At 40.7% G+C, this 144,179-nt stretch overlaps 1 protein-coding gene across 1 annotated transcript; it reads left to right on the top strand.

The window, feature by feature from the left end:
• Positions 1–33,352: 33,352 nt before the first annotated feature.
• Positions 33,353–134,614, top strand: fz (frizzled). The gene is made up of 2 exons (XM_067146366.2): positions 33,353–34,727; positions 132,570–134,614. The coding sequence occupies exons 1-2, from the start codon at positions 33,542–33,544 to the stop codon at positions 133,085–133,087; spliced, it is 1,704 nt and encodes a 567-aa protein (XP_067002467.1). The 5' UTR covers positions 33,353–33,541; the 3' UTR covers positions 133,088–134,614.
• Positions 134,615–144,179: the final 9,565 nt, after the last annotated feature.

Genomic DNA, 144,179 nt, shown 5'->3' with positions numbered 1-144,179 from the left:
CTCCTTTGAGGATTCCTCTTTGCGCTTTGCTCTTGAAAAATTGGTAGCCTTCAGATTCAAAAATCTCTTCATCTGGGTACCTTGTTTCCTGTAGGGCCACTATGGATATCTGATTTTTGTGAAGAGCTTTGGTGAGGGTTTTCAGCTTGCCAGTTTGTGTAAGTGAATTTATGTTGAAAGTTGCTAGAAAGGTTTTAGATTTTGGCCTGAGTTTTTGACTCTTCGGGTACACCAAGACGCTCCGACTCGTCTCTTGCATGATGTCGAGTCTCCCCCAGAATCCGAACGAGACTTGTGCGCCGTGGCATTCACGACGAGGGATTTATCCGAAGATTTACCCCCTGGGGTATGTTTCTTGAAATATTGTGCCATCATGCTTTTTGACTGGACTTTGCTTTGGACGGGTACCCATCCTTTTACAACTAGGGTTGTTAGCCCTAGAGGTTGCCTCAAGATGTTTTCTGGCTTCTGGTCATTTACCAGTCTTCGCCGTAACCCTGGCAAGGGACCAGTTTTTTTTTACGGTGGTATTTTATTTCCTTACTACCCTCTGACTCTGCTGGAGGCAGAGCCACCGAGCTTCCCCAATTCCAATGGGACGTGCCCGATGGAGGTAACCGGTAAATTATTATTATTATTATTATTATTATTATTATTATTATTATTATTATTATTATTATTATTATTATTATTATTATTATTATTATTATTATTATTATTATTATTATTATTATTATTATTATTATTATTATTATTATTATTTCTTTTAATGAGCTAACTATATAAAATATAAAAGGTTGTGGTTGAGGAAACCTGAAACCAGGCCAGAAACCACCACTGCTGTCCCCATTATTTTCCATCATGCTCATGGATATAGCCTAATTATCAAGGAAATTAAAGCAGTGAATGCTGGTGATTTGAAAGCATTTCTTTTTGCTGATGTTGTTGCCATCTGGAGAGAGACAGAGATGAGGTTGAACTGTCGGAGCACCAAGTTTAAAGAATATAAGTAGTTTTTGACTGAGGAAAAAAGTGTAAATGGGTCAATCATCCACTCGGTGTAAACTCACACTTGAGGAAAAGAGAACTGAATATGTGAATTATCTTGCAAATGTTTCCTCCAGTAGGAATGTTAAATAGGAAGTACAAAAGAGAATGCCCAAAGGAGCTAACTTTCACTATCTAGTGCAGAATCTAGTCTGGGAGAATGTAGTATCTTTAACAGTAAAACAGATTCAAATCATACTTCTTTTTTTGTTATTTTTGCAATTTATGTCATGTCATTCCGATACAGATAGGTCTTACTGCGACGATGAGATAAAAAAAAAAGGCTAGGAGTTGGTAGGAAGCAGCTGTGGCCTTATAAACAGCCCCAGAATATGCTTGTTGTGAAAATGGGAAACCATGGAAAACCATCTAAGCAGACCCAACCAACAGCTGGAAACTGCAGATGATTATGATGATGATGATGATGATGATGAAAAACCATCTTCATGGTTGCTGAATGTGGGGGTTTAACCCACTAACTCCCTAAGCAGAAGATGAGAAGGAGCAGAATCAGGAATGATTACATCAAAAGAGATATTCAGCTGAACTCAACAATGAAGGAAAGACTGAGAGCTGCACAGCTGAAATGGTTTTGCCATGTAAAGCAAATGCAGGAGACACAAATTCACAAGAAATACTTAGAGAGGATGATGCCTGGAAAAAGACTGGAAGGAGGTGGTTGGACCAAATTAAAGATCTAAAGATCTAACAATAAAAGGAGATACTTAGAAGATGTAATGAGAAAAGAAGTTTACCAAGACAGATACAGATGAAGGCAAATATAATACCCGAACCACTGAAAGGATCCACAGACGATGTTGTTATCAGCAGACAAGAGGAGAAGCCATGAGATCAGTGGCAGAGTGCAGTTAGCAGGAGGGTTCTTTCAGTGGGTTGATTGATAGTGTGTGAACTCCAGAGAGGACTGCTGCAGGTCATCAATTTTTTGTCCATGGGCAACCTGCGCATCTGTGTGTGGTGGTGGTGGTGGTGGTGGTGGTGGTGGTGGTGGTGGTGGTGGTGGCGGCGATGTAGGGAAAGGGTCAAACCCAGTGTCAACATCTCCCTGTAGGTGGGGGCAGTAGAATAACACCCTCGGTATCCCATGCTTGTCATAAACAGTGACTAAAAGGGGCCCCAGGGGCTCTCAACTTGGGAGCGTGGGTCAGCGACCACAGGGCCCTCAGCTGAGTCCTGGCATTGCTTCCACTTACTTGTGTCAGGCTCCTCACTTTCATCTATCCTATCCGACCTCCCTTGGTCAACTCTTGTTCTTTTCTGACCCGACGGTATTAGAGCATCCGCGGCCGAGGGAGTCTTTTATTTTCACGCCCTTTGTGGCCCTTGTCTTTCTTTGGTCAATACCTTCATTTTTCAAAGTGTTCCATTTTTTCCGTCTGATTAGTGTTTATTTCAGTACAGGTATGTTTGGTTATTCCTCACCTGGTATTTGATCTTATCTTGGGATGTGACTGGCTGACTTTGAAATCGGCTCAGTAAAATTACAATGATCCAATGGTAAATCTTAAGTGGGGTAATAAGTATGTCAAACTCGAACTAAGAAATGAAATTCAGAGGAAAACGAATGTTTGTGCTATGTGGAGTGTTATTGAGGTTTCTAGATATGAGGAGAAACCCAGTGAAGGGTTTAATTTATGCCAGTTATGGTTGAAAGAGGATCAGAAGGATACCTTATTTGAAGCTGCGAGTAACAGTAAATTAGAGGAAGTCCAGAGAGACGAATTGTTGGCAGTGTTGTGTGAACACGCTGAGATTTTTTCTAAGAGACCCGGTAAAACACATGTTGATGAACATTATTTTTCAGTGCTGGATGACAGTCCTTTCAGCGGGCCACGGTATGCTATCCCACACAAATATGCCAAGGCAGCTGACGATCAAATACAAGCTATGCTAGCTGATGGGATTATTGAAGTGTCTAATAGCCAGTATGTAAATTCTTTAATCGTTGTGCCTAAGACTGATGGGAGCGTCAGACTTTGTATTGATGGGAGAGATGAATAGATGTATTTGTGCTGACCAGTTAAAATCGCAGACAATTGAAGAGTTAATTCAGGGGTTTCAGGGTAAAAAATGGTCTTCATCTGTTGATTTAAGAAGTAGTTTTTGGCAGATTCCTTTGAGAGTGGAGGGCAGGCCTCTGACAGCATTTAGTCATAAGTACAGCTTGTATCAGTTTCAGCGCGTTCCCTACGGGACAAAGACAAGTTCTGCAGCCTTAATTAGAGCATTAAATATTGCATTAGGTGATGATACAGGTGATTTCGCCACGGTTTATATTGATGATCTGGTGATTGCGTCTAGGACCTTTGAAGAGCACTTGTGTCACTTAGAGAAGGTGTTTACTAAGTTAGAGCGTGCTGGTTTTACTTTGAAGTTAGATAAGTGTGTTTTTGGTAGACAAGAAGTTATATTTTTGGGACACCGTGTATCTGCGATAGGGGTTACGCCTGAGAGTACAAGGATTGAGAAGATATTGAATACCAGTACACCTAGAAATATCAAGGAATTAAGGTCGTATATTGGAGTATGCAATTTCTTTAGACGTTTTGTACTAAGATTTGCAAACTTACTTGAGCCGTTTAGAGACTTGTTAAAAGCCGGCAGTAAGTGGAGATGGACAGAAGGTCACCACAGAGCTTTTAGTGATTTAAAAGAAGGTTTTAGGCAAGCGGTTGTTCTTAAGTACCCCGTGGTAAATAAGAAGTATGTGTTACTCACTGACGCATCTCACTATGGTCTGGCTGGAGTATTATGTCAAGAGGATGACAACGGAGACTTAGGAATTGTGTCATTAGCGTCTAGAGGTTTAAGTGGACCAGAGAAACGATATTCCGTTACCGAGCTTGAATTCTTAGCTATTGTGTATTCCTTAAGTAAATTTAGGATGTATGTTTTAGGTGTAAAATTTGAGATTAGGACTGATCATCATGCTCTTTCATTTATACCTACATGTAAGCTATCATCCAATAGGGTTAGTAGGTGGATACTGGCCTTACAGGAGTACAATTTTTCTTTTGTGCATATAAAAGGAAAAGACAATGTCCTTGCTGATCTGTTGTCCAGAGATCAGAAATTGTGTGATGAAGGTAGTTTCCTGAAAACACAGGAAGGTATTTTAATTTGTGCATGCCTTAGTAAGGACAATAAGCCTGCTCTAAACAGATTACGCAACCTGTTGGTGCAACAGTCTGTGGACGAAGAATGTAGGGAACCTTTGTCTGTACTTCAGAGAGGTGAGCAGGTTACTGTGACTCGCGGTAGACACGTTTTTGAATTGTTAAACGGATTTCTAGCTAGAAAATGTAGCGAACATAAATGGGCTTTTGTGTACCCAAATCGCTACGTGTGGAATTAATTTGGTTCATCCACAGGGAATTAGGGCATGATGGTGCTAATAAGGTTCTGTTTGAAATCCAACAAAATTTTATCTGGGACAAGATGGGAAGAGAAATCAGAAAGGTTCTTGCCACTTGTGATCTATGTCAGAGAAGTAAGGTACTGAACCGTTATTTAGAGGGACCTCGTCAGGCAGTAATTGCAGAAAAATCTGGTGACTTGGTGTGTATCGACCTTTTCGGTCCTATTGTAAAAGGGCAATACGGTTTTCAATATATTTTTGTTTTGATTGGTGCTTTTTCTAAATTGGTCAGATTATATCCTATGAGGAAAGCAACAGGAAAATCCTGTAGTTATATAATCCAAGAGAAGTATGTCCCTGAATTAGGTACTCCTCAGAGAATACTGTCAGACAGTGGACCACAATTTACGTCGAAGAAGTGGAAAGCCGTAATTAGTGAATTAGGTATTACTCAAGTCCATTCATCCATCAGAAATCCTCAGGGGAACATGTGTGAACGGGTGATGAAGGAACTGGCGCGCATGTTCAGATCACTAGTGCACATGAGGCATTCCGCTTGGGTAGCGCATATATCCCTTATTGAGACATGGATCAATGCCGTACAGCATGAAAGCACTAGATTGGCACCTTTGCAAGTTCATTTCGGTACTAAGCCACAAAATGAATTGGTGAGAGTATTGGGTATTACTGAGGTGCCACAGCGTAATGCTGAATTTTATGTTAGATTGGCCAGAGAAAACCTAGTAAAAGCTGGCAACCTTCGAAAGAAGCAGCAAAAACGTAAGATACTGGATGAATTTGAGGTAAGTGACCTTGTTCTTTTGAGAGTTCCCATGTTATCTAACAGTGAAGATAAAGTCACAAAAAAGTTTTTCCTTTTATATCAAGGACCTTATCGTATACATAAGAAACTAGGATCTTGTGCTTATAAATTATCTGACGGTGATTGCATTTCACTGGGTTCGTACAACATAAGGAGTTTACGTAAATATATTACGAGTCCGGTGGACTTCCCGTAGAGCTGGAATATAGGTCAGTGAGCCAGGCCACGCTTATCTCTTATATAATATACACCTGTCGCAGCGTGGAGTGACCGCTCTCTGGAAGGTGGACTTTCCCAAGTTTTGTTTTGCTTGCTACACGATGTGTGTGTATACGATTGACACGAGTTCATTACCAAGGTTACGTCTGTTCTCTTTATGTAATGCCATGTATGGGTAATCTAGTATTTGATTTAATATAACGAGGATCATTAATATTGCAGAATAAGATTTGTAAATTCCCTGTAGACTATATGATGTCTTCATAAAGACTTGCAATAATTTTACCCTAGGCTAAAACCACGTGAATGTGTTAGCGTGTGTAAAGTGATAGTCATACAGCAAGAACGTATGAACACTTGAAAGAGTAATACGATGCATTTTATTTGTGTAAATTTTGTACAGATCTAAATTGAATTGTCAAGTGTTGCATACACTGGATTCATGAAATCAGCAAGAGATGACGAACATTTGAGAAAGTGAGACATCAGAAATTCGCTAAGTTGTAATGTTGTGTTTTTTAAGGAAATTTTGAAGTGTTATATATTATTTGTTATTAAGTTGTAGGTGGGATCATCAAGTTGTAATTTTGTAAAATATTGTTATGTTGTATACAGTAATGAATTAATGTACAGTTGTTTTGAAAACAAGGGAAACGTAAGTGGCAAAGTGTAGGTGAGCCCTCAACGGAAGTACTACTTGTTTCAGGCTCAGAGGGGCGAATGTGATATTTGGGACATCACTGCATGTTTTCAATTATTGAACTATATAATTAATTGATAAGATGTATATATTTAATCACTGATTGGTCATTTTTAAATTAATATGTATATATATATATATATATATATTGTACCAGGAAAAGTTGTGGGCAAAGGGCATGAGTAGGACCTCAGGGAGTGGAACTGGGTTTTGGAGCCGATACAGAGAAGGATAGTCTCGCAGAGCGAATAATAGATGGTAAATAATTTTTTTAAAAACAATTTATTAATTTCTCACCCTGCGGTATGATTGTTGACTCAAAATTTATATTGAAATTAAATGTTGAAAATAATCTTCTTGAAAAAAAATGGCATAAATATCATTGGTTTCAAAGTCTTTCATATGTGTGAATTTCCACCTAAAGTCTTTTTAAACCTAAGCACACTTTTATAATGGTAAATGGATATGAGAAATTATTAAAAGTTTTCAGTTCTCAGTTCGTCAATCTCGTTATACAACACACTAGAAATCCTACAGTCTTTCTACGAGAAATGAAATTGAAATTAAATTTATCACTTTTGAGAAATTATGGAAATTGTTCACACGCGACGCTGAAGTTTCACTGTTCAAAATAAATGAAAAAGTTTAGTCAGTTTGTTACTCACTTATGACAAGAACTGTTGTTACCAAATGTCGAAAGATGGACATCTGGAATGTTCCACGTAGAATCAGGATCGGCGATGTTGACGTTCCCGATGAGGTGATGACAGCTGGAACTGTTGAGTTTCGCACACGAAAATTCATTTAGTGCGACTGGTTATCACTTACACTGTTGAACACTATTTATGGCGTATGAAGAATCACAGTCCTTTCTGTACTAAATACTATTTACAGTCGTTATTGAAACGTTCTTAATCACACAGTTCACACTTGAAGAAAGAAAAAGAAAGAAAGCAAGTCAATAAGCACAGTCTTGTGAACACAGTCATTAAGTTAGATTTTCTGCTAATCCTGTTATATTAACTCAGAAAAGTTCTTACTTTTTCATTCAAAATATTGATGTGATGTGAATAAAGAAATATAATGCAATACTCGAGAGAAAAAAAATAAGTTCTGGTGATTCTTAAGTATTAGGCTCTGTAGAAGTTTAATGTTACTTGACGTTGCCTAAGTCCACACGTAATGAAATAGTTAATATTTGTACTCCAATAAGTTCACTCGTGTTACAGCCTTAAATGTCTTTTTAGGATTATATTGTAATCGCGACGCGACATACTAACTGCAGTGCGACGTCCTTTATCGGCGATGGAATTTCGCGTTCTGGAGATACGACGAAAGTACTTCTACCGTGACTGCGCGAACATACTGTACTGTACTGTACTGCACACTGGTTTGCGGGCTATCTGGCCTTGACATATATAGATACCAGCGCAGGGAGGGGTGGCAGCTCTCCCTCGGCCATGTGACCGTAATTACGTAATTTCGTTGAGACTTTAAATTGTTATAACTCAACAACCGTTTGATGAATTAATTTGAAATTTACAGGGATTAACTTTTATGATGTTTGCTATAATTCAGCGTTTGTCCCGTTGAAATTGGTTAAGGTGTTAAAAAGCTATTAAAAGAAAAATTCTTTCGAGAAATATCTCTAGGGGAGGTGAGCTTCGAGCGACAGGTGACGTCACTTGACTCCGCCTAGCGTACTCGTAGGGTCTGGCACATACTGGAACATTCTTTACATGGATGTTCGTACGTCGGTCGGATCTTTAATGCTGGAAATAACATTTCTTTCAATTAATATGGACCAGGACCTAGGCCTTCCTGGTACATCTTCCCCTTGGTTGGACGAAAAGAAAATACGCAGGATTTTCTTTTCCAGGCTTTACTCTTCCTGTGGTACATATTGTTTTAAATTGGCTGAGTTATAAATACCCTCGAAAGTGCCGTCTAATCTTACAATTTCATAAGCCCCGTTTCTCAATACAGTGCGGATACGGTAAGGACCTACGAATAGTGGACAGAACTTAGCGTAAATCCTTCTCTCAGGGTTGGAAGTAGCTGGTCTCCGTATTAAAATAAGGTCTCCAGGATTCAATGGTCTTCTGAACTTCCTATTACGCTGGCGTCGTTCTCTGATGGCGGCTGCATGTCTTAACCTGGTCAGCGCGTCGTTGATCTTGACTTGCTGCGGCACAATAGCATTTGGTAGGGCTGGTAATATTCTGTCCCAAGGTCGCTCTGGTTTTGACCCGTGATGTAGGCTGAGAGGAATGTCATTAGTAGATTCATGCACAATAGAGTTCATAATTTTTTGCATTACTGGCAAGACCTCGATCCACTTCCAGTGATGTTCACTGCAATAAATCCGACAGAATTTAGCGAGTTCTCTCATTATTCTTTCAGCAGGGTTAGCTTCCGGATGCCTAATAGAATTCATGATATGTCGAATGTTGAGTTCTTCCAAAGCCTGTTGGAATTCTACGGAAGTGAATTGCGTTCCGTGATCCGTTAGTAGGTATTCAGGCTTTCCCATCTCAGGGATGATGTTCCTTTTCAGCCTCCTTAAGATGTTACCGGCGTTAGCTTTCTGGATAGGCAATAGCATAGTATATTTGGAAAAGACATCCACAACTACAATGACATATCTGTTCCCCCTGGTCGCCTTTGGCAAAGGGCCGTACAGATCGATTGCCATTATTTCTCCGGGCTTTTCCGGGATCAGCGGTTTGGGAAATTCCTTGAGGAGATAATTATTCGGTTTGATCCGCTGGCATAAATCACAGGACCGTAAAATTCTCCTAACGTCTCGCCTAAGATATTCCCATGTAAACCTCTCTTTAATAAGGTTGAGAACTTTATCCGTACCAGCATGGCCTGAAATTGAGTGACAATGCCATATGATAGCCTTCCTGATTTTAACAGGTGCATAAATCCTGCATTGCGTCTTGGCTAAGTCAATGTATTTCATAAGAATTCCATCCCTTAAACAGAAGTTTGAAGAAAGTCGTTGGAGACGTGGGAATTCATCATCATCGGCGGGAATCGAACCTGATAAAAATCGAATTAATTCCCTACAATTGGCGTCTCTTCGTTGCATCTGGGTAAGGTAACGAAGTTTGCGAAGACATTCTTCGTCATCATCAGTCATGATGTTAACTTCGTGAACTTCGATAACTTCAGCAGGGTTGCGGCTGAGGGCATCTGCTAGAGCATTCTTCCGACCAGGCCTATGTATTACAGTGAGGTCAAACTGTTGAATAAAAAGAGCCCGTCGGGAAACTCTCTCATTTGTCATGTCGGATGACAGTATGAATGTCAGAGCTTTATGGTCTGTGTAAATCGTAATGGGATAGCCGTAGATGATTTTTTTCCAATACTGGAGAGAAAAAACAACAGCCAAAGCTTCGAGTTCAGTTATAGTATAAGACTTTTCGTGAGGTCGTAGTTTTCTACTTAGAAACGAGATGAAAAGTCTGTAATCGGGATTTTCAGGTCTCGCTTGATATAGCACTGCGCCTATTCCTACAGAGCTGGCATCACACTCTATGAAGAATGGAAGAGAAAAATCCGGATAAACTAGTTTAACAGAGTTTTTCAACATGTCCTTGGTGGCAAGGAAAGCTCGCTCACATTCTTCAGTCCACTTCCATTTATTATTCTTAAGTAGTAGTTGTTGAAGAGGAGCTACCGTCTCAGTGTAGTCTGGACAGTGTTGAGAGAAGAACTGACAAAGTCCTAGGAACTGTCTCACGTTTCTAATGCGCTGAGGTCTAGGAAAGTCAATGATACTCTTAATCTTGGCAGGGTTGGGTTGAATTCCATCACCACTAATTACATGTCCCAAGAATAATACTGATGTTTGGAAAAGTTGACTTTTCTGGGCATTTATCTTGAAATTCTTCTTCTCCAATTCCTGCAGGACCAGATTGACATCTCTCACGTGCTCTTCGAAAGTTCTCGAGGCAATCAAAATGTCGTCAACATAAATCGTAGTTATGTCCTTTACATCATCTGATAAGTGTTTTTCCAAGGCTCTGATCAAAACAGCTCCCGAGTTCTTAATTCCAAAGGGCATTTTGTTAAAAACATAGGTCCTATTTTCAAATAAGAAGCCTGTGAATAGTCTACATTCAGCATCCAATTTTATGTGATAGTATGAAGAAGTTCCGTCAAGGCAACTAAAGAAATTCATGCCGTGGAATCTTCTGATAATATCCTTAAGTAGTGGAGGACGGTCATATTCTAAGGTCAGTCGGTCATTTAGGACCCTTGCGTCGAGGCAAATTCTAATACTACCGTTAGGCTTACGTACTATGGCCAATGGATTCAAGTACTTAGTTACGCAAGGCGAAATTATCCCATCATCTGTCATTTTATGAATTAAGTTACGAACTTCTTCTCGATATTTCTCGGGTACGGGATATGGTTTCTTCTGATAAGGAGACAAGTCATTTACATCAAGATGATATTCATAGTCAGCTATCTCTCCAGGCTTATCATCGAATACACATGCAAATTTCTGTAGAACGTCATTTTTAGCCTCCTCCAATTTTAATTTAATTTCCGGGTCTTCAACCACACTGGCTATTGACATTATATAATCCGGACCTATAATGGAGTTCTCATTGAATATGGACTCTGCATCGTCCTCACTTTGGTCACCCTTTCTACTTTCTGCTACGGCTGGCGCAACCTCGCTCACAGCGGGCTTAATAATGTCACCACCGGCTGCTTCAAAACGGGCTCCCTTCTCTTGAACTTCCAGGTCACCTCGTTCTACCAGCTGTAGTTCTACGGAATTATTCTGTAATCTTACGAGGTTGGCATCATAGTCAATGGTTCCTTTGTATTTGATCATAAAATCTGATCCAAGTATTAAGTTGAAGTTAAGACGTGATACTACCAAAAATATGTGTTCGAACATCTGACTGTTAATTTCAAACTCTAAAAATGCCTGGGATTTACATTTAACAATCTTATCAGGAATTATCCCTCTTACTTTAATTTGAGCTGCAGGTAATAACAAAACATTGTTCTGATCTTTAAGCGAGTCTACAAGCTTATCAGAAATTAAAGAAGCTTGCGCTCCAGAATCGATGAGCGTAATCACCTGTAGGTTGCCTGTGCGTACTGTTATGACAGGTAATGAACGTGTAATAATTGGCCTTAGTGTTTGTGCGTCTTCGAATAGTAATTCGGAATCGTCAATATGCCAGTAATTGATAACGGCAGTACAATAATTTGACGTTTCGACCTCACCGTGTTCGGTAGTCAATCTCCCTATTGCGAGATCGGCGTTTTTTTTTTATAGCGCCTGTTGGGTCAGGATCAGGTGATCTTTGTTCTCTTGGTCCGAATTGACGTTGATATTCCAGGGATGTAGCTCCAGGCTCATCAGGATTACGGTTTCTCTCCCTGATGTATTCCCGTGTGTCCTTCCATCTACTTTCGAGTTCTCGTCGTCTGGCCTCACGGTTTCCTTCAGGAGTGCTTTCGCGCTGTCTCCATGTATTCCTAGGTTGGTAAGGGTGTCTATCCTGATTCCTCTGACGTCTAAAATTCCGGAATCTGGTTGGGTTAGTAGGGCTTAATCTGCCTTCTTCACGTGTCCTGGGTTCCTCTCTCTCCGGCGGTTTTATTTCCGCAGAATTCGTATTTACTTCTCGACTCCTGTTAGTTTTCGGACTAGATTGGGTATTAGCCGTATCTAACCTACGCAAAGTAGCGTCAAAATGCTCCAATGTTGTAATGTTGGCAGCGACTAGTATTTCTTGAACATGAGGCGGATATTGAAGTGTCAGGATCTGAATAAGTTCAATATCTGGCAAAGGTGGATCTAAAAACTGGAGCTTCTTTAATTGCATTAGGCAGTAGTCTGAATATCGGGAAGTATTGACTGAAGTATTGTATTTGCTAGAGTAGAGTTGCATTTTTACAAGGTGCTGTCTTTCTGAATCCCAAAAGCGTTTAAGAAGTGCCTGTTTAAAGTCGTCATAGTTTTTAAAGTTGCTCTTAAAAGCTATGAACCATGATAAGGCTCGTCCTTCTAGAAGTTTGGATACTACTCGAAGTTTCCTATCGTCCTCTACCCTATTTTCCTCCAGGTAATCGTCGACATTTAACAAAAATTCTCGAGCAGTGTATTCATCACGTCCTGAAAATTTGACTGGTTTGTCATCTGGTACTTTAATAAGGGTTGTTGTATTGTGTATTTCCCTCGACGAACCAGGAATTGTGACGTCAGTTGTATGTTCTTTAAGTTTAATTTGATTCATTTCTTCGGACAAATTTTTAATTTTAGAATTAATTGAGGTGTCTAAACTTTTTATTTCATTTCTCAAGTCAGTTTTAATGACTTGTACGTCTTTACAGAAAGCAGCTATCTGGGTATGCGTGCTATCTAGCTGTCCTGTAATACGCTTGTCGAGTTCTCCTTGCGTGCTCTTAATTAATCCTATCTCGCTTCGTAATTTACCCACGTCGCTCTTTAATGCATCTCGCAAGGTTTCCTGCACCTGAGCTAACTTTGCTTGAGTTTGTGAGATGTTACCATGGGATTCTTGAAATTCAGTTCGTAAATCTTTAAGTTCAGTGGAAAATGCTTGAACGGAGGGAAGAACATTTCTAAGATCTTTGTCTAAAGACTTGACGACCTCTGTCTTTATTTCTTCCTTAATAGACTCTAAGTTTTCAACAAACTGATCCCGCATGTTTTTCAATGTAGCTTCGACTTGTGCACTAGAATCAGTAAGTTTCTTTTCGAGGCGAGTTCCAGCTTCACGGAATCGTTGCTCGATAAGGGCACTAGATTCAGTGAGTCTTTTGTTAATGACTTCATCCGCTTCAGCAAACTTAGTATCCAAGGTCTTGTCAACCTTACTATTTGACTCAGTTAACTGCGCCTGTAGTTGAGAATTAGAGTCAACTATTTGCTGTTGAAGTTGAGCCTGTAATTGGGAATTAGACTCTACCATTTGAGCCTGCAATTGGTTATTAGACTCTACCATTTGCGTATTAATTCGATCAATCTTGGCATTCTGATCGTTAATGCTAAGCCTGAGAGCTTCGATTGCTGCAAGTATGTTATCCATGTTTCCGGAATCTTCGAATAAGTCAAATAAAACAAGTTCTTTGCAATCAAATCCTGTGCTCGAGATATAATGACTTGAATCGAACCCTGAATGTTGCGATTATTACAAGTGCATCATTTATTACTATAGCACGGCTTCAAAATTGAGTCCTTGAAATTGCGATGTCATCTATTATTATAGTATGGCTCCAAAATCGAGCCCCACGTTGGGCGCCATCTATTATTATACTATCCTCTCTGTACCAGGAAAAGTTGTGGGCAAAGGGCATGAGTAGGACCTCAGGGAGTGGAACTGGGTTTTGGAGCCGATACAGAGAAGGATAGTCTCGCAGAGCGAATAATAGATGGTAAATAATTTTTTTAAAAACAATTTATTAATTTCTCACCCTGCGGTATGATTGTTGACTCAAAATTTATATTGAAATTAAATGTTGAAAATAATCTTCTTGAAAAAAAATGGCATAAATATCATTGGTTTCAAAGTCTTTCATATGTGTGAATTTCCACCTAAAGTCTTTTTAAACCTAAGCACACTTTTATAATGGTAAATGGATATGAGAAATTATTAAAAGTTTTCAGTTCTCAGTTCGTCAATCTCGTTATACAACACACTAGAAATCCTACAGTCTTTCTACGAGAAATGAAATTGAAATTAAATTTATCACTTTTGAGAAATTATGGAAATTGTTCACACGCGACGCTGAAGTTTCACTGTTCAAAATAAATGAAAAAGTTTAGTCAGTTTGTTACTCACTTATGACAAGAACTGTTGTTACCAAATGTCGAAAGATGGACATCTGGAATGTTCCACGTAGAATCAGGATCGGCGATGTTGACGTTCCCGATGAGGTGATGACAGCTGGAACTGTTGAGTTTCGCACACGAAAATTCATTTAGTGCGACTGGTTATCACTTACACTGTTGAACACTATTTATGGCGTATGAAGAATCACAGTCCTTTCTGTACTAAATACTATTTACAGTCGTTATTGAAACGTTCTTAATCACACAGTTCACACTTGAAGAAAGAAAAAGAAAGAAAGCAAGTCAATAAGCACAGTCTTGTGAACACAGTCATTAAGTTAGATTTTCTGCTAATCCTGTTATATTAACTCAGAAAAGTTCTTACTTTTTCATTCAAAATATTGATGTGATGTGAATAAAGAAATATAATGCAATACTCGAGAGAAAAAAAATAAGTTCTGGTGATTCTTAAGTATTAGGCTCTGTAGAAGTTTAATGTTACTTGACGTTGCCTAAGTCCACACGTAATGAAATAGTTAATATTTGTACTCCAATAAGTTCACTCGTGTTACAGCCTTAAATGTCTTTTTAGGATTATATTGTAATCGCGACGCGACATACTAACTGCAGTGCGACGTCCTTTATCGGCGATGGAATTTCGCGTTCTGGAGATACGACGAAAGTACTTCTACCGTGACTGCGCGAACATACTGTACTGTACTGTACTGCACACTGGTTTGCGGGCTATCTGGCCTTGACATATATAGATACCAGCGCAGGGACGGGTGGCAGCTCTCCCTCGGCCATGTGACCGTAATTACGTAATTTCGTTGAGACTTTAAATTGTTATAACTCAACAACCGTTTGATGAATTAATTTGAAATTTACAGGGATTAACTTTTATGATGTTTGCTATAATTCAGCGTTTGTCCCGTTGAAATTGGTTAAGGTGTTAAAAAGCTATTAAAAGAAAAATTCTTTCGAGAAATATCTCTAGGGGAGGTGAGCTTCGAGCGACAGGTGACGTCACTTGACTCCGCCTAGCGTACTCGTAGGGTCTGGCACATACTGGAACATTCTTTACATGGATGTTCGTACGTCGGTCGGATCTTTAATGCTGGAAATAACATTTCTTTCAATTAATATGGACCAGGACCTAGGCCTTCCTGGTACAATATATATATATATATATATATATATATATATATATATATATATATATATATATATATATGGGTTTTTTTATCTATTTCAATCATCATTTCATTTCTTTGTATCGCGGTTATAACGTATTCTGAACGAACAAATTATTGGGTAAAGTATTTCAACATCATTCGTATTTATAACTTGCAGTAAATTTTCCAATAGCCGTTGTGAGGTGACCAGAGTCAGCAGGCTAATTTCAGCCCAGTTCCAGGAAAAGTACGTCATCTAGGTTACAAGAGACCTCACTCTCTTTACCCCATGAAGAGACAGTTGATACATTATAATCGCCCACTTTTCATACTGCGCTTCCTGACGCTTTATTTCAGCGGGAAAGTTCAGTCTATGTGAATGAACGTAATGAAGCAATGTGATGGATTCACAGCAATACATAGGAGAAGGGGTGAGACCTCGAATCTTACTGGACCATGTGATATGGCTGATGGAAGGAGAATTTTGAACCGATATATACCCACCGACAAGAGCTGGAGACGACATTGACATTCTGATTCTGATTCTCACTCTTACTACGATTCTACGTCTGCACATCGGAGAAGATTTTAACTTAGTTCACTTCGCATCTGAGTATATACTACTCAAAAGTTACTCTCATTGGGACTTGTTATCTCAATGACGAGAGGTAGTCAACGGGAGACCGGTTTTGACTAGTATAGGGGAGGAGAGCTTTTGTTATGAGTTTAGCTACGCTACTATTCCGTAATACGAAAGAATACAAGTGTATTCTCTCCATGAACATAACCCATGGTGGTTTTGCATTCAAAATTAGGACTCATTACGACTTTATGTAAGGAGTACAGTAGGAAGTGTTAAAGACAGGAAATGTAGAAGTAGGACTGGAATCCAACAACAGATGAGGCAGCCGGAACGAGAGATCCACACATCATCAGCTTCAAGACAACAGAGTCTACATATGGTGAGCTTATGGCATAAGTTACTGCAAGTCTTCGCGCAACAGTTCATTTTCTTAGAGTTATTTCATTCAATTTTTCTTTTGCTTCCGTAAGTTCAGATTTCGTTAATACGCCGTTACGTCACGTTTTTCATCCTAATAAATAGCTGTTTTAATTTGTATTTCATGAAATTATTATTAATGATCCTTAAATTCCAAGTTAGAGTACTTAATGATTTGTGTTCCGTTCACCTCACCCCTGGGAGTTTTTGAGTCTCATTACGTATTATTATTATTATTATTATTATTATTATTATTATTATTATTATTATTAATGATCAACTTTGGTTTTCAAGCCATAAGCTTGAAGACTGGCGCCCATGGGATATTGTTTATGGAGAAACAATGAGATATCATTTATTTATTTTAATATTAAAGTGACCCGCCACGTTATAATTTTGTCTAACATCTGTGGGCCGAGTGGGTACGTCACAAGGGCTGTAGTGCCAAGGGGTTTGGTTTGGTACTTGATCGGTTTCGAGTTGTCTGAAAATTCAAAGAGAGTTGTAGTGAGGCAATGTAAGCTTTTGGTAAAACGAGATGCAGATGCAACATATTAATTGGGTAGATTATCTTCTAAGTTAATAATATGAGAATCACATAGGGCCTATATGTATCACATTATGAGGAACAGACTATTTTTTCTGTATTCATTGAGCTATGTTATTATGTTTGCTGGGCTGTAAGAAATCATATTATTGCAATTTGAAGCACTTAGATATTATCCTTGTCCGGCCCCGCGGTGTAGGGGGAAATGCGTCCGCCTGTCACCCGGTTCGATTCCAGGCCACGTCAGGGGTTTTTAATTGTAAATGATTAATATTCCTGGCCTGGGGACTGGGTGTTTTTGTCGTCCTTAACGTTCCTTTCCTCACATTCAACACTTTACACTTCCACCATTTACAAAATACACGCAGGTTCGTCACATATGGTGCAAGTAGGGCAAAAGGTCTTTCTAGGTCAACGCCCCGAACAAATAGCATTTTAAGGGGGTAGACCTAGCTCAACACGGGGAAAATATGCCAATATTCATTTGATTGTTATATATGCTACAAACGTTGTTGACAAATGCTGCGCATATCCCAGTTTTGGCATGCTTAAGAGCAATCAGATGCAACTTCAATAATGTCAAAATTCTAATTATAACACTTTAAAATAAAATGTTCAAAATTTCCCGCCTTTTTAACAATATATCACGGTTTCCTTCGTAACTCTCTTACTGTTTCACGGATAATTATGTTTTTGAGAGTTTCCTCCCATAGTGTTGTACTACATTCTGTACCTCATTCAGATCAATAGGATGTAAATTAGATTTTATATAACATATTTATTTACAAAAATATTAATATTGTCTGGTGCTCGGAATAAAAACCCGACAAAAATGCAAATCACAGTCTATGTTAATGATTGAGGTTCATTTTGTCGCTGGAGGTTTGATACACACTTTAAAAAAGGAAAAGTACAAAAATTCTTATAAACTTGGAATTTATAAGGAAAACAGTGATGTATTGTTAAAAAGACGGGGAATTTTGAACATTTTATTTTAAAATATTAAAATTATTAAAATCTGACATTATTGAAGTTACTTCTGGTTGCCAGGAAGCATGCCTATACTGGGATATGTGCAGCAATTGTCAACAACAATTGTAGCATATTTAACAATCGAATGAATATTAACCTATTTTTTCCCTTTGTTGAGCTGGGTCTCCCCCCTTAAAAATGAGGTATTGTCCTTAACAGATGTAAATACGCATAAAACCTTGAATGGGTTATGTTACTTTGTATATGATATTAGCATTAACCAGATGGGGAGTGTTTCTCCTGAGATAATATTAAGTCATGTCAAATTTAACATTATTTTCTTAGCAGGGGAATCTTACCATTTCCATATATACACAGTATTTTACTCTCCAGGTACTGTAGTATTGTGTATTGAACCATATCACAATGTGCTTCAGTTTATTTATTACGACGCTGTGGCATAATTCTATTTAAGCGATCAATATAGTCGCGGGGAATGAAGGAACTCTGGGTGGCCGTGCCATAGGTTGTGAGAACCCCGTAGCGCTCCGGTAGGAACGAATTCCTCTGGTGGGCTTGAGTAGTAAGCCGTAATTTCAATCATATAGACCCCAATAGAGGCGTACCCAAGCGCACAGAAAACTCTGGAAGGGGTGAGATTTAAACGAGGGGATGTACCGAACATTTGTCACAGATTGACAAACTTCTCTTTTCCAGGGCTGGAATCACCTGAAGTTTAATAATTTAATCCACCACTAAGCCAAATTCCACATATCTGACACCACACATAATTAAGATTATAATTATAGAGTAACAGGAGCCTATAAAATGATATACTTGTGCTAAAATGGGAGATATGCGTATTAGCAGGAACAGCCGTTAACATCTGGTGAGCTCTTACAAAGAAAAAGAGTATGTTTGCTGGTGGTTTCCCTTGGAGCTGGCGACCTTGAGAGACTATAAAATCTGCGCTGTGAAGGGAAGGGCTCTCTTTCTGCTTTTGAAAGCCAAGTGTGAGGTGTCGTGATTCGCGAGCCGACAAGACAATTTCTTTGTGAAGTTTTGTTAAACTTGAAGTAGAATCGCTGTGATTTAGCTCACAAGAAGTAGTGAAGGTATGCATTTATAAATAATATATAACGCGTACGCAAACTGTGTTATTAACGTGTGCGAGTCGTTTAAAGTATAATCCGCTGACAAGGACAGATTGCAACCGGGCCTATTTCCCTTAATTTAGTGCCGCGTAGATCGAACTCATATCTGAGCGAAGGCTCAGTACTAAGGTTATGATCTTGCATTCGAGCACGCTAAGCGGAGAAGTAGATGGTTCTAACTTGGCTCAACAGTTCCAGATAAAACCGACATCAAGGAGACAGCAACCATGAAGTATCCAGGAGTCGACAAGAGGACCCTCATATCTGTGATGTGTACCGTAGTCATGGGCTAAGCACGCATGTCATTGCGGTTGAGTCGTCGCTGATGGAGATGTTGCTGCCAAATCCTTTTGTTTTATAAGCATGTGAAGTGATATATATGCACTAGTTTAGGGCCGATTTAAACAAGTAACTTAATCTGTAAATGTAAGCCAGAGTGGCATTTTATAGCTCATTTTAGTAAAGTTAAATATGTTCAGGGCTGGTTGCATGCAAAGTCCAAATCTTTAGATGGGAATAAGGGAGAGAATGGGTTAGATGTAGGCGTGTGTTAGTGTTATTTGTATTTTATTCCAGTGTGTGTTGATTTTAGATAGTGTTGTATGGGCAGATTCTTCATAAAAACCTAATGGGCTGTACGCCATCAACGTCGTAATGTAAAAGAGGATTAGACTAGAGATAGTATATGTTAGGATGTTTCGTTTGCATGATGCATGAATTTCAGCTGTGAGAAGAAGCAACAGGAGATCTTTCAATGTCGAAAGTAGAATACGGTCTTTAAGTGTGGTGGCAGGTAAATTCATGAATGTACCGGTGAGGGTAGAGAATTGCCTATGGATATTTACGGGGCTGAGCTGACAAGAGATAGGCAATGAAAGCCATGATGTTATATTTGAAGCTATAATAATAATAATAATAATAATAATAATAATAATAATAATAATAATAATAATAATAATAATAATTTCATGTGGCTATTTCTAGCCGAGTGCTGCCCTTGTAAGGCAGACCCTCCGATGAGGGAGGGCGGCATCTGCCCATGTGTAGATAACTGAGTATTATTGTGGTAGAGGATAGTCTTATGTGTGGTGTGTGAGTTACAAGGATGTTGGGGACAGCACTAACACCCAGCCCCCGGGCCATTGGAATTAACCAATGAAGGCTAAAATCCCCGACCCGTCCGGGAATCGAACCCGGGACCCTCTGAACCGAAGGCCAGTACGCTGACCATTCAGCCAACGAGTCGGACATTTGGAGCTATGATATAGATGAGTTAATAAGCCAGCCTATTTTATAAGAGATTATGTAAGGCTGTAAGCTGTATTTTGCTCGTTATAATTGCGTGCTATTCTGAAGCACCGAGAATGATGGCGAGGGCCGATGTGCTTTGTTCATTGCCAGGTAGAAGCCCCTTTTGACTCAGCTGTTGGCTGGGTGCAGAGATGAGAAGTGAAAGTTCTTACAAATGATCCCGTTATCCTCGTGAATTGCTTGGCCACAGAGCCCAGTTACTTTGATGTTTACGTTGCCAACCAGCTGATTTCCCTGTCGTGTCAAATGCTATTGCTATGCTGTATCTAGGTGTGAGATATCCGATGTCCCGTGCCCGAATATGTTGGGTTCTTGACCCAACAGCTCTATCAACTTCAGTGTATATATTCTGTGAGCTTTATTTTTCAGGACTGATTAACTTATTTTTGTGATTTGTATTGTTGTGTCCAGTATATTTTTGTGGTGATGTTGTATTTTGTTTGTTAATGGGGGACATAGTTCGATGGCTATTTTTGGGAAGAATGATTCTGACCTTATCCGTGATCATGGGTTCGGACCCATATGATTAGAATCTGTGATTATTTTGAAAGGGTAATTCAGACGCAGTCCTGAACAAATGTTTTATATATTTGTGTCCGAGTGATCGGAATGTATATACGTAATTTAGGCCAATTACTAGTGTATCGGGTATTACTATCACATATCATGAACGGTTAGAAATCGAACCTCGGGCAAAGAACTGGAAAATTAACAAGGCGAGCAATACAACTAAATAAAATTTAATTGACTTATTCCATGTAATGAGATTTTATTTTGATATCTCGGGTTCGTTACCCGTTTTGTTCGTAACCGTTCTGTTTAATAACATTAATTCATGTAAATATGCGTGTAACTTTTCCTTGATTGACACAATCTAGGGACGGTTGTTTATGTGATTATTTTACTTGTTTAGTATGATTCCATTTCATGTTTTTAGTTTAATAAATATCCATTTTACCCGATTACTTGAGTTCTCATTCACTAGATTTATATGTACGTATTACCTGTCCATATACTTTGATGCCCACATCCGGACGCACCACGCGCTTCTCCCTGTGAGCTAGGCCGAAATTAGGACAGGATACGGTACAGTATGGAATACGGTATGTTTTGTCAAGACCAACTCCAGTCCTCAGACCTTAATGCTACTCTCGATCTTCAAGGATGGCGAATCGAGTAGCCGGACATGTCGGAAATGTGGATTTGTTTTGGTTTGTTGTAATGGTGTGTAGTCAGTATTTCATGAAATTTGACGATAAATGTTAGTTTCTTTGTAGAATATAAGTGTGCGAGTGTATTTATATGAGTCAGTGGACACTTAGGATCTGTAATTATACGTAGTAATGTGAGAATGTTTTTGTTTCGATCTTGTTGTGAACCAGGTATAAGTTTAACAATGGCAATGTCTATCATAGAACTATTCTTAAGTTTTCTACGGATAAAACATTAAGAGAGAAATGGATTAGGAATATGGGTCGTAATTATTTTGAAATCGATGACAAAACTGTAGTGTACATACATCATTTTGAGAATAAGTCTGAGGTTAGAGAAGACTTTTCTCTAATTTCAAACGGTGAACCTATTCGTGTCCCTCAAGAAATATTAATTTATACAGAATATAATTGTATTGCGGTATTCCGTCAGCGTCTATGTGCTTCAAGGTGTCAAATGATTTAGATGCAAGTAGCCTATATTTTACAGTAATCTGTGCTTGACTGCGGAAATGTTTGGCTGGATCTTCGAGTATAACGAAACTTATAAGTGTAACAGATGAAGCAATCGGTATACTGTTACACAGAAGAAATAGTGACTAGGAGGTATTAGCTGGGTTTGTAACGCAGAGTTTTATACTACCAACACCTTCCGATTCATGCTGTGGTTATCTGTTATCAAGCAGACTACACCAAACTGAAACTCGTCCATGTAGTTAAGAGTCAGTAGAGGTTTTGCACTCATAATCTTTAAGGGGTTAAAACCTATTATATCTTTAGTGTCTGAACGTTTCATTACTAAGGTTACTATCATTGTGTGAAGTGCTGCTAAGCCATATGTCAACATTATGTTAGTGTTAGCAGGACCGTTCATTGGGTTAACATAATCATTTCGGGTGTACCTCGGCTGAGTTGCTCAGACGGTTAAGGCACTGGCCTTCTGACCCCAAGTTGGCAGGTTCGATCCTGGCTCAAATGCGTCAGTCTCTTGACAGTAGATTTACTGGCACGTAAAAGAACTCCCGCGGGAATAAATTCCGCAAACTGTAAAAAAAAAAGTAGTTAGTGGAACGTAAAGCCAATAACTTTATTATTTCGGGTGTAGGTACTTCTCTTTCATTGGGTGCTGAATATAAGAAATTGTCCACCACTTCAAAACTAAGGCAACACATGATGTTTCATAGTTCTCACGAGAGCGAATGATTTAAAGAATTCCGCACCTTAATTTATTTTGAAACATTCAAAATGATGTTATAAATACCATTTTAACCGTTTTATGATGTATTTTCATCTATCCAGCGAAGTGAAATATAAGAGGAAACGTTATTTGATTAATTGAAATTTCTAAATAATCAGCTTGCTGTTCTCTTTTCTAGTAGAATATGTGGTATTCTAGTTGATTATATGTGGTGCGTACTTGTTGACGAAGCGTTTTCGTACGTGAAAAAGTGATTTTCCCTTTGATGTTACACTTATCATTATAAATTACCGCCTGTTATGTAGTATGTTCGTGATTTTCTCGTGTTAGCCAATACCAGCAATCCGGCTACTTCGGCTGCCATGTTTATTTTATATATTACGGTCTGAGGATTTGAGTCGGTCTTGGTTTTGTTTACATTCATATGTTTTGTTGGTTACTATGGCAACAGTCTGGTTTCCTATCGCTGTGCCTAGACTTGTCATTGTTGTAAACTCTTGCCAGATGATAATCAATCAATCAATCAATCAATCAATCAATCACTAATGATCTGCATTTAAGACAGTCGCCCAGGTGACTTTGATGCCACGTCGATTGTTGAACCTCTTTCATTGAGATTTTCCCTTCTTTATTTGCCTTTTTGAAGGCTAATTATTTCTTTGCTGACCACGCGACGAGGAAACGCGCAACAACGGACTTATATTAAATTAATGTAAATATGATTTTTCCTTTAGAATATGGACACAAATTCACAGTATGAATTACAATATTACATATGATTTTTATGCATTCCAGAGCTATTAATTTAACAAGGTTTTGGAGTCCTCTCAAGTCAATGTAATCTGTCAAGTTAACTGTGCGCTCTGGATGGAGATGTTGTTTTATATGATGAAGTCATGGTTTGGTGATAAGACTACTAATACAGTCAGCTAGTGTCAAGTCGAAGGCAAATATGTGACTTATCTCGTCACTTATGTAAAGTATTCCCTCGTAAATATTGAATGTCAGCCTAATGTCGACCCACACTTTGCCATATTTGTAAATAAACCAGACCAAGGTCGCAATTTCTAGCATATATGCCTGTGTACGACAGTTACCTCGATCCTCTTGCCTGATATCCCCCCTGTGGGTAGGGGCGGTTGAATAACACCAATGATATCCCCTGTCTGTCGTAAGAGGCAACTAAAAGGGGCCCCATGGGCTCTTAACTTGGGAACCTGGGTTGGTGACCACGGAGCCCTTAGTTGAGTCCTGGCTTTGCTTCCACTTACTTGTGCCAGACTCCTCACTTTCATCTATCCTAATCCTATCCGACCTTCCTTGGTCAACTTTTGTTTTTTCCGACCCTGACGGTACTATGTTTGCGAATCCTAGGGAGTCTTTCATTTTCACGCCCTTCATTGCCCTTGTCTCCCTTTGGTCGATACCTTCATTTTTCGAAGTGTCGGACCCCTTCCATTTTTTTTCTGGTTAGCGTTATATAGAGTATGGCTGCCTAGTTGTACTTCCTCTTAAAACAATAATCACCACCACCACCACTCTTGCCTGATAATGACGTTATTATCATGCCACACTTGCACATCTCAGGCCGTCGTACCGTGTCACCTGATCGTGTTACCTCAGTCCGGAACATTAGCCAATCCTTGAACCTGCCTGGCCCTGAAGAGTCTTAGATGATGATGATGATGATAATAATAATAATACAATTGCTTTACTTCCCACTAACTACTTTTACGGTTTTCGGAGACGCCGAGGTGCCGAAATTTTGTCCCGCAGGAGTTCTTTTACGTGCCAGTAAATCTACCGACACGAGGCTGACGTATTTGAGCACGTTTAAATACCACCGGACTGAGCCAGGATCGAACCTGCCAAGCTGGGGTCAGAAGGCCAGCGCCTCAACCGTCTGAGCCACTCAGCCCGGCAGTCTTAGGCAGAAGAGAGAGAAGATCGAAGAAGAATTTCTTATAGAAGAAAGAAGAGATTGATAGAAAGACATCCTGACTAGTCGAGGTTAAGTATATTATGTACCGTTCCCACGGGTAAATTCACAACAATTATGTTAAGGAAATAATTTTAAACTACAAGTGCTCCGTTTTTGTCTCTTTTAAATACCAGATCATAAAATAATTTAATTCTTTTGTAACCTTTGTCAGTTTACGTATTCTCCAATTATAGGGAAAGTAAAATAAAATATAATTTCTACTGATTTAGAAATGTCTTTATTTTCTCCTAAATTACCATTCACTAGTTTCCGCCTTCGTAGCGTAACGGTTAGCCCTGTTAGTTACCGTCCTCGGAGGGCCGGGTTCGACTACCGTTACTGCCAGATATTTAAGAATGGCACGAGGGCTGATGTAATGTTTATAATGATACATGCAGCTCATCTTCATTAGGCTTGTGTCTGAGATGTCGATGGCACGAGTATACTTACCATTTATGAGTTTCCTTCAATAAATTAACATCAAGCCGCCTGATGGCCAAGTCTATATGGTCTGGCACCAGCTAACCACAGTTCGGGTTCCCCCTGTGGGTGAAAACGGTAGAATCATCCACGCTATTCCCTGCCTGTTGTAAGAGGCGACTAAAAGGGGCTCCAGGGGCTCTCAACTTGAAATCGTAGATTGATGACCACGCGGCTCTTAGCTGAGTCGTGGCATTGATTCCACTTATGTCAGGTTCCTCACTTTCATCTGTCCTATCCGATCTCCCTTGGTGAACTCTTATTCTTTTCCGACCCTGACGATATTAGGTTGCGATGACTAGGGAGTCTTTCATTTTCAAGCCCTACGTGGCCCTCGTCTTTCTTTTACCGATACCTCTATATTTTTTTTTCGAAGACCGGGCGAGTTGGCTGTGCGGTTAGGGGCGCACGGCTGTGAGCTTGCATCCGGGAGATAGTGGGTTCGAATCCCACTGTCGGCAGCCCTGAAGATGGTTTTCCGTAGTTTCCCATTTTCACACCAGGCAAGTCTAAGGACTTTATTCAAATCCTTGCCGGAAAAGATGTTACTTAGGGAACTGTACCTTAATTAAGGCCACGGCCGCTTCCTTCCAACTCCTAGGTCTTTCCTATCCCATCGTCGCCATAAGACCTATCTGTGTCGGTGCGACGTAAAGCCACTAACAAAAAAAAAAATTTCGAAGTGTCAGGCCTATTCTCTTTTTCTTCCTACTAATGTTAATAGAGGATGGTTGCCCAGTTGTGCTTCCTCTTAAAACAATAATCACTACCACCAAGCTGGTTCGATTCCAGTTGGTTTCATCCTCTCCATGCCTACTTATCACGTCATTCATTTCATCTCATTAACTCTTCTGACGAGGTCGACGTCAGGAGTGCCATCCGGTCGTATAATCTCGCTACGAACATACATCTCACTTCATATCCGACCCCGTAGAGAAACGGGACCATCACCTTCTGCTATGCATATCATTTATATACAGGGTATCTCATATAAACTAAGACTGAACGTATGGTGTTTGTACTCAGCGTTACGGCAGCTGCCTCAGCCGAACTTACGTCGCGCGCGGCCGCTCTGCTTTAAGCGTGTATATAATCTTATATGAAATCTTACCTTATAAAAGATGCTGGAAGTGTCGTCCTTCCTGGGTTATTCAGGCATTGTATCTGGTAACCATATTATGGCTGATGCGAGTGAGTTCTGCCACTGTAATGTTTCTGATTTCATGTTTTCTTTCAGTTCCTCCAATGTGTGAGGATTTGTTCGATACACGTTTTTTTTTTTTTTTTTTCAGTTTACCACACAAGTAAAAATCACACACTGTTAGATCTGGAGAACAAGGGGGAAATAGACCAGCATTGATCACTCTATCTGCAAACTCCGAGATTGTAAGAAGGAAATCTTCTGCTGTACGAGCAGCGGCTGAGTCTTGTTGCCACGCGATTTTTCTTCTTCCGTTGACTGATGGAAGAGCGGCGTCAAAATGTCATTTTGGTACCTCTCTGCATTTAGGTCTACTGTCGTCTCGAAAAAAATAGTCCCAATTATTCGTCTTGCACTAACAGCACACCAAACACCAATCTTCCTGTCATAATAAGGGACTTCATAAACACCATTACGATTTTCTGCAGACCAATAGCGAGAGTTAGGACTGTTCACGCAACCATTAAGATGAAACCAGAACTTGTACATACGAAAATACCGTGTTGCAATGATAAAGCGGAGATTCAGACTGGTGACTGATGCTTGCCAGGTCGAACACATGCAGGCTGCTTGCGCACGCCTCTCATACTGCAGCTGCCGTAGCGCAGAATACAAACAGCGTGCGTTTGGTCTGGCTTTATACGAGAGTCCCTGTATATAAGAGAACATGAAGGTCCAATCACACTGCCGTGCAGGACCCCCCTCTTAATCATTACAGGATCAGATAATGTTTCATCCTCCCTAACCATTCAGCCATTCTCTGTTGGTTGACTTAGCACTAATAATACGTGAATATCTCTGTTATACGGTATAAATGTATGAGACATAAATGATTATCTACAATAATTGAAATTAAGAGGGTTCCTCCTATTCAATACAATACAAACCCGCTTAATTTCAATTATTGTAATCCCACTTCAATACGGATCATGAAATTTCTAAATATCAACATAAATGATTGGAAATGGTAGGTTTTTTAACTTATATGCATAGTTTTCAGATAGGACACATATTTTCGGTGATATTTGGAAGTTCATGGAAAATGCATCAAGCGTAAAAGATAGGAAATAAACATTTGCACAGTTTGTGTCGTATCGTGTATAGTCTTTCGATACAACTAATATTACCTTAGATATTTGACATTTACTCTTTCGGCCCCCTTAATAGTGCTACGCCACCGTATACTAATCAAGTAATATATAGTCTAATGCATACCTTGCAAACCCGCGTTCAGACATGAAAGCAGCGAAAATGATCGCTGATACAAACGGGTGAGAACAATGGCAGGAGGGTACTCGCAGTGAGGAGATAAAGGCTAAGTTACGAATGAACTCGATTGATGGAGCTGTAACTATCAACTGTAGCGTCATGTGAGGTGAATGGAGGAGGATAGGTTACCTAGGAGAATAATGGACTCAGTCATGGAGGGTAACTAAAGTAGAGGGAGTCCAAGACGACGATGGTAAGACTCAGTTTCTAATGATTTAAAGATAAGATATATAGAAATAAACGAGGGCACAGGGCTAGTTACAAATAGAGGATTGTGTCAGCGTTTAGTATATTTGCAGAGGTTTGCAGACTGAACGCATAAAGGCATAATTCTATAATGAGGATTATGTATGTGGAACAATAATAATAAATAAAGTGTGAATTATATCAGCTGATATAAAACTTAGGAAAATTACTAGCTATTTTTCCAAAAGCGAGGTCTTAAAACACACCCTATTTCATTAGTTACTAACTATACTAGTTCGAGTGGAGGAGGGAATAGGAGACGCTCTACTACAGAGGATCCAGAAAGCAAAACTGAAGTGGTTTGGCCATGTAAGAAGGATGAGTGTAAGCAGGACTCCAAGAAGAGAATATGAAAGAGAAATGAAAGGAAAAAGACCAGTGGGCAGACCCAGAATAAAATGGACCGATCTGGTGAAGAAAGATGTCGAGGAGAGAGGACAAGTTTTGGAGAATACCACAAGAGAACAGTGGTTCATGGACAGGCAAAGATGAAGGGGGCTCGTACACCACAACCGGGCAACTTTAGATAGTCAACGATGATGATGATGATGATGATGATGATGATGATGATGATGATGATGATGACTAGCTGTAGTACCCGTTGTTGACGGGACAATCATATAGCATGTGCAGAGTTATCTAACTCCCAGCATCTGTCGGAGATGAGGGGCAGCAGATGAGACAAATTACATCACAATAATGGTCAATATAATGGTAGGCCTACTGTTGTTCAGTTTTATGAGCTTTTGATATGGTAGGCTTTACATTTAGTTTTCTTCCAACTCTGTGATATTAGGGCATATAATGTAAAATGTGCCTTTTCTATTTCATGACTCCCTCTTGTCTTTTCCTTCAAGCGATGGTTCCTTTACGATTTTTTTTTCATTTTTTCATCTTCACAATTTTCGTTGTCGATACGGATCGATGACCACGCGGTTTTACACCTTAAGACAATCATGACAAAAACTATCGCCAGTTAACACGATTCAACAGTTTTCATATTAGCAATGCTCGGTGTTGATATTGACTAAGCAACAAAACTGTAAATTCATGACTTCTATTATCACAGTCAGTACGGTAAAACTGTATAAGACATAATGATCGGAAATTGTATTCTCTATAACTTTTGTTATGTTGTACTTTTCAATAGGACCAATAACATAGGTATTTAAAAATTACATTTTTATTTTATTTATTTATTTATTTATTTATTTATTTATTTATTTATTTATTTATTTATTTATTTATTTATTTATTTATTTATTTATTTATTTATTTATTTATTTATTTATTGTGCTTCACACAGGTACAAACCTAATGATGTGACACTTTCGGCTCCTTCCCCTAAATTACAATTTCATCCAGCATGAATACAATTATTTATAGCCTAGACTCTAGTTTCTCACTCTCCTACGTTACATGCCGATTTTCATTAAAATATATTCAATCATTTTCTCGTGATATACATACAAACATAGATGACGGAAAGTTAAAAACTGCGTGTCCTTGTTATTATAGACACGACCGATACAGAAATACCATTATTTTTTTACTTCTGAGCAATGTACAGACAAAACTCGTATTGTCGGGCTGAGTGGTTCAGACAATTGAGGCACTAGCCTTCTGACCCCAACTTGGCAGGTTCGATCCTGGCTCACTCCGGTAGTATTTGAAGGTGCTCAAATACGACAGCCTCGTGTCGGTAGATTTACTGGCACGTAAAAGAACTCCTGTGGGACAAAATTCCGGCACCTCGGCATCTCCGAAAACCATACAAGTAGTTAGTGGGACGTAAAGCCAATCTATTTATTAAAATAAAAGAGTTTACTAAAAACATCCCCCTGTGGGTGGGGGTGGTAGAATAACACCCACGGTATCCCCTGCCTGTCGTAAGAGGCGACTAGAAGGGGCCCAGGGGTTCTGAACTTTGGAGCGTGGGTTGGCGACCACGGGGCCCTGAGCTGAGTCCTGGCATTGCTTCCACTTACTTGTGCCAGGCTCCTCACTTTCATCTATCCTATCCGACCTCACTTGGTCAACTCTTGTTCTTTTCCGACCCCGACGCTATTAGGTTTGCGAGGGCTAGGGAGTCTTTCATTTTCACGCCCTTCGTGGCCCTTGTCTTCCTTTGGCCGATAACTTCATTTTTCGAAGCGTCGGTCCCTTCCATTTTTCTATCTGATTAGTGTTATATAGAGGATGGTTGCCTAGTTGTACTTCCTCTTAAAACAATAATCACCACCACCACCTTTACTAAAAACAGCCGTTGGCAAATCCGTCCGTCCGTTCTACAGGACCGATTTGCTTCATTTTTGTTTTATTCTCTCCGAAATTACCTGCCGGTGAATCAGGAGACATTGATAGGTCTCTAATATCAGCCAACTTTAGTAATCATAAAATCAAATCTTTAAATGATCGCTCCAATAATTGCAGGTGAAGGTTTACCCTAACCCGCAATACATTCTGTACTTAGCAGGTTGCTAAGCGACTAACTCTTTCATAAATATTCTGATACTTATGTGATTTTCATCCTTAGTAATGTCATTGCATGTAGCCATGTTTGATTACTACGTGCTACTACTACTACTAAACGTTTTAATTCCTCCCCTGAAGGGGGAGGCGGGCCTCTTAGACGGTTACGCCGTCTCTCAGGGCGGGAGATTTGTGATGGTGAAGGAGATGTGTGGAGCAAGTGAGGGGGTGGGCGGCCGTGGCCTATACTACAAACTGTCCCGGCATTCGCCTTAGTGCAGGAGAATGGAAAACCACGGAAAACCATTCTCAGGACAGCCGACGGTTGGGGCCAGCCGTGAGGTCCAGCCCTGTCCCGTCTCCCGGATGCAGAGGCGTAGAACCACGGTAGAGCCGTGGCGACCCCTCCTCTGCTCGGTTGGGTGGTCAGAGTGCAGAGCTGTTGGACCACGGACCCGCTGTGGCCACTTAAGGGACGAAAACCAAGGGCCGAAACCCACTCTGCATCTACCAACCTTACTACTTGTCAAGCTAGAGAGTATACACCTTCTCTGATCACGGATTCCCTGTTAGATACTCTAAGCTTTCCCAGCTTCAAAATATATTCAACAGGTGGAAGAGAGTTCCTAATAAGTTACATGTTACTATGAGAAAAAGAAGTCTACGTATAAACAGACCCCATCATGACATACGCCTTAGACATTAAGTGGGAACACCTATCGAAGGATAACCTCTCTATACTAGAAAGAGTTGAGGCATGTATCTTGAAAAAGTTATCTGCCTCGCATTAAACACTCCTTCGTTCCATACAGGAGAAATGCTGTTAAAAATACCATTGCTTTCTACGATACAGTACCAAGCTTTACATCAAGAACTGCAGGGTTTAAAAAAAAAAAGCGGGGGGGGGGGGGAATATATGGACAGATTTTTACCAAACAGACGGCATGATGATGACGTCAGAATTGATGAATTCTGACTACGTGCTGCGGCATCCCATAGCGTGCTTCTTATTAAATATTAAGAAAAACATTGAAAAGGGTGGGCAAAACAATATGACTACGACAGGCATCTCAAGACGAGTTATCTGACCTACGTATTTATAACGAATGCTGCGGAGCTGCACGGGTCCTCTAGTAACATTATTAAAACTCTTATTTTATATACATAGATTTAAAACATTTATAAATCGCATGTACAGTACGCAGTTATTTCAGTTGCCAAAAGAAAATCAGTTAATTATTTATTGTGCTTTAAAAGACATTTTCGGTTTCTTTAGACCTTTTTAAATACAAAATTAGGAACTTTTGCTCAAAACCTGTGCAGGAACAGCGTCCTCTCCCCGCCCTACATCCCTGGTACATAGAGTTTACATAATGCCATTGTTTACCGTTACACTGGTTGACCCTTTTCATTATTATATATTTGTACCACTCATATCCGTCTCCATAGTGTAACGGTTAGTAGCTGCCGTCTTCGGAGGCCCTTGTTCGATTCTAGGGAGGTCAACTGAGTAGAGAGGGTTCAATTTCCACCTCAGTCATCCCCGAAGTGGCTTTCTGTGGTTTCTCACTTCTCCTCCAGGCAAATGGCGGGATGGTACCTAACTTAGTCTAAGGCCACGGCCGCTTTCTTCTCTCTTCCTTCCAACCCCCCCCCCCCCCACAAGCCCATGTTTAGCATAGCAGGTGAGGCAGCCTGGGTGAGGCAATGGTCCTCTTTCCCAGTTGTATCCCCGACCAAATATCTCACGCTCCAGGACACCGCTCTTGAGGCGGTAGAGTTGGGACCGCTCGCTGAGTCCGAGGGAAAAACCAACCCTGGAGGATAAACGTATTAAATAAAATAAAAGAGTAAGGAAGGGCCGCGAACCCTGAATTCACCATTGCTAAAGACATTAAATAAATACCCCCTCTCCAATCAGATCCAATTTACTCCGATGATAATATTAATAAATCCACAACCTGTTTGCAGTTTTAACCAGGTCAGGAATGAAATGAATGAAGCCCCCATCTAGCGGTGAGGATAAGAACTGGGCTGGCTCCGAAGCCTCTCACATTCTTCTGGGGCAATAATTAATGACTGACAGACGAAATGATATGGTATGATATTGGAGAGTATTGCTAGACTGAAAGATGACAAGGAAAACCGGAGTACCTGGAGAAAAATGGGACCCAGCGCTGAGAGGACGGTGCGCTGCCATCTGAGCCACGGAGACACCTAATAATAATAATAATAATAATAATAATAATAATAATAATAATAATAATAATAAAACCAAACCCCATGGTGCAACATCCCTGAAGGGCCATCGCCTACCAAGCGATTCCGAAGGCCTGTAGATAACATGGTGTCGTGAGGTCAGCAAGATGAATCCTCTCGGTCGTTATTCTTGGCTTATAATATATATATATATAATCGTTCAATAATAATGTATTATTATTTATTTGTGGCTAATTTATTATTATTGTTATTAGGTTAGTTGAAGAGATCATTATTTGAATAATAATGTATTATTATTTATTTATGTTTAATTTACTATTATTGTTGTTATTATTAGGTTAGATGTAGAGATCGTTATTTGAGCAACACTAATCTCTGAAATTAATGAAGCAGTGAACTTGAAATTGTTTTGAATATCCCGCTGTGTCTTCGTTCGTAGTAGTGTCCATAGTATCCGCTAGATGGCACACGCAGACTAGCAAAGAACTTGTATGTCAATAAATTGGCCTTCTGTATATTAATACCCTTCGAAACTTCACTCTAAACTCACAGGTCGCATATAGCTACTACCCGTACAGTTAAGAATATTATTATTTGAAAGCAAAGGTAAAATACATGTTTAACTCTGTCATAGCATGCGGAATTAATACATTCGAGACGCTAGAATTTAACCAGTCATGACTTCGGTAGGACTCTACTTCTTAAGGACCAAGATAATTAATATATGGCAAGTTTTGCTGTTCAGAGGTGTATATTGTAATTCTAGCTAATTTACTCCCGTGCATTTGGCATTATTTTGCAGAGGCTCGCTGTATGTTGGTCGCCCTGTGGCGCATGCGCAGCGAGTTCCGACCGGCTGCCATCTTTATCGTGCCGATATGTTGTCATTTGGTGGCTGAGAAGCTGCAGAGTAGCAACTGCTTGCTTGTGGCACTGTGCGTGTGTGTTGTTTGTGTAGTGTGTTCATTTCACCGAGCATGTGAATATTCCATTATGGTTATTTTCGTTTGTACATAAGTGCAGTGAGTGATACAATGGAGCTACTTAATTCATAGTTTGTGATGGAAGCATTCAAAGTAAAAAGTTTGTGAAGTTTCAAGCCATGGGTGGCCGTTGTGGTATGTGGTGCTGGTGGATGCTATGGGGATGGGCGATAGCTGTTGTTTCGGCTTATGGTAGCACAACTTCTCGCGTGTCTGACAGAGATCGAGATCAGTTTCCACACCATGGACGGTGTGAACCTATCACTGTCCCTTTTTGTATCGATATTCGGTACAATATGACTATTATGCCTAACCTGCTAGGTCAACAAAAGCAAGAGGACGCTGGTTTGGAAGTGCATCAGTATTTTCCTCTCGTTAAAGTGAAGTGTAGTCCAGACCTTCAGTTCTTTTTGTGTTCAGTGTATGTACCTGTGTGTACTATTTTGGAAAGTGCTATTCCTCCTTGTAGGTCGCTGTGTTTATCAGCTCGGCATGGTTGTGAAGAGCTGATGAATAAATTTGGGTTTCCTTGGCCTGACGATTTGGATTGTGATAAATTCCCAGAATCTAGTACTGATATATGTGTTGGCGAGAACAACACAGCGACCACGGAAGAACCTACGGGTTCATTCAACAAAGCAGTGATATCAGACAGCAAACCTAGTGACCCCCTAAACCCTCCAATAAAAGGAAACTATGGATTTTCTTGTCCCGTACAGTTTCATGTTCCGAAAGATTTGGATTATTCTTTAAAAGTAGGTGAAAAAATAGAAAAAAATTGTGGTGCACCGTGTGATGCTATGTTCTTCTCGGAAGATGAAAGGCATTTTGCCCGAGTGTGGGTGGGTGTGTGGTCTGTGTTGTGTGCAGCTTCTTGTCTGTTTACAGTGCTTACATTTTTAATAGACACTGATAGATTCCGTTATCCGGAACGTCCTATAATTTTCCTTTCTGTGTGTTACCTAATGGTAGCTCTAGCCTATGTGGTAGGTTTTGGCGCAGGAGACTCGATTGCTTGTCAGAAGCCATTTCCAGGACCTGTACCTAGCATTCAACCACCTATGGTGTCTACTATTACCCAAGGAACAAAGGACCAGTGGTGTACCATCCTTTTTATGGTTTTATATTTCTTCAGCATGGCATCATCCATCTGGTGGGTGGTGCTAACCCTTACCTGGTTCTTAGCCGCGGGTTTGAAGTGGGGCCACGAAGCTATTGAAGCCAACTCGCAGTACTTCCACCTAGCCGCCTGGGCCGTTCCCGCGATCAAGACAATAACTATCTTGGCTCTGGGAAAAGTTGAAGGTAAGCAGTATTATTCACTTCTTATAAGGAGAGATTTAGCCTATAAATCTCACCGGCAATCTTGGAAGTTATTATAGTAGGGTATTATTTTGGTGTGCATAGTAGGGTATCTATTGAGTTGATATGCGAGTTGATAATTTTTCGGAAATACCAGGAAATCATTTTCTGAGGCATTTTAAATTTAGTGTGATGCTACAGTATTCGAGTTCTGATAGGAAATTTATGAAACTCCGCAAGTAGTAGAATTGCCCGCACTAATCACTACTAAAAAGTAGAAAATCGGGCGAGTTGGCTGTGCGGTAGGGGCGCGCAGCTGTGAGCTTCTATCCGGGAGAAAGTGGGTTCGAACCCCACTGTCGGCAGCCCTAAAGATAGTTTCCCATTTTCACACGAGGCAAATGCTGGGGCTGTACCTTAATTAAGACCACGGCCACTTCCCACTCCTAACCGTTTCCTATCACATCGTCGCCATAAGATCTATAATAGGCCTACCTGTGTCGGTGCGACGTAAAGCAAATAATAATTTAAAAAAGTAGAACTGTTTATTAAGTTACTAGTTTATTTCTGCTATTAAAGGTCGGACTGACTGGCTTAGACAGCAGAATGCCCTGGCCTCCTGTCTTCGATCCTTCGTATTTTGAAAGTGCTCAAATACATGTGTATAAATGGCACAGGGCAGTATTCTGGCACCTCGGAGTCTCTGAAAACCATAAAGTAGCTAGACGTAAAACATATTATAATGTTTTAATATCTTCCGTTTATTTAATTTTCTAAGAGCCGGGATGTCAAACTATGAGATCGTAAGTCTGTGAAATATTTTATTTTTATTTATTGCTTGTGACCTTGAACTCGATTTTCCGAAAATCAAGATGATCACAATCGCGGAAATTGTGCGTGAAATGTTAGTGCTAGATAGAAGCGGAATCCTTTTGCTTACCCTCAAAACATGTGCGCTTTTCTAATAATAATAATAATAATAATAATAATAATAATAATAATAAAACATATTATGCACGTCAGCCGAAGGAACGTAATTAATCATAACATGAAGCAGCATAACCCAAAGTAGAGAGAGAGAATGACTAGCCGATATGTAGAAATGAAGGTATTGAAGGATCACACTTTACGGTCATGTTTCTATCTCCTCTCACCAATTCGATTCAGTATCTCTTCATTCGTGATTCGATCTACCCATCTCACTTTCTGCTTCTCTAACACCACGTTTCAAAGGATTATAGGCTATTCTCTTTCTTTCTGAGGTAGTTATTGTCCATGTTTCACTTCTATACAGTACCACGCTCCAGACGAATGTCTTCAAAGACATGTTTCTAATTCATATTTCAATGTTCTTTTTGACATAAATATGGCCGGGGGTCCGAAAATTTGTGTAACGTGACGCCATAGAATGTGTGACGGAAGTGTAACCATAGCAGCCGTGCAGGCAGTAAGGTATGGATGGTTCGTCAATGTTACCTAGCAACCGTGCAGACTATGTCTTATGGTTGGTCACTATGTGAAACTAGCAGCCGGTGATGGATGGCCATGACCGGGAGAAGTATTTATGATCATTTGATTTTCGCAAAGGGAAATGTGGTTTCCTTTTGTCATCCTAAGAAAGGCCTTCCTTGGCTGTGCAGTAGTCTGCATTTTATGTCGTCCGTACCTCTGCGATCTCAAATAGTTTGGTCCAATCAACATTATCAAAGCATTTTCTAGAGCTCTGATCGACGTATGTGGTATTTAACATCCCTTCATTTGCTATAAGTTTTAGAGAACCCTTCCATACTACCCTATTTTGCCCTAAAGAAAGTGTCCTTTAATGTGCCGTTTATCTGCCGCAATTAAGCACCCTGACATGCCAACCGGTTTCTGTCTCTTGGCACAGGTCAGAGCAAAACGTACAGTAGTTTCTCCAAGTCCCAGTCTTATACATAGCTGTGACGGTATGGTAAGCTACATGCTGCTGAGCAAGGGCTCGGATGTTCAGGAAATGTCATAATTTTTCCCGTCTTCCGTTTTGATTATTTGTTCGTAAGTAGAATAAAATTGTAGAGTTAAATTTTGAAATAGACTTGTTACGTGTGTTGTTTGTATGCTTGTTTACTCTTACAGTGTATCAGTTTGGGATAATTCAGTTATACAGATCAAACATATACATATGATTGATTATATATATATGATACCTTAATATTTTATGCTGGGCTGAGTAACTCAGACGGTTGAGCCGTTGGCCTTCTGACCCCAACTTGGCAGGTTCGATTCTGGCTCAGTCTGGCAGTATTTGAAGGTGCCCAAATACGTCAGCCTCGCGTCGGTAGACTTACTGGCATGTAAAAGAACTGCGGGATGAAATTCCGGCACCTCGGCGTCTCCGAAAATCGTAAAAGTAGTGAATGGGATGTAAAGCCATAACATTATTAATATGTTATGATTTTTACGTATGTGTCATATGCACTGATTTGATGTTTTTTACAATTTGTTTTACATCGCCCCGACGATGAATTTGCCTGGTGTGAAAATGGGAAACCACGGAAAACCATCTTCAGTGCTGCCGACAGTGGGGTTCGAACCCACTATCTCGCGGATGCAAGCTCACAGCTGTGCGCCCCTAAGCAACTCGCCCGGTATATTTGATGTTACAAATATTACAAGAGTGTATTAATTTAACTTATAAATACTCTGTACCAACCAACCCCACGGCCCTACAGCCCCGAAGGGCCATGGCCTGCCAAGCGACCGCTGCACAACCCGAAGGCCTGCAGATTATGAGGTGTCGTGTTCAGTACGACGAATCCTCTCAGCCGTTAATCTTGGCTCACCGTCAGATGGTTCCTCAATTGTAATCACGTAGGCTGAGTGGACCTCGAACCAGCCCTAGATCGAGGTAAAAATCCCTGACCTGGCCGGGAATCGAATCCGCACCCTCCGGGTAACAGGCAGGCACGTTACCTCTTCACCGCGGGTTCGGCATATAAATACTCTGTAGCCATGATAATATAAGAATGTACTGCACCACAGTGAGCTTTAGCTCAGGTGCCTTGACAAATAAATATGAAGGTCGATCCTGAGCATATTTATCCTTATTTTATGGGGCGTATTTTACCAACTTCTATTATTTTCACCGGGCGAGTTGGCCGTGCGGTTAGGGGCGCGCGGCTGTGAGCTTGCATCCTGGAGATAGTGGGTTCGAACCCCACTGTCGGCAGCCCTGAAGGTGGTTTTCCATGGTTTCCCATTTTCACAACAGGCAAATGCGGGGGCTGTACCTTAAGGCCACGGCCGCTTCCTTCCAACTCCTAGGCTTTCCCTATCCCTTCGTCGCCATAAGACCTACTTGTGTCGGTGCGACGTAAAGCCATTAGCACACATCTATTGTTTTGGTTATGTTTCTGTCATTTTAGTTGTTTAAGGTCATATTTTGCACGGAAAAATGTACTGTACGTTGAACGTGATATTCTATGTTGCTTGCGTAATTGTGTTTGTGGCATTGTCACGAAACTTGAAGCTCGGGCTCAAAGCTGAACATGTGACGCTTATCGTATCTCGTCTGGGTTTACATCACTAGTTTTAGAATGACTTCCTTTAGAGTAAGTCTTGCAATGCGGGTATTTACGTCCACTGGAATGTCACCCTTGTTAAGAGACAAGGATATACCGCAAGGGCTTATCTGTCCTAGCACTTGGTGATGGGATAATCGAATAACCTCCATCCGATTATTTAAATAATCGAATAAAATGCCCAACTCGTTGGCTGAATGGTCAGCGTACTGGTAGGTTCAGAGGGTCCTGGGTTCGATTCCCGGCCGGGACGGGGATTTTAACTTCATTGGTTAATTCCAGTTGCCTGGGGGCTGGGTGTTTGTGCTGTTCCCAACATCCCTGCAACTCACACACCACACATAACACTATCCTCCACCACAAAAACACGCAGTTACCTATACGTGGCTGATGCCACCCACCCTCATCGGAGGGTCTGTCTTACAAGGGCTGCACTCGGCTAGAAATAGCCGCACGAAATTATAATTATCGAATAAAATAATCGAATAGTCCCAAATATCATTCAGTTTTATCTCATAGATTATTCGAATGCGTTTATGAATCAATTTTTCGGATGTGTGTTAGATGGGAAATAAGCGAATAGATGAACTCTTATGAAAAATAGAAATACGCCTTTTGTCCAAACGTGTCTCCAAATTTTGAAACTAAATGAGTGAATTAACTGTCTTAATAACATCACTTTTCATTAGATTATTTCGAAAGCATTCACTATTCAGTTGCCCATTCATTCGAATGCAGTTCCGAATGAATGATCGAAAAACAATCGAATGGAAAAAAAAGTCGCTGTGCGATTGCCTCATTGATTCTAATGAAGTTTCGGATGGATAATAGAAAAAATAATCGGATGGAAAAAATATTCACTATTCGATTGCCTCATTCATTCAAATATAGTCGAATACAATGATATATCGAATAAGCGATTATTTTGGATTCGATTATCCCGTCACTATTAGCACTGGTGGCTCGTGACTACTGCATGTACTGCTAATGTGCTAAATTAAGAAATTGCCTTAAATTTCCGGAAGAAATGCTTCTCTACCGAAAGAAAAGTCCTCTCTGCAAAGTTAAAGTAAGTGCTTTGAAGCGTTTTAATGTCCAGGAGTATAGCGACACTGGTAGACTCAAAAATGCTGAGATGAATGGGGAATAAGATGTACTGTACGTATTCTCCAGTACTTTACTTCAACCAAATATTTTGCGCCTACGGCGAATGTCGGCGCATTCTTAATTCCGATACCTAAAACAATTTGGATTGCAGGAGCAGGGATGTGGTCTCTGTCTCCATTGTGTGGCTGCAACATTAATTTAAAATATATTTGGTACTGACCCACAGTTTAATGATTGATCATGCATTTATGATAGACGCTAGTGGAATTGCGTTAAAAGAACTAGTAAAGAAATTAAGTGATGCAATAAGATTGTACACTGAATTGTATCTTTAATATTAAAAAACTAGCGGCAGAAACTTACGTTTGAAGTAGCCTTCATATGTTTGGTCATATTTTCCATTTTTGGATCATTTAGCTATTTATAAGAGCATATTTTCATGTTTGTTTGGGCGATGTTTACGTCCTAAACACGAGTTACTCGTCTCGAGGCCATGAAAGGTGCTGCTCAGAATAGTTCTGCAGTGGTAAATTACCTTGCACATTATCTAGCCTAGTATGTCTCTTTATGGCACCGCCGTCGGTTGATGCCATTTGAGGATCCAGCCAGCCTTCAGGCTGATAATGTAATGGACATGCCAGCTGATTGTACCGGGATTGAGGCGAGCGAGCGCTTAATCAACCCCCCTCTATGCAGCCGATCTCATTGCGAAGAATTCTGTTACTTGTTTGCCACAGCCTTGATTCTCACACAAACAGAATTTGCATCTAATAATGAAAGTACAAAAATTAGAGGATAAATTACTTCTACAAAACACTCGGAATTAGTGATGTGATGCTATTTGTGGGTTGTCTATTATCATGTTGTGAACTTTGAAGCCGTTGATCCAGAGGCTCAATCATCCAGTCCCCAGGTCATAGAAATTAATCGTACATAGTTTAAAACTCGGTCGAGAATCGAACGCGGGGACGTCTGAATCTAAGGCCGTATGCTGACTTTTCAAAGAGCAGGTTCGTAATTTTTTTTTTAAATCATGCCCGAGGAACATGGTGTGGGTAGCTTGCACCAAAGACAAAATTGCAAAAATTTGAACTTCCTTCAATAATTACGAAATCGATTGTGCGAGTATGTTGAGGTCAATTTCTTTCTGTACATGGCGGAAAGTAAGTCGATTTAGAAATATATCGTGGGTTAACAAGCAAAACACACTAAGTCAAAATCTTACCTATGATAGATATTTGAAACTTTTTAGTATTTTGTTGCATTATACGCTCTCAGAATAAGAACTGCTCGTCCCGGGATTCGATTCAGCAATCTTGAGGCGAGCGAGTGCTTTATCAACCACTCGGCGCATGCGGAGAATTTTGTAATTTGTTTGCCTCAGCCTTTTTGATTCACACACTTAACAATATTTGCACCTAATAATGAAATTACAAAAAAAACATACATATTATGCAATGGGTTTGTTATGAGTACATAAATATCTAATTATATTAATGTGTTTTAGCCGAATGAAATTACTCTCTTGAGACTTGGCATGGCAAAGACAATTAGAAAATTCAGTAACTAAAATGACCTTATACGACTTAATATCACCAGTTAATAGACCAGAAAAAGCACTTAATGGCAGTGTAAAAGTGTCAAAAACCCCAAAAGTTACAAAGTGTTTTGCTTGTGTAATTATTCTGTATTTCAAAGACTAAATAGGCCTATGGAATGTATGAAAAATCCTGACCTGATAGGGAATCGAACCCTGGACCCCCTAAACGAAAGGCCTCTAAACCAATCAGCTAAAGAATCGGGCTAATAAAAATACGAGTATGTTATTCACGTGACCAAAAACGAGGGAGTTGATTGCATGGTACAGCCTGCATAACTGTGAACTTGCATTTGGCAGTTACTGGGTTCGAATTCCACTGTTGGTAGCTCTAAAGATGGTTTCCCATTTTCAGACCAGTCTGTACCTTAATTAAAGCTACGGTTGCTTTCTTCCCGGTCCTGCTTCTGCATCATCGCTACAAACCCTGTCTGTGTTGATGCAACAGAAGGCAAAAAAGAGCGACAGAATTGTTTTCTTTGACTTCCTAGTATAGGTTTATATCCTTTCGAACACTCAGTGCTGAACAGGGGCCTAACTTTAGGGCCTGCAATGCAGGCGGGCCTGGGTCTTTTAAGAGGCCCCACAGACTCCTCATAAAAATAATAAAAAATACCCTAGCCTAATATCATTCTGCGCGGAAACGATCTGAGCGGTTTTGTAGAATGCGACGAAATAGTTGGTCTTTTACAATTTGTACGTAGAGGAATTGCCACTTAGTTCCATCTAGTAGCAGTCTATTGTGTTCAGTATAACACAACACAGCTGAAAAAAAAAAAAAAAACTTGCCCTTGCAACACCGCTACATGTTCCAAAGAAAAGGCTTGCACTAAATTATTTGAACATAATTACAGCAATGAAAATTGATACGAAATTATCGTATTTCAGTTAGGAACGGGTGTTTTCTTGAGATGTAGTGTGCCTGAGAAAATATTATGCGCAAATTTTGCAGAATATTTACCTTTTGTCACATTTATTTGACAAAAGTGTATAATGCCAATAATAAGTTGTAGTAACAATCAATCGTCTGCCTCTGTGGTGTAGTGGTTAGTGTGATTACCTACCACGAGGGCCGGAACGGAGTCCACTCAGCCTCGGGAGGTCAACTGAGTAGAGGTGGGTTCGATTTCCACCTCAGTCATCCTGGAAGTGGTTTTCCGTGCTTTCCCACTTCTCCTCCAGGCAAATGCCGGGATGGTACCTAACTTAGGCCATGGCCGCTTCCTTGTCTATCCCTTCCAATCTTCCCATCCCCCTGCAAGGCCCCTGTTCAGCATAGCAGGTGAGGCCACCTGGGCGAGGTACTGCTCATCCTCACCAGTTGTATCCCCGACCCAGAGTCTGAAGCTCCAGGACACTGCCCTTGAGGCGGTAGAGGTGGGATCCCTCGCTGAGTCCGAGGGACCCTGGAGGGTAAACAGATAAAGAAGAAGAGGAAGTAGTAACAATCAGTCAACTCAGTTTCGAACAAGCTCTCTTTGCGCAATTCATCATAATAATATGAATAAACTTGTCAATTGTGCGGTTTGATATTTTTCAAACTTTATTTGAACTGTTTTTGATTTAATTTTGTTCGTATATTTTGCTGTATTGTAATCGAATAAATTATTGTGACCGAAACTTCGGTATAGGTTACGGAGTACAGTTCTGTAGTTACTAAAAAATTAACCAATTAAAGTTAAGTACGAACATGTAAGTGGTTCATGGTCGATAGTTCAGCATCTTAGCTGTTAAACTACAGAAGGAGTGAAATAAAACCTATTAAACATTACTATTTAATGATCTTACAATAATGAATAATCCCTGTGCTCATATAACTTGGCAATATATTGCATTACTTCTACCTCCTGTAATTAAATTTATATTAAGTTATTCGTAGGTTTTACATTATATTAGAGGGGGCCCGAATTTGTATTTTGACAGGCAGGTCCGTATCACATCCGTTACGGCCCTGGTGCTGAAGCTTGGGTCTACCGAGCTCGATAGCTGCAGTCGCTTAAGTGCGTCCAGTATTCGGGAGATAGTTGGTTCGAACCCCACTGTCGGCAGCCGTGGAGATGGTTTTCCGTGGTTTCCCATTTTCACAACAGGCACATGCTGGGGCTGTACCTTAATTAAGGCCACGGACGCTTCCTTCCCATTCCTAGCCCTTTCCTATCCCATCGTCGCCATAATACCTATTTGTGTCATCGTTGCTGGATTTGTTCTTAAAATTAAACACAGGTATTCCTCCAAGTTTCCCTGTAGAGCGAACGGGGTTTTTTTCTTCTAAGAATGGATGGGAATTTTAGTTTGTATTTATTTATTTATTTATGTATTTAATTTTATTTGTGGTTTTCGTCCTTAGGACATTTGGCCATTAACAATGTACAGTGATTAAGGTATTACAGCAAAAGAGACAGAGAGATGGATAACAAGGTAAAATACATATAGAATGACAGAAAGGGCATAGAAAAGAGCAGAAAAAGAAAAAAGAAAGAACCCACTTGGAATAAACAGTCTTGTTTCTTTAAATATTTACACCAGTTTTCTTTGAGTATCTAGCTGTTGCACCGTACACACGTAGATCTCCGGTTGCCAGTAACAGCTGGATACCAGAGCTGTGAAAAAAGTAGTGGAAATATTGCTAGAACGCACTATTTAATGAACTAACAAGTACAGTTGCATTCCTTCGGTGTAGTCACCCAAGTCTATTACCTTTTGTCAAATATCGGGAAACCATTGGGGATCGTTGGGAAGGCGTTCTCTGTTGACAGCGACGGAGCGCACTACTGCGCGGAGCACAGATGCCACGCCAGGAAATTGGCGCCCTTGGAGGGGTTCTTTCAACTTCGGAAACAGGTTGAAGTCACAAGGACTCATGTCTGGTGTGTACGGAGTATGTTCCAAGACCTCCCAATGTCACCGTTGCAATTAGAGCTTGACATTGTTTGCGACATGACAAGGTGCGTTGTCATGCAACACGACAGGGTGATCGTCTCGCAATAAACATGGACGTTTGCGCCGCATAGTCGGACGCAGATGTCGCTCCAGAAATCGGCCATAGTAGTTACTGTTGACGGTTTGTCCCTCAGGCACTGCATGCGTAAGAATAACACCCTCATAGTCGTATGCCACAATCAGCGTAAGCTTCACCCAACTGTCAACATTTCTGTGAATGTGGCGAACTTTAATTCAGGCTCGTAGGCTCGTGCCCACGCCTCATCAATGGCGAAAATACCCTGCAGAAATTCACCTCCTTTGCGGTATCTGCCCAGGTGAATGCCAGCCATTGCATACCGGTGCCATTTCTATACGTCGGCGAGTTGATGTGGAACCCAACTGGACGTAATTTTCCCCATGTTGAGACATTACGTCAGTATGTGCCTCCGGTATTTGAGCGTTAGAGAGGAGGTCATACTGATAAACAAATTTAAAAAAACTGTATCTCGCGCCGCTGTCATTTTATCAGCTACTGAACGTAGCCAATCAGGTCGCTTCGCAGGTGAATTCAAATGGGCTTTGTGAGGCGATGTTGCTAAATCTGAACGTGGCTTAAAACTGGCTTGAGAGCCAGTGTGAATGGCCACACAAAATGCGATCCAACATTTAGAAAATATCTGTAAGTCACTAGCTTCAGACGGGGTGAGTTGTCTGCGTGGTTTGTTCTCGTAGCTCTGAGCTAGCATTCACAAGGTGGTGGATTCGAAACCCACCGTCAACACCCCGAACATGGTTTTCCGTGTGTTCTCCATTTTCACACCAGGTAGATTCTGGGGCTGTGCCTTATTTTTTTTTAATTTTTTTTTTTTGCAAGTTGCTTACGTCGCACTGATACAGATAGGTCTTATGGCGACGACGGAAAAAGAAAGGGCTAGGAGTGGGAAGGAAGCGGCTGTGGTCTTGATTAAGGTACAGCCCCAGCATTTGCCTGGTGTGAAAATGGGAAAACCATCTTCAGGGTTGCCGATAGTGGGGTTCGAACCCACTATCTCCCGAATACTGAATACTAGCCGCAATTAAGCGACTGCAGCTATTGAGCTCGGTGTGCCTTAAGGCCAGGGCCATTTCCTTCCTAATCCTAGCACTTTCCCATCCCCGCATCGTTGAAATCCTTCCATGTGTAAGTGCGATGTTAAACCAATAGCAAAAAGGAAAGAAAATAGCTTCAGTAGTAGTGGGGTAGATATGGTTAGATTTCTTTCGTAGTGACCAATGTTAGGTGACACTGACTATACATAGAAATTGACCCCCTGATGATTATGAGGAGTGCGATACAGAGCAATCATATTTTCTAAATCCTCGGAGAAGGAACGGTGGAGAAAGGAATCGGTTGAATTGACCCGGGCGAGAGAGTAGCAGATCAGACAGAGGGTCGAACTAGAAGTTGCTTTTAAAAGACGCATGACGAGCCCAGGTCATAAATCCCTCCGTCTGGATTGTTTAAGAACCAATTTGTCCCGAACACGTACTTATACCAGGGTTGCACAAATCCCAGGCGCCCGGTCGTCAAGGCGACGAAAAGAAACGTGTAGGCGCCTAAATTTGTCAAATTGTAACTGTTAAATTCCAGCCACACAATATTTTTGAAACTTATTTCCACTTCGGAAATAATGTATAAAATAAAAATTTTGTGGCATTTGAAAAATCTCGACTGTAAAATTCGTGCCTAAGGTGTTTTGTTTATTTTTGTTGTTACTATCGTCTTTCTAGCGTATCTAAAGACGGAGATGACAAAGTTTGGAAGTAGTTATAAGCATCGGCTACAACTGAACGTTGACTTGAACCGATATGGAGCTCGTGACCGCTCGTAACCAGATTTTCTCCGTTATTAAGTTATTTGTGTACTGCACTACTAAGTCAGTACATTTGTGTCAAGACCAGATTTGTGCTCATTAAATCAAGGGCGTATAGTAATGAATGTGATTTAAGAGTGATTAAGATGAAGTGAGAGATCGAACTGGTTAATATTATAGAGGTAAGCGAATGATAAAATTATATTTTATGTCAGGTGCCTAAGAAAATTTAGTGGCTCGTGGATTTTTTCTCATTTGTCCAGCCTTGCCTTAGAGGCTAGTGGAAGGGTGCATTAGGTCATAGTACCTTTGTCTATCGTGAATGTCTCCGAAAACCATAAAAGTAGTTTGTGGGGACGTAAAACCAATAACATTAATAGTATCGTAAATGTAGGCCGACTGCAACAATCTCACGTTTGGAGGATGATAATCTCGAAATTGAGTGCATGAGGAGACTTTACTGTACGTTTCCTTTGTTTAAAGCAGTCTTATGTCGGGAACTCGATTCACTGAAGTTCTTTTTTATGCTAATGCGTTTCTTGTATAGAGTGACAAAATCCCGTCGGGGATCAACCAGACTGAGTTAACGTTTAAAAAAAGGCAGACTCTGTGTGAGGCGCCAGAGAAGACATAAAACGCGTGATTAAGGAAGAGTCGTTGGAGAAGTCGAAAAGATAGCCGTCGTTCTGGTCTATATGGAGCTGAAGAAAAGACTTCATTGTTCGTGTCTCGGCGGAGTGGCATTAGAGATGGATTTCGTGAATGATGTATGGTGATTGCAGGAGTAATATTATCTTGTCCCCGCTGGTATATATGGGGTGAGCACAGAATGAAGACTTGTTATAGAGGGTGAACGATAAAAGTCACAATAGAGCGAGAATACTTGATGTACAGGATCAGTGTGTGCAAAAGTAAGAGCGGAGCCGATTTTTCGTAATTTTGGGTACGCTCTGCGCCTAGGGCTCGGGGTTGGTCGAGTGTAAACAGTAGCGGCGATTGGAAATAAGAAGTTGGGGGCATAAATATTTATAGAAAACGAAACAGTACCGGGAACGTGGAGAATATTGTAGCTACAAAATGGTAAATTTGTTATGCTCTTTGAGCGTTTCGACAGACCAGCTTAACTGTTGTAATAATAGTTCCTCTATTTTTTTAAAAATTTTGATTGAATATTCTACAATAATACTTTCACTAGGGAAATATTTACACATATGCGCTGTTAAGGATTTATGTCATCAGATACTAATTGCGCTTCTAGTCGGTGCTGCGCTAGTTTCCATTACTTGCTGTGGCGCTGAAAAATCTGTAAGGTGCGTCGAATGACTTTTATGTGTATTTCCGCTAAGTATTTATTTCTTGTTTCATTGAGGCCCCTTGGACCACGTGGTAAATATTTATTTAATATTTAAAGAAATTAAAGGAAATTATTATGTAATAGACTACGGTGTTTGTATAAATTGCTTTTGTTTTTAATAATTCCTAGTTTTGGGTGTCTAAAATGGAACCAATTTTGTATCCACAAAGTCGGAGGGAGGGGGGTCTGCTCCCCTCGGCCCACTTCCGTAATCGCCGCCACTGAGTCTAAATGGCTCGTGAATAAGGAGTATTTCTGATTCATATCATGGTTTTTGATGTTTGATGACCATTTCAGGTTCAGTTTAGTGGCCGTGTACCTCATACGTACATAGCACGAAAGTTTGTTATTAAAACTGTCGTGGATCACAGAGGTGTAAGAAGGTGCTGGGGTGAATGGGCGGACAAGGAATTGACCAGAGCATATGTTGATGCACTACATGTTGAAATTTTGTTTCTTTCCTTCTTTTTTATTCCTAAAATTTGATAGAAAATCTGAATAAACAATAACAGCTCCAACAACAATGAGTTAAACTCCAAACATCAGGTACAAAACTAGAGAGAATTATCAACATTTTTAGCTCTGAAACAGGTACACTATTTTATAAGAGCATGTTTGCCCCATTAACTTACATAGCCTAGGAGTCTGAGCTCCAAAATTAATACAGTCCAGCCTCTCCGAGGCATAAATTGCGCGCAAGGTAATACCTGACAATCTTCAAATAAGGTATTTACGTTCCCTTAGCCCTGTTTTGGGCTTATCTTCTGTTCAACATTTTTTCACTTTCTTTTCCAGAATTATAAACAGGGGCAATGAGTGCCCATACTAAATGGCCATAATGTAAAAAGAAAAGAGATTGATAATGATCTGCCAAAAACAAAATGCAAAGAGGCGAAAAACCTGCACTACTCGTAGAAAACTCTTAAAACCCTAAGTGGGCTTATGTCCCAAGGATACAGAGGCTAAGCATATTCTACACCGGGGTGACTAAATGAGAAACATTAAATACCAAAAGAGTGTTAAGAATTTTAGAGGTTTAGAAACTTTAGTCACCCCATACCAAGTTGAATGGGAATCAACAGAGGGTAATAACTCTTTGTTCCCTTACATTACATATATCCCAGTAGAGAATAAAACATAGTCCTTAGACTGGCAGAAAATTTTACATTAAAACCACCAGGTTTAGAAATTTACATAAAATAAAAGAGCTTTGAAACCTTCGCTTCAAGCTATCTGCCGGAGCTATCACACGTTAAGAAAATTATGCCATTACCTTGAGTTAGTGGGCCTTCCGAACCCCGACCTGCGGCCCCTGCCCCCATAGTACACGCCGCTCACAATAAACTGGAGCGATAAAGATGAAAATACGGCCTTAAACGGCCCAGATTTTATAGTATCTCGAGGGGAAGTTTCCAGAACTCTTTACAGATAAGCTGGATGCCTGTACACACCCACACTTTTAATTGGCTAGAGAAAATATTCACGAAATTTCTGATTGGTTGATAGATACAGGAGATCAGAAGTGTTGACAACCTTGACTTAAGAACAAAAAATCTTCAAAAAACTAAGGTTAGCCAACTGTGAAAATTAATTTTCCGTTAAGAATTAATTGTCCTTAATCCCGCCAGAGGGGGGACTAGGACGATGATAGAGACATCTATTCTAATAGTTGAAAATCCAAGTATCTTGCATAACATTAGTTAAAGTTCAGTTACGGTGGTCTTATAGAAGGTACGCAATTTAACTGGACGGAGAAGGTGTACCCCCGGTACAAAACTATTCGGCTGAGTCAGAGAGAATGCAGGCTACGTTAGATGGTAGGTGGTACCATGGCGCAGATTTAAGTAGGAGGTATTTTTATATATTGTTTTGCCTTTAAGTTACTATATAGTAGTGAGTTTGATGGGGAAAAGGAAACGAAACGAACAGAAGAGAATGACTGAAAACCAGCCATCAATCACCACCAGGTGGCAGCTTCCCTATCTGTTGTTTTCCTAGCCTTTTCTTAAATGGCTGCAAAGAATTGGGAAATTTATTGAACATCTCCCTTGGTAAATTATTCCTGTCCCTAACTCACCTTCCTATGAACTTGCCCCAATATGTCCTCTTGAATTCCATCTTTATCTTCATATTGTAATCTTTCCTACTTTTAAAAACACCACTCAAACTTATTCGTCTACTGAAAATGAAATGGCGTATGGCTTTTAGTGCCGAGAGTGTCCGACGACAAGTTCGGCTCGCCAGATGCAGGTCTTCTGATTTGACTCCCGTAGGCGACCTGCGCGTCGTGATGAGGATGAAATGATGATGAAAACGACACATACACCCAGCCCCGTGCCAGCGAAATTAACCAATTAAGGTTAAAATTCCTGACCTTGCCGGGAATCGAACCCGGGACCCCTGTGACCAAAGGCCAGCACGCTAACCATTTAGCCATGGAGCCGGACATTCGTCTACTGATGTCATTCGACGCCATTTCTCCACTGACAGCTCTAAAGATACCACTTAGTCAAGCAGCACGCGTCCCTTCTCCCAAGTCTTCCCAGCCTAAAATTGACAACATATTTCACCGGGCGAGTTGGCCGTGCGTTTAAGGGCGTGCATCTGTGAGCTTGCATCCGGGAGATAGTGGGTTCGAACCCCAGTGTCGGCAGCCCTGAAGATGGGTATCCATGGTTTCCCATTTTCACACCAGGCAAATGCTGGGGCTGTACCTTAATTAAGGCCACGGCCGCTTCCTTCTCACTCCTACGCCTTTCCCCTCCCATCGTCGCCGTAAACCAAATTGTAAATAATGTGCAGCGTATTTGTGACACCACTCCTTTATCGGAAATCACCCAGAACAAATCGAGCTGCTTTTCTTTTTCCACTTCTAGTATCAAGTAATCCTGGTGAAGGTCCTATACACTGGAAGCATACTCTAGTTGGTGTTTTACCAGAGACGTATATGCCCTCTCCTTTACATCCTTACTACAACCCCTAATTACATTCATAACCATGTTCTGTACCCTTTATTTTCAATCCTATTCATGTGATTACCCCAATGAAGGTCTTTTCTTATATTAACACCTAGGTACTTACAGTGAAGTCCATAAGGAACTTTCACCCCATCAGCGCAGTAATTAAAACTGAGAGGACTATTCCTATTAGTGAAACTCACAACCTGACTTTTAACCCCCTTTATCATCATGCCATTGCCTGCTGTCCATCTCACAACATTGTCGAGGTCATTTTGCAATTGCTGACAATCGTGTAACTTATTTATTACTTTGTACAGAATAACATCATCCGCAAAAAGACATATCTTTGATTCCAGTTCTTTACTCATATCATATATATATATATATATATATAAGAAAACACAAAGGTCCAGTAATACTGCCTTGAAGAATTCCCCTCTTAGTGATTAGAATCAGATGAAGCTTCACCTACTCTAATTCTCTGAGTTCTGTTTTCTAGAAATATAGCCACCCATTTATCATTGTTTTGTCTAGTCCAATTGCACTCATTTTTGCCAGTAGTCTCCCATGATCGGCCCTTTCAGACGCTAGGTCAGTTGCGCTACAGTCCATTTGACCTCCTGAATCCAGGATATCTGCTATATCTTGCGGGAATCCTACAAGTTGAGCTTCAGTGGAATAACCTTTCCTAAACACGAACTGCCTTCTATTGAACACTGAGGTGACCGTCCGTTCATGATTTAACGCATATCGACAGTCATTTGATACAAATTTACAAGTTTGTATGATTACAGAGCTTTTTCATGGGAGATGGTAGCGCTAGAGCAGTGGTCTGATCACTGGGCTCTCTACTGGAGTGCCCCAATTCGTAACTCGTGCGCAGTGTATAGTGTTCTAAGCAGTGCTCATAACTTGCACGTAACTCATTGAAATGTCATGCTTCCTCTAGTAATAACACAGGCAAAACGTGGTTACTTTATTGTTTCGTCACCCATGCTCATTGATTTTGTTCTGCATGATAACATAGTTTGCGACGGATACTGCATTGATTCTCGCGTTTATAAATTGAATAAACAGTAATTGCAAATTAATAAAAGGTGCAAGATAGCATGTTTAATTTGATCTATCGCTGTCTGGGATTTTCGCACAACTTTTTAACATACACCTTAGGCTACCCATAAAATAGAATAACAGTTTTGTCTGTACTTCGGTCAGATTTTTTAAATGGATATTTTTGTGTCTGTTCAGAATAAGATAAAATTGTACTTTTCAAATTTCCGTCGTGTCTGTATGTATGTACATGCACTGCGAGAAAACGTCTGAACAGAATTTAATGAACATTCTTATTTAAGGTCAGAGGAGAAGGCAAATTACAGTTTAGTCTAAACTCAGTTCTCATAGATTCTCCGTTAATAATGTTTCTATCAATAAATGTTACAAAACCAAAGTTATTTAAATGAAGTTTTTGATCTTATGCGCAGTACAAATTGATCTTACGACGAATAATAATGGGAACTATTACTATTTTCCATTCGTTTCCCGAGACCTATCGTTACAGCTGTTGTTAATCTTACTGACTGACGGAATCTTGGTAACAAAGGGAAAATTATTAGTAAATCATGACCTTCCATGCATCACATATGTTTACCATAGTAAACAGGATTTGCAAGATTGTGGTCGACTGCAAAAAAAAAAAAAAAAAAAAAAACAAACAACAAACCCCTCCTCGGCAAAGTTGTTAGATGGTCAGCCGGCAGAGGTATGATGGTAAACGGGGTAAAAAGTCAGGTTATATACCATATACCTGCATTTCTTCTATATATCTATAGATTTCTCCTTTTAGGCAGTCGAATTGTAGCTCAAATTTCACAAAGAAGATAATCACCGATTTCATTACTGTGCTGATGGGATGCCAATAATTAATGGGAATCGCTGCTAAGTATCTCTAGTTGTAATATTGAAGCGTTCGGACAGTTCTTACAGGGAGGTCGGTTTACAGTCTGCCTGGGATGGGGTGAAGGGAGTAGGGGGGTATGGTTGCCATGGGAACGAGGGCAGTGGGTACCACTGTGGTTGTCATGGAGATCAGTCTGCTGGCCGGCGCGTGTTGCTTGGAATTGCCAAACCTCACTTCTCTGTTGCGTAGAACAGAACACAGCAGTCTGAACGAACAAACAAGTGAACCAGCAACGAGGGAGGGAGAAGGGAATGCAGGAATGTGGCAACACCTTGCAATGACACGTGCAATGCTCCTCCCTCCAGCCCTGTCTGTCAAAACAATTCTTTTGATATTACGGATGCAGGTGTTAATATAAGGAAAGCTCTTCATTGGGATAAAAAGAAATCTCATTTATATCACCGTCAATACAAAATGCGCTAACTGACGAATTTTCACTTGCCATCAAATGCTGTTAGGGTGTTATCTTAGGGCAGGCACATGAAATCTACTTCATTCTCGACGGTATCAAGCCGGCATTTCAAGTAGTGAACTGTGCTTCTGCTCAGCTTGTTGGTGATTCTTTCTTTGGTAGTTTTAACATGCAACTGGCGAGTGGACAAATGCAGTGCAGTTTTCGAGGTCTGCTGTCACTGGTCCATCAAGGCAGTTAAGTTTGGAATGGGCACTTTTGATGAAGCTGTGCTTATGGAGGTGCTTCAGTTATTGGGTCATGTTTCCCTCAGAGACGACACTCATTATTTAATGTTTCAAGAAGTGTAAGATCATGTAATGCTTGCTTGGAGGCGCATGTTTCTTTCACTGAGGATCGTAGACTTAACACTGAAAGGTATAGTAGTCTATAATGGAAATATATTTCTGTATTTTTGAGGTAAAATCGGTTACAGATAACCGGGACCCAGATTTTCATGACCTAATAAATGCAGGAAAATAACCTAAACGTGACCTAAAATTTCTCAAAAATTTATGGTATTTACAATGAGCGAGAAAATTCTTCTTCTTCATCTTTATCTGTTTACCTCCAGAGTCGGTTTTCCCCTCGAACTCAGCAAGGGACCCCACCTCTACCGCCTCAAGGGCAGTGTCCTGGAGCTTCAGACTCTGGGTCGGGGGATACAACTGGAGAGAATGACCAGTACCTCACCCAGGCGGTCTCACCTGCTATGGTGAACAGGGGCCTTGGTGGGGGATGAGAAGATTGGAAGGGATAGACAAGGAAGCGGCCGTGGCCTTAGGTTAGGTACCATCCCGGCATTTGCTTGGAGGAGAAGTGGGAGAGCACTGGAAACCACTTCCAGGATGGCTGAGGTGGGAGTGGGAATCGAACCCCCCTCTACTTAGTTGACCTCACGAGGCTGAGTGGACCCCGTTCCAGCACTCGTACCACTTTTCAAGTTTCTTGGCAGAGCCGAGAATCAAACCCGGGCCTCCGGCGGTGGCAGCTAATCACACTAACCACTACACCACAGAGGCGGACTAATGAGCGAGAAAATTACCAAAAATATGAAGAAAAATATATATTTATCCAAAATAGTAACTGTGTTTTTGTCCACGCTACCGTTAACTCGTAATGAAGTGAATACAAATACTAAGTGCCAAATAATAATAATAATAATAATAATAATAATAATAATACAGTGAACAATACAGGTATAAAGCAAAGTGATGGTTTATCTCCACTCCTATTCACTTGCTTCCTGGAGAAAATAGTAAGAATTAGGAATGAAAAACTGAAAGAACACAAGCTATCACCATTAACACTGGGAAAAAAGAACAGAGGTGTTGAAATAAACTGTTTTATTAGCATTTGCAGATGATTTGCCATACTTTCAGAAAACCTGACGAATGCAGAAATACATGTCAATCGCTTGGAGGAAATAGGCAACAGGACAGGTTTAAGAATTTCGGTAGAATAAAAAAAAACACATTTATGACAAATATAAAAAAAATGCTCCAGAATTTCTAATAACAGAAATTGGTCGAATAAAGGAGTATTTCAATTCATAACAAATGATTTATTTCACAGAGGTGGAACTTAATTTGTAGCCGCAGCATTTTTGGCGACGGTAACGACTAATGACGTCGCTTTCGTCACACGTTTTGCCGCGTCACGTTTCACAGAATTTCGGATGACCTCCAGTCATAAGACATGTTCATATCAAAATAACTACCTCTCTCATCGCGCGACCATCCGGATTAGGAACAATATCTCTTTGCTATCTAGGGATGTAAATTTCCAAAAACAAAAATAGAGGTTGTAGAAGGCTACAGTTTTCGAAGCGAGTACGTGAACCTTTTGATGTTTGAGTGTTCTCGTTTATTGAGATCTCTGACTGTATTCAGATATATTGATTACCCTACGTAAATGCATAAAAGTTACTAAATAATAATGCAGATGAACGAAAATTGACTCTAAAAAAAGAAAGAACTTTTAACGAATTGCAGAGAATAACAAAATTATAAGGCAAAATTGAAAAATTACGAAAAATGACTTCATGTATACACATTTCTGTAATCAGGGGGGGCGATGATCAGGGTTTGTATATAAGTTAGCAGTGTGCATGATGTACACTAATTAAAAGAGGACGTGTTATTTAAATCCCGGTGCTGCAGATATCCATCGTGCTTGCAGTAGAACATTCCAACTTCGGTTACATAGAACGTTTTGATCAAACCTGCTACGGTGGTGATTCTTGTTTTAAGAGCAAGTACAACCAGGTAACCATCTTCTCTGAACAAATTAATACATTACATACATTATCATTATAGACTGTTATGCCTTTCAGCGTTCAGTCTGCAAGCCTCTGTGAATTTACTAAACGTCGCCACAATCTTCGATTTGCAACTAGTGTTGTGGCCTCATTTAGTTCTATACCTCTTATCTTTAAATCGTTAGAAACCGAGTCTGACCATCGTCGTCTTGGTCTACCTCTACTTCTCTTACCCTCCATAGCAGAGTCCATTATTCTCCTAGATAACCTATCCTCCTCCATTCGCCTCACATGACCCCACCACCGAAGCCGGTTTATGCGTACAGCTTCATCCATCGAGTTCATTCCTAAATTAGCCTTTATCTCCTCATTCCGAGTACCCTCCTGCCATTGTTCCCACCTGTTTGTACCAGCAATCATTCTCGCTACTTTCATGTCTGTTACTTCTAACTTATGAATAAGATATCCTGAGTCCACCCAGCTTTCGCTCCCGTAAAGCAAAGTTGGTCTGAAAACAGACCGATGTAAAGATACTTTCGTCTGGGAGCTGACTTCCTTCTTACAGAATACTGTTGATCGCAACTGCGAGCTCACTGCATTAGCTTTACGACACCTTGATTCAATCTCACTTACTATATTACCATCCTGGGAAAACACACAACCTAAATACTTGAAATTATCTACCTGTTCTAGCTTTGTATCACCAATCTGACATTCAATTCTATTGAATTTCTTACCTACTGACATCAATTTAGTCTTCGAGAGGCTAATTTTCATACCATACTCATTACACCTATTTTCAAGTTCCACGATATTAGACTGTAGGCTTTCGGCACAATCTGCCATTAAGACCAAGTCGTCAGCATAGGCCAGACTGCTTACTACATTTCCACCTAATTGAATCCCTCCCTGCCATTTTATACCTTTCAGCAGATGATCCATGTAAACTACAAACAGCAAAGGTGAAAGATTACAGCCTTGTCTCACCCCTGTAAGTACCCTGAACCAAGAACTCATTCTACCATCAATTGCCACTGAAGCCCAATTGTCAACATAAATGCCTTTGATTGCTTTTAATAATCTGCCTTTAATTCCATAGTCCCCCAGTATGGCGAACATCTTTTCCCTCGGTACCCTGTCATATGCTTTCTCTAGATCTACGAAACATAAACACAACTGCCTATTCCTCTCGTAGCATTTTTCAATTACCTGGCGCATACTGAAAATCTGATCTTGACAGCCTCTCTGTGGTCTGAAACCACACTGGTTTTCATCCAACTTCCTTTCAACGACTGATCGCACCCTCCCTTCCAAGATGCCAGTGAATACTTTGCCTGGTATACTTTTTTTTTTCTTTGCTATGGGCTTTACGTCGCACCGACACAGATAGGTCTTATGGCGACGATGGGATAGGAAAGGCCTAGGAGTTGTAAGGAAGCGGCCGTGGCCTTAATTAAGGTACAGCCCCAGCATTTGCCTGGTGTGAAAATGGGAAACCACGGAAAACCATTTTCAGGGCTGCCGATAGTGGGATTCGAACGTACTATCTCCCGGATGCAAGCTCACAGTCGCGCGCCTGGTATACTAATCAGTGAGATACCTCGATAGTTGTTGCAATCCTTCCTGTTCCCTTGCTTATAGATAGGGGCAATTACAGCTTTTGCCCAATCTGAAGGTACCTTACCAACACTCCACGCTAATTTTACTACTCTATGAAGCCATGTCATTCCTGCCTTCCCACTATACTTCACCATTTCAGGTCTAATTTCATCTATTCCTGCTGCCTTATGACAATGGAGTTTATTTACCATCCTTTCCACTTCCTCAAGCATAATTTCACCAACATCATTTTCCTCCTCCCCATGAGCTTGGCTGTTCACACCCCCACCAGGATGATTTCCTTTTACATTGAGAAGATGTTCAAAATATTCCCTCCACCTCTCCAGTGATTCCCTTGGGATCTATTATGAGTTCACCAGAATTACTCAAAACACTGTTCATTTCCTTTTTCCCTCCCTTCCTAAGATTCTTTATTACTGTCCAGAAAGGTTTCCCTGCTGCTTGACCTAGCCTTTCCAGGTTGTTACCAAAATCTTCCCATGACTTCTTTTTGGATTCAACAACTATTTGTTTCGCTCTGTTTCTTTCATCTACATACAACAGATTAAGCGGAAACAAAAAATTAAAATAAATTTAAAACTATTTATTAAACGGAGGAATTTGAAAATGAAGTTTTAAAAATAAAAATAGAAAATATTAAACCTAACAGAATACTGAAAACTTGATATTTGGAAGATCTTGATTAATCCACTCTACATGTAAAGCGAATGGCGAGATCAGCAGTATTCTCATCATTTACTGGTAAGAGTTCGAGTGTCTCTTGCCGAGGTTCCATCTTAGGCCAGAGAGATCGGCATACACTGCCACGGTGAATTCCGCATCACAAGAATATACTGGGGGGGTCTTCCCTCTTCAGGAGGTAAGAGTGCGTTGATCTTCCATGACCTATCCTCAGCCTACATAAAACTACGGCCTCTCCCCGTGAAGGCCGGAAAGGGAACCGCCACACAACAGGTGTCTTCTGCATTGCTCTCAGCTTGTTGGGAACTCGTCGGATAGCTAGCCACTCCGATTCCCATGACGCCAAGATGGTTCGACGTAGCTGAAAACAAATATCCGTACCAGGTACATTCAGATGTAGGTGGTAAAAGTGCCGCTTATTTTGCAGCTTCATCCGCAAGTTCATTTCCCGCAATCCCAACGTGACGTGAGAGCCACACGAAAGTGATTCTAGTGCCAGATTTACACAACCTGGCTAGAAGGTCATAAGTAAACCTGCTACGCTTTCATACACTTAGATTACCAGGAATAAGTTCAATTTTATGTATGTGGATTGTTGAGACTAACCGTTAAATTGAGTGACTTGTAGAATGTTGCAGTGAACCCTGACCTTGTTACAAGTTATTGGATATTACAGAACACTTGAAGGCTATGTTGTTACTAATTACGTTTAAATTGAGATGAGAGAAGAACGCAAATCATTAGTGTAATTGTCGAGCAGTGTATTGCCTGCTTGTCTGGTAATTATAACAAGGTCAGCAGAGCGACAAGTTGTTGTCGTCATGGAAACTCCGTCGGAATGAAATGCCGATCGACCGCTGCTGCCATACCATGTTACACCCCGACTGTCTACAGCGCTATGTTTTCGTGATTAGATGTGGCATTTGCTTCTCCGGCGTTCTGTTAATTTAGCTCGATCCCAAATAAACACTTGTTGTCAAAGTGAACATTGGCATGTGTTTTGTACTGACTAGTTCATGCACACGTCGAGGCTCGTGGAGCTCCATGTACAAAGTGCTGTATTAAACGAGGTTCAAGTACTGGTAAACATAGAGTTGTGGAAAATGCGTTCTAGTTTGGAAATAAAGCGTTTCCGGACTTACGTCGTTACGCCTGGAAAAACCTCTTGTGTACCTAATAATGTTGTGGCAGAAATACTGACCCGCAGCACATATGTCAAGAGTGAGAATGCTTTGAATATACAGTCGAAACCGTTTATTGCGACGTCGTTTTTAACGACGTATTGAATATAACGGCGAAATCTAACGGTCCCATCTAAATCCTATATAAACACTGTATTTTAAAAATCTCGTAGTAAGACATATGGTATGAAACGGCGTATTTATATCACATTTTCGGAGAAATGTACCGACTATAGGGTGGATCATGGGAGACTACTGGCAAAAATGAGTGCAATTGGACTAGACAAAAGAGTGACTGAATGGGTTGCTATATTTCTAGAAAATAGATCTCAGAGAGTTAGAGTAGGTGAAGCTTTGTCTGACCCTGTAATAGTTGAGAGGGGAGTTCCTCAGGGCAGTGTTATCGGACCTTTATGTTTTCTTATATATATAAATGATATGAGTAAAGGAGTGGAATCGGAGGTAAGGCTTTTTGCGGATGATGTTATTCTCTATAGAGTGATAAATAAGTTACAAGATTGTGAGCAACTGCAACGTGACCTCGAAAATATTGTGAGATGGACAGCAGGCAATGGTATGTTGATAAACGGGGCTAAAAGTCAGGTTGTGAGTTTCACAAATAGGAAAAGTCCTCTCAGTTTTAATTACTGCGTTGATGGGGTGAGAGTTCCTTTTGGGGATCATTGTAAGTATCTAGGTGTTAATATAAGGAAAGATCTTCACTGGGGTAATCACATAAATGGGATTGTAATTAAAGGGTACCGATCTCTGCACCTGGTTATGAGGGTGTTTAGGGGTTGTAGTAAGGATGTAAAGGAGAGTGCATGTAAGTCTCTGGTAAGACCCCAACTAGAGTATGGTTCCAGTGTATGGGACCCTTACCAGGATTACCTGATTCAAGAACTGGAAAAAATCCAAAGAAAAGCAGCTCGATTTGTTCTGGGTGATTTCCGACAAAAGAGTAGCGTTACAAAAATGTTGCAATGTTTGGGTTGGGAAGAATTGAGAGAAAGAAGAAGAGCTGCTCGACTAAGTGGTATGTTCCGAGCTGTCAGCGGAGAGATGGCGTGGAATGACATCAGTAGACGAATAGGTTTGAATGGCGTCTATAAAAGTAGGAAAGATCACAATATGAAGATAAAGTTGGAATTCAAGAGGACAAACTGGGGCAAATATTCATTTATAGGAAGGGGAGTTAGGGATTGGAATAACTTACCAAGGGAGATATTCAATAAATTTCCAATTTCTTTGAAATCATTTCGGAAAGGGCTTGGAAAGCAACAGATAGGGAATCTCCCACCTGGGCGACTGCCCTAAATGCAGATCAGTATTGATTGATATTGATAAAAGCTATAACGTCCAATGCTGATTTTTGTTTGTTACGCATTTGGGAATTGCTGAAAACAATGTAAAGCTTGTTTTAAATTGTAGATTTAAAATACGTTTATCAGTTAAATAGTCAAGGCAAACATCGCTGTGAAAATGTCGCAGAAGAAAAGGGATACCGGTAGTGTTTAATATTGAAGAAAAATCGTACGTAATATGGCGATTACGAAATGGGGAAACAAACGTCAGCATCGCGAAGTAATTTGGTGTATCACACTCGACGATTTATACAATTTTCAAGGACAGAGAGAACATCTCATTTATTAGGTAAGACAGTGTGCATCATTACTGATCAGTTTACATTATTGCTACCGGTACTTCTTTCCTCACTTATTATTTTATATTTAACCGACATATTATTGTAAACAGAAGAAAAATTAATCTCACTTCCACTCCACAAGTACTGTATTGCAAATACAATTTCACTTTTTTCTCGTAATTGGACAGTGTTATGCATCAAGCGGCTATGCGTCAGATCTTAGTTTTGAGCAAAACGCGTTCAAAGGTTTTCATATTTAAAATCATCTGGGAAGAGATTTGTGGTCAAAATAAATATTTGATACAGTTACATAACGTGGTGCGCGTAATGTGATTATTCAGAAGAAAACTCGCTAAGTGTAATATCTTCCTTGCTTTCCTCAAATTTAACTTAGCCGTATTTGCAGTTTGCGGACCGAAGCGGCTAAGCATCAAACTGTGGCGGTTAAGTTGTTGATGCCCAGGGCTACGGAACATTTAGTTATGCAAACAACAAGTTAAGCGCCACTCTTGGAAAAACCAGCAACAGAATATAGGGTTTCAATACATATGACTATTTTATTATATAAGAATTTCACAAGAACATACAGACAAGTAAGTGTCGAACTCGTAAAACAAATCGAAAAAGAAGGAAGTTGTATCATTCCTAAATTCTGACTACCTGACGAGGAGTCAAACCGACATCCTTCCAGGTACACTTTTATCACCTGTACTAGTACACCTACTTCGAGGCCTTAGTAGATGACTTATAATTCATTATCAACTTAATGAAAGCTTATGACCTTGCTGTCTGTATTACTAAACTGCTTGGTGAAATTAAGTTACGTAAATCCAAACAGCCAACTGTACACTTACAGTGTGATACAGTAAAAAAAAAATGCATGCACTATTATCCGCGAAACCTTTATTGACAATTCGTTTAACGGGGGTGAGGGGCAAGTAGGAACTTAACTCTTCCAGTAGAACTGCCAACTGGATGGAATTGAAATCTGAATTGGATAGTGTGATCGATATGAATTTTCCAAACCTTTATCTTAAGTTCATAATTGCGTCACACGCGCGCACGTGTACATAGTCTTGTTGGGACATTTTTCTGTATTATCCATATAATATCAATAATAATGAAATGGGAGCCTCTGTGTCTCAGACGGCAGCGCGTCGGCCTCTCACCGCTGGATACCGTGGTTCAAATCCCGGTTACTCCATGTGAGATTTGTGCTGGACAAAGCGGAGGCGGGACAGGTTTTTCTCCGGGTACTCCGGTTTTCCCTGCCATCTTTCATTCCAGCAACACTCTCCTTTCTCATTTCATAGCATATATCAGTCATTAATAAAAGTCACTTTGGGCGTGGCGACCCCATCGTACTAATAGCCTATATATGATTCATTCATTTCATTCCTGACCCGGTCAATGACTGGAAAACAGGTTGTAGGTTTTCATTTTCAATAATGAAATGGTTAGAGTGGCCTACCTAATTTTACTAGGGATGCGTGGATAGGCAAGAATTTTAATTCTGTTAATTGTGGAAACAGATTTTCCCGCGTATGCGGCAGATTGTTCAATCGACTTACTGACTTCTGTATCACAGGTGTCTTCTATGTCTGCTATTTTTTTGCCCTCACTGTTCTTTTCCAAGTATGAGTTCTAAGGTATTCATGTGATGTACTTGGATTTTCCACAGCCATTGCAATATGTTTCAAAGGTTGATTTTTCACCTATATTTCTTTGCTTTATTGTAAAAAAAATAACAATAGTTTCGAAGTTTAGCGATTACACCACCAGCTGCCTTACGGCGATGCATAATCGATTCACTTTTGGTGTCTTAGGTTGCCAATCCGTATCTCGAAGATAACCGAGGTCTACCGATTCAGCACTACGGAGCCGAAGTGTCACTAAAAGTTTCACGGATGCACTGTAGGCCTATAGCAATAACTCTTACTGCATACCTGTGATAATCTGGGAGGATGTTACAGAACGCCAAATACCACTTGGCGAATCAATTCTTTGAATACGGCAGGTAGACGGTTGATGCATAACTTGTAACCGCGCATTATGATAGTGCCGCTTACGTTTTTCTTCTGTTACGGCTGTTTACATTCAAACCGAGATCCGTGAGTATTCGAGCAGATAGATCGACAATTTAGGTGATAGATGGTACCTGTATTCCGTTTTTTGAAAATAGTCGCGTAGCCGGTTGATGTACAAAACTGTCCAATTAACCATGTGAGTGTGCAGCCTAAAACTTATCGATATGAACCTTTTAGAAGAAGAAAAGACCGTTAATTGACGGTCCCTTCGGAGTCGGGAATTTTAACCATCATTGGTCAATTCCGCTGGCACAGGGGTTTTAAATGAACTTTAAAAGACATAAAAAGACATTATGTTATCGGCCAAAGTTTTAAGCTGAAATATATATATTTCACATAGCGCTTTTTTTTGTAGCAGGTGCAACGACGATATTTTCTTTTTTCTGCATGTGAGGAGTGCGTTACAGTGTGTAAATGGCTTTTGATGCCAGGAGTATCCGAGGACATCTTCAGTTCGCCGGGTGCAGATGTCCGTAGGCGACCTGCGCGTCGTGATGAGGATGAAATGATGATGAAGGCGGCATATACACCAAGCTCCCGTGCCAGCGGAATTGACCAATGATGGTTAAAATTCCCGACCCCGCCGGAAATCGAACCTGGGACCCCTGTAACCAAAGGCCAGCCCGCTAACCATTTAGCCATGGAGCCGGATGTTGCACTCTGTATGCTAGTGACTTGCAACTAGCTGACTAGTTAACTACACGCTAGGGAGCTTTGATCACGTCCTGCTGCATAGCCAGTTATTCTAGAAACCATGCATGGCTGTGCAACGCTAAAATAAGGTAATATCCTAATGCTGACTGTTCATAGAGGTATTCATTTCTGTTTAGTGTACAAGTAATCAAGCAAGCAAGCGTTTTTGTTGCCTTACAACTACGAACAATGTAGCTTTGGATCAGGACTCTGGACGTCACATCTGTACTGTAATTAACTATCTGTTTCACTTCAGTTATAAATGTATCTCAGAGACACAGCCTGTGGAATTCCAATTTGTTTATAACTTATATTCTTAGCACGGCAAGCAGAACTTAAGTCAGCTCCTTCCCGTACGGTGTTGTCAAGTACTCCCGGGACTTCTCCTCGGTAGTTGATAAAGAAGTCTGAGAGATGGCAGAGCAATAAAAATAAGCGTGAGGGATGCGAAACCAATATCATTCATAGCTATCATAAAAGTCCTCAGCACTCGAAGAAGAGTTTCGTATTTGTCTGTTAGAGCATCCAGGAAAAATTATAAGAGTTATAACTTAGTATAGGTGTGACTACTGCAGTCATAGTCAGTTTTTCATTCTGAGCTTATGCCTGCCTCTTACCCGGTGCCGCGGGTTCGATTCCCGGCCATGTCAAAGACTTTTACCTGGATCTTGAGGGCTGGTTCGAGGTCAACTCAGCCTACGTGATTACAGTTGAGGAGCCATCTGGCAGTGAGATGGCGGCCGCGATCTATAAAGGCAAGAATAACGGCCGAGAGTATTCGTCGTGCCGTCCGCATCGGGGCGAGCAGCGGTCGCTTGGTAGGCCATGACCCTTCGGGGCTGATGCGCCATGGGGTTTGGTTTGGATTCTTAGCTTGAAAGGTCTTTTTTTTTTAAGTCACATTCCCTCTATTTAACTGGCTCTAGTTTGTTTGCAGCTCTGCAGAGCAATAATTACTCATGCGATAATAGTCTTCTGTAGAATCGTTTTAATTTTGAATAATGAAAAAGGTTCATTTATGTACTTTGTAGTTATCAGTACATCCCTATTGAAGAAGAAAAGTCAAGGGAGGCCGCGAGATGCGAAGGTAATGGTCGAGTAAGATCGACCATTCTCTGATGAAACTTGTAAACTGCTCCATTTGAAACAATGGTGTTCTGGGATGTTTAGTCACTTCCTTTCCCTGCTGAGGGTCTAGCTGGCAGGGGTGGGTCCGAGTTGGCGACACCAAACAACACTGGAAGCCACTTCCTGTCAGCCACCCACATCGTCTCGTTCTCCACCACAACCAGTGCCGGAATTGGGGCGGTGTGTGCGGAGGGAGTTGTTCCTTATCAGGGTTCTGTTTCCTCTTGGTGCAGCGAAACATCTATTTCTGTCTGTTTTTCGTTACATTGCTTCCCCAGGGGTTTAAAATCGTGGAACGTGGATGACAAGTCACTGGCCGTGCGGTACTTACTACTGTCTATTACTGTACTTCCCTTTGTACCCACCACTGACAGCTAGATTTTGTACAGTTGCAGCAGTGCTGTCATCTCGCGAAGATGAATAGCAGCATAAGAGACGAAGCTCACCTCAACATACTAACAACAGTCAGTTAGTGTATTCTTTGTCAGTTTTAGGGGCTTAGGATAATGTACGCCATCATATTTTTTTTCTCTCGGCTTGGCGACAATAGCCTAGGCCTAGGCCATCCGAGGCCTAGCTAATCTTACATTCCCCCCTCCCCCCCCCCCCCACCTTATGATTCCTTTTTCTCTGTTCATGCCTTCACTTTTTGCTTCTCATTTCAGGTCATCTTCGTTATCTTGCTGATTAGTAGGGGCTAATCATTAATCGGTTTTAACATCTTACAACAAAAATCACAACCACCACCACCGTAGCCATATAGCTTGTTACCTTGACGACTGAAGAATACTTCTATGTCGACGATGCTCACCGTTAGTAGCCTTGGCATAAAAAATTCAAATGAAAGAATACCTCCGTTATATACGTTTATTATCATAGACGATTAAATTGTATGAGACATAGAAGATCAGAACTTGATTTTCTATAAATGTTGTTATTTGCAGTACTTAAATAGAACTAATGTTTGTGGAATTCTTTGGAAGTTAGTGGAAAATGTAACAATCGCAAATAAGTTATTACTCACCGCTTGAGGATGGTTGCCTAGTTGTACTTCCTCTTAAAACAATAATCACCACCACCACCACCACCACTTACTCACCGCGGCGCAAAAAAGTATAAAATTACGAGATAGAAAATAATCATTTGTACAACTTGTGAAATGAGATATTTGTCCAAGAGACCTCACCTCAATATTGCCACGCCACTGTTTTCATCTTGGAAATAATCTGTATAAAGACGTGCCATTATTAGCCTTAAGAGGCACTCTTCAATGCCTAAGGAACCTTCTTTATAACAAGTATTCCATGTCGTGGTCAATTTTTTAATAATCCTTTTTTAATTTTATAATATAATATATTTACGTAAAACACCTTGCATGGTATGCTTTGTCCTGTGGCAACACGTGAATTGGGAACTAGAAATAAATAAGTACATAAAAGTAAAATAGAATATAGCGTATTGCGTAACCTGGCTATCCCTCAACTTAAATATTGAACTTGAAAAATATTCAAGCAACTTTGTCGTGGTTGCTTAACAAACGCACAAAATTCATTAGAACCTATTTTTGAGTCTTGGGTAATTCAAAATAAAAACTAAGAATGAAGCGAGCATTTGAATTTTACTGCCAAAATTATACATGTATGTATATAGAATTATTATTATTAATTCAGTAAATTATCTGTGTAAATTTTTCGAAATTCATTCTTGATAAAACCGAGCGAGTGGGTGCGCGCCTTGAGTCATGTAGCTATCAGCTTGCATTCGGGAAATGGTAGGTTAGAACCGCACTGTCGGCAGCCCTGAAGATGGTTTTCCGTTGTTTCCCATTTTCGCACCAGGCTAATACCGGGGCTGTGCCTTAATTAAGGCCACGGTCGTTTCCTTCCCGTTACTAGCCCTTCCCTATCCAATCGTCACCATAAAACCAGTGCGTGTCGGTGGGACGTAAAGCAAATTTTAATAAATAAATAAATAAATAAATAAATAAATAAATAAATAAATAAATAAATAAAAATCTTAGAAAATATAGACCGATATAAGCTATACACTAGTTGATCTTTACTTCTCTGATAGTTTTCATTTAATTTGTCAAGAGAGGCTGATAACCACCCCTAATTTTTCCCATTTAACAACAATCACCATCTCATCATCATCAATCCTACAGTTTAACTCACATGTTATGTTTGAGACATTACCTGCTGCTTTAATATCGCACTAACATATCGAAGGTTTTCGGCGATGGAAGGATCGGAAAGGCTAGGGCTGGGAAAGTAGCGTCCGTGGCTTTGTTAACGTACAACCTCAGCATTTGCCTGATGTGAAAACGGGAAACCACCAAGCGAGTTGGCCGTGCGGTTAGGGTCGCGCAGCTGTGAGCTTGCATTCGGGAGATTTGGGTTCGAAGTCCACTGTTGGCAGTCCTGAGGAGGGTTTTTCGTGGTTTCCTATTTTCAGACCAGGCAAATGCTAAGGCTGTACCTTAATTAAGGCCACCGCCGCTTCCTTTCCACTCCTAGCCCTTTCCTACCCCATGTCGGTGCGATGTAAAGCAAATTGTAAAAAATGGGAAACCACGGAAAACCATCTTGAGGGCTGCCGGTGGTGGGATTCGAACACACTATCTCTCGAATGCAAGCTCACAGCTGCGTGACCCTAACCGCACGGCCAACTCGCTCGATGAGACATTAGCGAAGAGAGATGTATACTCTTCCACTTTAATGGTTTTGATGATCCTTTTGTTCTCAGCTTGTTACAAGCCTCGCTGAGAAGCACACGCTGTAGAAATAAAGACTCTTATCGGATGGAGTCCGCCCCTTTGTCTAAATGGCTCGCGAAGAGGAAGTACAACTATGTAACCAACTTCTGTGAACAAGTTAAGTGGAAACAAAAATAAAAATGGCATTATTAAGCCGGAAAGGACACTGAAAACTTGAAATTTAGAATCCCTTGATTCATTCACTCACGTATAAAACTAATGACGACATCAGCAGTATTCCCGTCATCGGCTAGTATGAGTTCGAGTGTCTCCTGCAGACTGAGGTTCCGTCTTGGGCCAGAGAGATCGGCACACTCTGTGAGGATGTGGGGCACGGTGAATTCGGTACCACAAGAACATATTGAGGTGGGGGGGGGGGGGTTCTTCCCTCTTCAGGAGATGAGTGCGTAGATCTTCCATGACCTATCCTCAGCCTACATAAAACTACGGCCTATCTCTGTAAAGGCCGGAAAGAGGACCACCACACGGTAGTTGTCTTCTCAGCTTGTTGCGAAAAATATATTTGGCTTGCAGGTCATGAATCCGCCGCACCAGTGGGTGTTTTGGGAAACAGATGTCAGTAGACTGCAGATAAATTAACGAAACGGTACATACGAGAAAGTGGGTCCCTTTCGTCACCCAGTGCAAACTGAAGAACTTCTAAGACGGCGAAAGGCTCCGCAGTATACACGCTTCACACATTGGGAAGCGAGATCTACGTGCTAAGAGGTCCCAGGTTCGATGTTACCCTTAATTGGTTAATTCATATGGCTCAGGGGCTCACTGTGTGTCGTCTTCGGCATGAGAATTCATCTTGGGTAGGGTCTCATCCTCAGACGCGCAGGTCACCTATAAGCGTCAACTCGACAGACCTGCACCAGGCCTTTCCGGTGCCCACACGCCATTATTATTACCGGATGGGAATACTCAAGGATGGTAAGAGCCACGGAACAATATCTGCATTCCTCTCAGCTTTAATCTTAACGTCCTGAAGCGGTATTTAGCTAGCACTCTTTCGGCAAGGGATGGCTGAAAAGTAACGTTGCAGTTATTTCGTCACGAGTATACTATTGTAGCGGATATAAAAAGTAAGCCTCCATGGCTCAGACGGCAGCGCGCCGGCCTCTTACCGCTGGATGCCGTGGATCAAATCCCGGTCACTCCATGTGAAATTTGTGCTGGACAAAGCGGAGGCGGGACAGGTTTTTCTCCGGGTACTCCGGTTTTCCCTGTCATCTTCCATTCTAGCAACCCTCTCCATTAACATTTCATGTATCAGTCATTTATCATCGCCCCAGAGGAGTGTGACAGGCTTCGGCAGCCGACACATTTCCTATCCTCGCCGCTAGATGGGGGCTTCATTCATTCCATTCCTGACCCGGTCGAATGATTGGAAACAGGCTTGGATTTTCATTTTTCATAAAAAATAACGCGTTTCTGTTACTTTTGGTAATGAATAAAATTCTAAAACGGTAGGTCTAACTGTCCATCCAAGTCATGACTTCTAACAGTATAATCATGAATAGTTTTGTTTTTTATTCTACCTGACCTTTTGTATAACCGAACAGATACTTCCAAAACTTCAAATAAAAACGCACGTGTAGTCTATAGGATTTGAACTTGAGCAACTTAAACAAATTTTTCGGTTGTAAGTAGAATTAAGTGAAAGCTTCGTAGTGGGCTTCTGATAACAAAGCCCTGAAGTTACGCCTACCCCAGACCAAGATAAAGGAAAGTAGTTAACCAATTTCGTGTTTCAAACTATGTGGTGTCCTCAAATTTAAATGTTTTTAGTCATTAAGCTATGAACGCATTACTCACTGTTTAATAATGATAATAATACGCATAAATTATTCAGTATTGATTACTGAAAGGAATACATATTGTAAGAAGTGTAATGAATGGTGGAACGTTGTTTTTAACTGTTATTTCTAATATTGTTAATTTTTATAACTGAGACACAGGTAACGGTTACATGAATATGACATTTTCGGCCATTACTGCTCTCGGCTATTGTATACGGATTGTGGTGGTGATTATTATTTTAAGAGGAGTTACAACTGGGCGGCCATGCTCCATTAACACTAATCAGAAGGAAAGTGGAAGAGGTCCGACACTTCGAAAAATGAAGGTTTCGGCGAAAGAAAGACAACGGCTACGAAGGGCGTGTAAAATGAGACACCCTAGACCGCGAAAACCTACTACCGTTGGTTTCGGAAAAGAATTGATCAAAGGAGGTTGGATAGGAAATGTTGAAAGTGAGGAGCCTGATAAGTGGAAGTAATGCCAAACTCAGCTAAGGCCGCCCCCCTGGTCGCCAACACACACTCCCGAGTTGCGAAGGCCTGGCCCCCTTTTAGTAACCTTCTTACGACAGGTTGGGGATATCATAGATGTTATTCTACCGCCTCCAACCCTCAGGGGACCGGAATGTGGAGTTCGAAAAAAGAAATTGTTTTGTAGTTCTTGTGTTGCCGGGCTGAGTGGCTCAGACAGTTGAGGCGCTGGCCTTCTGAACCAAATTTGCCAGGTTCGATCCTGTCTCAGTCCGGTGGTATTTGAAGGTGCTCAGATACGTCAGCCTCGTGTTGGTAGATTTACTGGCACGTGAAAGAACTCCTGCGGGACTAAATTCTGATACCTTGGCGTCTCCGAAAACTGTGAAGTAGTTAGTGGGACGTAAAGCAAATAACATCATTATTAGTTCTTGTGTTCTTAATGCAGAAAAACATAAAATTAAATGTTAAAAATAAACTAGGACAAATGTGATGGTAATTGCATGGCTCTTAGCGTTAGCCGAGAAACACGACTAGGGAGGTCCCCATACGTCGTTTCTCACGTGAAGTTCAAGTTGGGGAGTTTTCCATTGCAATAGCAGGCCCCCTTGCCTACTGCCGATCACAATCGAGTTTTTAATGTGCTTCTGTAAGCTGTTGTCTATTTGTCTTAAGAGTTTTTGAGAGCACTGGAGTCATTTTTCAGCGGACTATCACTCTTACATGTGCGACAAAGAACACGTTTCCAACCGCATACCTGCAAACACAGCCGTCAAATTGTTCCGTATGTGTGTATGGATTTAAATTAGTGTGAATTATATTTTATATTTTTCCTGTTACCCGAAAACTATCCGTTCTTCACGTTACTCTGCAAAATATTCAAAGCTCGTAAAATTATCCGAAAATCGGGCAATTACCCACCACTCACTTACTAAAACACTTCCGATATTTTAACGTTATCGAAGCATTTTGAAAAAATGTGTAATATTCACCAATAATGAAGCTACAGTATGAACTGATGTGGAAGTCGCATTGATGACGACCGACGCCGTTGATGTGATTTCTTGAAGAAAACTTACGTGACGATTTAATTTAAACTGAGGATCTGTAACATCAGGTAACACACTGCAGAACGTCACTGCCGTGCAAAACAAATTACAACGATTTTTATGGGGCAGTAAGTATTCATTGTCCAAACTATTACAATAATAAAATTAGTGTTGAGTTTAAAACTTACGGTACCTGTCGTTACTCATTGAAATAATGTGTATTGTCCAGAAAGCTCTTCGTATTGCAGACATCCGTTTACTGGGAAGGTATTACATCATTGTCTGCCATGGGGCCTGCGCTGCGTTCAGATGTTGTGCATGCACCGGCGATACCCAAAACGTGGTATACATTCTCAATGTTGTTTCTTCTAGTGAACATATCTCTCTCTCTCTCTCTCTCTCTCTCTCTCTCTCTCTCTCCTGCTTGCCTGTATTCCTCTTGCGGTGCGAAGGATTGGGGCCACGCCTACAAATATAGCATTCGAAATTTGAAAAAGTATTACACATCCGTAGCGCCGGAGTAGTGTCGGAAGGCCTTGGGTTCGATTTCCGGCCGGTCTCGGAATTTTTAAATCCTAGGTTAGGGGCTGGAACGGGATTTCGCTCAACCTCTCGGGACCAAAGGGGCTGTTTTATAGGAGAGGTGGTGAGCCCGGTCGTGGCTGAGTGTCATTATGCTGACCAAGTGACCTTCCAGTATCTGCAAGCCATCTGACTGGGTAGTTGTCGTCTTGGCAGGCCGGGACTTTTGATAGACAGCATGTGCCTCGATTGTTGTTGTTGTTGTTGTTGTTGTTTCACATCTTGAGATATTAGCCCACTAGAAACCGCTTCTGTGCTGTTGAGTCTGATATTTAAGTTTTAACATGGTATGTATTTTTTGGGCTGGGAGTCTATTTGGAGTTAGCGTTATCAATTCCCCGACACCATTGTAACCATGGCAACTAATGTTCGTCTATGTAAACTAGGTCAGTAGCGGCATCTATACGTTGCTATAAGAACGCAAGCTTCGTGAGAAATATCACTTTTGCGGATTATGTTATACTGTATAAAGCAATATACAGAATTGTGAGCAATTCCAAAAATACCTCGACCTGGACGCTAGTACTCCACTCTGTGCTGCGACATCTGGAAGATCCGTTACGTGTCCCTCGATCTACCAGTTACATTCCTGTCTGGTGCATTGCAGCTGACAGTCTTACTGTGTTTTGAATCCTAAGTAACTGACTAGTTCCAGATGTCGCTTATTACTTGCTCCTATTACAAGCAGAGAAGTGCTCCTCTCCCCCCGCCGATGTACTCTGGATGAAAATTACAAGTTAATTTTTAAATTTCTCTTTGTGAAAACAAAATGATCATAAATATGGCTTTCCATAAACGAAACTGAAATTGATAACGAGTTCGATAGCTGCAGTCGCTTAAGTGCGGCCGGTATCCAGTATTCGGGAGATAGTAGGTTCGACCCCCCACTGTCGGCAGCCCTGAAGATGGTTTTCCGTGGTTTCCCATTTTCACATCAGGCAAATGCTGGGGCTGTACCTTAATTAAGGCCACGGCCGCTTCCCTCCCACTTCTAGCCCTTCCCTGTCCCATCGTCGCCATAAGACCTATCTGTGTCGGTGCGACGTAAAGCAACTAGCAAAAAAAAAAAACCAAAAAAAAACTTGATAACGATTTATTTATTTGCATCTATGCCTTTGCTGGCGAGCTGTAGTGTTTATAGTGCACTATGTCTTCTGGTATGGGCTATATCAAATTTGTTACTTTCATTGACCTGTCTCAGTCTCATCCTTGGCTTTGACAATGTGAAAGTGACTGAGGTATGAGTGATGCTAGTAATACCATTCCTTATGCAGCCAGTCCCTGTTATGAATGGTGTGAAAATATCGCTCATAGGGTTGGTTGGTGCATGCATTTCGGTGGGCTTGGTAGACTGATATGTAATAGCAACGGCTGGCTCAGTGAGGAAAGCAACGGGAAACTACCTCACTCCTCATTTCCCTAGTACGCCTCTTCAGTGACGCCTAGGCTATTTATGACAGCTGTTGGCGGAGCTGCAGAGGATCAAACCAGCCTTCGGGCTGAATACCCAACATACATACATAACGAGTAGGTTACGAGAGGCATGTGTCTGGAATTTGGAGTCAACTGTAGGATTTAGTGCATTGAGAAGAGAAACCGACTCGGGGCCTACGAAACTACCACGAATGGCATAATCAGTTTTGTAGAGTATGATGAGATGAGACTTCTTTGATAAAAGAGCCTTCTATATGTCTGTCATGGCCATCCATCAGTTCACGTCACAGCTTGCATTATTGCTAGCTTTCAATCATCACACATTTTGTATCGCTAATTTCGTGACACAAGTTTTCAAATGACCCCCACCGATAAAATATAGACAAGTATGGTGATATACGGGATGAAAAGTGAGGCTGTAAGTTTCACTTAGAAGAAAAGCCCGCCTCGCTTTTAATTACTGTGTTGATGGAATAAATTAACCTCACGGGGCTGTAAGTGCTTAGGTGTTAAGATGACTACAATTGGGGTAATCACGGTAACGAGGTTGTAAATAAGAGTTACAGATCTCTTCATGTGGTTGTGAGGGTAGTTACGGGTTGTAAGGATGTAAAGGAGAGCTAGTGCGTATAAGTCACTGGTAAGACTCCCGGTTAGACAATGGATCCAGTGTATAGAACCCTAGTGAGGGTTCCCTCATTCGAGAACTGGAAAAGTTCATGGGAAAGCAGGACGATTTGTTCTGAGTGTTTTCAGACAAAGTAGTAGTGTTACGAGAATGTTGCAAACTTTAGGTGGGAGACGAACAGCTCGACTAAGCGGTATGTTCCGAGTTGTCATTGGAGAGACGGCGTGGGATGACGTTAGTAGATGAATAAGCTTGAGTGGAGTTTTTAAAAGTAGGAAATGTCATGATATGGAGAAAAAGCTGGGGTTCAGGTGGACCAATTGGGGCAAGTGTCCGTTGAAAGGAAGAGGAATTAGGGATTGAAATAATTTACCAGGGGAAATGTTCGACAAAGACCAGGTAAACAACTGATAAAGAATCTGTCACCTGCGCGACTGCCCTAGATGCAGATCAGTGGTAAATGAATGACTGTTGGACGTGCGATTAGGGACGCGCAGGTGTGAGTTTGCATTCGGGAGATAGTGGATTCGAACCCCACTGTCGGCAGCTCTGAAGATGATTTCCGTGGTTTCCCATTTTCACATCAGGCAAATGTTGGGTCTGTACTATAATTAAGGCCACGGTCACTTCCTTCCCACACCTATCCCTTCCCTACCCCATCGTCGCCGTAACACCTATTGGTGTCAGTGCGATGTAAATCCAGTTGTAAAAGAAATGATTGAATGATTCAACGCCACCTACAGGGGGAAATGTTGTCCAGCTAAGTAACCAGTGATTTATTTTGTTCTGTCACAAAGCTCTATAACATTATTGTTGTTTATTGTATTTCATGTAATATCGTATTATTAAATGTAGACAAAATTTAATATGTAAAGGCTAATCTTTTAAATAATGATAATCTTTAAATAATTTAAAAAATTATACCAAACCGCATGGCGCTACAGCTCTGAAGAACCTTGGCCTGACAAGCGACCGCTACTCATTCCGAGGGTCTGCAGATTTGGAAGTGACGTGTGGTCAGCGCAACGAATCCTCTCGACCGGTAGTCTTGGCTGTTTAGACCGGGTCCGCTATCTCACCTTCAGATAGCTCCTCAATTGTAATCACGTAGCCTGAGAAAATGTGCAGGTGCGATTTTTTCCTTGCGCTCTGTACGTCGGTAAAAACAGCACACAGTAGCCTATGTAATACTAACGTTTGAAATATTATCCTGTGCATGTGGCATGCATGGATTGGCGCGTGCTGACGTTGTTCTCTGACCGTTGTGGATCATGGAACATTTAGAACTTCCTCTGTACTGCGACATGTGGAGGATCCGTTACGTGTTCCTCTGTCTACCAAATGTTACATACCTCGGTGGTGCATTGCAGCTAACAGTCTTACTGTGTTGTAAATCCTAACTAACTAGCTTAAGATCTCGCTTGTTATTTGTGAGGATCACCTCTCACATGAAGAGAAATGTATATCTACCCTTGTGCGAATGAGGTGAGATGAAATGATATGGATGTTTTTACGGTCGGATGCCTTTCCGAACACCAACCTCAGTTGAGGAGCTAATGAAGATGAAATTAATTATGGTGTAGCCTATGAATAGGAACTGCCCCTACATTTGCCTGGAAATGAAAATGAGAAACCACAGAAAACCATTCTCAGAGCAGCCGACGTTGGGTTTCGAATCCACTCGCTTCTCGCGTGCAGTCCTTGGCCCAATAACCATAGAGCGTATAACTGGACAAAATTAAACGTGTATTTGAAATTAAAATTGAAACTCAAAGTTGAGATGCTTGTTGTTTAAACGGGCCTTAAATAATGAGTTAAGTAAAATTAAGACATTACCGTAGACTTGTACACTTTTGTTCTAATTTATGTTGGTGACCACGGGGCCCTTAGCTGAGCCCTGGCATTACTTTCACTACTTACTTGTGCCAGGCTCCTCACTTTCATCTATCCTATCGGACCTCCCTTGGTCAACTCTTGTTCTTTTCCGACCCCGAAGGTATTAGAGCACTCGAAGCCTACTAGTAGGGAATCTTTCATTTTTACGCCCTTCGTGGCCCTTGTCATTTTTGGACGATCCCTCCGTTTTTCGAAGTGTCGGATCCGTTCCATTTTTTCCCTCTGATTAGTGTCAATACAGGATGGGTGCCTAGTTGTACTTCCTCTTAAAACTATACTCACCACCACCACTTTCCGTGGGAGTTTTAAGATATTTTGAAAATATGATATTCGGCATTTCATTTATGATAGTACCGTCCTGTGTAAATCTTAAAATAAGCAAGTTCTAGTGTGTGAAACGTTTGTAAACCCCTGGGGTGGAGGCGGTAGAATAACGCCCACGGTATCCCCTGCCTGTCGTAAGAGGCGACTAAAAGGGGCCCAGGGGGCTCTGAACTTCAGAGCGTGGGCTGGCGACCACGGGGACTTAGCTGAGTCCTGGTATTGCTTCCACTTGTGCCAGGCTCGTCAATTTCATCTATCCTATCCGACCTTCCTTGGTCAACTCTTGTTCTTTTCTGGCCCCTACGGTATTAGGTTTGCAAATCCTAGAGAGTCTTTCATTTTCACGTCCTTCGTGGCCCTTGTCGTTCTTTAGCCGATGCCTTCATTTTTCGAAATTTCGGACCCCTCCCATTTTTTTCTCTCTGATTAGTTTTTTATAGAGGTCGGTTGCCTAAATGTACTTCCTCTTAAAACAATAATCACCACCATCTGAAATGTCTGTATCAGGTCCCCTCGTGGTCGTCATCATTGGCAACGTATCGTTCGTTGTAGTTAGGAGGTTGGCCGCTCTGTCTCAGCTTTCAAAATTAACGCTATAGTGATGAACATACATCAGTCGTGTCGTAATAGCTAAATTTGTGTTCGACCTTGCATCGGCTTTGCTTTACTTTAACGATCATCCTCATAAAATTGGTGTCCGCTAAATTACCATCTCGAGAACATTAAAGCGTAGTGTATAATTCCGTGTATAATTATGGTGAAAGTGGTTTCATATCACTGAAATTGATTTTTATTCGAATACTGGTTTGTCAGCCTGTATCAAGATTATTCCTAAAGCAGCGAGCTCCGAGCGTTTTCTAACCTCATTCCATGTTAATTTGCTTGCGATCACAACCGATCAGGACGAGTATCATTTGATTACTAAAAAAGGAAGCAGTCATCTCCGTACTAGCAATGAAGGCCCTTGGAGGGTTAGAGGGTAAAGGCTTTCCTAACCGTAACCTCAGCACTTGATTGGGTAGATAGCTGTACGCTCGGCCTCCTTTGCACACCCCCCCCCCCCCCCCGGGAATTAACTTTGTACTAATTTTTTGTTTAGGCTGAGTGAACCTCAGGACCATATGCACCTCCGGAAGTGGAAATCTCGTTTCTTAAGTTTTTCCTTATCCTGACACGGGTAAACCGAACACGCCTTTACCAGCTTGGCTAGGCAACCCCCTATCATTTGATTACTAGGAAGTTAAAAAAAAACTTGAAAACTTTTCCGAGCAATATCCACTTGCAACCCTGGCAGATATTTTGATATTTTACACTGTAGGCTGTTACAAGTCTTCCAGTACCTCTCCAAATCGCGGACAATAGTTCTGAGTTTCTGGCAATGACAAGGGCGATGGCAAGGATTGGGATTTGAAAGGCATTTATGTTAACAATTTGGCTGCAGTGAGAATTGAATTGATGACGGAATGAGTTCTTGGTTTAAGGTACTTAACAGGGGTTGTTTATAGTTTAGATGGATCTGTAAAAGAGACTAAAAATTAACGCATTTTGAATCTGTAGAACAAGATATCTAATGCACAGTGTGTAATTGTCTGGCCTCTATGTAATCTAGCCGGCTGTATGGCCATTAGACCAAAAGGCGATTAATAAAGATGTGAATATTACTGGCTTTACGACCCACTAACTACTTTTACGGATTAATAAAGGGGGAAATAAATAGCAAAGGGCGGATTTCAGCTATAAACAATACCGTTTCAGTCTTGTATCCCAGATGTAGTCCGACTCGTTGGCTGAACGGTCAGCGTACTGGCCTTCGGTTCAGAGGGTCCCGGGTTCGATTCCCGGCCGGGTCGGGGATTTAAACCTTAATTGGTTAATTCCATCGGCACGCGGGCTGGGTGTATGTGTTGTCTTCATCATCATTTCATCCTCATCACGACGCGCAGGTCACCTACGGGAGTCAGATAGAAAGACCTACCTTGGCGAGCCGAACCCGTCCTGGGATATCCCGGTACTAAAAGCCATACGACATTTCATTTCATCCCAGATGTAGCAGCAAGTGAAGTCGGCAACCTAACCTAACCTAATTGCATGCCTTCCCTCCTTTAAAGAGAGCATTCAAATATCTGATATTTATAAGGTAAACTTGGCAAATATGGGCACTAAGGTAATATGGGCAGATTTAAGAAATTTTTCATTTTTCACGCAATGGTAGCGAGTAGAAGCATGCGCTCTGCTAGGATGGTGATCGTGAAGTGTCATGCCTGCTCCGTATGTTAAAGGTTGTCTTCTACTGTGCTAACGGAAGCTGAAAAGAACATGGTTTGAGGTAAGTAGACCAGTCTACTCTTCCAAAATCGAGGCGTTATAATAACTCAGTTAATTTACTTAAGGCACTACACGCAAAATAAGTTTATTTTTCAAGAAATATTACTAGGGGTAGCTTGCAAGGTTAGTGTAGGGTATGTTGTAGCGAGAGGATACGCGCTTGGGAGTTAGTTCTTTCCCATTAATGCCAACTTCTGAAATGTGGCACTAAGGCAAAAATGGGCAGTGACATTGTAGGTAATATGGGCATCATCAAATTACATTGTATTTACGTGACGGGCTCTGAGATAGACTTATTCTTTTTTATTTCTACGGCAATCTGTACGTTTTCATGTTAATCGATTAATATAGCACGTAGCTATTTCGCAAAAAATATTTTTTTTTCCTTTTTTTCCAGATTATGATGCAAAATGGGAATGAACGAGCGGGTATCCGCCAGAAATGGGATAAAGAGGATATGTCACGTGTTGTAATAACAGTAAGAAATTGCGATTGTAATCAGTTACAAGCATCTAGAACTTATGTGGCTAGACAAACTTAAAATTCTCGATAAAAAAGATGAAGGATTTGAATCTGCTAAACAAGCCGGCCAGAATATTTAATGCCGACGAGTCAGGACTCCAAATGAACACGAGGGATGGCCATGTTGTATGTGAAAAAGGAAAAAATTAGTCCAGTTCAAAACTGAAGATGACAACTAGTAACCGGGGAAGACGTAAGTGTTCTGCAAGAGAACTTGCAAGTGAAGAAAATCTGGCTTCAGCGCAGAAAAGGGCTAGGCCTATCGCAGGAGTCGGTAGAGGAGGTTTAGCCGCAAAGCGTAAAGCCATAGAGCAACAAAGTTCCCTGTATTTATCCTGTGTGTAAGGGGAATTATTATGATGAGAATGAAGGGCAGAAGTGGTCTAAGTGTTCTGGTTCATGTGCTAAGTGGTTCCATGAGGAGTGCGTAGAGATGGAAGGCGATTCTTTCTATTGTGATGAGGGCAGTTAAAAAACTTTGTCAGTATTTATGACTCAGAGTGCTCTCATGTGACTGTTTCTGTTAGATTAATCCTTTTACTTTTCATATTACACACAGTTTTGACCAGTTTTATCTTACTTACATTTTCTAATTCAATTCAAGTGATTCCGAGTTGATAACTTAATAATGGTATTAGTTCTACTTCCTTGGTAGCATTTGTTCATGATCAGTGTTTAATTATAATATATATTTACCCTTATTTCATATATGTATGTTCAATACAACCACCTTGTTGCAATACAAAATGAATATAACCATATCAGTGGCTCTAATTGTGATTTAGTAACTTGTGCCCATATTACCAGAAAATGTGCCCATATTACCTTAAGAGTTTGGCAAATATGGGCAGTTGCAGGGTTTGCTGCGAAGCTGCACAGTATGTCAACCACTATGGGATAGAGGCTAGTTCAAGCTTTATTCGAATGGAAATAGTTGTAAGTTTTCAAGGATTTTTTACCACGAAAATGGAAGTTGTTTTAGTGCTCCTTTTCTTCAGATATACCTTATGGTGCCCATATTTGCCAAGTTTACCCTAATGTCGGGCAAAGTTATTCCGGGCAAGTGTCCCCAGTGAAATGAAGATGTGTTGTAAGAAGAACACACTCAGTCGTCGGGCCGGAAATCGAACCCGCAGCCATCTGAACTAAAGGCCAATACGTTGACCGTTCAGCCAAAGAGCCGGGCAGCAACGAAATTAAAGAAAACAAATATTACTAGTACCGGTAATTATATTAAAAAGAAGTTACACGACAACGAAAGAAGAGGAATGACAAGTTAGTACATGAAAACAAGAAACAAAATACATGAACAGTTAATTAAATAAATTAATAGAAATCCGTGTTATGAAAAATCAAAGTCCGTGTCTCGTTAGGGTTTATGTACTTTAGTTATTTGTATGCGACTGAGTATAGTTTAACAGTATTTTAATCATATTCTGAATTTTCGAGATAATTAATGATGCTTGGCCTCCATAGAGGCCTGGAGCAGGTCTTTCGAGTTGAAGCCTGGTAAGCGACCTGCACTATGATGAACTATAATGCTGAAGATGGCACACACAACCAGCTCCTGAACCATCGGAATTAACCAGTCAAAGCTAAAATCCCCAACCCGGCCGGGAATCGAACTCGGAACCCCTTGGACCAAAGGCCAGCACGCTAAACGTTTAGTCATGGAGCCGGACATGTTCAAGATAAAATGGAAGTTCGTGATTTAGTTGGCTACTTTAGAATTATATTTCACTGCTTCTACCATAATTTTCGAGGTACACCCTCAGCCCTAATGGCCTTGGCCTACCTCTGCGGAGTCCGAAAGTCTGCAGATTACGAAGTGATGCATGGTCAGTGCGACAAATCCTCTCGGCCGTCATCCTTGGCTTTCTAGACCAGAGCCGCAAACTCACAGTAAGACAGATCCTCAATTATTGTTCTCATTGAGTTTGAAATACCTAGAACCAGCCCTCAGATCCAGGTATAATTCCCTGAGTTGGCCAGGAATCGAACCCGTGACCTCCAGATAAAATGCAGACTCGCCACCTCTAGACCTTGGGGCTGACTTTCGAAGTGGGGTGTCGATCAGAAGCTTTGACTAACCCTTCATATGTTATTTTCGAACGTAGAATTTGTATATACAACTAATTTTTTGCGTTCTTACTTTAGAATACAAAACAATGTCTTGATACGTAATTGGGCTCTAGCTCAAGACTATTTTTAAGCTTTGAAACACCTTAAGGAGCATTAATGGCGAAAACTGGAAAACCCGTATGGCTTATTACTCAGAAAATTGGCATGTTACTAATTATACTTTAGGACTTTCATTATATTACAAAAATAATTACAAATAGGCATTGTTTAAATGTTAGGGGGAGTTAACTTGGCGAGAAAATTATTAGTTGAATTTCAAAACTGCGATGTGTTAAAACAGCACGTTTGCCAAGGTCGGGTGCACAGAGTAACAAAGACGATCTAAGAAGCGTTGATATTCTTTGTTCTAAGAAATGAAACCGTCCGTGACGTTTATTTTTCTTGCATAATGGTCAGAGGAAAATGGAGGCCAAAACATTGGAGACAATTGGGTTTTACAAGGTCGCTGTGGGAAGCCTTCCAGTGGAGCTAGATTTAACACAATTTTGAGACCATATTAGTTAAGAGGTTCCGGGCTGAGTGTCTCAGACGGTTGAGGCGCTAGTCTTCTGACCCCAGAACCTGGCTCAGTCCGATGGTATTTGAAGGTGATCAAATACGTCAGCCTCGTGTCGGTACGTTCACCGGCAAGTAAAAAACCTCCTGCGGGACTAAATTCCGGCACCTCGGCGTCTCCAAAAACCGTAAAAGTAGTTAGTGGGACGTAAAAAACAAATAACATTATTATTTGTTAAGAGGTTTTAAAATTATGTTTCAATCCGTTAAAAGCGAGCTTAAAAAGGGAAACATTTCTATTTAACATGTTTGCTAGAACTGATCGATTTGTTGACATTCTTAAAAGGAAAATTAAAATTGCTCACTTTTCGGCGTAGTTGTTTTCAAAATACCGCATAATAGACTTAGGTACAGTCTGTACTAACCTAAAAGAGAACTAAAAAAGTGACAGTAGGCTGTTACTATTGTAACGGCCGCAGGGTTTAGAGGGTTTATTGGAAATAAAAGACTAATATTATATGGATAAAAATTGTATTCGATAGAACGTCGTACAGTTGGAATGTGGGCAATAACTCGGTGTAGTATGGGTCTGTGATATGAGAAATAAGAGACAATTTAAGACGTCAATCTTTCTTTTCGAGTATTAAATTTGTTATTCTATACAACTGACCGCAATGTATTCACAACGACAGCTAACCTCCAACTGAGTGCGTGAGTTTTTATTTCGGATCCCCCACCCCCTCCACGGATTGCTTTGTGCGCTTGCATTCGGGAGATAGTGGGTTCGAACCCCACTGTCGGCAGCTCTGAATATAGTTTTCCGTGGTTTCCCATTTTCATGTTAGGAAAATGCTGGGGCTTTACCTTAATTAAGGCCACGGCCGCTTCCTTCCAACTCCTGGCATTTTCCTATACCATTGTCGCCTTAAGACCTATCTGTGTCGGTGCGATGTAAAGGCAATTTTAAAAAATATTATTATTATTATTATTATTATTGAAATAATGTCACTACAATTTACTTTTTACGTCGCACCGAGATAGGTCTTTTGGTGACGGTGGAATTAGGAAGAGCTAGGACTGGGAAGGAAGCGACCGTGGCCTTAATTAAGGTACAATTTGCCTGGTGTAAAAATGAGAAATTACGGAAAACCACCTTAAGGGCTGCTGACGGTTGGGTTAGGACCCACACTATCTCCCGAATGCAAGCTGGCAGCTACGTGGCCCAAACCGTGCAGCCACTCGCTTGATAAAGTAATGTCCTTGTAACAGTCTGTGAACTTTTCGTCATCTTCAAAATTATTCTCGTACTCTTAGTTTCTGCGTTCAGTGATATATGTATTCGATTACAGCGAGATAATTAAAAAGTATCGTTTGAGAACTGTTCCAAGAAACCAGTTTGTGGCTAAAATACGGTAACTGTTTGGGCGTGCACGCAGTCGCAATACATTCCATATGTATCTGACTCAGGTTTTATTGGTCTTGTCCGCGGGATTCTCAACCGACTTTCGTGACGCTTCGCTCCATTCATGGCATTCCGTGGACGATTTGGAATACATCAGGCAGAAGCATAGGGTTAGCAGCAAGTTTCTTCCTTAAAACTCTCCAGCAGGAGTTTGTTGTTATTTCATAATTATGGAAATTTTGGAACCTTCTATTCATTGAAAGTCTCGTATGCATTGCAGCTAAGGCGCTCTGCTTTGTGAGGATCATACATACGTCATGCATCTTCATTATAGACTGTTATGCCTTTCAGCGTTCAGTCTGGGAAGCCTCTTACTAAACACCGCGACAATCCTCTGGTTGTAACTAACTCTGCTTAGTTATGTTCCTCTTATCTTTAAACCGTTAGAAACCGAGCTCGATAGCTGCAGTCGCTTAAGTGCGGCCAGTATCCAGTATTTGGGAGATAGTAGGTTCGAACCCCACTGTCGGCAACCCTGAAAATGGTTTTCCGTGGTTTCCCATTTTCACACCAGGCAAATGCTGGGGCTGTACCTCAATTAAGGCCACGGCCACTTCCTTCCCATTCCTAGGCCTTTCCTGTCCCATCGTCGCCATAAGACCTATCTGTGCCGGTGCTACGTAAAGCAGATAGCAAAAAAAAAAAAAGTTAGAAACTGAGTTTAATCGTCGTCGTCTTGGCCTAACTCTACTTCTCTCACCCTCCATGACAGAGTCCAATATTCTCCTAGGTAACCTGGTCTGCTCCATTCGCCTCACACGACCCCACTGTCGAAGCCGGTTTATGCGTACACCTTCATCAATTGAAGTTCATTCTTTACTTAGCCTTTATCTCCTCATTCCGAATACCCTCCTGCCGTTGTATTGCAGAGCTGCCTGGGCAAACTCTTGAGTATATGAACCAGCAGCTCTTTATAGATGGAAAGGAAAAGCAACATAAATTAAGTTTTATTTGAAAACTCATCAGTTTCATGTTTATGTTGCAATTTTAGTATAAATTAAGCAATCTCGTTTTCGAAAGACATTAAAACGTGGTTTAGAGGTTATAGAAAGGGAAAATACTGAAGTGTAGGCCTTAGTAAACATTTTGCGTAATAGGTGGTGATTATTGTTTTAAGAGCAAGTACACCTGGGCAACCATCCTTTATTAACACTAATCAGAGGGAAAATAAAGGTATCGGCCAAAGAAAGACAAGAGCTACGAAAGGTGCGAAAATGAAAGACTCCCTAGGCCTCGAATGCCCTAATACCGTCGGGGTCGGAAAAAACAAAAGTTGACCAAGGAACGTCGGATAGTTTATATGAACGTGAGGAGCCTAGCACAAGTAAGTGGAAGCAATGCCAGGACTCGGCTAAGGGCTTCATGGTCGCCAACCCACACTCTGAAGTTAATAGCCCCAGAGGCCTATTTTAGTCGCCTCTTGCGACCGCCCCCACTAACAGGGAGTTTGCATAATAGTGTTATCGCTCTTGTAAAAATTTACCTTCCATAGCGATCATTTCTTGAACCTATCTTGATTGAAATGCATTCGAAGCTCAGGTAATAGTGTGGACACTGATACTAATAATTATTTTATAAAAAAAACGAGCGAGTCGCGTATCCGTGAGCTTTCATTCGGGAGATGATGGGTTCGAATCCCACCGTCGACTGTCCGGAAGATGGTTTTATGTAGTTTCCCACCTTCATACCAGGCAAATGCTGGAGCTATGCCTTAATGCAGGTCACGGCTGCTACCTTCTCTATCATCGTGTCGCCGGAAACCTTTGATGTTTCAGTGCGACGTTAAACCACTAACAAAAAAATCCTTTTGCTCTTCTCGTGGAGATTTGTGGTTTTTTCGTGTTATTTATTTTTAATACTGTATTAACAAGCCTCGAAAATTGCACTCTCCCTCTCGCCAGTTTTACCGAAAAAGAAAAGAGTCATCAGTCAATTAGTAACAAGTTGAGCAATAGCACAGCTCACTGCTTGAAGTGCCCCCTTGATACAGTCGAGAATGAAGTAGGCACCAAGCGCCGTGTTCTGAGTTACTTGTGTCTGCCTCGAGATAACACCGTAACAGCATTTTATGGCAATGAGGAAATTCTTCAGTTAGCGCACTTTTTAAATGTATTGTTGTACTATCAGAATGACATGAACTAAAGATGATGATGCGTGTTGTTTAAAGGGGCCGAACATATAGGTCATCGGCCTCTTCAACTAAAATGTATGTCTAAAGAAGGGCATTAAATGGGATTAAATGAGCTCTGCCCATACACAATTTTTCCGGGCGCTTAGGTGAGCCAAAGAAAGTGTTTTACGGAGTCTCGTGTATTGCAGTCTGTTTCGTGAATTAGGATTACGTTTTATTGTGATTCAAATTGATAGCTTATGTCGTGAGTTAGATGTGGCAATCGGCGGTTGTCTTGGAGCGGACCTATAGCGAAGTACCTCCGTGGCTAGACCGTGGGCGAATATACAGCTAGATCTAGCAGACTCCTTAACCCCAAGGTGAACACAGACGCCTTTGTTCATCGGAGTATTACCAGACTTCGTTCAATATATCCGGCAGCACATGTCTTTACGGATGGTTAAAAAATCCGGGAAAATGTAGGATGCTCTTTCGTCTCCGATGATATTAACACGAAGATCCGCTTCCTAATGTCTGTAGCGTGTACACTGCAGAGCTTTTCGCCATATTAGAAGCTCTGCAGTTTGCGCTGGGTGACGAAAGAGACCACTTTCTCATATATACTGACTCGTTAAGTTCTCTGCAGTCTGTTGACATGTTTCCCACAACATCTACTGTTGCGGCGGATTCATGGTATCCAGCCAAGTTTTGTGATGTTGGCACCACAATTACTTTCGCGCGGCTTCCAAGCCACGTTGAGATTGTGGGAAATGAACTTGCAGATGAAACTGCGAACAAAGCGGCAATTTTACCACTTACAGTACACCTATCAATGTACCTGCTACGGCTATTTGTTCTCACCTACGTCGGACCGTCTTGGTATCTTGAGAATCCGAGTGGCTAGCTATCCGAACTCCCAACAAGCTGAGAGCAATTAGAAGACAACTGCCGTGTGGCGGTCCTCTTTCCGGCCCTCACAGAGAGAGGCCATAGTTTTACGTAGGCTGTGGATTGGTCATGGAAGATCTACGCACGCTTACCTCCTGAAGAGGAAAGACCCTCTCAGTGTGTTCTTCTGGTGCCGAATTCACCGTGGCCCACATCCTCTCAGTGTGTGCCGATCTCTCTGGCCTAAGACATAACATCGGTCTGCAGGAGACAGTCGAACTCATACTAACCGATGACGGGAATACTGCTGATCTCGTTATTCGCGTTATGTGTGAGAGTGGATTAATCAAGGGCTTCTATATTTCAAGTTTTCAGTGTCCTTTTCGGTTTAATAAGTTTTAGTTAATTGTTAAGTTCATCTTTAAATTTCCTCCGTTTAATAAATGCTTTTAAAATTTATTTTTGTTTCCACAGTACTTAATTTGTTCAGAGATGATGGTTACCTAGTTGTACCTACGTCTTAAAACAACAATAATCAATACACTGGGAGATGTCACATGGCTGGCAATAAATAGACTCTCCGGAGAAAACTTTAACCCTGGTGTAGCCATAGACGAGAGTGGTACGGTATCTCCTCAGGACAGCGCCATGTCCATGGCCACAAGACCAAACACTCCAAATCCGTCTAAGCAGGCTGCGAGGGATAAGCCTACAAAGTAATTTTTCATGTCCGCCTCTGTGGTATAGTGTTTAGCGTGATTAGCTGCCACCACCGGAGGCCCGGGTTCGATTCCCGGCTCCGCCACGAAATTTGAAAAATGGTACGAGGGCTGGAACGGGGTCCACTCAGCCTCGGGAGGTCAAGTGAGTAGAGGTGGGTTCGATTCTCACCTTAGCCATCCTGGAAGTTGTTTTCCGTGGTTTCCCACTTCTCCTCCAGTCAAATGCCGGGATGGTACCCAACTTACGGCCACGGCCGCTTCCTTCCCTCTTCCTTGCCTGTCCCTTCCAATCTTCCCATTCCCCACAAGGCCCCTATTCAGCATAGCAGGTGAGGTCGCCGAGGCGAGGTACTGGTCATTCTCCCCAGTTGTATCCCCCGACCCAGAGTCTGAAACTCCAGGACACTGCCCTTGAGGTGATAGAGGTGGGATCCCTCGCTGAGTCCGAGGGAAAACCTACCCTGGAGGGTAAACAGATAAAGAACAAGGAGTAGTTTTTCATTGTTTAAATCTGTACCAGTTCCTTCTACAATTTGATAATGGACTAAAGTAATACAATTTTGGTAATAAATAATGGAGGAGTGCAATACATTTGGTTTATGTTGAACGTTAACGAAATACTTTTTCCGACTCCCCAGTCCCTCTTCCCGTGTTCTGATTAGGGAGAAATATCAATAATTTTCGAGGGATATTACATGGTCGTCTCTCCTAACTTTTGTTGTGCACCGTACTTGATATTCTTTGCCGAGGTTTCCCTGTAAATGTTGCCTTTCGCTAGCTAGGAGAAAGCTGAGAATTACATCGTGCAGTTGGTTTGAGACCTTTCTGTTTTAAGTTGTATCCAACCAGATCTCCTGCTTATGAAAGCTGTGTTGGTAACAATTCTCAAATGAACTTTCTGTTTAGCATTGCAGTTTAATGGCTGAGATTTTGCTTTGTTTAACGTAGGTCACTGAACTTTGCAGCTATCGTGTCAGAGTAAATACATGTCGTGAGTTATGTCGTTGACATAATTGTCTTACAGTTTGTCTCCATAGCTCGTATTTACTGTTGTTACTTGGAACGTGTCTCTCCTGGTTCGAGAGTGCACTGAGGCTTGGCTTGTTCTCAGGATAGCAACTACTGAACAAACTATCTGTGTCACGAATGTGTTTGATAGTAATATATTTTTTTTGAAGAAAATAAGATATCGAGAGTTGTACATGACTTAGAAACATAGTTATGCATTTCTAAATCATGGGGGACATTTTTGTCCTAACCAGGCCCATCGATTTGATTTGGTGAAATTTGATCAATTTTTGTCAAATAAAAAAGGTAGAAATAAATAAACTGTATGGCGTTAGGTCCCGTTGAGCATATAGCGAACTACAAACTAGATTTTACAAAGTGTGTTAAGACGCGTTACACAGATATTGAATGAATGAGGAAAAAGGTATCAAATTTCCGTTTGGGAAAACCAAATGATCATAAGTACGGCTTTTAATAAATGAAACTAAAATTGATAACGACTAATTTATTTGCATCTAACTAATTGTTTTCAAGACGAAACTAAAATTGATAACGACTAATTTATTTGCATCTAACTAATTGTTTTCAAGACGAAACTAAAATTGATAACGACTAATTTATTTGCATCCAACGAATTGTTTTCGAGAGACAACTGTACGGAATTTTCAGTGCATCGAAAGGCGAAAACTGACTCGGGACCTATGAGACTGCCACGAATGAGTTTGATGAGATGAGGTCTGTTTGATAGAAAGAGTCCTCTATATGCCTCTCAGACATGGCCATCCATCAATACTTCACAACACAGCCTGCAAGATCGCATAGGTGTGCTAGATCTATCCCTGCCGGTTGTCACGATCGCGGCATAAAATTAATTAGGAGACTTTTTCTTATTTCTAAATTGTCCACCAAGCGAAAAACCCGAGAACCGTGGCTGTTATATCAAAGATAAACTGAGGTGTGTTAAAATATGATTTTTCCTTCCGATTTAATACATTAACGGATACGAATTTATCTCCGATAGAGAATATCTTTAAGGTAACAGAGACTTATCTTAGGTGAGTTTCTCTTTCCTTAAAAAGCCCTAGCTTTGATACATGTAAAGGGACCAGGTTTATGACATGGGACATGCAGTTCTATAGGAGAGATATATATTTTTTAAAGCCTCCCTTTGTTAATGTCTCTCAGTCATAGTCATTCATCAATACTTCATATCACAGACTACAAGATCACATCGGCCATCTGTACTCTACCGCCTCTATCCATCAATATTTCACATCACAGCCTGCACGGTTGTTAAGTAATATCGCGTTACGCATTTTGTATCGCTAATTTCGTGATGACCGGGCAAGTTGGCCTTGCGGTTAGGGGCGCGCTGCTGTGAGCTTGCATCCGAGAGATAGTTGGTTCTGATCCCACTGTCGGCAACCCCTGAAGATGGTTTTTCGTTGTTTCCCATTTTCGCACCAGGAAAATGCTGGGACTGTACCTTAATTAAGGCCACGGCCGCTTCCTTACAATTCCTAGGCCTTTTCTATCCCATCGTCGCCTTAAGTGCTATCTGTGTCGGTGCGACGTAAAGCCACTAACAAAAACAAACATTTCGTGATGCAAATAATATTTATGTCAAAACAAGCATGACAATGAAGAGCTAAGGATTTGTACTGGACAGTGGTTATTGTTGTAACCAAGGTTGAGATTTACAAAACACAACTTTATTACTCGCTTCAAATGCAAAGTACACTATTTACACAAATAAAACTGAAATTTAACTTGAAGCAAAATGAATTAGGAATCTTGAGAAAGAGTCTATCTTTTGTACACTATATACAAGTTTGCAGTATTTACATCCACTTCTATCTCGAAAAGATAGTCCTTGATATGAAAAGTCGATAGTCGAAAACTATCAGAAGTACTGACATAAATGTTTTGGAAAGTCCTTCCTTGCTGAGTTCATAAAAGCAAGTTCAATGTAGGAAGAATTCTTACTTAGCGAAACCAAGGGAGCTTGCATTAATTAGGGAAATATAACGGTATGTAATAGTATGACTGGATATGGGCAGCGGAAGAGGAGCGGTGACCAGAGGTGAAACCTCGTACTGCCAGAAATTCAGTCCACCTGGTCGAAGCACATTTTCAAGAGGAGTAGCCTCCGTGCTCGACGTAGGGTGTATTCTGGAGCTGGACACCGGGGCAAGTGGGCATCAGGACAGCTGCTTGCTTGCTTCAATGCTTTCATTCCCCACCCTGAAGGGGTGGGGCGGGCCACCTAGAGGGTGTCGCCCTCTCTCTGGCCAAGAGATGCGGGCGGGTTGGGGAGATGTGATGGAAGAAGGAGGTGGGTAAAGGATGTGGAGAGTTAGGAGATGGGAGAGGATTTGCGTCTTGTCTAAGTGCTGGTATATAAGACTTTATTGATATTTTGGTGAGTTTACAATGCAGACTGATGGATGAGGTGATACAATTCTTAAAGATGAGTATGATGTGCCTAAGTCGGTCGGACGTAGGGTCCGGGGTAGCTATGGGAGGTTAGGAACTGGAGGGTGGTGGTGATGTTATGGAGAGATAGAATGAGGAGGCGAAGAAGGTCGTATGTTTGGAGAGGTAGAGGGATGGGTCCAGTTGGGAGAGGGAACGGAGTTTGTTGTAGATATGGGGGAACACAGGGGAGGGTTGGCTGGGGGCGGCGGTGTGAATTGATCGATGGTTGGCGGTTTCGTGGGGGTAGGGGTGGGGAGTGGGAGGGCTCTACTCGATGGCGGCGACCATAGACTTGTGCGCCGGTACTGATGAGGTGCTGGGCGTCTTCTTTACTGGGCATCTGGAGGCGCATCATGAAAGTAGGTCCATGGCTGTTGTAAATTCTGATGGCTCTAAGTACATTGACTCCAGTTTTCCGTAGTTCTTGGATTATGTTTTGCTCGGTAACTTCTTGAGATATCCCACGTAGTACACAGCTGAAGACGGCTGGTGGGGGCGTCTGTTGTTGGTTTGCTGGTGGTGAGACTGCGGCGTCCGGCGGAAATTGCAGTGGTGGGGTGGCTGGGGTCTGCTGGGATGATGACATTACTGGGGATGGGTGGGAAGTTGTGACGGTGGTGAATATGTCTGGGGAGGGGGTACAAGTTGACGGAGTTATGGTTGTGAGGGTAGTTGTTGTTGTTGTTGTTGTTGTTGTGGGTAAGGTTGGTAGGGGCGATGGGGGCACCTGGATGATGGGGATGTGATAAGGGTCGGCTTTTATTTGGTTCAGGATGCATGGGGGGGTTGGCACCACTGCGTAGGTTTTATTATGGATGTTTGCTCCGGTGGTGAACAGGCGGCGTTGGGCTGCTTCTCCTTCTAGTTGGACTAAAACGTGAGTGGATGGTGCTGCGGTCTGACCGTCCTGTAGTCTGAAGGCGTTGAGAACTGGAACGTCGTCTGCTTGGAGGTCTTCAAATATGTGATCTTCGGGAATGTGGAGTTCCACGCCAGGGATGAGGCAGTAGGTCATGATGAGGATAGGCGACTGCCAACTAGGCGTCTGCCTGTTTGTGTTTATAGTGGGCCGACTGAGTGAGCTATTAAAGATGATGGCCACCCAGCCGAAAAATTTCGGGCGTATGTTATGTGTTTTCCCCTCTCCAACCAGAGCAGGTGTTCTAGCTCCTCAGGACAGGCTGGGAGTTCCTCTTTATAGTACACACACGATGGTTCAGGCACGCGCACTGAGGGCTGCGCGTCGAGGCTAGAAGAATGACACCTGGCGCGCGTGTAGCTGGCTGGCGGAGCGAGAAGGGAGCGCCGGACATACAACAGTTATAATTTCCACACACTGTCTTGAGAATGGATGGTTATATAGTAACTTAGCAGCCTTAATTTCAGGCACTCAATATTGTGCGATATTTGCGTATAAAAGATCTTTGTTGGCACTTTTTCTGTTTACCCGACAAAAATAAGTAAATCTCAGCAACACATGTTATGCTGTCTGGCAATCGCGAAAGTTAGGATTCTAACTGACGATAGTTCTCAACCTTGGTCAGCGTAGTAGCTTCACGCCATGGTTGAGTTGGGTTCGATTCAGGGATGTGTCATGAATTTAAGACTGGGTTGAGGGATTGTTCTAAACCTTCGGTTACGCATTTGAGAGAAAAATTATTTAAACTCTGCTTTCGAATATCCGAAAAATGGGTTTCCTGGCCTGCCTCTTCAAACCTCGTTTTTTGTAAATCGAAACAAAACAGCCCAGACGTAGCCTTTTACATCAGATTCAAACCTGGTAGATGTAGTGGAATTTTTGAACGTCAGAAAGGAGTACATTTGGCACTCCTTGTACGATGTCAGCATGTAAAGGACTCTGGTGACACATTAAGTGCTTACCCGACAAAATTAATTAAATCGCATCCATAGGTCGTCATTCTCAATGGCATAGCCCCTTATTCCTTGCCCTTCTGTTCCGAAGTTTGCAGGTTCGATCGCTGTTGAGTCATTGGCATTTGAGGCTATTTAAATACGACGAATCCTTGTCGTTGGCTTCTAGCACGCTAAGAAACTCCTACGAGGCGACATTCCGTCTTGATAATTGAAGGGACATGAAAACAATTAGCATATTTTCACCAAGAGGTCGGCCAATAGATTTCCATTTTTTTCTGCCATCTGGTAGGCCTACATAGAAACAGAAATTGACGCGCCAGGAATCAAATCAAAGTGCCTACCCACTGTAGTTTGGTTATATTATTGTAATTAAATATTTTTATTTTTAAAAGCCTCCATGGCTAAGGCGGCAGGATGCCGACCTTTCACTACTGGATTCCGTGGCTCAAATCCCGGTCACTCCATGCGAGATTGTGCTGCTGGACACAGTGAAGGCGGGTACTCCGGTTTTCCCTGCCATCTTCCATTCCAGCAACACTCTCCAATATCATTTCATTTCATCTGTCAGTCATTAATCATTGCCCCGGAGAAGTGCGACAGGCTTCGGCAGCTGACTCAATTCCTATCCTTGCCGCTAGATGGGCTTTGTTCATTCTATTCCTGACCCGGAAACAGGCTGTGGATTTTCATGTTTGTTATTATTATTTCTGTTAATGAACATTCGGGTGAGGACGAAATAAAACCTCGGACTGGTCGTGTTCTTGTACCCTGGGACGAACTCCGCTTTTGCCACGCTGCTTTCTCCAATGATCAGATCTACGCACAAAATGAATTGTTGCGGAATAGTATATGTATTTCCTGTGTTGAATATAACATTCAGCACGTGATAAACAAATTGTCCATTATTCTCGTCAGTATAAACCACAGAACATCAATATATGGTAAATGGTAACTTTATATACTCAAAGATATGCCCATTAATGTCTCAGTGACATCGATCTCTTAGTAACTGAAGTGGTCATTAAGGACAGTTAGACTGTTGCGAATTGCACTCGAACTGATATCCATTGGGGGTCCGCTAGGCTGACCTCTCTTCTAGAAATATCCTTAGTTAGTTGTATTCTGTTTTGTTTTTAATTCTGTGGTCACTAATCTGATAAAGTTGGAATACAAGAGGACAAATTGGGGCAAATATTCATTTATACGAAAGGGGAGTTACGGATTGGAATAACTTACCAAGGGAGATGTTCAGTAAATTTCCAATGTCATTGAAATCATTTAAGAAAAGGCTAGGAAAACAACAGATAGGGAATCTGCCATCTGGGCGACTGCCCTAAATGCAGATCAGTATTGATTGATTTATGTAACAATATATTTTGCTTAGCGATTAAATACATAAAAAAATGAATTTCCCAGTTTAGTCACGTCACGGTAGCTACGGTTATTAGGTTAGACACCTCCTAATGGAGATTTGCAGCCGATCATTGGAAAGCAAACCATCAGCTTTCCAGTTAGGTAACTAATACCGCTGCTGATATGACCTGATTGTGTGATGTAGCTGTTGAACCTTTCGTTTTGTAATGTTGCTCTCATTTAGCATTACATGTTCGTATACTGTTTGTAAGCCTTTCGTTGTCTGTGTCCCTGTGTTAGTAAATGAGGATCTCAAGCAACATGTATCTTGCTATATGAATACAGGTGTCTCAAACCTTTTCGGTCTGATTGAAACAGGTGTTAGTGGGTTCACCACCGCTTATATTGAGATACGGAACCAATGGTCGGAAATGCATATTTATTGTGTTATGGACATACACTGCGTACATCGCATAACAACGTCGTAGCTCACAGTGATTGTTCAAAGTGACGACCGCCAGTCTCAATGCATGTATTGCAACGGCACAAGGGCCGCAAGCAGTTCTGCCTCACTCTCGCAAAGATTCCGCATGTCTCTTGTACGCTGGAACAGGCAGCGGATGATAAGCAGCGTACACCTGTGACCACCAAACGGTCGTACTGTCACAACTTAGCTCATAGCACGTGTGTCATTTGACGACTGTCCGGCTCCATGGCTAAATAGTTAGCATGCTGGCTTTTGGTCCGGAGGGTCCCGGGTTCGATTCCGGGCAGGGTCGGGGATTTTAACCTTAATTGGTTAATTCCAATGGCTCGGGGGCTGGATGTGTGTGCCGTCTTCAGCATTAGAATTCATCATAGGTAGGGCCCCATCCTCACAGACATGCAGGTCGCCTATACGGCGTCAACACGAAAGACCTGCACTAGGCCTTTTCGGAGGCCACACGCCATTAAATTATGTGACGACCGCATGCATCGTACCGGCGCATTAACCTGTGCCGCGCGCACATCACTATCTCTGGTGTCAGTTGTCCATTGCATCAGACAGCTTGTGATGTGTCCATGGTGAAGTGTGTTACTGTGTACAGTGCATGACGCGGAGTCAAAGCTGGAACGTTACTCGTCACGAGAATTGGCAGGCATGCATTTAATGTAGGCTACGGTGCGGCAGGATGTGGTGGCCATAAGCAGCACGAATGTACAAATTCCCAATTGGAAGTTTATCTCCGTGGATACCAACTTACGAGAAACGGGGTCGTTCACTCCACAAAGAGCCGACCAAGGTTCCCGCCAAAGACATGTCCGAACACCAGACTTTGGGGAGATGGCGTCGGATCGTGTGGCCGACCACCGAGCAATAAACACCCGTCACCTTGCCCATGAAACGCACACTTGAAAGGATACAGTGTGGAGAGTACTGGCGCAACAGGTATTACACTCCTGTTATGAAGAAAGTGGGACCAACGGATTTTGAGCCCCGCGTTCACTTATGTCAATGGATTATGAACCGCAATGCTGTAGTGCCGAACTTTGTACAGTTTGTATAGTTCACGGGTGATGTCATATTCACCCGAGATGGTCGTTTTCAACAGCCGCAACAGCCATGCCTGGAGTGAGCACAATCCCCACGCCACCCAAATCGGTGGCCACCAGCAACGATTCTTCGTCAACGTATGGGCCGGCATTTTCCTAGATCACCTAATAGGACCTTATTTGCTGCCTCCCCGTTTGACTGGCCCAAGTTATCTGGTATTCCTGTGCGATGTGCTGTCACAGTTCCTGGAGCCTTTGTTGTCCGCGAAAGGATGTGGTTTCAACAGGACGGTGCACCAGCCCACGTCGATGTTAATGTCCATGAGCACCTGAACAACACGTACTCTCATTGTTGGATTGGAAGGGGATGTCCTGTCCCATGGTCAGCGCGATCGCCGGATCTCACACTTCTGGACGTTTTCATCTGGGGTTACGTCAAGTCGTTGGTGTATGAAACCGCGTAGAAATGGATGAAGACCTACTTGCTAGGGTTCAAGCTGGCTGTCTCCTAGTACGACACCAGGGTTCATTGAGAGAGTGGGGCAGAACTTCCTGCGCCGTTGCCATGCATGCATTGAGACTAGCGGTCGTCACTTTGAACAATTACTATGAGCTACGTTGTTGTTATGTGGTGTACGCTGTGTATGTCCATAACACAATAAATATGCATTTCCGACCATTGGTTCCCTGTCTCAATATAATCGGTTGTGGGCCCACTATCTGCTGTTTCAATTTGACTCAAAAGGTTTGAGACACTCTGTATAGAATGTGTAAAGAAAACGGACATTAATTTCTAAAACATACTTCAGAGATGGTAAAGCAATCTAAAACTTCGTTTATTCGAATCAGAAACGTTATAATTACGAAGGAAACAGCTTAGGGAACTAACTTCACATTGCACACCTTACACGTACTGTACATTCTATGGAAAATAAGTTACGAAGGTGAGGTAATTTAATTAAGGACGCGGCGGCTATCTTCCCAATCCTAACCTTTTCCCACACTTCCGCCGCCGAGGATCTTTCGTGAGTTAGTGCGACGTTAAACCAGTAACAAAAAGAAAATTATTAAAGAGTTAACAACTAATTTAAATTCAGAAACGAACTTCATTTACAAATTCAATATACTATATCATTTAAGTAGAACATAATTATGATTAGTCTTGGCAAGGGAAATTTATACTGTATGTATAAAATAAGAGTTTAGTATTTCTGTATCAGTCATGTCCGCAGTAACAAGGAAATGCACTTTCTACTCTTCCGTAATGTCTGTCTGTCTGTCTGAAATTGTAGTTTAGGGAAAGGCCTAAAATTTAATTCTCCAATATGTACATTATTAGTGGTCCTATCGATAAATACTACACAACTAAAGTTATATAGATTTAAATTGCTGATCATTTATGTCCTATACATTTTTACCGTACTGGCTATGATAACACAGATATTCATGAATTTGTATTTTTGTTGCTAAGTCTATATCAATGCCGAGCCACGAGAAAATGGGTTAACAGAATTTAATGAAAAATCGGTAATATAGAGTCGGGGAATAAGAAACTACAGTCTAAGCTATATAAAAAAAATATATTCACCGTGGATGAAATTGCAGTTTAATTTTTAAATACCTATGTTATTGGTCCTATCGAAAAGTACTACACAAATGTTATAGAGAATACAATTTCCGATCATTTATGTTGCATTCAGTTCTACCGTACCGACTACGATAAGAATGGTATTTCAGAGTGGTGTGTGGTGTAGTGATTAGCGTGATTAGTTGCCACTCCCGGAGGCCCGGGTTCGATTCACGGCTCTGTCACGAAAATTTGAAAAATGGAACGAGGGTTGGAATGGGGTCCACTCACCCTCGGGAGGTCAACTGAGTAGAGGCGGGTTCGATTCCCATCTCAGCCATCCTGGAAGTGGTTTTCCGTGGTTTCCCACTTCTCCTCCAGGCAAATACTGGGATGGTACCTAACTTAAGGCCATGGCTGGTTCTTTCCCTCTTCATTGTCTATCCCTTTCAATCTTCCCAACCCCCACAAAGCCCCTGTTCAGCATAGCAGGTGAGGCGGCCTGGACGAGGCACTGGTCCTCTTCCCCAGTTGTATCTCCCGACCCAAAGTCTCACGCTCCAGGACACTGCCCTTGAGGCGGTAGAGGTGGGATCCCTCGCTGAGTCCGAGGGAAAAACCAACCCTGGAGGGTAAACAGATTAAGAAGGAAGAAAACACTGTTCAGTAGGAAGGAATTGCGAACTCCAGCATATCTCCAGAGAGCAGACGTGAAGCATGTTGTTGAGAAGAAAGAGGGTAGTAGGGAAGGGATGGGGGGAGGGATATAGGGTATGAACAATAGTGTTGTAGGCTACTGTACTTATTGACATCTTGTTTACTTGCTGGGCTGCCTTCTCTTCTCCCGACCTCGTTGGAACAGGTTGAACGCTGGAAGCCGGTCGTTCCGTCCAGCGACCGGTTTCTTGAGTCTGTTTGCCTTCCTACCTACCTGCCTACCTACCAGATTGATTCAGTGAATCGATCAAGTCATTTAAATGTTGTGGAAAAACCAGTGCGTCAGAATACAAGAATTTTCAAGTAGTTTTCGTAGCGGATGTTATTAACATAACAGTGATCATCAGTAGCGCATATTCTTTTTAAAAACAGATGTCTTCCTAATTATCTCCTCACAATATTTTCTTTGTAGAGGGAGGAGGTACCGGTACACCTCTCCCACTGTAAAAAGTGGGAGGTATTTGACGTGTAATATCTCAATTTATATAAATGTCCTACGGAAATGGAATTTAACATTCTTGCTGAAAGAATGTTTCTGCTTTAGATTTAATTTGAATATTAATTTAGTCCAAAGGTCTCTCTGTTCAGCATAGCAGATGAGGCCGCCTGGGCGCGTACCGGTCTTCCTCCCAGCTTTATCCCCGACCAAACGTCTCACGCTTCAGGACATTGCCCTGGAGGATAAACGGATTCAGTAATATATTAAAAAATACATAGATAATTTTATTCAACAAGTTCTGTGCAGTTTAAAAAATATGTTGACGTGGAACATTTGCCTGGTAAATAGAACTATGGAGATGTCAGTGGTTATTTTAAAATGTTTGCAATATCTCTGTTAACAGTGTGCACTGAAATTATTGAAATAACACTTCTTTGATTTTAAATCATTGCATATTTTATTTTTTCATTTTAAAAATGATGACTTCATAAATTATGACTGAAGAATGCAACAGTAATAATTCTACTACTCACAGTTAAGAAAACTAACGCAAACAAGCACAGGAAATTCCACAAGAATATCTCAAAAACTGTCTCATTTATCTAGAAAACCAAATAAAAAATTGGAACGTGGGAAAACAAGAGACAAGCGTACCAAATCGATAACTGTTAGAGATTAACTAAGTCGAAACTGCAGAATGTTGCTCAGTAGTATCGAATTCATTCTGTGATATAACAAAAGATAATAACGGGGTTTTATGCTGCATTCTTTTTCATTTTTTGCCGATTTGGGATGATCGGTAGTCATTTCATCTTTGAAGAAGGTTTTAGGACAATATACACTAAGTGGCCAAAAGTCACGGAAAGGGTTGTCCCATTAGAAAATGTGCCGTGTATGACCCCCTGAGCGTTGCGGCTAGCTGCGGCGTAGCTGAGCAGTCTGTCACAGGCACCAGTGTCGTGAAGATGGCAACACGTCGCGAGTTAACAGAATTTGAACGTGGGATGATCATCGGCGCACGGCACATGGGTCATAGCATTGCGGAGATTACACGTGAATTTGGGTTTCCGAGATCAACAGTGTCGAGGGTTGATCTTCAATATCGCAAAGAGAATGTTAACACCCGCGTAAACCGCCACACGGGAAGACCGCAGATGCTTATCGAACGGACATCACGACACCTCTGCAGAACCATACTGGGCGCTCGACGGGCTACTGTGAGCCTGATCACCGCCCAGTTGAATATTGGGATTCAGGAACCCATTTCTACCAGGAGTGTACGGCGGCAACGACACCGCATAGGCTTCACCAGCCGACGAAAACTCGTGTCCCTTTGCTGACACTTCGACACAGAGCTCAACGACGTGCATGGGGCCGCGAACATCGGCAATGGACCATGGAACAGTGGCGGCGCGTTTTATGGTCCGATAAATTTCGGTTCCAGTTGCATCGAGCTGAAGAGCGCGTGAGAGTGTGACGTATGCTCCATGAAGCTATGGATCCTGCGTGTCAACAAGGTTGTGTCTAGGCGGGAGGTGACTCAGTTCTGGTCTGGGCGGCGTTCTCATGTTCGCAATTAGGCCCCCATTGTCCGGCTGCAGGGAGCGCTGACAGGTGCACGTTATGTGGACATTTCAAACCATCTGCATCCCTTTCAGGCGCTTGAGTACCCTGATACAGATGCCATGTTTCAACAAGACAGTGCGCCATGTCACTGGTCTATGGTGGCACGCAAGTGGTTGGAGGATCACTCCAGTGAAGTTAGACCATGGATTGGCGCTGTAGATCTCCCGATCTTAATCCAATCGAGCATTCATTGGATGCTGTTGAGGCTGGTGTATGCTCCATGAATCCCGTACCAACTACACAAGACCAGTTGTGGGTAGCAGTGCATAATGTGTAGGTCCAGATCCCACCAGAGCGATTTCAACCCCTTGTAGAGCGATGCCTCGTCGTTTTGCTGCCGTTTCGAGGGTTCGAGGAGTAGCAACTGGTTATTAACATCACATTCAGTGTCTTTCCATTACTTTTGGCCACTCACTGTATAGGATTTTGAAGGATTTTCAGGTAATTTGAAAAAGTTTTTTAATTCAAGAATGTATTCTTTATTGTCAGACTGGTAAAAATCCACAAGTGACAATATAAACAATATATATACATTTTACTTACATATGGTTAAACTAGCTCAAGTACCCGTGCTTCGCTACGGAATTCTACATTGTATACAGAATTCTAGGTTAGGCAGTGTACACGTTGTGAGTAAGATTGTATTAAATTGCATAGCTCTTAACGTTTCCCTAGAAACGCGACGGAGAAGTCACCAAACATGTTTTCTCACGTGAAGACTGGGTTAAAAAAATTTCATTTTAATGATAGGCCCCCTTGTCTACCATCAGTCACAATCAAGTTGGGGAGTTTTCATTATAATGGCAGACACTCTCCACCTGCCTTTTTACATCCTCAGAAAGACCGTCTTTTGTGGTTTTCCCGACTGAAGTCAGCATACGTCATTACAGTGACTTCAGTAGGAATGTTGCGATTAAAATCAATGCTATCATATGAAATACTCGATCAAATGACACACACATTTTCTCACCTTTAACGAACAGTACTACGCTGCCGATCTAACAGTCCAAAGTTTCAGAGGTGAAATGACCAGGTCGCAGACAGCCGTGAGCCGTGAACACTTTTTAATTATGGTATTTTGGGGTGGGATCAGGGTGGGGGGGTCGAATAGTTGAGTCCCAGGACAAAAACTATGCCGTTTTACTCATCTGTTTAATAGGAGTACCCGATGAGTCGGAAAAATCATAATTCACTACAGTGGCGGGGCGGGGAGGGGGGAACTATCTGACTTGGTGGAAAATCTTTCCTCCAAGCTAGAGGAGAAACCCGCTCTTCACTGCTAATTTGGAATCTAATGAATGTAGAAATGAATACAAGTGAAGAGGATGAAGCTTTTCTTAAGAAATTGCAGTTTTCAGGGTTGAATTTTGAGTTATTTAGTGAATTGAGGTGCTATAATTTGAAATAGGCCAAAATTGTAATTCTAGACCAGGTCATAAGTGAGCCTCTGCCATTATTCTGTTAAGTGTGTACACTGATCGTTCCAATCAGCGCGTCAGAGACTAGGAATCGAATAGCTGGAATACTATGATGAACCAATGAGTTATGTACCAGCAGCATCAGAAAATGTATGAGCCAGAGGAATGGCATGCTAAAGAAGAAAGCTACCTAATTCCCCTGCTATTTCCCACCAATATTCAGGTAGGCTGTTATACTCGGTACGCAGCAGTAATCTCATCTACCGGAGATGAGTGGCAGCATAAAAGACAAAGAATATCACAACAAACAGTGGTCAATGCAATGTTATTGTTGATCAATTTTATGAGCTTTCGATATTGTAGGCCTTCACATTTAGTTTTCTTCCGACTCTTTATCGTAGTCGGTACGGTAAAACTGAATAACACATAAATGATCGGAAATTGTATTCTCTATAACTTTTGTTATGTAGTACTTTTCGATAGCACCAATAACATAGGTATTTAAAAATTAAATTTTAGGCGCCTTCTCCTAAACTACCGTTTCATCCAGGGTGAATAAAATTATTTATAGCTTAGACTGTAGTTTATTCCCCGACTCTATATACCAATTTTCATTAAATTCTGTTCACCCATTTTCTCGTGGCTCGGCGTTGATGTGGACTTAGCAAGAAAAATGCATATTCATGAATATCTCTTATCATAGCCGGCACGGTAACATATATAAGACAAATGATCGAAAACTGAATTGTATATAACTTTATTTATGTAGTATTTATCGATAGGACCACTAATAACAAATATTTGAGAATTAAATTTTAGGCCTTCCCCTAAACTACCATTTCACTCAACGCGAATGAAATGATTTATAGCCTAGATTGTAGTGGTTCATTCCCCGTCTTTACATACCGATTTTCATTAAATTCTCTTCAGCCATTTTCTCGTGACGCGCGTACATACATACATACATACATACATACATACATACATACATACATACATACATACATACATACATGCATACAGAATTTACATAAAAGTAAAATGTGCATGTCGTTGTTGCTGTTGACATGGCCAATGCAGAAACACTACTCTTTTGAAATTCTGAGCAATGTACAGATAAAACTTTTATTTTATATATAGATATTTCAAATCTCATGCATGGCCAGGCAAACTGACCAGCGGTTGTTGGTGACTGAGAAAAGGTAAGGAAAGGATTTATAACTGTGAATCTTGTGCATCCGAGATATGTGCAGAAACACAATTCAGAACTCTGATAATTAGGAGAAACTATTTCCTAGCGTGTCTCAAGCACTAACCTTCGCACCCGCCACTGCATCCAGTCATTCACCCCCGCGTACCTTCAGGCCAAAACGAAACAGAAATGAGAAGGGATTGGAAACAACATTTATATAACTTTCCGCTTCAGTACAGAAGTTCTGCGCAAGAAAAATTGCAAAAGTGAAACCACCACAAAGTGTATTTTTAAATCAGCTAGTGAAGGAATTTGTAAAGTCGTGTTTACGACAGTGTCTTTACAAAATGTTGCAGTTTTAAAGGGAGTGCGGAAAGAAGTTTACTGTACAGCAGCACATTTAACGAAAAAAGACGTCCGAAATCTGTCGCGAGTGCGAAGAACAATGGTGGGGGGATGGGGGGGGGGGGGGGGAACTGCACTACATCCACCAAGCCATTCCATATTATGTACACTTCCAAGTAAATTGCGAGATAATTGTTTCTGTAAAAACAGAGCTGTCCGGTGAATAGAAGAGGGATATATTAGCTGTAAAACCATTGTTACACAGTCACTAGAAATGAATTTGGTAAAATATTTTAAAGTCTTTTTTTACTTACTTTGTAGCAGTTTTCGATCAATCTAGGGACATGCTATTAATAATTTTATGTTCAACAACATTCGCCCACAAAAGAATAAGCGTTTATAAACATTTTGCATAATATCATTACGTACGTATAATGTTTGATTTATTGGCTAAAGGAACAAATTTAATAGCATTAGCCTATTCTGTAAAATTCCATTCACCGAGAGTTCAAAGTATGCACAGTCCTCTAGTTTGAATAACGCTCCGAGTGTGTTTAGTGAAGGCACAGCTCGTTCTTATCTCCAAAGGGGAGCTACATTCCCAACATGAAACCGTTAACCACTCGTTAATCTCACCAACTGCCGTTGCCGACGAGGATACAATTAAGTCATTTACGTACACCCTTGGAGACTAAAATGACCGAGAAACACGCCCAAGTCTAAGGACCCAACGCATGCTCGTGATGAACACGATTTTTTTTTTGACCGGACGAGTTGGCCGCGTGGTTAGGAGCGTGCAGCTGTGAGCTCGCATCCGGGAGATTGTGGGTTCGAACCCCACTGTCGGCAGCCCTGAAGGTGGTTTTCCATAGCTTCCCATTTTCACACCAGGCAAATGCTGGGGCTGTACCTTAAGGCCACGGCCGCTTCCTTCCCCTTCCTAGGCCTTTCCTTTCCCATCGTCGCCATAAGATCTATCTGTGTCGGTGCGACGTAAAGCAAATAGCAAAAAGATTTCTTTGAAGTCAGTCTGTTCAGATTTGCAAACTTCAAACCTGGAACCCTCGAAACTAAATTGATTTTCAAATATTGATCTCTGCACTCCGTGGAATCACAAGGCTGTATTTTAAGGCGTTCGCATCATTTTAAGCGAAACTAGTTGTTGTACCCCTCGTTGACGCAGCTACCACTTGGCATAGCATGATTACATTTTTCAATTAAATCTACTTACAGTAAGGGTTGCCATCATCGTCCTCTGTGGTGTAGTGGTTAGTGCGATTAGTTGCCATACCTGGAGGTCCGGATTCGAAACCCGGCTCTGCCATGAAATCTGAAGAAGTGGTACGAGGACAGAAACGGGCTCTACTCAGCTTTGGGAGGTCAAATGAGTCGAGGAAGTTCGATTCCCGCCTCAGCCATCCTCGAAATGGCTTTCCGTGGTTAACCTCTTCTTCTCCAGGCAAATGCCGGGATGCTACCTAACTTAAGGCCACGGGTGCTTTCTTTCCTATTCCTTGCCTATCCCTTCCAATCTTCCCATCCCCACAAGGCCCTTTTACAGAATAGCAGGTGAGGCCACCTGGTCCTCCACCCAGTTGTATTCCCGACCAAGTGCCTCACGCACCAGGACACTGCCCTTCGGGCAGGTGGAATCTCTCGCTGAGCCCGAGGAAAAACCAGTCCGCGAGGGTAAACGCATTAAGTAAACAAACAAGAAAATAAATATCTTATAAATAAAGTGTTGTCATCGAACTTAAGTGGTACAAGAACGACTAAAATCCCTTGTCATTATTTCTGGTGAATATACTAATCTTTCAAAAAACGAAATAATGTAAAAATGTAAGGAAGAAGAATGTTTAAAATGACGGCACTTTCTAGATTTAACATGTTCTGTATTATACTGTTTACATATATTATTATTATTATTATTATTATTATTATTATTATTATTATTATTATTATTATTATTATTATTATTATGTAATACTGTTTTCCTCGGACGTAAGTGGAATTTTAATGAAAATTTAATCATTTGATAATGTTGGGCTTTATTAGCTGTTTCATTAAAATATTACGGTGGAATTGAATACTTGATAGGCGGGCTCATGGGCCTGTATAGGGTTTAATCCGGCAATGCATTTGAGTACTTCAGTAGAACTTGACAGATCCCAACTCGCCATCTAACTGGGTGTTTACGAGAAATGCACTGTGCGTTTGTCTGATCTGCTTGCTTATTATATTTCCGCTTAGTTATCAAGTGAGTTAATAAAAGAGTAATGTTGACTTTAGGGAGAGTGGTGGGGCTGCGATTATTTATTTTCCTTTATTTTTGCAGCTGGGGTAACGATTGTGTTCACAGCACGCCACTGCCTTTGACACTACATGGCGATAGGTATCCTTTCAGTCCTGCATCAGTAGAGATTCCAAGGTAACTTGCTGGTATTTATTGAGACTTTTTTTTGTCCCTCCGTCTGTTCCGTGTCCAAGAAGGGAGGGCATATTCGCAGTACCACGTTCAGGGAAATGGAGTCCCACAGGAATCGGTCCTGAGTGTCACTCTGTTCGCGATTGCCATAAACGTCATTGTCGCTGCTATATGTGTCGCTATATATGTCGCTATATGTGGACGATTTTGCTCTGCATTATAGCTCGCACAGTATGACAGTCGCAGAGCGACAATTACAGCAAGCTATTAGGAGAGTGGAACAGTGGACTTTAGAACGTGGCTTTCAGTTTTCAACCTTAAGGGACCCTTGTTATACACTTCTGCCGGAAGCGCACTCTTCACTCCCATCCTGAGTTTGTCTTCGGGACTGTCGCTCTTCCTGTGGTTGACACCGATTTCTTGGGGTCCTTTTCGATGGCAAATTATCGTGGGAGCCACGCGTGCGGCAGTTAAAAATGTAATTCACAAAGAAGTTTCTTAGCGGCAGTACTTGGAGGGCTGACCGCATTGTGCTCCTGCGATTTTATAGGGTACATATTTTATCCAGGTTAAACTACGGCAGTGCAGCATATGGATCAGTAAGGCAAAGTGTCCTTGCGAAACTGAATAGCATCCACCACAGCGGGGTTAGGTTGGCAACGGGATCTTTACATACAATCCCCATTGCTAGCCTGCTTGCTGAATCTTGTGTCCCGCCTTTACACCTGAGGCGCCAGCAAATGCTTCTGTCCTATGCTGCAAATTTACGACAGATGCCACTTCACCCAAGTTATTCTTGTGTATTCCACAATGGAATCCGTCGGCTGTATGCTGCTTATCCTCAAGCAACGCGGCCGGTTGGAACGCTTGGATAGCAGACACAGATTGTTTGATGTACCTTCGGTTCCCTGTCTTGTCAGACAACCAAGTGGGGTACCTCCGTGGATAATACGACGACCTGAAATAATCCTGGATCTGCACACTGGCCCGAAGGAAAACACGGACCCCTCGATTGTCCGTTGTTGGCCGGTATCCAGATTCAGTCGTCGTCTACACAGATGGTTCGAGGGCACAAACGAAAGTGGGCTGTGCGTTCGTTGACGACAATGATAGGTTTCTTTTTGCTCTCCCGGACACCTGTAGTGTGTACACAGTAGAGCTCTATGCTATCTGTGAAGCCTTGCGGTACCCGCTGTCCAATAATCGCCGATACTTTCTGCTGTGTACCGACTCCTTGAGCTCGCTGCAATCTATTGATACACGCTTTCCTCGGCACCCTCTGGTGCAGCGGATTCAGGACCTGCTGGCCGGGTGTTCGGATGCCGACACCAGAATCGCGTTTATGTGGCTCCCAACCCACATGGGTGTAGAGGGAAACGAGTTAGCTGATAAGGCTGCCAAGGAGGCTGTTACATTGCCCCCGTTGCTTTACAAGGTTCCAGCAAGTGATATTCGATCTCAGCTGAGACATTTGGAGGCCACGGAACAACGATGGTATGGAGGACTTCTCGTCGGGCTTCTAGGAGGGAAGCAGTGGTATTATGTCGTCTTCGGATCGGCCACGGTGTATAGTAACGCACTCTTTGTAATTCGGCGTTATGTTGTTGCTGATCGTGAATAAATAAATAGACAGGAGAACCCCCTCCGGTGCGGCGATCATCTTACCGTGGTACACATCCTTAAAAAGTGCGGGGACCTGGGCGATCTGCGCCGTAGTCGTAACACTCCCGAGTACCATCTCCCTCATCCTGCGAGATGACTAGCGGTCAGCAGACTTCGTCATCCGTTTTATGAGGGATAGTGGTCTGTTTTATTGCATATAAACACAGTGTTTCGTATTAGTCTTTATATTATTGTTTACTACGTTTTATTAAGTTGACTCTCTTTTAGTTTGTGTTTGTATATTTTAATGTTTTTAAAAATAGCATTCTACCATCATCTACCAGTTTACCTAAAATAAGGCATTGCGAATTGATCCACCGATTATTTTAAACTCACAATCATTGTTCATCATCATTCGTTTTAAATTCTAGTCATTGCATACATTTTAAAAGTTTAATTATCATATCTTCTCGTCCATTTCGTACCATTAAGGGCCAATGGCCATAGACGTTTGGCCCCTTTAAACAACAAGCATCATTATCATCACAAGCAAGTGTTAAAGAAGAGTGGGGTGTACTTAGTCTCTTGTTGCCGAATGTCCGAGGTGGTAGTGATTATTGTTTTAAGAGGAAGTGCAACAAAGCATCAATCAACACTAATCAGAGTGGGAAAATGGAAGAGGTCCAACACTTCGAGAAATGTAGATATTGTTCAAAGACAAGGGTCATGAATGACGTATAAATGAAAGACTCCCTAGCCCTTGGGAACCTAACAGCGTCGGGGTCTGAAAAAACAAGAGTTGATCAAGGGAGGTCAGATAAAATGGATGAAATTGAAGAGCCTGACAGAAGTAAATTGAAACAATGCTGGGACTCAGCTAAGTGCCCCGTGGTCGTCAATCCACTCTCCCAAGTTAAGAACCCTTTAGGTCCTTTTTATCGCCTCTTACGACAGGTAGGGAATACCGCGGGTGTTATTCTACCGTCCCCACTCAAAGGGTCGGATGGGAAAGATAAAAGCGAGGAGCCTGACACAAGTAAGTGGAAGCAATGCCAGACTCAGTTAGAGGAAACGTGGTCGCCAACTTACGTTCCAATGTTCGTCGCCTCTTGCGACAGGCAGGGGATACCGTGGATGTTATTCCTCCGCCCTCACACACAGGGGAGGTTGGGCATCCATGATACGGCAATTGTGATGTAGAAAATGCAAAATAGGAAAACTTACTCCATAATGTTCGCCAAATTTCTGCGAGAGAAGGCTCAATAATAATAATAATAATAATAATAATAATAATAATAATAATAATAATAATAATAATAATAATAATAATAATAATAATAATAAATACAATAAATACTCAGCGAGGTCTGTATAGCATGGGTAAGAATAATAATAGTAAAGGCGCTGAGTGGCTGAGTCCGGTGGTATTTGAAGGTGCTCAAATACGTCAGCCTCGTGTCTGTAGATTTACTGGCACGCAAAAGAACTCCTGCGGAACAAAATTCCAGCACCTTGGCGTCTCTGAAAACCGTCACAAATAGGTAGTGGGACGTAAAAACAGTAACATTATTAATTATTTTAAAATGATTTTAATAGCTGGTTATGTTCCGGCTCCATGGCTAAATGATAAGCATGCTGGTCTTTCATTCGATAATTCCTCTGGCTCGGGGACTGGGTGTTTGTGCCGTCTTCAACATTAGAATTCGCCTTAAGATGGGTTCCATCTACACAGACGCCAGTAGGATGTCACCTCGAAAGACCTGCACTAAGCCACACGCCTACACCATTATTATTATTATTATTATTATTATTATTATTAGGCCTATTATTATTATTATTATTATTATTATTATTATTATTATTATTATTATCTCATTATGAAAAGGCTGTACCACTGAAGAATTTCAGCATACTACACATTTTTCAGGAACTTGATGGTTGTGATTATTGTTTTAAGGGGATTATTAATGGCCCGTCCTGCTAATGTTAAATTTGCTAACTTCTCAGGAGCTGCATAATGCAACATAATGACACTTTTGCAGGTTACTCATACATCATTCATGTAGGCCTATTTACTCCTCTAGTTTAATTGAAGTACCTGGTCTAGGAGTTAGGATAGAATTGTTTTCTGTTTTTTGTTTTTTTTTCCTTCATTTTTGTACATTTTACTGCAAATATATATCTCTACCATTCTAGAGGTATAGTATGAGAAGAGTATTATAATTGAACTGTGGAAAATCAAGAGTATCTTTTATAGTTCCTAAGAAAATGGGTTATTTGTCTGAAAAAGATTTAGGTCTCCGGATTTAGTTTCCTTATTCCCCCTCCACTTCCCACCCCGTATTACCAGAATGAAGACCCTATTCCATATTCCTTACTCCCGGCTTTCTCTAACCCAAAGGTCCCTTTCTGTACGTATTCCAGCAATGTTTAATACCTTATCTATCAATAAGAACCTAGACATCTTCGTAGCGTTTCCTTCCTTCTGTCATGATATTTCTCATATAACTTAATTTTCCTTCTTGTTCTTTCCTGTTCTGCTCCTGTATTTACTGTAAATGTATTTTCCTTTGTTAATGTCGTTGTTTATGTAAACATGTATTAGCCTATGTATGATTGTACAGTTTTTATTATGTATATTTGTGCCCTTTGTAAATATTTGTATATCTTTCATTTTAGATTAATATCAATTGTACATAGCTCGGATCTTTGTAATTCGGCGTTATGCTGTTGCTGATCCTGAATAAATAAATAAATAAAAGTTAAAACACAAAATATAGTGCACTACCACAACAGCACAAGGAATGAAAAAAATACACAAGTTATACCAGGAATATCGCATGCACAACGTAAACAAGAATCACAGCTGTTAAGCCAAAGTTAAATTAGGCTAAATATACTTCCACTCAACAAAATTTAATAAATCGTACACCAAATTGATATACAAATTCCAAATAATGTTTCTACGTAGAAAAAACAACAATTTAAAATGTTCGACAAAATGGCCCTAAAAGAAAAAAATGCAACGAGATAGCCATTCTGTCTTAATGTGTGTTATTGGTTTTATGTCCAGCTAACTACTTGAACGATCCTAAACAGTTTCGTTGGTGGTGGTGAGGAAGTATAGGCCTAACTGGGCAACCATCCTCTCGCGGCGTGAAAATGAAGGCTCCCTAGGCCTGGAAAACCTAATACTGTCGGGGTCGGAAGAGGATAAGAGTTGCCCAAGGGAGATCGGATAAGAAAGATTAAAGTGAGAAGACTGGCACAAGTAAGCGGAAACAACAGCTTGGGATCTGTGGTTAGAGTCCTGCGCAGATATATAAAATATTATCCGCATCCGCGAATATTATCCGTAGCTGCAAACGGTTATCCGTGGATATTGGAAATATTTAACTACAGTGTATTACATCCAAGGTATTGAAACGGATAGATCTGTTGTATGTATGTATGTATGTATGTATGTATGTATGTATGTATGTATGTATGTATGTATGTTGGGTATTCAGCCCGAAGGCTGGTTGGATCCTCAACAGGTTCACCATTAGCTGTCAGAGATGGCCTAGGTGTCACTGAAGAGGCGTACTAGGGAAATGAGGAGTGAGGTAGTTTCCCGTTGCTTTCCTCACCGAGCCAGAAGTTGCTATTACACATCAGTCTGCCAAGCCCACTGAAATGCCTGCACCAACCGACCCTATGAGCGACATTTTCACACCATTCATAGCAGGGACTGGCTGCATAAGGAATGGCATTACTAGCATCACTCAAACCTCAGCCACTTTCATATTGTCAAAGCCAAGGAAGAGTCTGAGACAGGTCAATGAAAGTAACAATTTTATTATAGTTAATACCAGAAGACATAGCGCACTGTAAACACTACATCTAGCCAGCAAAGGCATATAGATCTGTTAACATAATAAAATAGGTCTGATACCTAGTACCAGAACCCCTACAGTTACCGGTTTATGAGGAATTTTCTCTTGCGACAACTAACGACGTATTGACCTTTGTTCCTTTCATTTATTGCGGGAAGGAGCCAGTTAGGCTTAGGTCAGATTTAGGGCTCTGTGGTCTCAAGGCTCAAGGCTCTGGACCATTATCCAATACCACTGTCAAGGGTCGCCTAACCACAAGCAAAAGTAAGAGTGTACCTGAGTGAAAATCAGTAAACTTCATTATTTGTTCAGCAGACTTATCCGCACTGCCATACAGTTTGCATCCGCCAAGACACTAACTTATCAGTGCAGGGCGGTATCTGTGGTCGCCAACCCACGCTCCCAAGTTGAGAGCCTCTGCCGCAGGGGATATCGTAAATACAGTCTACTGTTCCCACCCAAACGGCGTCCTAAGTAGGTTTTTTTTTTTCATCTCAGTTGTGTGAGGTGTCAGAAATCTCCTTTAGATTACCGAAACGGATAAGAGTTGATAACTTCGATCTTCAGGGTCAAATTTTCACCACCACAGTCTTTTATCCATAACATGTTCCAGATACTGAGGACCCAATTAGTCGACCGGTACTCTTGTTTACCTCTTTCCTCATTCTTCTTCATCGATCAATGTAGAGTTTCTATTAGTTGGTAAATTCAGTTCTGACCATTGTCGTATAATTTACTTGTTAGTTTCTGTTATATTCACGTCCTTGATGTTGTAATGACAACTTAGCGAGGTCGTTTCCCTCTGCAGTGGGTAAAAACAGGTCGCGCCGTTAGTTAGAAAGGAAATTTATTATTCGTTATATTCATGGTTTGTCTTAAGTTATTGCACGCGTGTTATGCTGAAAAATTATTCAAGCGAGAGGATATTCGTTTCATCTTTGTAGTTATCTCTCAGGTTGCTCAAAAATAGTTATTTTTGTCCGCTACACGGAAAAGCATAGAATCATGGATATGTTTTTGGGCTTGGGAAACGAGAGAGCGAGTTTATATCGACAATTCTGTGCTTTTCCGTGTAGCAGAGAAAATGTACGAGTGCAAAGTGCGAGTGTCTGTGATACAGTACAGTACAGGAATGTAGAGGTTCAGTTAAGTATTTTTCGCGAAGAAAAAATGCAATACTGATGCAACGAAGCAAAAAATTGTTTTCATATTAGTGTATAGGCGGAGGTTCGAGTACATTTAGTGACACTCAGTAATGGACGGTGGTCTTTCTGCTAGGTCATCAGCCCAGAGGCTGGTTGGATCCTCAAATAGCACCACCAAAGGCTATGCAGTTATAGGGAAACTGCAAAAACCAATGGCAGAGCCCAAATGAGGCGTACTAGGCAAGATGAGGAGTGAGGTAGTTTGCCATTGCTTTCCTCACTGGACCAGAAGGTGCTACTGCAGCACGACTGATCCTATGAGCAACACCTTTCATAACACAGACACTATTTGTGCTCCAAATGGCATTACTCAGCACCACTCATACCTCAGCAGCTTCCATATTGTCACAGCCATGGATGAGACTGGGACTTCGGTGGAATGTACACTTTGCTCTGGCCTGGGCCAAGAGACGGATACAAAAGTACTGCATCCATCAAGAAATGGCAACAGGCCAAGGACGGTGGTAGGAAAAGTATTAAACGTACTGTTGGGTTATTAAGTGGTTTACGTGGTGACGGTAACGCCGTCTCTCGGGCCGGGAGATTTGTTACGGTGAAGGAAATACTCGGAGAATGTGAGGGAGCTGGCGGCCGTGGCCTACACTACGAACTGTTCCGGCATTCGCCTTAGTGCAAGAGAATGGAAAACCACGGAAAACCATTCTCAGGACAGCCGACGGTTGGGACCAGCCGTGAGGTCCAGCCCTTTCTCGTCTCTCGAATACAGAGGCGTAGAGCCACGGTAGAGTCTTGGCCACCCCTCCTCTGCTCGGTCGGAGTGCAGAGTTCTTGGACCTCGTAGAAATGGCTGGGTCATTGTCATTGTTTAATTAGAAGACACCGGGCTGAGTGGCTCAGACGGCTAAGGCGCTGGCTTTCTGACCCCAACTTGGCAGGTTCGATCCTGGCTCAGCCCGGTGGTATTTGAAGGTGCTCAAATACGTCAGCCTCGTGTCGGTAGATTTACTGGCACGTAAAAGAACTCCTGCGGGACTAAATTCCGGCACCTCGGCGTCTCCGAGTTAGCGGGACATGAAGCAAATAACATTATTATTAATTCGAAGACGAACGTATCAGGCATGAAGGAGAGAAACTTAAAATCGATATTCAAACCACCACCATCCGTGGGAGTAAATGGTACTCGTTCCCACGAAGCTTACGTTCTTATAGCGACGTATCGATGGCGCTACTGAACCCCTGGTATACCTAAGCGAACACTGGCTGTCATGGTTACAGTGGTGTCGGGAAATTGCTGACGCTAAAAGACTAGTTTACACGACGACACTAGATTTCGCAACTAATTTTATGATTTCATGAAAGTAATTGCATGGATGGTTGTTCGCATGGTGACACTAGTGTATACTGTAGTTTCAGGATATCTTCTGCATTTTACTTCAGTATCATCTGATTGTTATCGATGCTCACATCCTTGCAGCAACTACAGTCGTGGCAGAGACTCTGAAGGCTGATAAAAGAAAACAGACGAATATGGAATGGTGAATCGATAAATACACTGCCGAAAAAACAAACAATAGTACACCCTCTTAGAGTTTTCACTCAAGATTTATTGTTGAAACAGTGCATATGGAGTACGTGAAAGGATTACATTTACAGATCAATAATTCAAGCGGTACTGAGGTACCAGGCGTCGATCCATGCTGAAACACCCATATTAGTACGTGGTGTATCCTCCACGGGCGGCAGTGCAGGCGCTGATTTTGGCATCCATTCGATACGAATACTGCCTTGGCGTACATTATTCCACGAATGTTCGACCTGTTCACGTAGTTATGCAAGAGTTGTGGGTTGACGATTCACACGTGTCTATTGTCGTCCCATCATATCCCACACGTGCTTGATGGGAGATAAGTCCGGAGATCGTGCTGGCCAGGGAAGTTGCTGCACGTCTTGCAGAGCACGTTGAGTTGCACGCGCATTGTGTGGGCGAGCATTATCCTTCACCTTCATGTTGCAATAATGGGAAAAGAACGGGTCTTACAACATTCTGCACGTACCGAGCGCTGGTCAGCGTTCCTTCCACAAACACCAAAGGTGAGCGAAAGTTGTAGCTTTTCGCACCCCAGATCATAAGGCCTGGGGTGGGGCCAGTGTGTCGTGGACGAATGCACTCTACGAGACAACGCTCGTCAGGTCTACGTCGTACGCGTAAACGACCATCACTTGCGTGCAGGCAGATTCTGCTTTCATCGCTGAATACCACAGCCCACCATTCCATCTTCCAAGTGATCCTCTGACGGCACCAGTCGAGCCGTGCACGTCGATGCTGTGGCGTGAGTGGAAGACGTACTAGAGGTGTGTGTGCCCGTACTCCCACTGTTAGTAACCGGTTGGCTACAGTTCGTGTTGATACCTCTGGGCTCACAAACCCTCTTATCTGTGCTGTGGTAGCTGTACGATCTGCCACTACTGCCCTTAAAATACGACGATCTTGGCGGGCGCCTGTGCTGCGTGGACGTCCAGAACCTCGTTTACGGGTGAGAATGTTCACGTAACCATTGCAACCAGCATCGTTGCACAACTGACGTAGCACGTCCAACTTGTGTCACTTCTCCGAAAGGACCATCCCACCACTCGGAAGGCCACAGTTTGACCCCTGTCAAACTCGCTCATTTGGCTGTAGGAAGCACGAGTGCGTTTCCGTGGCATGGCGCCTGTTTGCTGCACACGTTTACATTACACTGAGCCTTATGGCTGTAAACATTCCTTAAAGAGTACACGCAGATGGCGCTCTGGCAGCTATGTCACTACGCTATCTTTTGGAGGACGACGTTGAAACCATTATCAGTACATCTACTATCTCCCAGATGGCATCTGGCGTCATCGGATCAAAATCGGTGTCGTCTTTCTAGGTGTACTGTTTTATTTATTTTTTTTTCAGTGTAGAAGACGGCATTTAAGATGCCCTGCAACTTTATTGAAAAACTAGCAGGATACCCGTGTTTCGCTACGGTATTATACTGAAATTTATAATTGAATGCTTATTGTTTTATATATAATCCGCCGAAATTCGCGATCTGACTGGTTATCTGAGAGAATCCGCCAAAATTCGCGAACTGACTCCTTTTCTAATAGATTACGTAAGTTTCCTCCCATTTTTCAATCTTTCTTTCCAGCAATCGATTTCGTACTTCCCGGGCTAGGTCCAGGTATTCCACCCGGTCAGTTGGGTCCATAAATCTTTGCCATCTTTTCCTACAAGCATTTTGAATATGGATCAAATCCTTGAGGAGATCCGGCGTGGTGTCCTGTTGGGTGCCTTGGCGGTACTGAACTCGCGGCTGGACTGCATTCTTAGTCATTGCCCGTCCAGGACCCGTTTCCAGAGTGGTCTGCACATTTGACGACGGACCAGAATATTATTATTATTATTATTATTATTATTATTATTATTATTATAGATGTTCTGGACCCCATAGCAAGATGTAAGACCGCTACTTGGCGGTAAATTACATCTGCTGCCACTGTCATTGTTAATAATGTGACCAGCACCATTGTCGCGCGTAGCCAAGTGTGCGGGATTTCTGGTGATACGAATAACATATTCCGTGCATTGTTGACCTTATTATAGAGGTGAACAATTGGACGGTCAATCTCATTCCTATCGTTTATTTCAAAGGTGTTTAAATTTTTATTTATATGCCAGGAGAAGGTACTGTAATCTAAGAACGTTCTCCGAAGAAAAAGATAGCTCTTGAAAACGAACCCAGGAAAGATAAAAAATGGTCGGTTTATGATCAGAATAATTACATCGGATATCTACAGCCTGTTTCCAATCATTCGACAGGGTCAGGAACGGAATGAATAAAGCCCCCATCTGGCGGCGGCAATAGGAATTGTGCCGGCTGCCGAAGTCTGTCGCACTCCTCTGGGGCAATGGATAATGAATGACAAATGAAATGATATTGGACAGTGTTGCTGGAATGAATGATGACAGGGAAAACCGGAGTATCCGGAGAAAACCCTGTCCCGCCTCCGTTTTGTCCAGCACGAATGTCTCATGGAGTGACCGGGATTTGAACCACATAACCCAGCTGTGAGAGGCAGGCGCGCTGCCACCTGAGCAACGGAGGCTCCTTATAAGTACATTATGAACAGTAAAATCAACTATTCTCACTTCCTTTTACACCCCACCGCCGTTAAGTTTATTTACTCCCCACCCCACACCCAAAAAAATAACAGAAAGGCATGTTTCTTTATGTTTACAGGAGATTCCAGACACCAATGTTCACGTCTATTACCTTCAGTTTTGAGATATAAGTATCCCCATAAAAATAAATCACTTTTTTTCACTTCCTTTCAGACTATTCCCCCTCCCCCAATTGAATTTTCCGACAAAAACCTTGTTTCTTTAATAGTAAAGTATCTTCTAAATACCAATTATCACGACTCTAACTTCCTCAGTTTTTGATTTGTGTGACCTCGTGAAAGGAATTCAACTCCTTTTCAATCCCGCCCCCCAGGATGATTCCTTCCACCCCCCTCCAAAACACGTTTTTCTTTGTTTCTAAAGGAGATCCAAATACCAATTTTCACGTCTGTAACAACTTTAGTTTTTATTAGACGTAAATATTCTCATACAATTAAGTCAACTAATTTTTCAATTCTTTCACCCCCCACCCCCTTCATTGGATTTTTCGAGAATACGTGTTTCTTTACTTTAAAGCAGAATCCGAATATCAAATTTCACGTCTGTAACATCTTCACTTTTGAGATATCAGTAGCTTAATTAAATTAATTCAAAACCATGTTCAGTCACTTTACCCCTTCCCCCCCCCCCATCCAGCCAAGTGGTATTTCCGAAAACTAAAAATACACGTTTCTTGACTTTTAATAGAGATAAAAAGTACCATTTTTCACTTCTGTAACATGTTAAGTATTTGAGATATACTGTAGAAATTCTCATTTTAAAATTTCACCCCGTTTTTAGTTCCCCTTAAATGGAGTTTCCAAAAACAAATCACCCATGTTTCTTTTCATTTACAGGAGATTCCAAATACCACTTTTTACGTCTGTAACATTTTACGTTTGTCAGGTATTCTGTAGATATAGTCTTTCAAAAATTTCACCCCAATTTGTCACTCCTGTTAATTTCATTTTCCAAACACAAAAAAATACATGTTACTTTATTTTTAAAGGAGATCCCATGTACATATGTTCAGTTCTGTAATATCTTCACTTTCTGAGATATATGTATCCTCATTAATGGCATTCAACCCATTATTCACCCTTTTACACCCCTCCTATAGGGATTTTCCGAAAACAAAAAAATACTTGTTTCTTTATTTTTAAAGGAGGTTTTAAATACCAATTTTTACATCTGTAAACGTTTCAAGTTTTAAGATGTAGATACACTCATTTTAAAAATTCACCCCCCTTTTCACCCCCCATATTTGGATTTTCCAAAAGCGAAAAAATACCTGTTTCTTTATTTTTAAAGGAGATCCCAAATACCAATTTTCAGGTCTGTAATATCTTCAGGTTCTAAAATAAAAGTAGCCTCATTAAAGGCATTCAACCCATTTTTCACCCTTTTCCACCCTTATTACAGTATAAGGATTTTCTTTAATAGTTCTTTAAAAGTTTTGAGATATAGATACACTCATTTTAAAAATTCACCCCCCTTTTCGCCCCCCATTAATTGGATTTTCCAAATACAAAAAAATATGTGTTTCTTTATTTTTAAAGGAGATCCCAAACACCATTTTGCAGGTCTGTAATATCTTAAGTTTCGGAGATATAAGTATCCTCTTGAAAGGCATTCTACACGTTTTTCCCCCGTTTTCACCCCTCCTAATGGGATTTTCCGAAAACAAATACGTGTTTCTTTATTTTTAATGAAGATTCTAAATACCAATTTTTACATCTGTAAACTTTCAAAGTTTTGAGATATAGATACACTCATTTTAAAAATTCACCCCCCTTTTCACCCTCCCATTAATTTCATTTTCCAAAAATAAAAAAATACATGTTTCTTTATTTTTAAAAGAGATCAAAATTACAAATTTTCAGGTCTGTAATATGTTCAGTTTCTGAGATATAAGTACCGGTATCCTGATTAAAGGCATTCAACCCCTTTATCACCCTTTTTCACCCCTCTTATTGGGATTTTCTGAAAACAAAAAATACTTGTTTCCTTATTTTTAAAGACGATTCTGAATACTAATTTTTACATCTGTAAACTGTTAAAGTTTTGAGATATAGATACAATCATTTTAAAATTCCCTCCCCCCTTTTCACTCCCTTAGCGATGGAATATCAAAAATCCTCTCTTAGCGAGCACCTATATCTTAATATGAATGTATCCCCAAAATTTCATTTCATTATGTCCAGTAGTTTTGGCTCGGCGATGATGAATCAATCAGTCAGTCAGTCAGTCAGTCAGTCAGTCAGGACAAGTTATTTTAGAAGATTTAAGAACCTAAAAAGAAAATATGTAACGCTATATCTTAATGAGATATTTTGTAAACGTTAATAAATCATATATAACAGCTGATTTAAATAACTTCTCTCGGAAACTATTTTCGTCAGGAGGGAATCGGCAATATTGAAGTAGAGTTTTCTCGACTTAAAAATTTATTCCATGTCACTAGTGGACTTCTCACTATTCTCTATCTTCCTGATTCTGAGTTCATTTATGTAGATATTAATAACAGAATGATTTGTTTTTAAGTTCATCAACAGTCCATCCGTATTACTACCTTCCAGAATAGATTCAATACCAGTAGTGCATTCGAAGTCATGAAGAATGAAGTCAGTAGAGCTGCTGAAGAGATGTTAGGAAGAAAGGAAAGATCAACAAAGAATCGATAGATAACGCAAGAGATCAAGATACTAGACCTGATCGATGAACGACGAAAATACAAGAATGCAAAAAATGAAGAGGACAGAAAAGAATACAGGCGATTGAAGAATGAAGTGGATGGGATGTGTAGGGCAGCTAAGGAAGAATGGCTGAAGGAGAAGTACAAGGATCTTGAAAGATGTATGGTCCTAGGAAAGGTAGATGCTGCATACAGGAAAATCAAGCATACCTTTGGAGAAAGGAAAACTAGGTGTATGAATATGAAGAGCTCAGACGGAAAACCACTTCTAGGGAAAGAAAACAGGGCAGAAAGATGGCAGGAACATATCCAACAGTTGTATCAAGGTAAGGACTTATATGATATGGTTCTGGAACAAGAAGAGGCTGTTGATGTTGATGAAATGGGTGACCCACTTTTGAGGTCAGAATTCGACAGAGCTTTGAGAGGCTTAAATATGAACAAAGCACCTGGAATTGATGACATTCCCTCTGAATTACTGACTGCTTTAGGAGAAACCAGCATGGTGAGGTTATTCCATTTAGTGTGCAAGATGGTTGAGACAGGAGAAGTGCCATCCGATGTTCGGCAGAATGTTGTTATACACACGGTAGATAAAGAGAGACGGTAGGTGTCACGCGCAGCATGGATGGCATGGTGGAGTTCGCAGAGAATGAAAGGATTCTAAATGAACGCTAGAAGACCTGAATGCAATATGTGAGCAATATGGAATGAAAATGAATAAGAACAAGGCAAAGAGTATGGTGATAAGTGCACGAGGGAACAAAGCAAACGATGTTGAACAAGTGCCGGCTTTCAAATATCTAGGAAGCATAATGACGGATGACATCAGAAGCAGTAGGGAGGTAAGAACTCGCATTGCCACCAGAGGTTAAGGAAAAGGCTGGCGAAGTGCTCATCTCAGCTGATATGGAGCTGAGACCTGGACGAAAAGGAAGGTAAATAAAGAGACCAGAATCATTCGAATAATTTGAATTTCAAATTATTCATCACGGTGACCAACTCTGTAACGCTCATATACCCGGTTCACGGTGTTTCCGAACACCCTGTATATATAGGGTTGGCATCAGGGAGGGTATCTGGCCGTAAAACAGCGCCAAGTCCACATGTTCTACACAGATCGTACCACGACCCCATTGACGTACGGGGAAAAGCAGCGAAAAGAAAAGGAAAGAAATCAGTGCTCTCAATTTTTGGGCATCCTATTCTGTATATTGGAGTCGTCACTGCTTACTAGATTTGTTTTGTTTATGTTGAATGACCACTACGATTTGTAGCTACGACTAACTGCTGTGTCTAGTAAATTGTATTTCTCCCACTAGCTGGCTGCCATCCAATCGCCAGTAACCATTGACCTCGTTCCAAAACTTGTTTATAGTTTCTTTTTAATTACAGCAATTATTTTGTCTCAAACATGGGAACATCAATATTATAACACTCGTGCCTGTAGACAGTGTACTAAATGCAGCTGCCATCCACTCTTCATCTAAGTACGATAAATTGAGTCTGCTTTAAAGTGGACGTTTCAATTTCTCTTCTGCTGAAAAAACACTGTTAAAAAGACTTAAAAGTAGGTCCACTTCGGTTGGAGCAGTACCCCAAGCTTGCAGCTATGGTGTTGAAATTGCCAATGTAAAGAAAGAATGCATAATAATAATAATAATAATAATAATAATACTGCTCTGCATTTATTTCTATATCTAGCAAAGAATAACAGTTTCGAAGTTCGTTTATTTCTATCACGTTTTCCACTAATAGATATTTTAATTTTTATCAGGAATTCTCGGTAAGACTTTTCACAAAAGAGGAGTTCATCGGTGACATATTTATTTTACATTACTAACAGTTTATAGCCAATATGTAAACAGAAAATTGGATTACAGCATTTGATGTATAATGAAAAGGTACATAAACTCTGCATAAACTCCAAAAGTTGATGTCCTTATTTCCAGGAAAATGTGACGTGGTGGCGAAACACGGATGACGTATTCCCGTTCAACGCCCCAAAATTATTACAATACAATATTCAAAACACAAACATCGGGAAAAGAATTTCAAATACACGGTGTAATAGTAGTAACTGCATAGTGCCTCAGACGGTTGAGGCGCTATCCTTCTGACCCCATCTTAACACGTTCGATCCTGGCTCAGTCCGGTGGTATTTGAAGGTGCTCGAATACGTCAGCCTCCTGTCGGTAGATTTACTGGCACGTAAAAAGACCTCCTGGGCAAAATTCCGGCACCTCGGCGTCTCCGAAAACCGTCAAATGTCATTGTTGGGACGTACAGACATTATTATTATTATTATTATTATTATTATTATTATTATTATTATTATTATTATTAAAAATGAAATGGCGTATAGCGTTTAGTGCCGGGAGTGTCCGAGGACATGTTCGGCTCGCCAGGTGCAGGTCTTTTGATATAACTCCCGTAGGCGACCTGCGCGTCGTGATGAGGATGAAATGATGATGAAGACGACACATACACCCAGCCCCCGTGCCAGCGAAATTAACCAATGATGGTTAAAATTTCCGACCCTGCCGGGAATCGAACCCGGGACCCCTGTGACCAAAGGTCAGCACGCTAACCATTTAGCCATGGAGCCGGATATTATTATTATTATTATTATTATTATTATTATTATTATTATTATTATTATTATTATTATTATTATATCCAACAGTTGTATCAAGGTAACGATGTAGATAATTTGGTTCTGGAACATGAAGAGGCTGTTGATGCTGATGAAATGGGAGACCCAATTTTGAGGTCAGAGTTTGACAGAGCTGTGAGTGACCTAAATAGGAACAAGGTACCTGGAATTGATGATATTCCCTCTGAATTACTGACTGCCTTAGGAGAAACCAGCATGGTAAGGTTATTTCATTTAGTGTGCAGGATGTATGAGACAGGAGAAGTCCCATCCGATTTTCGGCAGAATGTTGTTATACCTATTCCCAAGAAAGCCGGTGCTGACAGGTGTGAAAACTACCGCACCATTAGTTTAGTATCTCATGCCTGCAAAATTTTAACACGTATTATGTACAGAAGAATGGAAAAAACAAGTTGAAGCTGAGTTGGGAGAAGATCAATTTGGCTTCAGGAGAAATGTAGGAACACGTGAAGCAATCCTGACTTTACGTCTGATCTTAGAGGACCGAATCAAGAAGGACAAGCCCACGTACATGACATTCGTAGATCTAGAAAAGGCATTCGATAATGTTGATTGGAACAAGCTATTTATGATTCTGAAAATGATAGGGATCAGATACCGAGAACGAAGAATTATCTACAATCTATAAAAATCAGTTGGCAGTGATAAGAATCGAGGGCTTTGAAAAAGAAGCAGCAATCCAGAAAGGAGTGAGGCAAGGCTGTAGTTTGTCCCCTCTCCTTTTCAATGTTTACATAGAACAGAGTAAAGGAAATCAAAGAGAAATTTGGAAAAGGAATCACAGTCCAAGGAAAGGAAATCAAAACCTTGAGATTTGCCGATGATATTGTTATTTTATCTGAGACTGCAGAAGATCTCGAGAAGTTGCTGAATGGTATGGATGAAGTCTTGGGTAAGTAGTACAAGATGAAAATAAATAAGTCCAAAACAAAAGTAATGAAGTGCAGTCGAACGAAGGCAGGTGATGTAGGAAATATTAGATTAGGAAACGAAGTCTTAAAGGAAGTAGATGAATATTGTTACTTGGGTAGTAAAATAACTAACGATGGCAGAAGTAAGGAGGACATAAAATGCAGACTAGCACAAGCAAGGAAGAGCTTTCTTAAGAAAAGAAATTTGCTCACTTCAAACATTGATATCGGAATTAGAAATATGTTTTTGAAGACTTTCGTGTGGAGCGTGGCATTGTATGGAAGTGAAACATGGACGATAACTAGCTCAGAAAGAAAGAGAATAGAAGCTTTTGAAATGTGGTGTTACAGAAGAATGCTGAAGGTGAGATGGGTAGATCGAATCACGAATGAAGGGATACTGAATCGAATTGGTGAGAGGAGATCGATTTGGCTAAATTTGACGAGGAGAAGAGATAGAATGATAGGACACATCTTAAGACACCCAGAACTTGTTCAGTTGGTTTTTGAAGGAAGTGTAGGTGGTAAGAACGGTAGGGATAGACCAAGGTATGAATATGACAAACAGATTAGAGCAGATATAGGATGCAATAGTTACGTAGAAATGAAAAGGTTAGCATAGGGCAGGGTGGCATGGAGAGCTGCATCAAACCAGTCTATGGACTGATGACTCAAACAACATTATTATTATTATTATTATTATTATTATTATTATTATTATTATTATTATTATTATTATTATTATTCATCGTTAGGGGCACTGAGGACCGCTAGATCTCAACTGTTTGTCGTCTTGCGGGTCCACCGGTTTTCATCCTTTCGGAGCGTACTTTCTTCCATGCATCGGAATGGACATCCTTCTGTCGAGTTGGGACTTCTTTTTGATGAACCTGTCTGTGTTTGAGTGGTGCGCGGAGTTGAATGTCTGTTTCTCTGAATCCATACTTTAAAAGATCCTTATCGATCTCCACCAACCAAGGAGGAATCGTTTTGAGACTTCTGAAGTAGGATAACACACGTTTACATATTCTTTCAGCTGGCAATCTGAAGAGGTGAGCGTAAAAAGTTATCCTCTTCCGGATTACGCTTGATATATTTTCGGTATGGGTGTATATTTCTGAGTTGCTCCGAAGTCTGTAAACACCATCTTTGAGGTTGGGACCAAAAAGGTTTCGGATATTCCTCATTTCCTTAATTGCTAGTTATTATTATTATTATTATTATTATTATTATTATTATTATTATTATTATTATTATTATTAGCTGAGTGTGCCACATCACCTGGTGTGGGCTAGATCAATTTGTTACGTTCACTGATGTACCCTAGTCCTATTATTGGCTTTGACAATATGAACATGACTGAGATATGAGCAATACCATGCTTTATGCAGCCAGTCCATGTTATGAATGGTGTGATAGTATTACTCATGGAGTCGGCTAGTGTGTGTATTTCAGTGGACCTGGCAGGCTGATTTATAACATCATATTCTGGCTAAGTGAAGAAAACAGCGGGAAACTACATCACTTCATTTCCCTAGTACACCTCTTCATTGACGACTAGAATACCTATAACAGCTCATAGTGGACGTGTTGATGATCCAGCCAGCCTTCGGGGCTTATGACTAAATCACACACACATAATAATAATAATAATAATAATAATAATAATAATAATAATAATAATAATAATAATAATAATAATATGACCAACATCAAAACAGCCTCTCATCACTTGAAGACAGAGCATGGTAAGATAAGAGTTAACTAGCGAGAGAAGATAGCCGTTGCTTTTCACAGGACACATGCTTTGTACAAGAGGAAAGCCAGCTTAAAGCGATCTTAACTAAGACACTACAACACAGTGATCAAAACAGTGTGTATGCTAGTGAATGACTCTGAATGACAGGCATGTCAAGATTAAGCGAAATCGAGATATTTGAGAGAAAGATTCTCCGGAAGATAATGGGTCCAAAAATCGTAGATGGCCAGTATACTGTAGGTTACGAGGAAGGGGAGAATTATACCAGGAAAGCGATTGATTGACTCAATGAAGAAAAGATAACTCAAATTTTATGGATAGCTGTTTAGAATGGACGAGAAGAAGCTGACAAAATAGATATTTAAAGCAATTCAAAGTAAACCTAAATTTTCCAACAACTGGTTCAGGGGGTTAAAAAAGGATCTTGAGCAATCTAGATTAAATCGGGAAGACATCCTAAACCGAACAAAATATAGATCATTGATTGATAGCTTCAGAGACTTCCATGATGAACATGTTCGGTTCGCCTGGCGCAGATCTTTCTATTTGACACCCCTGGGTGACCTGCGCGTCTGAATGTGAGATGACTATGGTAATGAAGTAGAGGAAGGGTGATACCCGGTGTCGGCACATAGCCTACTCCTGTCGAGTTACACTAAGCGGTCTGCTCAAAGCTTTACGTCTCCATCCGACGAATCGCCGTCAGCAACGTCCTATGCCCTTCCGGTGTCGGCACATAGCCTACTCCTGTCGAGTTACACTAAGCGGTCTGCTCAAAGCTTTACGTCTCCATCCGACGAATCGCCGTCAGCAACGTCCTATGCCCTTACTCCATATGAACTCTATGAACAGGTTTGGAAGTGAGTCCAGGTTTTTGTCACACGATCTAATGATTGGAAATTGTATATACCAGCACCGCTCCTACCCTGCCGACCAACATTATGATGGTGATTTAGAATGGACGAGATAAGCTGGTCAAACAGATTTTTAAAGCAATTTAAAGTAAACCTAAAGTTTCCGACAAATGGTTCAGGGAGGTAAGAAAGGATCTTGAGCAATCTAGATTAAATCGGGAAGACATCCTAAACCGAACAAAGTATAGATCAGTGATCGACAGCTTCAGAGGCTTCCATGACGAACAGAAACTGAATAGGGGATGCAGGATGCACAGAAGAAAGAATCATACATACCTTTTCATTAGAAGCTGGTATACCTTTCAGCGTTCAGTCTGCAATTCTTTGTGAAATTACTAAATACCGTCACAATCCTTTATTTACTAGCTCTGTAGCCTCGTTTAGTTCTATACCTCTTAAATCATTAGAAACTCAGTCTAACCATCGTCGCTTGGTCTCCCTCTACTTCTCTTACCCTCCATAACAGAGTCCATTATTCTCCTAGGTAACCTACCCTCCTTCATTCGCTTCAGATGACCCCACCACCGAAGCGGGTTTATGCGTACAGCTTCATCAGTCGGGTACATTCCTAACTTAACATGTATCTCCTCGTTCTGAGTACTCTTCTGCCATTGTCCCCACCTGTTTTTACCGGCGATCATTCTCGCTTCTTTGTAACTTATGAATAGGGTGTCTTGAGTCCACCCAGCTTTCACTCCCCTAAAGCAAAGATGTCTGAAAACAGACCGATGTAAAGATAATTTTTTATAGAATACTGTTGATCGAACTGCGAGGTCAGTGCGTTACCTTTGCTACGCGTTGATTCAATCTTTATTACTGTACAACCGTGCTGGGAGAATAGACATGCTAAATACTTGAAATTATCTACCTGTTCGAGCTTTGCATTCCCAACTTGACATTCATTTCCTTTTGGTTTCTTACCTACTGACTGGCATGATCTTGGAGAGGCTAATTTTCGTACCATACTCATTGCACGATCCTCCGTGGCTCAGGCGGCAGCGCGCCGGCTTCTCACCGCTGGGTTCCGTGGTTCATATCTCGGTCACTCCATGTTAGATTTGTGCTGGACAAAGCGGCGGCGGGACAGGTTTTTCTCCGGGTACTCCGGTTTTCCCTGTCATATTTCATTCCAGCAACACTCTTCAATATAATTTCATTTCACTGTCATTCATTAATCATTGTCCCAGAGGAGTGCGACAGGCTTCGGCAGCCGGCACAATTCCTATCCTCACCGCTAGATGGGGGCTTCATTCATTCCATTCCTGACTCGGTCGAATGACTGGAAACATGCTGTGGATTTTCATTTTCACTCATTGCACCTATTTTCAACTTCCAAGATATTAGACTGCAGGCTTTCAGGACAATCTGCCATTAAGACCAAGTCGTCGGCATAGGCTAAACTACTTACTTTATTTCCATTTAACTGAATCCCTCCCTGCCACTTTATAACTTTCAGTAGATGATCCATGTGAACTATGAACAACAAAGGTGAAATATTACAGGCTTGTCTAACCAGTGTGAGTTTCTTGAATCAAGAACTCATTCTACCATCAGTTCTCACCGCAACGCAATTGTCAACATAAATTTCCTTTGATTGATTTTAATAATCTGCCCTGAATACCATTGTCCCCCAGTATGGCGAAAATATTTTCTCTCGGTACTCTTGGCACATGCCTTCGAGATCTACGAAACATAAACATGTCCGTCTATTCCTCTCGTAGCACTTTTCAGTTACGTGGATAATATTCGACGTCACCTATTCAAATACAGTATTTCATCTTGTCAGTTTTGATGAGTCTCTTGGATACTGTCTTCTCTTTCAGGCTGCTTTCTAATGAGCTGAGTTTAAAGCGCGTAGAGTAAATTAACGTTTGCAACGTGTCTTAGTTATTACTTCCTTTAAGTAAATCTGTCTGTGTGTATTAAAGATTACTCGGTAGACGGTAGAAAATTGCTGTGCATATTAATATACACGCACTCGCCTACTATTCTTTCCTACTGTTCCTTTAAGAGGACGTTGGTTCAGTTAAGGAGTTATTTGTCTCGGATTAATTACGCATGCATGAGTAAAATCCTTCTTTTAATTGGATTCTGTGTATTGCGAATTATGTACTATATATTGTTAAACCTTACAATTAGCGTTTAGTTTTATAACTAAACCAGAGAACTTTCAAGGAAATGGCGCTGTGAAGCAATAACTTACAAGGAAAAAAAAAAAAGGTTGCATGGCAATATTCTTCGAACTACTAGCACAATGGAATATGATATGCGCTGAAGCTGATTCAGTGCATGGATTTAAGAGCGGCAGTTCGTTCGTCCGCATGGCTGGCAATGTTCTGAGCTTTTGATATGCCTCCTTTTCATAAAATTCCAAGCGTAGTCATCCAACGGAAAATATTTTAGCAGAAAATTGATTTTATTAACCTTCTTTGTCGTAGTTTCGCAGTGCTAAATGATACATTTTTCAGTATATGATATATATTTTGTAGTTAACAAAAATGTAACACTTTTTTCTCAGTGACAGTTCTCGTTTTGTAACTAATTTAGCAGTTTATTACGAATTCAAATCAGCTAAAGTATACACGCAGATGTAACGTGATAGAAAGACATATACCGGCTTTTTTCACAATAATTACAAATGCTAAAAACCACAAACTCTAGTTACGATATTAATAATGTTCCATTGGCGTTTTTAATAATGGATTGTATGCAATTACGCAGTTAGGGATTAATAAATAAAAAATAATCGTATGGTCTCAGTTTCCGTGTTCAGGCTTTTGATTTGATGTCATGTAAGCTGCATGCGTGTCAGTTTCGACGTTTCGTTTTGCTCTGTCAGGTGTCAAAGAAGTATAGACACTGATGGGCGTCTTATGGCTGACTTTTAATTATTTTTGTCAGGTAAATACCAAACATTACGTCGGAGGGGTGGTGGTGATTATTGTTATAAGGGGAAGTACAGGCTAACACTAATCAGAGAGGGAGGGGGATGGAAGGGTCCAACACTTCGAAGAATGAAGGTATCGGCCAGAGAAAGACAATGGCCACGAAGGGCGTGAAGATGAAAGACTCCCTAGGCTTCGAAAACCTAATACAATGAGCGTCAGAAAAAGGACAAGAGTAGGTCAAGGAAGGTCAGATAGGATAGATGAAAGTGAGGAGCCGGGCACAATTAAATGGAAGCAATGCCAGGACTTAGCTAAGGGGCCATGATCGTTAAACCATGCTCCCAAGTTGAGAGCTTCTAAGGCCCCTTTTAGTCGCTTCTTACGACAATTAGAAGATACCGTAGATGCTATTCTCCCGTCCCCACCCACAGAGGGATTTCATCAGAGATCTTTTTTCTTTTCCTTCCATTAATTCTCAGTCGGGTTTGAACTCGCGATCTGGAGGCCGACACTTTACCACTGATCCACAGGAGTTTAATTGAGGATAGACACGTCCAAAATTTACTCGGGACAATATGATCATTGCTTTAAAAGAAAACAAGCACTCTTTGTACCCCTTCTCGCTAAACTCCATGGCGCAACAACCCCGAAGGGTCTTGGCTTACCGAGCGACCGCTGCTCAGCCCTAAGACCTGCAGACCTGCAGATTTCGAGGTATCGTGTGGTCGGTACGACGAATCGCCATCTCACCGTCAGTTAGCTCCTGATGTAATCGCGTAGGCTGAGTGGATCTCGAACTAACTCAGGTCTAAGTAAAAATCCTTGACCTGGCCGAGAATAGAACCCGGGGCCTTCGGCCAGCACTCACTATATAAGAAAGGGAAATTAGATTTGCTCGTCGCTAGTTGTTAGAGAATCACGTAAAATCGTTTTATTTACTGTGGGTGAATGAATAAAGTAAATAATGCATGTTTGTAGGAAGTGGAGTTCAGATTTTCGCGGACTGTGCTACACTGTGCTTTGTACATACAAGTTCTGTATGGTTCGGTTCAGTTACACAGAGACGCATGGGAATGCATATAATTCGGTGAAGATGATTGATGTAACTTTCTTGCCAGAGTCTGATGCGCATTGACGATGTACAATGGTATTGTATTGTCTACAACGAAAAGTACCATAGCAACTGCCTTCCGAATTTATTTCTTTTGTGAAGCTAGAAATTTCCTTCAGGTTAAACGGTGTTATCAGACTTTGTGTTCATAGTTTAAAATGTGTTTTATTACCTGGGTAAGGCTCAGAGTTGTTGCGTGGCCTTCAGTTTCCCTTTCAAGATAAACGTTTATGTCCCAGCTGTTGCTCTCGTCAATAAATTATGTTCTTTCAAGGCCGTTGGGTGAGCACTTCCATTTTTGTACGATTCATCGACACCACCATTTTTGTGTTCACCGGATGGCATTTTGTCTCTGACGCTATAATGATTTATAGGAAATTAATATTACGCATATCGTCAAGCTTGTTCTTTCAAAAGAACTGTATTGCCCACAAGGTAGAGGGCCTTGTTGAAACGCTGTTCAAGATATATAGGAGATGCTAAATACCATTAAAACGTTCTTCAGAGGACCGCATCTACGTTGCAAATTAAATGGGGAAGGGGACATTTTACTTGCTGTTTCGAATACCCCTGAAAATCAATTACTTCTACATTTCCAGTTGCTTCTGAAAATAGTTAATGTTGCATCGTTGTAGAGAAACAACGCTATATAGTAACTGCGGGAAGTTTTATTTAATTACTTTTTCTTCTGGTTTTTTTATTGGGTTCGGTGCGTGAGGCGTATTTGGCTCAGTTTTACGGCAGCTCTATAACTCTGTGTGAAGGGATGTAGTCCCTGGCAACTTGGCGAACGAAATCGCTTTCGACGTGGAGCTAACCAGTATTAGTGGGGCTTATGGAAGTAAGAATTGAATATCAGGTCGGGAACACAGAATTGGAATAAGTAGATATGTATTCTCCGTGAATTATAGTGAGATTGAATCAAAGCGTCGGAAAGCTTATGCAGTAAGCTGGCAGTTGTGATAAACAGCATTTTGTAAGAAAGAAGTCAGCTTCCAGACGAAATTATCTTTACACCGGTCTGTTTTCAGGCAAACTTTGCAGTACGGGAGTGAAAGCTAGGTGGACTCGAGATCTCTTATTCGTAAGTTAGAAGTAATAGACATGGCAGTGCGAGAATGATCACTGGTACAAACAAGTGGGAACAATGTCAGGAGGGCACTCGGAATGATGAGACAAAGGCTATGTTAGGAATTAACTTCGATGGATGAAACTGTACCCATAAACCGGTTTCGGTAGTGGGGTCATGTGAAACGAATAGAGGAAGGTGCGTTATCTGGTATGATGCTCTCGATCATGGAGAGTGAGAGAAGTATAGGGACACCAAGACGACGATGGCTAGACTTAGGTTTTAATTTACATAATGATGAGAGCTATGGAAACAAACGAGATTATAGAACTAGTTGCAAATTGGAGAATGTTGAGGTGCTGAGAGGTTTGCAGGCTGAATGTAGAAAGATTCAAAGATAAATGAGTTGTAGCAAATTTTAACAGATAATTGATTCAGAAATGTAGAAAATTAAACACACTTACCTGCTACATATCTGAGGATCTATTGATTGATATTCATACCATAGATACATATTATCCTAAAATTGTGTTGTGGAAAGTGTGTCTTGATTTGGATATATATCTGTCTCCGTTTCCAGAGTCTTTGGAACTGATTATCCAATCTCCTTGTTCTCCTTCTCTCCCACTTTTCCCTGCGAGTGGTATATTCTTGGAGAGTCGGAGCATTTCACTTTATCTTCCTACTCTTCATACAAAAACGATCGTTATAAATATTGACATATATTCTGTTTTAACCCTGTTATACAGAATGCATTATCCGTGCCTTCCCTTCCGCGAGTGTATAAGGAGCCTTTGTATGGACTGCGGCGGAATGTGAAAACGATCTCCGTTGTCGAACAATGTTCTTTTTCTTCCATGTAGAAGTAAGACAACTCGATTTTGATCGCGATATTATTGGAACGGTTTGTGTATGTGTCGGAAGTTTGAAGAAAGGAAGAAGTTGCGTGAGATGTCTTGAGAAGTTTACTCGGAGACTGCTGTTTGTGTTAGGGAACTTGTGAAGCCTGCTTGTTGGTAGCTTGCCAGCCGACCCGACTCTCGTTTGTTTATTCCACTTTTTGTCCCTTTCCACCGTGTACCTGACAAGTTATAGACAGCAGTTAGGGGAATGATATGTCTGCTACTGCAGCCAAGGTTGCAGGGATTACTCAAGCACAGACAGAGAATAAGCATTAAATGTTCCCGGATTTAAACTCTAAAGATACGACATATGAATACATGTTTACGTCTTAAAGCTTCCATGGTCTGTTTAACGATTATTACGTTCTTCGCGTGGGTTGGGCAGTGTTGTTGGTCTATGTAATTTCGAATACAAGCAGTATCCTTTATCGAGCCTACTAGGCTAATCTATTTTAGCTGCTCAAGGAGACCGTTTACCCAGAATCGAGTAGAGTTGCTTTTATATTATTATTATTATTATTATTATTATTATTATTATTATTATTATTATTATTATTATTATTTGCTTACCGTATTTTTAATCTTGCAGTAACTGTTGTGTCGATCTGAAAATCTTACTACATTGTTGAACTTTCAGAGCGTGAAATGAAGAGAGCAGTTACCCACTAGAGATGGGTGAAGTTGTTCTTTTTCTGGAACAGTTCCGGTTGTTCAGTTCCGAAAAAATACTATGTTCCGAATAACAGTTCCAGAATAAGTCATAGGTTTAGGCAGTGAGGATTTAGAAATACCATCGAACCTCATACAAGCTAATTCGAAAGTTGCTTCTTCACTGCTTGTTTCATCCTTTAATTTTAATGTATCTAGAAAACGCTAAAACATGGTTTTATCACAACAAATTGGGTATTAATGAAATCTGAAAAAGAAACTTTAATTAAAATCATTTTCAGGTTTGTTCTGTTGTTGAAGAAAATCTCAGGCTTAAGAGTTCAACTTACGTTCAGCGTCTTAGATATAGGGCTACCAACAATTCTTAACTACGGCTAAAAGCGTAATGGAATATATACGATTTTACGCTAAGCTTGTAACATTCAAAGACCGATCGTTACTCCCTACTGGCCGTGGGTATATAATGCAAGGCGCAAGTCTACTTGCACGACCGTAGGTCGGTAATGTCTTGGATGTTGAACCAGGGGTGCTTCTGAAACCTGTGGTAATGTGATGGGGAGAGCCCTGGTACGCGTCGATGTTGACGGGGTGGAAGGAGTAGGCCTACCTTTGGTTGTAGATCTGTTTTGTCGTCTGTTATATAACAACAAGGCATCGCTGGTATATGTGTTTGATTGACTGTACAGTTGAAGGTGTGCCGTAAAATTATCGTTGTCCACAATCTGTATTCATTTACACGGGTAAAAAGTTAATGTTTTTCCGTGGTTTCCCATTTCACACCAGGCAACTGCTGGGGGTGTACCTTAATTTTAAGGCCACGGCCGCTTCCTTCCTAATCACAAAGCAAAATAAAAAGCGTAATAAACCAGAAAATCCTTCAAAACTTCTTTTTTCAGCTAAATTTTAATCCAGTACTTCCGTTGAATTCTCTTCCTAATCTCCCATTGTATTTATATGTTTGTGGCATGCTAGTATAGGCTGTTTATGACGTAACATTTATTGAACGGTGAATACCTACACTCGTTCCTTATTACTATTTGAATCAGAGTCGACCATTTTAGTGATCTTCACGATTTTATGCCAAAATTTTAATATAACACTCTGTTTGGTTTCACTAATAATATGAATTATGAGTCAAAATACACTCATGGAAATAATCCTAATAATATGAGCAACTTTTATTAGTCATGTTGTCTATGAAACAATTTTTATTTTCCATTCAGTCATCTATTGGCTATGCTGCTTAAATTTCTCAAGTTCTTTTCTCATTCTTCTTACAATAACACCACCCTTGTTTTCTGTTAGATTTCCCTTCGGACAGGTCCTTCGTCTCCGTAGTTTTCATATTGTATGCATGCCTCGTTCATGTATCTTCTGTCTTTTTTTAACATGGGTATGTTTTCGGACTGGGTAGCGCGAACAGAAAACAGACATCGCTGTAGCCATGGCAACCAGTGTTCGTTATCTATTTATTCTAAGCCGTGTGTCAGAACACTGTTTTCTATATACGGTAGGGTACAAATGGCGCCGTGTTTTATACGAGTTTCCACTATCTTTGACTGGCGTTTCGTCTTTTACAGCAAAGCCCCTTACACACGGTAACGTAACCGAAGGCACAGGATTTTGAAACGAGTTGATAGAAATGGACCCCTTTACCCACGGAACTTGAGTCTCTTTATTCTTCTTCTCGTGCAGGTGAGGACAGACAGACAGAAAGAAAGAAAGAAAGAAAGAAAGAAAGAAAGGCCAAGGTGGTGAATATGGGCTGAGTAGGTGACTCCGTATGCGTTACGTGACTTCCGGGTTCTGTTTCTCTGGCATGCCTTTAAAAAGCCATTCTCCTTTCCTCATCTCAGTTAAGATTTTTAAGACCTCTCTAGACCTGCAACTCCCGTTTTGGTTTCAAGCAGAATGTAAATTCGTTCGCTGTTTCGTGTATGGGTACAATGACCTTCCTTAAAAATTTCGCTCTGCATGTTCTGTCTCAGCTTTTTTAAAAAAAGAATTATTTTCAATGTTTCGACAGTAAGTGAAATAGGCTAATAATTTGCTTATATTTACAATTTTTTGTTACTGGACAGCTGTAGAAAGAAAATGAGAGTAGCTGTTTGTTCGTTCTTTTACCGAAACAAAACTATAGCCCCCCCCCCCTTTTTTTACAGTCTGCTTTGCGTTGCACGACACAGATAGATCGTATGGCGATGATGAGGTAGGAATGGGAAGGAAGCGACCGTGACCTTGAGTAAGGTACAACCCCAGCATTTGCTTGGAGGGGAAAAGGGAAACCAGGGAAAACCATCTTCAGGGCTGCCGACAGTGGAGTTCGAACTCACTGTCGCCCGAATGCAAGTTGATAACTACGTGACTCAAACCGCAGAGCCACTTGCTCGGTCACAACTATAGAATTATTATAATAAGATATATTGGTAGAGCGGTATTTCGAATCGCCTGTCGTCTTCAGATAATACCTCTTGTCGTGGAGCAATCTGCGGAGTTTCGAAGCGCAGAGCTCCATACGGAGTCACCTACTCTGCCCATATTCACCACCTTGGCCTTTCTTTCTCTCTTTCTTTCTTTCTGTCTGTTTATGTTTAGTTGTTGTAAATGTCTAAGTCTTCTTTATGATCATATGTGTTTATATTTAGCCGATTTTATTGCTTCTGACACGACAAATAAATACATCCCGCCAGAGATGAATTTGGGCTTTTATTCATGTAAGTTTATTGTAATGCATAATTGTATCTCCCTGTATTAATGGTTATCTTTCTTTCTGTTGCAGGTGACATTCTTAGTGGAGTGTGTAACGTTGGTTTGTGGGACGTGGATGCACTGCGAGGTTTTGTGTTGGCCCCTCTGTTCATCTACCTTGTACTGGGCACGCTATTCCTTCTCGCTGGATTCGTGTCTCTCTTCCGGATTCGCACTGTGATGAAGCACGATGGGACCAAGACAGATAAGTTGGAGAAGTTGATGATCCGAATTGGAGTGTTCTCCGTTCTCTACACCGTGCCAGCACTGATCGTCCTTGCTTGTCTTTTCTACGAGCAGGCTTACTTCGACCATTGGATGCTGACCTGGCATCGAAACATGTGTTCATTGCGCTATTCAATCCCGTGTCCGTATCCGACCGGGGAACTGGGACGTAAGCCTGATTTCGAGGTGTTCATGATCAAATATTTAATGGCTCTAATTGTTGGCATCACGTCCAGTTTCTGGATATGGTCTGGCAAAACGTTCACGAGCTGGAAAGAATTCTTGCATCGCTTGCAGGGTAGAAGAGTGGAAGCCTATGTGTAACATTTTTATTAACGTGAGATTAATTTCGAGGTGCTCTGTTACTGCATTTAGCGTTATTGTGACTCAACACGATGTTACATACAGTTTTACCAGAAAGTTTTTGGACCCGCTCTGGTTTGAACATACGCGACGCTGTCGCTATGTTATTGGGTTAAATAACATTGTCTTTAGTTGTTAATTAACAATGGAAAACGAGTATTTATTTTGTCCAAACAAAGCGTTTCTACGACGTTGGATAGTTATTCAAGAAAATGTTACAGATTTTTAAGTAAGCGATTTTTTTATTACAGAATAATTAATTATGATGCCATTTTGATTTATTGCTGAATTGTTTCTAGCACACTTATTTTAAATTAGCAAGGATAAAATATCCCTTGAAAAATGATTTCGCAGACTGTGAAGCATTTTCTAAATTTTGTTTTTTCTAGACAAGGGTGGGGAAAACCATGGTATCTGGTTCAAGGTCCACTCAGCCTACGTGATTACAATTGAGGAGCTATTTGAGATGACGGCCCCGGTCTGGAGAGCCAGAATATCGTCCAAGAGGATTCGTCGTGCTGATCACACGACACCTCAATCTGCAAGCCTTCGGGCTGAGCAGCGATCTCTTGGTAGGCCGTGACCCTTCGGGACCGTTGCACGCCACGGGGTTTTAATGGAAGCGTCTTGCGCGCGGCGGTTTGCACAGCAACGTTCCTTAGGATCCGCTCTGTAGACGATACATGTTCTGGGTGCGCTAGGTGCATCCATTCGAAAGTTATATCAAACAACAGGAATAAATAAAATTGCATCACAGTTAGTTATGCAGTTATTTAGCATGTTATTGTCAAAATAAGTAAAAAAATTTTAGCTTGCTTAAATATCCATACAATTATCTACGAGTTACCATCGTCGGAGAAACTCTTTGTTTGGGCGAAATAAATACTCGTTTCCCATTGTTAATTAACAGCTAAAAACATTGTTATTTAACCTAACAATACAGCGACAGGTTCTCCTATATTCAAATTATAATGTGTCCCTAAACTTTCTGGCAAAACTGTAATTGTAGTAAAAGTAGACATGTTCAGGATTATTTTTGTAATAATCATTGTATATAATAGGACAGAAGACCATACCATGACAAGAGAAAAAAAAAGAAGAAACTTGCTTCCTTTTTATTACTAAATTGTTGTTTTTATCTGAATACTTTTATGAATGCGCAACTAAATTTCATTCTTTTGTAGATCAGTGTGTTTTCCGTGTCAAATTATATTAGCAAATTAATTAAAATTCTATTGTTTTAGAAACGTTGTACATGTTGTGTCAGAAGGAAAGCCAGGTATTTTTAAGTAGGGCGTAATTTTATGGATATTAAGATGACAAGTTGGATTCACATCAGAGTGCATTATTTCTCTATATAAATTAAAGGCATAAGTAATTCAACTAATTTCCATATGGAATGCAACTTACCTTCCTTAGATTCTTTAAGCACCTGTTACAAGGCAATTTGTTGATATTAAACTGCTAAGTGAAGTGCTGAATATCAAAACAGATAATAATAATAATAATAATAATAATAATACTAGTAATAATAATGATCTGGTTTTATCCACAGATTGTATAGAGAGTGGTGTTTTATGTAAAAAAAATACAAGATATAGGAATATGGCAAGAAAACAGGCATTATTATTATTATTATTATTATTATTATTATTATTATTATCATCCTCGTCTCCCTTTACATGAAAACCTCTAATGTGTATGTATTCTTATTTGGTTCAGAGCTTGTAATTGAATAAGCAACTGTTTGTACTTGTCTGCCACTAAACATGGGCAGTTTTGAGAGCAGTTGTAATAGTTATTCTCTTACAACAAACAAAGCATTTCCTGCAGTGGTTAATCCTATACCCCACTAGCTTTGCCTTCAGGAATTGATCTGGTAATTATTTTTGGTGTAGATTGAGTGAACTTTAGGGTCCTGTTTCTTTTCAGAAGTGCATATCTCAGGAAAAGCAAATGTGTTCTGAGGATGTCATTATTAACTTGTGACAGATTCTAAGGAATGTGCAACCTTTGAATTCCACTCATTCTAACAAAAAATCCACTAAATTGACCAAACATCTCCCTGCACTTCAGTTTTCAATATTAATTTTTATTCATAATGGATTGCCTTGTGTTTGCTCATCTAATGTTATCTTCAGGTTATTTCATCATGCAGTAACATTACGCCATTCTTGACTTAGACCTATTAGTATTATCTCGCCCAATAACTACGCATTTGTTAACATGACAAAAGGTATTTACTTGATTCTGTGTGATGAGATTTTGTTTAGTTCTAGTATAACGGTATTAAAATACTAGTGGAACAAGCAGAAAACCTGAGAATAATATATTAGGTAATTTTGGATAATAGTGAGCTGAAAATTCTTTGATACCAGCAGGAATTTTAATTGAGCCATTGACCAACAAGTAGAATTTGTATTCAATTCTTACTTTTTCTACTTACAAATTTAGCCCGTGTAATGTCCGACTCGTTGGCTGAATGTCAGCGTACTGGCCTTCAGTTCAGAGGGTCCCGGGTTCGATTCCCGGTCGGGTCGGGGATTTCAACCTTCATTGGTTAATTCTAATGGCTCGGGGGTTAGGTGTTTGTGCTGTTCCCAGCATCCCTGCAACTCACACACCACACACAACACTATCCTCCACCACAATAACACGCAGTTACCTATACATGGCAGATGCCGCCCACCCTCATTGGAGAATCTGCCTTACAAGGGCTGCACTCGGCTAGAAATAGCCACACAAAATTATTATTATTATTATTATTATTATTATTATTATTATTATTATTATTATTATTATTATTATTATTATTATTATTATTATAGCCCATGTAATATTTATCACTCGTTTGGACTCACGCTATTAACATTTGGGTACAGACTGGGGTCACTCCTAAAATTTTTAAACAATTCAGAAAAATACTGTTTACTTCATCTGAGTGTTTCAATTTCTAGGTAGGTTTGCCAACCATTTATGTGCTTTAACAACTCTAGAGTGATGTTGCATTTAAAATTCAGGATGTGAATGCTGTGGAACAGAGCTTGAACTGGGATTCATTAAACTGGGTTAACCAATGTCTTCTGTTTGTCTCTGGCTGCCTTTTTGGCATGTTACTGAAGTCTTGTAGACTATAATACGCCAGTCTTTACCCTCAATATTTTCTCCATAATAATATAATAATAATTAAATTTATGAATTATCTCCTTAATACAACAATTCACTGGTATGGGCAGTGAGATACTCGAAATGACATTAGTTTCACAGTGAAACTACTATGTCTATTGACTTATGAGTAGATATTAATCTTTGGATGTTGGTTTTGTGTGAAAGTAAAGTAATATACTGATTGTGATGTGGTATCAAAACGGTTTCTGCTCGGTCCTACTTAGAAACATGTTACTAGTAATCACTGCAAGTTTCTTGTCTTGTCTTTAAGGTTGTATAGCTGTACATAAATAAAGTCGGTATCCGAGCTCTCTAAACCTGTTAATGTAAATGTGTGGTCATATATTTATAGAAAGAGTTGGGAGTTAAATCTTCTGCTTTGGATTAGAATAATACCAGTTGGTTAAAATAATCGTAATGTGATGGTAACAATAAATAACAAAATGTTCCATATTCCCATAATGCTACCGTAATTCTGTTCAAATGCACATCATTAGTAACATCACTAACATTGATTGGTGGACTAGGAGTGATATTTTGCCTTGTGCAGCATACAAGTGTGTGTGTTGTCTAGTGAAGCTAATGTGTGGTTGATGGGGAAGATCATGTTATGAGGTAAAACTAATTAGTGGCAACCCTCTCAGAGTGCTGCTAATGATGGATTAATATAATTATAACAGTTGAATCAGAATTAAACAAGGTTGTAGTTTTATGTGACTCTTGTTAGGTTCTTCAGTCTTCCAAAACTGATTTTGAATAAATAAATTTATAAACCATCTGAAAAAGAAAACAGAAGGTAACAGAATTATACCTGAAAAAGAAACGACTTAATTAAAATAGAATGACATGTTTCGTTCCTGAAAGAACATCATCAGATTCTATCAAATCACACTCAGATATATTTAGAAATGTATAAACATTTATGTTCATTTCTGTTTAAATCCTTAAAAGCTGATTCCATGGTATCATACCAATGGCAGAGTAACGGTATTGCAATGGCTGGAGAGCAGTGAGGACTTCATTAAGTTCCAAAATTCAACTTTTTGAGGATTTAAAATTTAAATAGAAATAAACACAAATTTTTATACATTTTTAAATATATTTGAGTGTGATTTGATAGAATCTGATGATGTTCTTTCAAGAACGAAATATGTCATTCTATTATAGTTAAGTTGTATCTTTTTCAGGTATAATTCTGTTACCATATGTTTTCTTTTTCAAATAGTTTATAAATGTATTTATTCAAAGTTAGTTTCAGCAGACTGAAGAACCTAACAGTTATAAGTTAAATGAGTCGAAACTGAAAAGAGATGGCTTCAGATATCACAAATTTGATATTATGGTCAGAGACATGGGACCTCCTGTTTATTGTGGAATCCAAACCACTGGAACATGACTTTTCTTTTCAAAAATTTCACGTGCATTGTCCGTATTCTAACCACAGCCGTCTTTATTAGAAGCCAGTCACATAGCTGTTGGCTCCGTACTGAAATGGCCAAGGTTTGAATCCTAAAGGATTCTGAAGCAGAATTTCCACTTGCAAAATCACATGGCATCTAGAGGGACATCCAGCCTTAAAACTTTGGCCAGAATCCAAAATATGCCAGTGTGGCTCCAATGAACCCTGAATTGACTGGCTGTTAAACTGAAGAAAGTTATTTTTATCATTTCATCATTGGTTGGTTTTTCAGTGGTCTTGACCCTAAGGCCCATTCTACATGAGCTGTTTAAACGTCGCTATGAGACCGCTAGTAAACTGCTCCTGCAAATATTCCCTAGCTATAGGGATGGAAACTTTCCTTTCTTTTTCTACACGGGTGTTTTCGCGACAGGCTTTGTTGGCGTTTTAACAGCTACAGATGGGGGAAACGCCTTTGGAGGCATTGCAACTGTTGTTGGTAGGAACGCGAACTGATGTACACAAGGAAGTAACTAGCAGTTCAACAGTGTCCGCACACTATCTATCATCTGCTGGAGTAAATAATACTCTTTCTCATGACGGGATCACTTTTGCAATATTGTCACCTACAAAATAAAGTAGTTCATCGAATGAAGAAACGACTTACTGTATAACTGAAGAGATTTATCTGGATATATCCTATGTTTACTGAACACGTTATGAAACTGTCATGTTTAGAGGCGGTTAGATAATGTGGCGCGAGTCCATCAGCGTCTCGTTTCAAGAAATTTTTGTTTAAGAATTTCAATCAAAATAAATCCTGCAATACAACCGATCTACAGAGTCAATTTTGAAAGTGACCTGCTCAATAACAGCATTTTAACTGCTTGCACGGAATAGCCGAGTGCATTGATCGCTGTTTAAAAGCTGCTTTCTGATGGTCACATGTAGTTTGCACTTTTGATGGGTGGTTTCAGGCGGCCACACAGTGGTGTTTGAACAGCTCGTGTAGAATGGGCCTAAATTTGAAGCCTCCTCCTCCTCCTATCATAAATCCTTTGTTTTCATATAATATGTCTTCCTTTTTCTCTTGCCTGAGACTTAAGCCTGTTTTTTTTCTAACAACACATGCTATTCATTTCCTGAGGATGACATCCAGTTATCTATCCAACATTTTAGTGACCTTCCCAATGCTCTGCTCCTACCTGGCTTCCTATCTCATGCTATTTTGGCTATCCTTTTGTCCTCTGTCGTGGAAATGTGATCACTCCATCCTCATATTCTCTACTGCACCCATGTAGTGATGCACTGGACTCCATATACTTCCTTAATTTGTGTGTTTGGAATTCTATCTTCGAGAATGTCCCAAGATGTTGCTTTGGGCCTTCATTTTGTTCATTCAAAATATCCTTCAGAGCTTACTACTGTGAGCTCTGCTTGCAGTGATGAGTAGCTCATGATTTATCACTGCTTGTCCCAAGCCTGCATAAAGGAGGTAAAAAAAAAAAAAAAAATTGTCGTGCTCGAAGTACCAACACATACACATATAGGTAATACTAGCAAGATACCCGTGCTTCGCTACGGTATTATACTGAAATTTATAATTGAATGCTTATTTTTTTAGATATATAATCCGCCGAAATTCGCGATCTGACTCGTTTTATGCGAGAATCCACCAAAATTCCCGATCTGACTCGTTTTCTATTATTTTACAGCACGTTTCTTCCCATTTTTCAATCTTCCTTTCCAGCAATCGATTTCGTACTTCCCGGGCTAGGCTCAGGTATTCCTCCTGGTCAGTTGGGTCCGTAAATCTTTGCCATCTTTTCCTTTATAATATGGATTTATAATATGGATAAAATCCTTCAGGAGATCCGGCGTGGTGTCATATTGGGTGCCTTGGCGGCACTGAACCCGCGCCCGGACTGCATTCTTAGTCATTACCCGTCCAGGAGCCGTTACCAGCGCGGTCCGCACATTTGACGACGGTCCGGAACATTATTATTATTATTATTATTATTATTATTATTATTATTATTATTATTATTATGTGTTGCTGGAATGGCTGATGACAGGAAAAACCGGAGTATCCGGAGAAAAACCTGTCCCGCCTCCGTTTTGTCCAGCACGAATGTCACATGGAGTGACCGGGATTTGAACCACGGAACCCAGCTGTGAGAGGCCGGCGCGCTGCCGCCTGAGCAACGGAGGATCCTTATAAGTATATTAATAACAGTAAAATCAATTGGTCTCACCTCCTTCTACACCCCACCGCCGTTAAGTTTATTTACCGCCACATCCCCGCCCCACCTAAAAAAAATTAAAAGAAGGCTTGTTTCTTTATGTTTAAGGGAGATTCCAAACACCAATGTTCACGTCTATTACCTTCAGTTTTGAGATATAAGTATCCCCATAAAAGTAATTTACTTTTTTCACTTCATTTCACACTACTCCTTCCCCCCCCCCCCCCTAAGTGAACTTTCCCGCAAAAAATACTTGTTTCTTTAATAGTACAGGATCTTCTAAATACCAATTATCACGACTCTAATTTCTTCAGTTTTTGATTTATGTGTCCTCATGAAAGGAATTCAACTCCTTTACACTCCCGCCCTCCAAGATGGTTTTCCGCCCAAAACGCGTTTTTCTTTGTTTTTAAAGGAGATCCAAATACGAATTTTCACGTCTGTAACAACTTTAGTTTTTATTAGATGTATGTATTCTCATACAATTAAGCCAATTAATTTTTCAATTCTTTCACCCCCCCCCCCCGCTTCATTGGATTTTAAGAGAATACGTGTTTCTTTACTTTTAAAGCAGATTGAAAATATCAAATTTCACGTCTGTAACATTTTTGATATATCAGTAGCCTAATTAAAAGACTTCAACACCATTTTCAGTCACTTTTACCCCCCCCCCCCTCCACCCAAGTGACATTTCCGAAAACTAAAAATACACGTTTCTTTATGTTTAATAGAGATTTAAAATATACCATTTTTCACTCCTGTAACATGTTAAGTTTTTTTAGATATACTGTAAAAATTCTCATTTTAAAATTTCACCCCTTTTGAGTTCCCCTTAAGTGGAGTTTCCAAAAACAAATCACCTATGTTTCTGTACATTTACAGGAGATTCCAAACACCCACTTTTTACGTCTGTAACATTTTAGGTTTCCAAGATATTCTGTAGATATAGTCTTTCTAAAAATTCACCCCAATTTGTCACTCCTGTTTAACCGCCATTAATTGGATTTTCCAAAAAATAAAAAATACGTGTTTCTTTATTTTTAAAGGAGATCGTATATACAAATTTTCAGTTCTGTAATATCTTTCGTTTCTGACATATACGTATCCTCATTAAAGGCATTCAACCCATTTTTCACCCTTTTACACTCCTCCTATTGGGATTTACAGGAAACAAAAATACGTGTTCCTTTATTTTTAGAGGAGATTCTAAATACCAATTTTTACATCTGTAAATTTTAAAGTTTTAAGATGTAGACACACTCAGTTTAAAAAATTCACCGCCCTTTTCACCCCCCCAATATTTGGATTTTCCAAAAACGAAAAAATACGTGTTTCTTTACTTTTAAAGTAGATCCCAAATACCAATTTTCAGGTCTGTAATATCTTCAGGTTGTGAAATATAAGTGGCCTCGTTAAAGGCATTCAACCCATTATTCACCCTTTTACACCCTTCCTATTGGGATTTTCCGAAAACAAAAGAATACGTGTTTCTTTATTTTTAAAGGAGATTCTAAATACCAATTTTTACATCTATAAACTTTAAAAGTTTTGAGATATAGAAACACAAATTTTAAAAATCACCCCCTTTTCACCCCCCCATTAATTGGATTTTCTAAAAACAAAAAAATACGTGTTTCTTTTTTAAAGGAGATCCCAAACACCAATTTTCAGGTCTGTAATATCTTCAGGTTCTGAAAAATAAGTAGACTCATGAAAGGCATTCAACCCCTTCTTCAACCTTTTCCACCCTTCCTATTAGGATTCCCTTTTCACCCCCTCCCTTAATTGAATTTTCCAAATACAAAAAAATACGTGTTTCTTTATTTTTAAAGGAGATCCCAAACACCGATTTTCAGGTCTGTAATATCTTCAGTTTCTGAGATATAAGTAGCCTCATTAAAGGCATTCAACCCTTTTTTCCACCCCTTTTCACTCCTCCTATTGCGATTTTCCGAAAACAAAAAAGTACGTGTTTCTTTATTTTTAACGAAGATTCTAAATACCAGTTTTTACATCTGCAAACTTTAAAAGTTTGGAGATATAGATTCACTCATTTTAAATATTTACCCCCTTTTCACCCTCCCATTAATTGGGTTTTCCAAAAACAAAAAAATACGTGTTTCTTTATTTTTAAAAGAGATCAAATGTAACAATTTTCAGGTCTGTAATATCTTCAGTTTCTGAGATATAAGTACCGGTATCCTGATTGAAGGCATTCAACCCATTTTTCCCCATTTTCACCCTTTTTCACCCCTCCTATTGGGGTTTTCAGAAAACAAAAAATACGTGTATCCTTATTTTAAAAGAAGATTCTAAATACCAATTTTTACATCTGTAAACTTTTAAAGTTTTGAGATATACACTCTTTTTAAAATTTCACCCCCCTTTTCACCCCCTTAGCGACGGAATATCCAAAAATCCTCTCTTAGCGAGCACCTACATCTTAATATGAATATATCCCCAAAATTTCATTTCTTTATGTTCAGTAGTTTTGGCTCGGCGATGATGAATCAGTCAGTCAGTCAGGACAAGTTATTTTATATATATAGATTGTTTATAAATTTCCCATCATTACTTTGCTCTGTAATTGCCTACCACTGAGCGGTGACCTCCTCTATATGTAATTTTCCTCTCGATCACATTTGTAGTTCTGTAGCTAATGATGATAACTATAACCACTAGTTTAACCAGTATCTAGCTGAATGTAATGGACCAATTTTTTTTCAAAATACTGAATGGAACATTGACTGATGGCAGTTGCTCACAGGTATTAGAAATGTAACTGGAAGTTCCTTCCTAGATGACAAATATGGCACAATTAAAGGCATGAGCTTAAATGTAACCCTTAAGAAACTTTCATGGAAAAGAAAATAGGTTTAATGTTTAATTTATGAAGTTTTTTTATATGATGTGATCAGCTGATAGTGACACATGCCTTAACCTAGCTTATGAACGTCCATATAATGAGTAGGTTTGTATTTATATGATTGTTGCATGTAGAATTTTAACTTTTATTTTACATCTTTCTGTTGAGTCATGTGCAGTTTGCCCTGGCATCTTGTGAATATATTACAGTATACCTCAGTTAAGAGTTTTGTAAATATGTGTACCTATATAGGAGTCTGCATGCTGGACGAAGTGTTTATATTATATATAAATTCCAATCTAAAATAATTTGTTTATGTTTATAGCCAAATTATAATATATCCTGTAAGTAATGCCAACTCATTAGTTGTGAGGTAACTTTCTTGTACAGAGCCCTGGTCCGTTGAGTATTATTCTTGCCTTATACTTTCCACGAACATTGTTTTTTAATTGAATTGATCATCAGTGTAGATCTGATCACAAAGTCTGCAAAGAGTTCTGTTTGTGAATTGAAACATTGCTTTACATATTAAAATTGTTTGTAATTCTGAGGGAAACATAGTGAGAAAGATATAAGAATTGAATAACATTAATATGAATGTGAAGTGAAACGGTATTATCGATACATACGCATCATGTGCTGCACGAGAAGTTGATAAAGTGTGTTGAATTGTTGTTGCATATCGTTTTCTCATTAGTGTTTATTTATAAAATGAACTTCTCCTTATGACATACCATCTTGTTATGTTTACTTCAGATTTACTGAACTTTTAATATAATGTCAAATAACAAAACATTTTTTATTATATTGAGTTTCTGTTGCAGGGAAGGGTTGAGAAACTCATCTTGAAAGAGATCTTCATTGTAAAGAAATAAAGTATCCCACACAGTTGTATATGTTTGTACTTCAAATATTTATGCATATAATGCTGACTCCACAGAGGATGTGGTTAAATCTATTTACAAATTGTAAGCATAAGTTCAATTCTTTTAATGATGTTGCCTTATTTTTGAGATCTATTGTGTTCAAGGCATGATCTTGTTATGCTCTAATATAAATAATATCTGTAAATAAACTTGTGAAGTTAAATAATATTGAGTCACTGTATTTTTTGAATGTGTACAAATTGTTACATGGAATGGAAAACAAAGTGAAAGAACTAGCAGATTGATGCTGATCTTATTATATGATTTATAGAAATGCAGTACAAACCATCTGTTGTAAGGTTTCCACACAGTTTGTTCTATTGAATTCTGAACTAACCTAAAATTCTCTGTCGTTGGCCTATGGTTGTTGGATATGAATGTCTAGTCGTACTTACAAGCCACGCTAAGTATTCTACAGTGGGTAACTAATCGTGTGCTGTAAAACATAAGC

The sequence above is a fragment of the Anabrus simplex genome, chromosome 4 (assembly GCF_040414725.1).
Source record: "Anabrus simplex isolate iqAnaSimp1 chromosome 4, ASM4041472v1, whole genome shotgun sequence".
In the NCBI taxonomy this organism is placed as follows: domain Eukaryota; kingdom Metazoa; phylum Arthropoda; class Insecta; order Orthoptera; family Tettigoniidae; genus Anabrus; species Anabrus simplex.
The sequence above is the reverse complement of the archived record's forward strand: the minus strand, read 5'-3'. Positions and strand labels throughout refer to the sequence as shown.

What these genes read in the sequence shown, in the direction of transcription:
- fz (XM_067146366.2), top strand. Translation starts at nt 33,542, where the DNA reads ATGGGTGGCCGTTGTGGTATGTGGTGCTGGTGGATGCTATGGGGATGG. An exon ending in GGCTCTGGGAAAAGTTGAAG is followed by an intron (nt 34,728 to 132,569) that starts GTAAGCAGTATT and finishes TTTCTGTTGCAG; the next exon opens with GTGACATTCTTAGTGGAGTG.